General features: G+C 28.7%; 9 protein-coding genes, 1 long non-coding RNA gene and 2 pseudogenes across 14 annotated transcripts; 6 read left to right on the forward strand and 6 right to left on the reverse strand.

Annotated features, from left to right (window-relative positions):
• Positions 1 to 249: 249 nt before the first annotated feature.
• Positions 250 to 47011, reverse strand: LOC123259919. 3 transcript variants are annotated; one of them, XM_044720737.1, is made up of 8 exons: positions 46700 to 47011; positions 44835 to 45081; positions 42257 to 42436; positions 7905 to 8099; positions 3037 to 3190; positions 1564 to 2081; positions 1217 to 1481; positions 250 to 1063 (listed from the first exon to the last, which is right to left on the reverse strand). In XM_044720737.1, the coding sequence occupies exons 1-8, from the start codon at positions 46902 to 46904 to the stop codon at positions 947 to 949; spliced, it is 1881 nt and encodes a 626-aa protein (XP_044576672.1). In that variant the 5' UTR covers positions 46905 to 47011; the 3' UTR covers positions 250 to 946. The 3 variants fall into 3 exon arrangements, with proteins under 3 accessions (XP_044576672.1, XP_044576671.1, XP_044576673.1); XM_044720736.1 differs by having other exon boundaries at positions 1564 to 2102; positions 46700 to 47008; XM_044720738.1 differs by lacking the exon at positions 46700 to 47011 and adding an exon at positions 45202 to 45244 and having other exon boundaries at positions 1564 to 2102.
• Positions 47012 to 48217: 1206 nt separating this feature from the next.
• On the reverse strand, positions 48218 to 50121 carry LOC123258669 (protein prenyltransferase alpha subunit repeat-containing protein 1). The gene is made up of 2 exons (XM_044718819.1): positions 49721 to 50121; positions 48218 to 49458 (listed from the first exon to the last, which is right to left on the reverse strand). The coding sequence occupies exons 1-2, from the start codon at positions 49795 to 49797 to the stop codon at positions 48252 to 48254; spliced, it is 1284 nt and encodes a 427-aa protein (XP_044574754.1). The 5' UTR covers positions 49798 to 50121; the 3' UTR covers positions 48218 to 48251.
• Positions 50122 to 50376: 255 nt separating this feature from the next.
• LOC123258671 (tubulin-specific chaperone A-like) lies at positions 50377 to 51198 on the forward strand. Its single transcript, XM_044718822.1, has 3 exons — positions 50377 to 50482; positions 50562 to 50703; positions 50934 to 51198. The coding sequence occupies exons 2-3, from the start codon at positions 50574 to 50576 to the stop codon at positions 51152 to 51154; spliced, it is 351 nt and encodes a 116-aa protein (XP_044574757.1). The 5' UTR covers positions 50377 to 50482; positions 50562 to 50573; the 3' UTR covers positions 51155 to 51198.
• A 116-nt stretch (positions 51199 to 51314) lies between these two features.
• On the forward strand, positions 51315 to 52761 carry LOC123258670 (programmed cell death protein 7-like). Its single transcript, XM_044718820.1, has 3 exons — positions 51315 to 52176; positions 52264 to 52474; positions 52537 to 52761. Exons 1-3 carry the CDS (start codon positions 51321 to 51323, stop codon positions 52652 to 52654), a joined length of 1185 nt encoding a protein of 394 aa, XP_044574755.1. The 5' UTR covers positions 51315 to 51320; the 3' UTR covers positions 52655 to 52761.
• LOC123258668 (U3 small nucleolar RNA-associated protein 15 homolog) lies at positions 52756 to 54970 on the reverse strand. The gene is made up of 5 exons (XM_044718818.1): positions 54702 to 54970; positions 53947 to 54532; positions 53650 to 53870; positions 53127 to 53562; positions 52756 to 53040 (listed from the first exon to the last, which is right to left on the reverse strand). The coding sequence occupies exons 1-5, from the start codon at positions 54789 to 54791 to the stop codon at positions 52805 to 52807; spliced, it is 1569 nt and encodes a 522-aa protein (XP_044574753.1). The 5' UTR covers positions 54792 to 54970; the 3' UTR covers positions 52756 to 52804.
• Positions 54971 to 59652: 4682 nt separating this feature from the next.
• On the forward strand, positions 59653 to 60358 carry LOC123259320. Its single transcript, XR_006508218.1, has 2 exons — positions 59653 to 59773; positions 60158 to 60358. It is a non-coding gene; the product is annotated as an uncharacterized LOC123259320 (long non-coding RNA).
• Positions 60359 to 60405: 47 nt separating this feature from the next.
• Positions 60406 to 62410, forward strand: LOC123259319. Its single transcript, XM_044719686.1, has 2 exons — positions 60406 to 61313; positions 61415 to 62410. The coding sequence occupies exons 1-2, from the start codon at positions 61142 to 61144 to the stop codon at positions 62332 to 62334; spliced, it is 1092 nt and encodes a 363-aa protein (XP_044575621.1). The 5' UTR covers positions 60406 to 61141; the 3' UTR covers positions 62335 to 62410.
• A 7879-nt stretch (positions 62411 to 70289) lies between these two features.
• On the forward strand, positions 70290 to 74147 carry LOC123259299 (annotated as a pseudogene).
• Positions 74148 to 79702: 5555 nt separating this feature from the next.
• On the reverse strand, positions 79703 to 81129 carry LOC123275507 (annotated as a pseudogene).
• Positions 81130 to 92546: 11417 nt separating this feature from the next.
• On the reverse strand, positions 92547 to 95669 carry LOC123259260 (geranylgeranyl transferase type-1 subunit beta-like). The gene is made up of 3 exons (XM_044719605.1): positions 94526 to 95669; positions 93999 to 94359; positions 92547 to 92916 (listed from the first exon to the last, which is right to left on the reverse strand). The coding sequence occupies exons 1-3, from the start codon at positions 95069 to 95071 to the stop codon at positions 92795 to 92797; spliced, it is 1029 nt and encodes a 342-aa protein (XP_044575540.1). The 5' UTR covers positions 95072 to 95669; the 3' UTR covers positions 92547 to 92794.
• A 14651-nt stretch (positions 95670 to 110320) lies between these two features.
• Positions 110321 to 113438, forward strand: LOC123258712 (ATP-dependent RNA helicase DDX24). The gene is made up of 5 exons (XM_044718887.1): positions 110321 to 110338; positions 110418 to 111781; positions 111869 to 112321; positions 112890 to 113067; positions 113159 to 113438. The coding sequence occupies exons 2-5, from the start codon at positions 110488 to 110490 to the stop codon at positions 113406 to 113408; spliced, it is 2175 nt and encodes a 724-aa protein (XP_044574822.1). The 5' UTR covers positions 110321 to 110338; positions 110418 to 110487; the 3' UTR covers positions 113409 to 113438.
• A 63-nt stretch (positions 113439 to 113501) lies between these two features.
• Positions 113502 to 137146, reverse strand: LOC123258713. 3 transcript variants are annotated; one of them, XM_044718889.1, is made up of 5 exons: positions 137127 to 137146; positions 117008 to 117151; positions 116452 to 116753; positions 114787 to 115043; positions 113502 to 114584 (listed from the first exon to the last, which is right to left on the reverse strand). In XM_044718889.1, the coding sequence occupies exons 2-5, from the start codon at positions 117117 to 117119 to the stop codon at positions 113810 to 113812; spliced, it is 1446 nt and encodes a 481-aa protein (XP_044574824.1). In that variant the 5' UTR covers positions 117120 to 117151; positions 137127 to 137146; the 3' UTR covers positions 113502 to 113809. The 3 variants fall into 3 exon arrangements, with proteins under 3 accessions (XP_044574824.1, XP_044574823.1, XP_044574825.1); XM_044718888.1 differs by lacking the exon at positions 137127 to 137146 and adding an exon at positions 134793 to 136810; XM_044718890.1 differs by lacking the exon at positions 137127 to 137146 and adding an exon at positions 120414 to 120481.
• Positions 137147 to 141970: the final 4824 nt, after the last annotated feature.

Raw genomic sequence — 141970 nt, forward strand, 5'->3', positions numbered from 1 at the left:
GAAATCACAATACCAACCACGAAAATTTCATAAATATCTTAATCAATAACTTAAATACATAATTAGTATATAATTAAATTTATCTCAATTTTAACAAAAAATACATGTATGATATATATTTAAATTTCAATTAACACAATTTAAAAAAAAAAAAAAAAAAACAAACAAACATTAAACGCCAGAACATTTTTAACAAAATAATTACTAAAGCCATGAAAAATTAATAATAAAAAAATGCACTACTTTTTCGTATTAATCGTATCAAATAAGTAAATAACTATAAAATTTTTGCATTATCTCACTGTTTATATAGTCTTATTAACATTATTTTATTGAGTTTCATATCCTGTAGGTACACTTGACTAGTTGGAAAAAAGGAATTTATGAGCTCTCCAATTAATATAATGTCATTGTTTAACATATGTTGTTATTTGTCTATAATATTATTGTGTTATAAACTCTATTGAATTAATCAATTGACTTTTATATAACTAACTAATTAATCGATCAAAATTAAACCCTTCATTGTATTTTATTTCTTTGATACTGCAAGCAACCTAATGCGACTCAACGTCTAGCTAGGTATCTAAATTTCTTTCATATACCATTTCCGTTTTCCCTAAAGTTTTTCCCCTTTAGCCTCTTAAATCTATAAATTAGATTTAAATTCTAAATATAACAGATAGCTAAAAAAAGGTAGCGGCCAAAACAACGTGTAGTCTTCACTTGATTAATTTTTTCTTTTGATTTAAATAAATGTAATTTAATTCAAATGAATTCAATTAACACGTCATTTTGTCGAAATTCGTATGATAACGAATATAATGTTTCACGTAATTATTCATTTTTTTTTTTTTTTTTTCGGGGCGTTTCATACGCTAACGAGGTAAAGAGAACTCTTAATATTTGGTTGATTTATGATGATATCAAGTCTCCACTTAAGAGGCTAACTTGGCGCATCTTCTGGTTCTATTTTTTCACTCCCATGTACAGTATCATGACTGCCATTGTCTTGATTCATTGTGACAAACTGTTGGGAAAGTGTCTGCAAGCTTTGCCGAACCTATTATGGACATAATTTATTTATTATTAAATTATAATATTTAAAAAAATGAGCTTTATTTCTCACAAAAAATGTTTCAATCAATATTTATTTTTATGTAAAATAAAAATTTTTATTTAAAGTTTTTGACCGATTGTAATGAAAAAACTTTACCTTAATAATTTGATCGAGATTAGTATTGAGATAATGTAATAATCGATCTTGCGTAAATCTTTCTGGAGATGCAAGCGGATGATTGAGGTATGCTGTATGCAATTTATCAATTCTAACCATCATTAAAGCTGCTGATACGTAGAGAACTGCCAAAAGTGCTACTAAAATAGTGATAACGGTACGTGATCTTAATTGATAGTTTAGTAGAGATCTTATAATTCCGACTTTTGCTGTTGATACGCTTTTGGGCGTTGTGAGTTCCAATCTAAAATTATTATAAAAATAAAAAGTTATAATTTTGTTAAAAACAAATAATAATTTTTATTATTATTATTATAAAAACTTACCTTGGTGGCGTTAAAATTGGTCGTGGAATAATAGGAGACATACCATCAGTATCAGTACAAACAGTTGGTGGTCTAGACGTTAAGTCAGTACCGCTTTCAGACATACTGGAATCATCTTCTTCAACATTAATTTCGGAATCATCAACCAGCAATGAATCCGGAGTTAATAATTTAACATCAACAGGCAAAGGTAAATCGTCAACTGGTTGTCTACCTTCCAACGCCGCATCCCAAACCTGTTTCATCAGTTTAAACGTTGAATCACGTGATAACAGAGAGCAAAAAACATGTCTTTCATCTTCAGTTACAATAGCTATTGCATTTGGAATTATGCGAGCAGTCTTTTCCTTGCTTATTTTGAGCACCGAGGTAGTGGGTATGAGAAGTTTTGTAACATAACCAAATACGTTGCTATGGAAAGCAAAATAATTTGATGTGATATAAAGATGTCCTTGTAGAAGAATATCTGCGACCAATGCACAGCTGTAGTAGTTTATTACTCGCTCATCTGGTCCAACCTGATCGTGAAATTTTGAAGACTATCATTAGATCAGCACTGAACTTTATCATAAGTTGGGTCAAAGCTCTATTTACTTTATTAAAAATCATTCTTTCTTCCAATAATCGTTCATCATACGTTATAAGTTAAATTAAGAGCGGTTTATAGTTGATTTTCAAACGTGTTTTTCTTATGTATGTGATAAAATTTCGAAAAAAAACGCTTCGCTCTTCGATAGATAATTAAATTATCTATCGAAGAGCGAAGCGCTTTTTTGGAAAATTTTCATTTATTTATGCATAAAAAGCGTTTTAAGATTCCATTTGTTGTACAAGTATGACAGAGATACTTTCGTTTGTCCAATAGAGGGCGAGAGAGAGAGAAAAAAATGTAAACCCTTCTTAAAGAATAAATTCTCTCAATTAATACACATGGGAATGATTTTATGCATTTGTTATTACTAATAACTAATAATTTGTTAATTTTTATTTTTTCATCAACACAAATCAATCATCACTGTAGATCAGAGACTAAAATAGAAAAAAATCATGAAATGTCTGTTTTGATTTTGAAAGATCTAAGTAAGCAATCTGATAATTTGTTTTTAATAATTATAAAAAATTAATTTTTTGCTTTAATCTTTAATGATAATTTTTTTTTTAAGTGTATACAATAAAATTTATGCAAGAATAAAGTTAGCTATAAAGACAACCAGCACACAATTATTGCTTTAGTGGTGACGATAAACAAGTACTTGTAAGCAGAATTAGTTATTACTCAATAATAATGTGCTGATAAAAGATTTTATTTAAAACCATTCCCTGGTGAATTAAATGAAACATCACATTTAAATATGTGGTTATTATAATTTTGTAAAATCGACAATAAAAAGACAAGACAAATGAAAAAAATTGCTGAGACATTGGAAGCAAAGAACGACAATGCTTGTAATAAGAACAATAATTTTTAATTACTTGTGTAAAGTGCCTATGAAATTTTTTTTGTCTTGCGCTACTGGTTGATGTGGGTGATGATCTTGTGGATGATCTGCTGACAGTCGATGGTGTCTGTGAACCACTGCCAACTGTCATTGATGGTGTACTTCTGCTGAGGGGCTTTGATAATTGGCTGTAACAGTAAAATAAATCAGTTAATATAGTTGTTAAAATAAAATATTGAAGTAATATTATATAAATTGAACCTAAATGAGTAACTTGTTTTTCGCAAACTCCATAAATCGTTACCCCAAACTTCATAATTGAAAGCCATCATTCTAGATTGACTTTTTGAAAGAGTCTGACGTGGAGATTGTTCATTTACTTTTAAACACTAATAGTTTTATCACTGTATGATATTATGTATTATAAGTTATCTTTATCATTACTGATAATAACAGAAGCTTATGAAGTACTGTTAAAGAAAAATAAGTATTTCCGGTAAATTTTTTCAACAAGTTTTATAAAACAATGAATCATGCTTAGTTAAATTACAGTTATTATTTATTATAGTATAGATTAATAATAGTATAATAAATGAAAAAAATTAAATAGTATTCGATCAACTTTGAGCAAAAATAAAAAAAAGTGAACTTTTCTTGGAATTTATCAATTACAAATTATTCAATCGTACGAAGTATTTAATTAAAATTAAATTAAAATAATCATCATAAAAATAGTTGATAGCTTTTTGTCGATTAGTTTTGAAGTTTTTAATATTGAAAAAAATTTATTTGTTAACTTTTGTTGTAGGCATTCCTAAAAAAATTTTAATTTAACATGAAACGTTGCAAAAAGTGTAGATTATTTTTTAACAATTACTTATTGATTCAATATCCTCTTAACTCAAATTAAAAAAAAAAAAAAACAAATGCTTACCGAAAATTGTTAATAAAATTCATCCAAATAATTATAGCAATTTCTAGCATTTTTTTATATTCTACAAAGAAAAATTTTTTTAAATATAAACTTGTAGACTTTTTATGATTTTTACCAAAAATTTTTTCAAGTCGAAAAATTGATTTTTTTAATTTTTTAAATTATTCTTTTTTTTTTTATGAACATTAAAAAGTAAAATAGTTTGGATAATCCAAAAGTGCACGCCTCATAATCTCATTTTTCACTATAAAATTGATTAAAATAAAAGATAAAAAGCAAAATAATAAAAAACAGAAAACTCTGCTGTGGTTTAGTGGCGCCATAACTCTAAGGTGAGGAAAAAAAATACTATAATAAAATGTATAGATAGATATACAAAAAAATCCACAGTCATATATTAGTTTTTTATAAATAATAATTTAACGACAGTGAGTTGAACGCTTATATTATTAAGAAAATCCGTCGTGTGTTACTTTAGATAATAAAAAAAAAATTATTCCGATACGATCATTTTTTCGAACAATTTCCCTGCCACATACACCCATCCATACGTCCATACATGGACGTCCAGAAAAGATTATGTTTAATGTTATTATTTAGTATGTTAAACAAAAAAATTGTTATTGAAATATTTTATGTGCCTGAAAAATTATTTGACTTGATATAAGTGTACTCATATTAACCTGTAAGTGCGATATAAATGACAAAAAATCAATTTCAGTTTCGAGAAAACTGCTTTTTTTGAAATGTCGAGAGTAGAGCACAACCTCAACGTTTCACTTATGAGGCGTGCAATAAGTGAAGTTCATAAAAAACACATAATCATATTAATTTAATCTTGAGAAACAAAGTGTCCCCTACTTCTAAACAATCACCAAAAATTATGTTTATTAACTAAAACTATACTTGGAACATTCTACACCAACTCGACTTTATTTTTGATTCGACCCCTTTCGAATTCGCTAAGAAAAATTTTTTTCTACTTTACTAAAGGAGTTTCTCAGAATTTTTTCAGATATCCATAACTCTGTCAAAAATGAAATCATCGGGACTTCTTTTTTCCTCAAAATTTTTGTTTTTAAATGTACTTTTTGGGAAAGAATAGAAAAAAATGACATATTTTATAATTTTAAAAACCACTACTACACGCAATTTGTTGTTAGTAACAGAGCAAGATCACGTCAACTGGACCCCCTATTTTCCACTTGATCATGAAAATTAAATTCATGTATCTTTTTTATAAGTACATACCAAGATAAAATGATCCCCGAAACGATTTTTAAAAATTTCGATTTTAACAATAATTTTTTTTGCAATGAAAATTTTAGGTAATTTTGATTAAAAAATGGATTGTAAATCAACCGTTAAAGTTAAATTAATGGGACTTCAAGGATTTGTTTTTAAAATGTTTATATTTTAATAAAATATTAATAACTAAAAGTTATTTGTTTATTATCATATTGTTAATTAACTTTTAAGTTAACAAATGAAAATTTCACTGACTTCTCGGTGAAAAAATGAAGTATTTTTTTATCGGTTACATGCGTTATTTATTAAAGTTTAAGATTTCAGAAAAAAATTTCACTGCTCGCGATTTGTTTAAACAATATAAATTAATTTATCACAGCGCGCCGAGCGCCAGGCGCTGTCAGAATACCGCGCCGTCGAACGTCAGACTATGTTACAGCTTCGATTAATTATAATTAAAAATAACAATTAAAAATATAATTATCAAACAAATTTTATTATTACTATGATCAATATTATGACTAATAAAATAAGTAAATTCTCTATTATTAAAGAAAAATAGAAAAAACGAACTAGTAATAAATATTAAATTTTGTAGACATTTGTTAACTTTATTTTTTTTTTTTTTTAAACTTGGTTAATAAAAACTTTTTTATCTTCCGACACATTATTATATTATTAATCTTTATATATATTTATATATATATTTTCTCTGTGCGTGTGTTTGTCACTGAACTTTTTCTAAACGGCTGGACCAATTTTAATGAAACTTTTTGTGTGTCTTTAGGTGGATTCGAAAATGGTTTAGATTCACAATTCAGTCCACGGAAAAATGTTTATTTAATTAAATTTTTATTTATAAATTGTTCTTGATCTTGGAATGTTTTACATTGGATCTGACAGACAGTATCGAATATTAATTTGAGAAAAAAAATTATTATCGAAATTCAAAAAAATTTTGTGTAATTGTGTTAAAATCTATCAGGTGCTAATTGAAATATTTTATTATAATAACGTTTTAATAATAATTTTCATCAAAACGGTCCAAACTGTAACAGCTCATTCAAATAAGCTTGAAATTTTTAAATTTAAGACGTGTGTACAGGAAAACGTCTGTCTGGTCCGCGAGTAATAATATAGTAATATATTATTATATTATTAATAATAATATAATAATGTTTCGGAAGATAAAAAAGTTTTTATTAACCAAGTTTAAAAGAAAAAAAATAAAATAAAGTTAACAAATGTCTACAAAATTTAATATTTATTACTATAGTTCGTTTTTTCTATTTTTCTTTAATAATGGAGAATTTACTAATTTTTTTTTTTTTAATTTGTTTTAAAGTCACATAAACTACTAAGGTCATGAGCGACTACGGTAGGGGGTAAACTTTTGAGATTGGAACTCGTTTTATTTTTTGGGCTGAGCAGAATAATACATTTAAATATTGAAAATATTCATTGGTGTACGCCGGACTCGAATCCAGTCCAATGCTTTGGTAAGCAAGGGCCGGATCCGATAGGGCTACTGCGCGCCTCTTTTATTAATTTTATTAGTCATAATATTGATCATAGTAATAATAAAATTTGTTTGATAATTATATTTTTAATTGTTATTTTTAATTATAATTAATCGAAGCTGTAACATAGTCTGACGTTCGACGGCGCGGTATTCTGACAGCGCCTGGCGCTCGGCGCGCTGTGATAAATTAATTTATATTGTTTAAACAAATCGCGAGCAGTGAAATTTTTTTCTGAAATCTTAAACTTTAATAAATAACGCATGTAACCGATAAAAAAATACTTCATTTTTTCACCGAGAAGTCAGTGAAATTTTCATTTGTTAACTTAAAAGTTAATTAACAATATGATAATAAACAAATAATTTTTAGTTATTAATATTTTATTAAAATATAAACATTTTAAAAACAAATCCTTGAAGTCCCATTAATTTAACTTTAACGGTTGATTTACAATCCATTTTTTAATTAAAAGTACCTAAAATTTTCATTGTAAAAAAAATTATTGTTAAAATCGAAATTTTTAAAAATCGTTTCGGGGATCATTTTATCTTGGTATATACTTATAAAAAAAATACATGAACTTAATTTTCATAATCAAGTGGAAAATAGGGGGTCCAGTTGACGGGATCTTGCTCAACAACTAATGATATGAAATGATCGTCAATTTTGACTTCGGTCAAATCATGAGCAATTCACGAGCATTTGCTTATCAGTTAATGTCATATTTTTTTGGTCAGTCACAATTTTTTTTTTCTCTAAGTTTAATCAAAATACAAGTGAAACTTCGAAGAAACAAATTAAATAATAACGATAGTTTTAACAAATTTAAATTTATTAATAAATAATCATGTATTTGTAACTATGCTCAGCTTTTAAGACATTTAAAGGAAAATTTCTTCGAAAATCCAAAATTTTAGAAAAAAAAAACCTGGCTTGAGCAACAAATAAGATGTGAAATGACCGTCAAAATATTTTCGATCATTTTTTGGTCAATTTATTAATATTTTATTGTGCGGGGCCCGCCATTAAATTTAAAAAATTACTAATGGTCATTTTTTGAGTTGGTCAATTGACGTTAAATGACGAGGAATTGACGAGCACGTTCTTGCCTCGCATCACTAATTGTTACAAACGATGTAACTGTGATTGTATTTATGTTTAAATGATAACTATTTAAAAAAAAAAAAGCAAATTTACCTGTCGTTGCATTTTTGTAAACTAACGTGACTTGGACTTTTAGGAGGTAAATGAGTCGTTGCTGATCCAACAGTCAATTGCAATCCGCTAATCGAATGCTGTTTGTCTGATGGAGTTTGTTGTCCCGGTCCAGATCCTACATTTGCTTGAAGAGGGGTGCTAGGCGCTGAACGCGCACCTATGGATCCAGCAGACCTTTAATTAAAAAATATAAAATATCAGTTAGTAGAGCAAAAATCATTGTTGAATAAAATATAACAAGTATTGATAATTAACCTCCTGGCTGTCTACCTTGTTCTGGGTATTGATTTTGACGAAAGACACAATTGAATCAAAGCTCTCGTTTCAAAATCCATGTTATTTATTTTTTTATAGATTCTCATTTAATTGACTTTTATAATTAAAAAAAAAAAAAAAAAAAAAAAATAAAGAATATCACGTCTTAAATTACAACCCAGTTGTAGTTCAATAACTTTCAGTAAAAGCCACGTTGATATCTGTGTTTTTTGAAAATACCTCTTTTTGAATGCCGCCACTTAAGACTGATGCTCTTGAGTGCCAGCCTCGCGAGAAAGATAAAGCTCATTGTTATAAATTATGTTATAACAGTGAACTTGCTCTAATTTACAATTTTAAAATAAAATTTAGAAACTGAACTATACTTTAATCTCAGAGTAATATTTTGTTTTGTTGTTAAAGCTTTAATTTAAGTTGACCTTCATAACAACAAAATTATGAAAACCACCGAGACGAATAGTAAATTTTGAGACAAAAAATTTGTTAACACTAGAACGATCTTGAATAATCGAGACGAGTTCCTCGGGCCAGTCGGGGTTGAACTAACTCATATCAGGAGGGTTTATAACAGCCCTCTGAATAGTATGACACCACTGACCTTCGTTCTTCGTGAATTCTTCATGAATTTTATAGCTTTATTGTCTTTTTATGCTGCGTGGAAAAAAAAAACTAGATATATACTGAACATTCGTTGCCCAATCAATAACCTACGTAATAGGTATTATATATAATTAAAATTAAATTTTGTTGTTTAACTCAATTAATCTTATAGTCTTTAAACTGAGTTGAAGAAATTTATACATTTTAGTTATGTGTTTGTTACCAAATCAATTAGTCTACGTATACATAAGGAGGATGATATTTCATAAAATTCAATTATGTTACACCTAATTAGTAATGTATATTCATCAGAATAATTAATGATTGACTTTTCAGATAGCAAACAATAAAAGGTCAATAAATTGTTGAATTTGTACGATAAAAGTTTTTTTCAGCTATTATTTTATCGGTTTCAATTAAAATACTTTTGATAAATTTTTTGGGACTTTTAGATAATTTTTGACTTAAAGATCCAAAAACTAGAACCTTAAAAAAAACACTTTTATTACATTATATTACCTTGATATCAACTTTTATTTATCATAAATTACCCAAAAATTTTGAAATTTTGAAATAAGAAAATTTTATATCTTATAATAATATTGTTATTAAACATTTATTTAATACAGTTAAAATATTTTATTTAACTGTATTTCATTGTCGTGAAATCATTTTTTTTTCTTACTTTTTAAGAGGGTACCATTTTGACCAAATATTGGTTTGTCATGAAATTATTTTTCCGATTTTAAGAAATATTAAAATATTTCATACATACAAGTTTTAATATTATTTAGAATTTCACGTTTTTCTTCTCAATAAAGTGCCATTTGTTTTGAATTAATGATCGACAATAGCTATTCTTGTCAAGAATCAATAAATAATGGCACTAAAACTGATCTTGTATCTTATAAATGATAACAAAGATAAATGACAACAAAAATGTTTTTCTTTTGTGACTCAGCAAAAACAGTATTAATAAATTTTAATACTACTTAGATAGAGAACAATCTTTAAAACACCACTTCTTTAAAATATTTGACAGTTTTGACACTTTCTTTAACTTAAATATTCCTAAAACTAGACATTGAAATGATTCAATTAAATCAGTATAACTTAATTTTAGTCTGTAGAAATAATATTCAGTTAACATAATTTTAGATTTTCAATTATAATCATGAATCTGGTCTTATTATTCTGAATAAAGTTAAGTGTTTCATTTCATAAATTTAAATGTTGCGTATTGGCAATATTCAGTAGCTATTTCGCTATTTAATCCTCGGAGTATACTGGGGGTCATTTTGACCCCAGAATTTTTTTTATCCTAAAATATTTCTCGAAAATAGGTTCATTTTTAATAAAATTTTTTCAACATTAAAAACTATTTAATTCAGAATATGAATGATTATATTCAAAAGAACATTGTTTTACCTACCAAAAATGTAAAAACCTGAATTTCGATAAAATGCATAGTTTATCAGATATAATTCTTCGAAAGTCAAGTGGGGTCAATTTAACCCCGTGTGTACTCTAAAGTTCTGTTCGGAGGTGTGCTCTCCGAGGGTTAATACTCAAGAGAATATATTTTTTCATATGTTACTAAATATTAATATTGTCATTTTTTAAATTTGACAATTGCTCATGTCAATATTAATTTGATGGATGTTAATAAAAAAGTAACATTCTCTTACTCTAAACTTTTACTGACCAATCTTTATATTTTTTAGCGATTTTTACGATTTGAAATATTACCATCGGACATCAACTATTAGCAACCAATTAATACTTAACAATAAATAAGTGAGAATGTGAGGAAATATTGAATTTAATACGTAGTATCGAAGATATATAATATTTTTATTCTACTAACAAATTGTTGCAATTATCAAATTCGTAATTTATTGTTTTTTTTTTGTACAAAAAATATTTTTCTACACATTGATTTATGATCACAAATATCAATTTCTTCATAAGAGTAATGTATTTCATGTCGACTTTCAATAATTTCTTCTCTAAAATTTTAACGGATGTCTATCCCAAAACATTAACAGTATACTGTACAGTATACTGTACAGTATACTGTTTTGCTTCAAAGAATTTATAAATTCTTTGAAGCAAAATCTGCACGGAAAAAAATTTTTAGCTATTAAATTGAAAATTGTTGTCACGCTCATACATTCTCAATATTTATAATTCAATTTTTCTTCTTTATTTATTTCCTCAAGTGCATCTAGTTATAAAACAATAAAATTACATAAGTGATAATCAATAAATGCAGTATAATTAGCATTGAAAAATGTCATTCTTATAAAAATTCCAAGTTTTTTTTAGCCTATCCAAAAGGTTATAGATATAAATTATCACCTTTATACGTTCAATAAATAGATAACACTAATAAAAGTATTGATTAAAAAAAAAAATCGCGAACCAAGAACGTCATTTTGAAGAGTTTGATTATCTTAGACTAAGAAGAAACATTCTTGAATCAAGGAAAATTTACTTGAACCGAGAACAATGTTTAAGTTAAAAAATGTTTCTGTTTGAATCAAGATGATCTAACTATCAAATTATATTTTTGGTCTAAGATTTTTTTCTATCAAAGGAAGTTATTTTTTTAACGGTGTATTAGCGTTTCTTTTTTTCTGAAAATTATTTATTCAAACATAAGTCATACTGTAACTACTCCTCGTACAATCTAAAACAATGCTTAAGGATAAAATGTCATACTACCAACTTATAGAGTACTACTTGTGTTTATTATTCGATTACAGAAAAAACTAGAAATTGTAATTAGTATAAGTTAATTATTCATTTCTTTTTAGTTATGGCCGTGAGCATAGTTGATATACCTAGAGAAGTGTTCTATATAATAATGGTCAGGAAACATTTTTAAGGATGACAGTTTTATAACATAAGCTTTTATTATAAGAATGTAAGCTTAGTTTTAACCCTAATTAAGTTTAGAGCTTACATAAATTTGAAAAGATAATTTATTATTTATAGATAAATTATTTTATAAGTTCATGCTCTTTAACTATCTGTACTAAAATTTTATATTATTTTAAAATTCGAAGTAAAGAAAAATAACTCCATCAAATAGATATTGAAAATTTACTTTCACATTGACTACTTTTATTGGATTTTTTCAAATATTTTTGTTTATTCATCATAAAAATTTGAATAAATCAAAGGACAAAACTATGAAATGATTTGGTTCTATGTTGAAAATTTTGTACTTGACGAAATTAAAAATTTACTAATATGAAATTTATTTAAAGTCATATTATAAACTTAAAACTGTAATATTAGCTATTGTCACAATATCATAAAAATGTACTGATTCAAAATAATGTTGATGCGAATTAAATTTAAATTACTGGCTCAAAAATTTCCTCAAGTGTTATATTTAAATAACTTTCATTTTTTTGACTGATCAGTTTTTCACCAACTATATTATTTTTTATTCGGTACTCTTGGATAAAAATTGTTCTGTTTCTCAATTATATATATACATATATATATATATAAAAAAAAAAAAAAAAACCTTTTGATTAAAAAAAACTTTGGCAGGAAGAATCAGAAAATGATTGAGTTAACTATGGGAGTACTTTTCCACTCTCGAAAATTTTGCGTCAACCACCGTACTCTTTGGGCCATAAAATCCCTTCCCCGGCATTCAAGGGGCTCATGACGTCACGGGAGCCCAAGAACAACGCTAAGTGTTAGCAAAGGCTAACACCCTCAAGAGTCAAGGGGCACGAGGCAGACTTTCCTCAGTCTCTGAGATACACACATCTACGGGTTACTACACTTATCATATTTTCCTTTACTTAACGTATCGTATTATTGTAACCGCGGAGTACCATCTTGACATTAATACTTATACACGAACTTAATCTATTGTATCGTTTTACTGATAACTATATTCTACGGGATTGATTAATTATTGTGAAACTTTATTAACTTCATTCGAATATTGTAAAGAGTATAGTTATAACTTGAATAAATTATTAAATTAAAGAAATAGATTGCTACAGGATAGTTGATAGTTGATTTCTTTTAAGCCACCCTAGTATATTTACGTGCGATTTCTCGAGCATTTGTAATCGATCGTTCCATATCAAACTTTAGTTTACAGAGCGTATGTTTCTACATACTATAAAGCTCGATGCATAAAATAGATTTACGTTGTGGGGTTCCGGGTTATATCTTATCATCATGCAGTATCAATTTTAAATTTTATTAATGTATACAAACGTTCAAATTTATTTTAGGTAAAAATAAGTTAAGATTGTTGAGTTGAAGAAACATTTTGAATTGTATATGAATTCTCCCCGTATCAATAAGAATAATAGATAGTTCACCTAGTCTCCATATACTCTCTTTTTATAGTTATATAAATACATAGATACTGTTTCAATAATAAATTAAGGAACATTGCGTGTACAGTCGTCATCGATCGGTTTGAACAATACAACGACGCACGTTTAGGTTCATTATGCCAACCCACGTGTTTGACATTCACATGATAACATCAGATACAAAGAAGCTATTTTAAACCTTCATCGTTCTTTTTTTTTTTTTTATTTTTACGATATTTTTATTTTCATTCTACATATAATTTCCGGGTCAACAAGAAACTTGAATTAGTTCTTATGCATTGTAAATATTTTTCGTAGAATGTTACGACATATTACAGTTATATTTACTGTTTTGTATTCTCAAAAAATTTCTTGCTTTTCATTTTTAGAAAAAGTTCAATTAAAACCTTTTAAAAATTAAAGATTTTATCTAGATGTTAAGATGGTTTACATTGTTCATTATTTCGAGAAACTTATACGGTCGTCAATCATTAATTCTAAGTACATGTACATAATTTATGCATATTTGCAATTCTCAATAGAAAATTGGCGTTTCAATATTTTCAATTCTACAGAATACAACGAAATAAATAATAATGATAATGGTTTAATAAATTTAAGTATGCTAATTGATTTTGATTGGCACTAACATTTTATTTGCTAAAGAAAAAAGGAATATTTTATTATTGATAAATATAAATTAGTATAAGTGAGATTTTATGATTAAATTGAATGTTGCTGATACAATGGCTATATAATGATGGTGAAAAGAATATATGCAAAAAGGTTATTGACCGTAACAAACGATGTAATTGCGTGTTAATGCTAGTTTCTTTACCTATTTCAAACTGTTAAAATGTGCTTTAGTACATTCGTTTTATTTTACAATTATATAATCTGATCCAACTGAAGCTCTAATAATTATAAATTCTCTATAATAAAATTATAAATACTCTAAAATCAACAATTCTCTAAAATCAGGAATTTATTATTTTGAATCGATTTTGAAAAATTGCGTTTTCTTCGAAAAGGCCATAAAATTACACCAAAGGTTAAAGAATATATATTTTATTTTTAAATAAAATTTTAATTGGACATTTATGAAGAACTCATTTCGAACTCAAATACCTTACAATAAAAAACTTTGTCATTTCATACTTTTCATAATAATTTCCATTATATTTAAATATACTATCACATCAAGGTATTTCATTTATTAATTAATAATTTATATGTAAAAACGTATGGTATTACAAAAATAACATCGTCATCCCAGTAGATTACCAGAATACGACAGTCAAGTTAACTCTAAAATTAAACTTAAACTATTTAAAAAATTCGCAGCAGATTTTGATCGAAAATTAGTAGATACTGTTTTTTTAAATGAATATCTGTTTACAATTCTAAAGTTGAGTAAATTTTTGGGAATAGTGATATTGTTGAAAAATTAAAAAAATATCAAAACGTGGAATTCCTCGTTAAATTTTATGGAAATTAATGAATTCATATAGAATAAATTATAATACTCCCAAATACACCCAATTAAAAAAACGTATGTAACAGTTTATCACACCACATTATATAGAGTTCATGTAATGTTATTATTTGGAAAAGATAAAAAAAATAGAAGAAAAAAAAACAACACACATTATGTTGTAATAATTTTAAGAACAACCGTTTGCGTATAAAATATATACGTAATAACTTTCTCTCTTATAGCTTTTATGTATTATTTGCGAAATAAACTTTTATCTATCCATCAGAACGATTTAACAGATACATATCAGATTATTATACTTATTTCACGTGTTTATGAAGTCTAGTTTTAATGTATACAATATAAAAAATATACCGTTTCGAATAAATACATATTGGTATTTATTTTAATGAGTTTTATTCATTTTTAATTATTATTATAAATTTTTTGCATTACAAGATACTGATGAAACAAAACATAAGTAAGAAAAAATACAAATTCTAATACTTATAACAGCATATAATGATTTATTGTTAAGAAACCGTCTTGCAAATTTATAATTCGAAGCCTGATAATGCTATTACGTATAATATAAATCTTTGTTAAATTTAATATTGATATCAAGTAAAAATCACAGAATATTAACTTAAAAATGAAATTATGTATACATAGGTAATAATATAATAGTATTATACAGTACGAAAAATAAATCCGCTACTGTTCATATAATATTGATCGAATTACATGAAACACAGGGTTAAAACACTGGTCTCGAGTAAGAACCGACATGAACCAGCCAGAATAATACAAGGTCGACGTTCTCATCCTCGCCTTAGCGTTACTTTATTGAATTCTTGCTCATATAATATGATTGAATAGACATTGAAATGTTATTAAAACATATCTGTTTAGTTTCTCTTATTAGTCTTAATTGAAAGAAAAATAGGTATTTATCGAAATTATAAAATTAAAAAAAATAAATAAATCTGTTAAAAATTGACATTAATTAGAGGAAACTGGCTATAAATTAAAAAATATTTTTTAATTGTTAAATATAAAAAAATGTTATAAATAATGACTTTTTAAAATGAATTTTATTTTATGGATTTTGAAAAAAAAAATTACTCATCCATTAAGAAGAATTATTGTGTTAACAGTTTTTTTTATCTCTGTATAAAAAAAAATCCTGAAAGTTTCATTTGTAATTTTTTTTTGCATAAACGAGTCAAAAACACTTACTATCATTGTATACAAAAAAAATATCATCTTATCTACAGGCTATCGCTTTGTGTATATCGTTATTACTTGTATAATTGTTAGCAATTTAAATTTATCATTATAATTTTTAAATTACTTCGTACCTTGACGTTGTTGTTATCTAGTTTGTAATAAAATAACAATTTTATTATAAAAAAAAAACTGCATTTTCATGTGCATGATTTTTAACGTAAGAATTTGTTTACAAGGAGTATTAATTTACAACCACTTGTGCTCGATAATACACAAGAAATCATTGCTTATTATCATGAGAAAACAATCTGAATATTTTAGGCGGTGATAAATTTAAACAGTGAGAGAAGACTGAACTTCCGGTTCTAGATATTACCCGAGAATTCATTGGAGATAATACTATCATAATATGATTATAAACAATTGATAACTATTATATATAATTAATTTGGAGAATAATTTAAAAATATTAAAATAAAGCTAAAATTGAGGCTTTTTAGAAGTTAAGTAAAATAAAATAATTAGATAAAAATAAACAAGTAAATAACGTACAGTACTTAAAAAATTATATTTAAATTGTAATGTAACTGGTTTTTGATGGCACAACATGACGATAGACGAATAAAGAGCTAAGAAAAACAGATAAATTATATCTCTTGGTAACCATTTGTAACAATATCTTATGTGACCTAAATAATGTTAACTAGTCTACTATGTCTACTATAGTCTTCCATACGGTCATTCAAATTATTTGGATGAGCAAGATCTCAATCACAAAACTAAGCTATTACTATTTATGAATGCTGATACCTTCTGACCATTTTAATTTCAACAAGGCTCTTTTTAACAGAGTTAAAATTGATTTTTTTTTCTTTCCAGATTGGTTTATTTTTCTGACATAAATATATAATACTTCAATGAAATTTTTGAAAATTTTTTCATTTTACTATCGAAATTAAAATATTTGTTTGAAGCCATGAACTATATTTCATATAATGACAAGTAAAAATAAATACCATTTTAAATAAACAATGAAAAAAATAAAATACCTCTTTGCCCGTCGTAATTTCGACTCTTCACGTGTTTGGAATCCTTGTACGAAACAAATCATTATAGATTCTTGTTGAGAAGTTGTGACTTCCCCCATACACCAGCTTTCTTTTTATTGAAGATTCACATAAATACTAAATTACTCTTATTTTTCTTTTCTTTTATTATAGTAGTATATGATATTCAATGATTTTAAAATTTTTAATCTATGAGTATTACTATTTAATCCATACAACTTTTAAATGGCAAAAGATCAAGGCACCGGATTAAACTTGCAACTACTGTTAAATATAATTACTTTTTTTTTTTTTTTATTATCATTAAAAATAAAGCCTCTTGTGACAATAGCTTTATAAAATTAGCTCATACTAATTTTACACGCCCGTAAAACTGAACGTAGCAAAAAAAATACACTTCCAAGATAACGAGTAAATGATCAATAAATAAATAAAAGTTAATTAAAAATTAAAACAAATAAAATATAGAATTATATGAAATATTTTCTTCAAAAATAACTTAGAGAAACAGTCAATACCGCAAAAATATTTTTTAATCAATTGGATCAAAAATATTAATTTTATTTTATTCTTCTTTTTTTCACTCAACGGTATTCCAAAAAATCAACAAAATAATTTGTCTATACAGTCAACGCTCTCTGTATTTGACTCGCCCGTACAGGACCATTCTCTGTATTTGACTCGTCCTTGTCCATAAGAGCTGTGTAAAATCGTCAAATACAGAGGAAGAATGTGGTGAAATACAGAGAGGTCCAATACAGAGAGCGTCGACTGTAATAATTGTTGATGCGTATTTTCAATAAATTATCGAAAATTGTCTTTCATATGGAATGCTACAGATATAGCAAATCGCGAATCGAGAGTAAGATATAACTACTACAAAAAACCGCACTTGTGGCATGGATTTATCAACACTATTTGATGACACTAGACTATATTTTTTCTGGTTCACTGCACGGCCTTTTCTCTGGATAAATATATAATATTATATTGAATATATAAATATACATATATATGTATATGTATTCTGTATAAATAACACACATGCATCAAGAAAGCACATGCATGAGGTTGTATCACTACGTGGTGTTTCTCCTTTCGACGACGCCGCTCGATAACCGTTTTATCTCCCTACTATTCTCTACTACCAAGTCTATAGTTCAAACTTTGTCCGCATTCAACCAGCGCCACTCAATTCATACAAAAAACAATTATACAGAACGAAAAGTTTGGTAGAAAAAAAAATTCTAAGATATTTACGCAAAAATCCTTCAATAAAAAACAAAACTAATTTTTTTTTGTTATAAATCTATTTCATCATTATACATTTTGATAAATATTTTTTTGTAATTTTCTATAAAGTGATTCATTATTAAGTTATAAAAAAGAAAAAAAACGACCTGTAAAAATGTTTTTGCATCGAACTATTTTCATTTATCAAATTATAGAGTATGTAATATAAATTTCCCGTATGAGTATTATCAAGAAATTACAGATGACATTTATGAATGCTTTTTCCGTTTATTCTATTTTGGATTTACTTCAAGCTGTCCGTTCCAATAACGAGCGACAGGATTATAAAAATAACATTTTTACCAATACAATTATTATTCCTTTTTTTTTTTTGCAAACTTTTAAAATTTTTACGAGTGGGAAGACCTGAAGAGTGCAAAATTAATTAATTTTATAGTACGACAAAAAAATATGAAAACTTAATAAAAATTGATAAAGTAGATCAAAGTTTCTAAAGTTTCTTTAGTAATTTAATTTCTTCAGAATTTTTTTAATTTAAACTTTCTAAGGAAATTAAAGATAATTTTTTTTACAAAAGCTTTAATTATTTAATAAATGTATATAAAAAATGAAACTTATTAAAAATCTCATTTAAAAACGAAATTATAAAAGATATATTTAATGGTACATATTTATACTGCATATTCACAATTTAGACCATTAATTATAGCACCCTGGACCCTCCCTCAGAGAACGATATTTCGCAGGTGTTTTATGACCGATTTTTCTGTTTTATCTATGTATAAGCAATGATTAATTTACTTATATGATTTAATTATTGTTTTTATTTTTATTAATTAAAAAGGTATGATAACAACTTTTATGAATAGTTTATTGAAAAGTTTAGAAAGAGCATATGACTTTACCAGACAGCAAACAACTTAGAAATACAACTTTTCTCTACTAGTAGATGGTAAGAATTTAACAAAAGAATAAATGAAAGAATTTGAAGGTTTTGGAGTCGTAATATCATTCATGGCAAATTCTAACCAATTTTGGATCCAACGATTGAATTGATTACCAGTTCTCAAACTATTTGGAGTAAATATTACAAGTTGAAATCGATATTTCAAACAATACGATATCAATTGTCATTTAATTGTTGCGCTACAAAATATTAACTGAACTTGATTACATTACAATCAAAAGATTATAATGTATCTAGTGGAAGAAGTATTTAAGTTAATTATTTAATGTTACCTAATTACTCAATCTACGATTGTGCGCGAAAAGTTTGGATTACCACTCGTTTGTGTACCGCCGTGAAACTATTGACTCAAAATAAAAATTGTTTCACTAAAATTATGCGAAAAAAAAAGTAATTGCAGTAACAGAAAAAACAATTTTTTTATATTAAATATATTGATAGAGTTTAAACTTTTTAATAAGATTTTATTTATACAAAAGATATATTATTGATAATAAATATATATCGTCATAATTTAAACAGTGACAAAATTTTAGAGTATTTAATATGAATATATTATATACCTGAGTAATTTATTCTATTCAAAACTATTTACATTCCCCGCAAGTATAATATCTTAATAGTTAAGATATCATACTTATCATTAAGATTTGCCAAGGGAGCTCACACGCGCTAGTGGAAAATAATGAAATTAAAACAAAAAGAAACTGCCCACCCGTCTGATAGATCGTGTGAATCGGTATCCATTTTATTTGTCGGTATAAGTGTGACAATCATTCATAATTAAAGTGTTTTAAATTAATGAGAAAAGTATATATATTTATTTAATTGCTTTCCATAATATACATTGGTTGCACTAATGGGGTCCACAGATTGGACTAATAATCAATTTACATAAAAATTTTATAAAATAGGTATAAAAGAATAATACATAATTGTTTAGTGTGAAGAAGTATTTTCATTTTGATTTGATTGTCTTAAACTTAAACTTTTAGCTCTTAAATTACAACAAATTGTTATGTGACGGTATATGCAATTGAGTTGTTTGAGCAGGTACATCATTAAAATTTTATCGAGAGGAGCTTGTTCAGAAAATAAGTCTAAATTTTCAATTAATTTAGTTCTAAGGTTTGTAAAGAGCGTACAGTTTAATAGGAAGTGTGATAAAGTATCATACTCTCTAAGATTACATAGAGGACAGACTTCGGAAGGTTGGAATTTTAATGCTTCTCCATTTGCATAAATTTTAGAGCCAAATAAATTTGCCGTTCTACCCCCATGGAAATAATATATATTTTGAATATATTAAATATATATTTCACGTATATTTCAAATATATTCTAATTACAGTACTTTTGGCCGTTTTTTGTATATAAAAAATATATTTCTGATGTAAGAAAAATATACGCAAAATATATTTTTTTTGTATGATAAATATAAATGTCGAATATATAAAAAATATACTCAGAATGTTTTTTAAATATTAGCAGTTTTATATACTGAAAATATTTTTCAGACTATATTTTTTATATAATTAATATATACGTAAAATATACTTAAAATCTATAGGACAAAATTAACAGCCCGAGATTTTGGATCCACAGATTCGGTAGAATCTGGCGCCAAGTTCCGTTCAAATCTGCTATAAACGGAGCGCCAGACTACCGACTGTGTTTACTGTAAGCAGAACGGTATTTTGAGGTTGCAAAATTTTAATTAATTCTACGGTACTTTTTTTTCCTAAATTGTATATTATAACAGTAATTCATACTTTATTTGACTGTTATTAATTAATTATATTCACTTATAACAATTAATCTACTTGAAATTATTAAATTTAATCAGCACAAACTATAGCAACGCAAAAATTTCGATCCTGACTTTTTTTTCGATGGGCAAAGTGATCTGCCATAGACTAAATAATTCGAGAATGCATAGTAATCCTTCATTAGATGGGAAACTACAGTTAAAAATAGATATTTCACAGCTTGCATCTACACCCACCAGGGTGCGCTGGAATTATTTTTACATAAATCCACAGATTCGGTAGAATCTGGCGCCAAGTTCCGTTCAAATCTGCTGTAAACGGAGCGCCAGACTACCGACTGTGTTTTTACTGTAAGCAGAACGGTATTTTGAAGTTGCAAAATTTTAATTAATTCTACGGTACTTTTTTTCCTAAATTGTATATTATAACAGTAATTCATACTTTATTTGACTGTTATTAATTAATTATATTCACTTATAACAATTAATCTACTTGAAATTATTAAATTTAATCAGCACAAACTATAGCAACGCAAAAATTTCGATCCTGACTTTTTTTTCGATGGGCAAAGTGATCTGCCACAGACTAGATAATTCGAGAATGCATAGTAATCCTTCATTAGATGGGAAACTACAGTTAAAAATAGATATTTCCCAGCTTGCATCTACACCCGCCAGGGTGCGCTGGAATTATTTTTACATAAACTGTAGTTTCAAGGGGATAGTTTGCTATAAAAAATGCAACCAACGCGAGATTTAATTAAGTTGGTACCAATTGTAAATTTTTATTATAATTACAAAAAATACTAAAATCCGAACAAAAACCGTTTCACTGTAAAAAAAATCGCGCCAAGTCCACGTTCATAAGACTATTAAGAAAAAAAAATTTGTTTTTCTTTACAAAATATATAAAATAAAAAATTAAAAATCCAAGTAACCGATATGATTGTTTATGATTTTCGGAAATTAAAAAATTTTGTTATAAATTTAAAAATTAAGAAAAAATTTTGGAACGTACTTGGTGTGCGTCATTGTGTATTTCAATTTTTTTAATTTTGCAACCGCGCACACCAAATGCGTTCCAAACTTTTTTAATTTTTAAATTTGTAACAAAATTTTTTTTAATTTCCGAAAATCATAAACAATCATATCGGTTACTTGGATTTTTTAATTTTTTTATTTTATATATTTTTGTAAAGAAAAAAACAAATTTTTTTTTCTTAATAGTCTTATGAACGTGGACTTGGCGCGATTTTTTTACAGTGAAACTGTTTTTGTTCGGATTTTGTTAACTTGAGAACATTTGCCAGTGCATGGTTACAATGTTTGTTCCGGAAAACTTTAAACTATGCCAGTTTCTTGTACGGTTCAAAATCTCGAGCTGTCAATTTTGTCCTATATACTTCTTCCTTTTTTATTACGTGTTTGTGCTTATCACGAATAAGACAGGAAGGGGAAAATATTTTCATTATATAGAGCTGCTTATATTTAAAATACATTCTAAGTATATTTTTTATATATTCGAAATTTATATTTATCATACAAAAAAAATATATTTTGCGTATATTTTTCTTATATCAGAAATATATTTTTTATATACATAAAACGGCCAAAAGTACTGTAATTAGAATATATTTGAAATATACGTGAAATATATTTTATATATTTCACGTATATAATAAATATATTTTATTTATATTCAAAATATAAAATTACATATATTTTTAATATATCCAAAATATATATTATTTCCATGGGGGTAATTTGTGCAAAGACTTTCTTTACCCGTAAGGGGACATTACTAAATAAGTAGCGATTTGTGCTAGGTTGACAAATGACATTTGACTCTAAATATAAGCTATGTTTGATACCTGTGCGTGTATTTTAGCTGTAAACGTTTGCCTAAACTTTTCAAGAATTACCTCACCAACTTTTTCCCACATTACAATGTCTGTTGAATCTATAATATACATATATCTGCTATCAATTGATATTATAAAGTTACAGAGTTGTGCCACCCAGTTATATTCCAGACTCGATTCTCCCTTTTTATATAGTAAAATCTGTTTTTGAAGGCATAAATATGGGAATCTGTTTCTGTCCATATTTAAAATTCTAACTACCCAGTTCCATGCTTGTTTCCAGACGTTAAAAGCAAGATCAATTTTGTTTGATTCAAATTTTACAAGAGCATTTGAGGTCGTGCGTTTCAGATTTAGAATTGATTTGAAAAAGTCTGTTAAAACAAAGTCTAATTCATTTGTGTATCTTAAAGCCCAGATTGGTGAGGCATAAAGAGCGACCGAAGATATCATACTGTCGAAGAGTAGCACTATGCTATTAAAGTTACTTATCTTTGCTTTGTAAATTAGCGATATGACTGCACTGGAATTAATGAGAAAAGTAAATTGAAAAATTATTGGACTCGTGGACATTATCTCACAGTAAATAAAAAATAATTGCTATTGAATCAATGAATAAGGTATTAATTATTTGGTATAAAATTAATCTGTGAAAAATATAAATTATATTTTGTCATATTACACTTGTGATATTTTTATGAGGTTACTAAAATTACTTTAATTTTTAGTATAATGAATTAATTAATTTTTCAGATTCGTGCTAATGCAGAACCACCGTTGAACTCGGAATTATCAACTTTCCTCATTGGAAACAAGGAATTGATAGAAGAAGATTTGATGTATCATAATTACTGTAATATATACATTCTAACTTTGTATTTAGAAATTTATGGATTAACAATAAAATAAAATAATTTTATTGATAATATATTGTTTAATATTAATACACGGAAAGATTAGAACCCGACTGGTTCGTGTTCTGCATCAGACTCAGTCGTGTGCAAGAAAAAATGGAAGAAAAATTAGTTTACACCAGACTGAGTCGTGTGCTCACCAGAAAGAGTCGTGTACGCACACGACTCACTCGTATTCTGCACCAGACTCAGTCGGATGCTGCACCAGAATCCATACCATATTATTAAATTTAGGAATCTAAACCTTTACGTTTTATTGCAAGTATCAGTATCTTAACTATTAATATATGTAAAGTTGCGCCAACAATGGAGGATGTTAGTAATTAATATGTTAATGCTCAACTCAAATACCGATATCTTAACTATTAATATATGTAGAGTTGTGCCAAGTATATTCGTTTATTTAAATCGAATATATACACTGATAGAAGGATTTGTTTATAGTTAAAAATATTTGTTAATATTTAACAAATCATTTATTAGAGAACACTTTTTAGTCCTTAACAAATATTTTTTAGTATTTAAAAAGATTTATTAATATTTAATAAATGAACATCAGATTTATTAAATACAAACGAATGATTTTAAATACTAAGAAATATTTGTTTAATATTAAAAAATGGTCTATAATAAATGATTTGTTAACTATTAACAAATATTTTTTAATACAAATAAATCCTTCTATCAGTGTAGTTTATTCATAATAAACGGAGATCTAATTCTTCACAATTAACTCTAGCATTTCTTTGTATTAAAAAAAATATCTTAACTACACGGAAAAAAGAAAACTCGAATAATTACAGTATAAAATGTAAAATCGGTCCCGTCGTGATCGAAACTAGAAAAATTACAGTTTGAAATAACATTTATCTAAATTCAATTTTTTAATTTAATATTCAGAGCTTTCAATGTAAATATTACATTTTACAATTTAATTTTTATAAAATCTGTAATAATTACATTTGAAACTGTAATTTTTCCATTTTTCATCACGAAGCGCCACGTTGCATTATATACTGTAATTTTTCGAGTTTTCTTTTTTCCGTGTATAAATATATCGTTTTTTCAGTGTGTCAGCAACAGGAAAAATTATGTTGCAGCAAGAGTTAAAAAAATTTTTTTGGGAATCGACGTAATAAGGGTTTAAAAATAAAATAGTGCAAGAAAAAATATTCTTTTCAAAATTTGATTTTATTTTTAGAACTGACAAAAAATTTTTCATCTGAACGAAAAAAATTTATACTGACATTATTATTATTACTTATCTGTCTGCCACAAGACTTTCGTGTTTATTGCTGCAACATAATAATTACATGACTGGATCATGTTGCTACAGCTATTTTTTTTCGTATAAGAATAGAACCCAAAAACACTATAAAAATGAGTATTAATATTAATTTGCTTCTATCAAAGGATTCTTAAATTTCTCTGACTGAAAATTGAAAATTTTCAAAAACTGGAAACCCATTTACATAGTCGAAAATCTAATCAGTTCATTCCCTCAAAAAGTAACATCGAATACAGCCAAGCGCATGAAAATCAGTACATTCATACGAGAGATATCGTTGAAAATTTTCAAAACAAGTATTATTTCAAAATAATTTTTAACTTCTTTACCAGATCAATTTTCTGGGTTTGAAATTTCTCTTACTTATCTCAACAATGAAAAGAATAAGAAAAATTTTGTCTCTGGTGTATTTATATGATAATATCGGTGTTTTTTACTTAAATTTAGTATAATTAAAAAAGTATTGACCTGGATTTGTCTTTTTAAGGTTTCATGTGGTTTTTAGCAATAGTTAGTTTAGAATAAGTTTTTCGAACAATATATGTTTTGATTAAGAATATCAAAAAACCAGTGAGCCTAAGTTTCTAAAATTTATAATTCGTAATTATCAACAGTCACATAGTGACTATAGGTTGCCAGTAAAAAAAAATAGTTTTCTAGTTGAAGCGAATTCTAAAATGAATTGTTATGTAGAATATTTTCATTGAATAAAAGAAACTGTTATAACTGATTGTTGTACGAATAATTCGAAACACTGAAAAATAATTGACTTGATTTAAAATAAAAATAGAAGATTTTTTTAGTTCAAGAGTTTTCTCTCTTGAATCAAGTTAGTTTCTTTTTGGAGAATAAAAAGAAAGTGCTCATCTAATTACACTTATCAATCTTAAAAATGAGAAATTTTTTTATTTATTTTTGTAAAAATTTATTTTTTTAAGTATCGATGATTCAAACAAATAAACTAAATACTTAGAAAAAATTCTTTTTTTCTCCTGCCTAAGCCGAAAGTTCAAATACCTTCCGCTTGCAGCCGGAATAAAACAGCAGTTTCTATCCTCGGAATAAATGAACGCGCACGCGCAATAGTGCCTACATCGGCTCTCACGCATTGTACGTTCTTCTCTTTAACACATACTTTTTCCGTCAGCACTTCATGTTGCGTCATTAGTGCAATATACTATAATTATAATAAAAATAATGTAATTTAGTGATAATGTGATTTATGATAATGTTTAGTGATAATTTAGTGATAATGTTATAGTTTGAAAATTTCAAAAATTATCATATTGTACCAAAAAAAGGTTGATTTACATAAAATATGTTAAATCACCAAGTCACTAGAATTATTCTTATATTAAAATTATCATCTAATATTATTATTAAGATTATCCATAATTATTATGAAATGAATACTTATAATTACTATTAATATTTATCAATATGAATATTTGAAGTTATAACACAAAATTAATTTTTTTAATATCTTTACTTAAATAATAATTTTAAATTATCAGTTATGATAATTTTAAATTAAATCACTAAAATTATTCTTATATTAAAATTATCATCTAATATTATCATTAAGATTATCCATAATTATTATTAAATGAATGCTTATAATTACTATTAATATTTATCAAAATGATTATTTAAAGTTATAATAAAAATTATTTTGTTATTTTCATAACACTAATTATTTTTTATAATATCTTTACTTAAATAATAATTTTAAATTGTATTTTTTCTTGACTGGGGGGGCTCCGCCCCAGCCTCGGGGCTTCGCCCCTGGACCCCTTCCATGATTACCTACGATGCTATTGCATTAAAAGATTCGCGAACTTTCGGCTTGGCAGGAGAAAAAATAGTATGTGTGACACGGGACGAAAATACTACATCCTCACCCGCGTGTTTGCCACCCTCGCCTTCGGCTCGGGTGGCAATCACACACGCGGGACAGAATGTAGTACTTTCGTCCCTTGTGGCACAATATACTATTTCTCTTAGTGATTGGTAATAATAACAATAATATTATCAAATTGTTAATTGACAAGAATAAAACCCAGCACATTCAAATCACTTCAGTATTATAGATAAGCTAGTTGAAAATTACCGTGACCAAAGGAGAAAAATAGTTAAATAACTTTAATAATTTAATCATTTTTTTAATTATTATTATTATGAAAAAATAGATTTATTGAATTGTGCTTTTCGTTTTAGTTTTTAGTTTTTCTTGTCATTGCCTGATAAGTTTTATTTTAAAGACGAACTTAGAAAATCGTTAAGACGTTAAAAAATACTATTTGTATATTATATGTCTAAAATATATTACTAAAAAAAATTATTTTTCTGTATATTAAGGGATTAGGTGGGTTTTAGAGGTTCAAAAAAAGGGTATTTTTACTATTTTTCTTTTAGTATATACCTCGTTATTGGACGAAGGAGAATAAAAAAAATTAAAATTTGAATTTTTAACAGACTTTGAACAAAAAAACACATTTTTTGGTCAAATTTTCGCCATGTATTTGCTCGAAAAAATTACTTGTAATAAAAAAAAAAAATCCTTCGTCCAATAATGAGATTTATCCATGTACTAACGAAATATGTTTACCCGAGTCGAAATTTTGATCGTATTTCGAACCTCCTAAGGTACGATCAACTTCGGATCATGGAGTTCAAAGTACGATCAGACAGAAATAAAAATTCGGTTCGATTTTGAACGTCTTGATCGTATTTGATAATGATAATAATAATAATAATAATAATAATAATACCAGTACTGGGCCATAGTTAATTTTTAAGTCTGGCCCATGCCATTTGATTAAAAATTTATAAAAAAAAGAATTTTTCAATGCCATTTTTTTAGTTTAATTTTGATGTAGAGCTAACGCAATGTTAGACCATTTGACTCTTAATTTAGACCTAACTATTGCTAATTATAGAAATAAAGTGAAAATCGCATTCCGTTCTAACCGAGATTCGAACCTAAGCCGCGCGCTTGCCAGACCGATAACTAACCCCTACACCGTATAACCGATGAGGTGATGCACATCTCATCATTCTCATAAACTAAATCTGTAAGGTGACAAAGTGTGACGGTTTACCATTTATATAATTTATGTTACTTAATATTGTGTTTAGATGAAAATTAACTATTTTTTACAAATGTTTATTAGTTAAAAAAATGCAAGAATTAAGTTCTTATCTTATATTACCTTAGACTTTGTACATTGTTCTGTATATTTTTAATATCTTATTTAAAATTTTAATGTTTAAAATTAGAGTTGTGAAGAAGGTATTAAAAGCGGGGAGGCGGAGGGGTGTAACGAGCGACGGCACCGCGGGCCTCATCGACGGACCGAGCAAGCTACCGCTACCGCGACCGCGTCGACTGCCCGTGCTACGGCATTTATGTATTTAGTTTTAGTTTTGTTTATGAGTTGAATTATTTTGTTAATTATTAATTATTATTGGTTATTATTATTTTTATTTGTTATTAATTAATTATTAATAATCATTGGAAACGACGTCGAAAAGTAAAAAAGGGAATTTGTTAGTTCGCCATCGTCGCGATAGATGGCGTCGCTTGTTCGCTCGTAGTAAAAATCGTCGAGCTAATATAAGCGAAACCGCGTCGTGATAATTTTTGTGACTGAAAGATCACGAAGGCTCTGTGACCATCAAAGAGTGTGGATGGTAGTGATTAGGACAGAGAACGTGTCAAGTATTATTCATTCACTATGGGCGGAGACCCAGAAACAACTGATACCGGTCAAGAAAAATGGCAAGAAGCCAAAACAAAAACCAAAAAACGAAAGCACGACGAAAAGGTACCTGATAATTACTCGAAATCTGAAGAAGACGACAGGCATATAGCACGAGTGACACCAGGCAAACTAAACCACGCAAGATTTCACCAATAGTGGTAAACACTAAAGTTACAGATATCAGTAAAGTAATACTAAATATCAAATCATTGTGTAAAGAACGGGTATATTTCAAAACAAATAATGTGAACATCATAGTTTATACCAACACCGAAGAAGACTTCAACACAGTTTCAACTCTCTTCAAAAAACTAGAAATCCAGTTCCACTCTTATGCAAACAAACAAGATAAAAAACGACATGTTGTCTTAAAAAATCTCCATTGTGCCACTCCTCAAGATATCATCGATGAACTAGAAAAGGATCACAGTGTCAGTGTAACTAAGTGTGTTTTAATGAAGCGTAAACAACAGAGTGAACAAAATGGCGATAATTTTACGCCAACGTACTTTATAACTCTTGCTAACCCAGAACAAATCGGTGTAATAAAACGTATTAAATTCTTGGGCTCATTTAAGGTTAAGTGGGAAGATTACAAAAATTCAAGGAAAATTACCCAGTGCTTCAAATGCCAAAGGTTTGGCCATGGCATGAGTCATTGCCACAATACTCCAAGATGCGTCAAATGCACGGAAGAACATCTCACCGCAGATTGTCCAAAATCTAAAGGAACCCAAGCCACGTGTGTTAACTGCTTAGGAAGTCATCCATCCAATTTCAAAGAATGTCCAATATACCTAAAGCATCTCCAGAAAATAGATGACAAGCGCATACAAGTGCATATAACTCATAACAAAAAACCTTCACCAATAGATGCCATACAATATCCACCACTAAAGCCAAGGGGACTACTACAAAATTTCGAACCAACAACAAGCAGTCAAATGGAACTAGATATGCTACAAATCAACTACGCAGCAGCAATGGCAGCAACAACAGTGAGCACCACAGATTCAAACGCACTAAACCATGGTACTGCACACAACAATTGCAACACTAGCTCAAATTCAAGTCTAATAAGTAAGTTTAATAATTTAGTTAATGAAGTACAAAAACTAAACTCTATATGTAATTTCGACAAACTCTTAAAGTTAGCATTGGATCTGAATGAAAAATTGAGCTCGTGTAGCAACGATTTAGAAAGAATTGTAGTAATAAGTAATAGTATAAATCATGGCTGAGTCGAGAAATAAAGCTATAAATTTAGTTCATTGGAATGCAAATGGAATTCGTGATAAATTAACTGAACTTACAGAATTTGTTTTCAGATTCAAAGTAGATATTTTAGTAATAAACGAAACTCAGCTCATTAAGAGCGACAAATGTTATATTAATAACTACAAATGCTATCGTAAGGATAGAGAGAATAAAAATAGAGGAGGAGGAGTAGCAATATTTATTAAAAATGATATTAGTCATACAGAGCTGTCTGTTCAAACTGAAAATATTGAAGCTCATGCTATAAGATTAAGTGATAACACACTCATAGTAAGCTGTTATAATCCTCCCCAAACAAACTTAAATATAAAAGATTTGAATAGAATATTAAGATTAAACAATAAAGTCATTATCATAGGAGATTTAAACTCCAAACATCCTCAATGGCACTGCAAACAAACTAACACTAATGGTCGTATATTGTGTAATTACATGCTTAAGCATGCTATAAACATTGAGTATACAGATAATTACACTCTCTATCCATACAATAATACTCTTCTGTCAAATGTAGACATCGTACTTAATAAAAACGTTCAGAAAATCACGAAGCCCATTACAATCAATGAACTCGACTCGGATCATTTACCGATACTAGTCATAATTAATGATACTACTATTAAGCGTAACTATCCAAACTATCTAGACTATAAAAACGCAAACTGGTCCAGTTTTCGATCTATTATTAACAAAAAACTCGAAATAAATGATAAACAAACAACACCAATGCATATAGACAATAATGTAGAAAACCTCACCAAAATAATACAACACTCTATCAATAAATCTATTCCTACAAAAAAATCAAATAAATATTCTCAACTTCCCCAACACATTCTCGATCTGATCAAAACAAGAAACTACCATAGGCGCAAATTTCAAAAAACCCGTAATTTTCAACATAAACAATTAAAAAACCACTTCTGTCATTTAATTAAATTTTAAATAAAAAAGTATAACACTGAAAAAATTACAAATAAATTAAAAACACTAAATTTAAAAGATAATTCCCTATGGAATGCTGTGAAAATGCGTAAAAATATTGTGGGAGTACTTTTCCACTCTCGAAAATTTTGCGTCAACCACCGTACTCTTTGGGCCATAAAATCCCTTCCCCGGCATTCAAGGGGCTCATGACGTCACGGGACCCCAAGACCAACGCTAAGTGTTAGCAAAGGCTAACACCCTCAAGAGTCAAGGGGCACGAGGCAGATTTTCCTCAGCCTCTGCGAGATACACACACCTACGGTCTAGGACACCCTATTTTCCTTTATTTCACGTATCGTATTATTGTAGTCGCGAAGTACTATCTTGACATTATTATTTATACACGAACTTTATCTATTGTATCGTTTTCTGATAACTATATTCTACGGGATTGATTATTTATTGTGAGATTTAATTAACTTCATTCGAATATTGTAAAGAGTATAGTTATAACTTGAATAAATTATAAAACCAAAGAAATAGATTACTACAATATAAATAATCATATTCCAACATTGCATGGCGAAACTGGACTAGTTTATAACGGCTGTGATAAAGCAAATGCCTTAGCTAATGTATTTGAAAAGGTGCATAAATTAACTTTAGATCTCAGTGACGATCTCACCGAAAGAATTGTAAAGCATCATTACCGAGAAATAAGTGAATCATCGATAAATACCGCTGAGCTGACTCACATAACATCTACTGAAATATATAAGGCTATAAATAAAACAAAAAATAAAAAAGCCCCTGGTTTTGATGGCTTGCAAAACTTAATTTTGAAAAATCTTCCGAAAAAAGCTATTGTTCAATTAATTCATATATACAATGCATCAATAAATCAATCATATTTTCCAGACTCATGGAAGGAGGCCAAAATCCTAGCATTCCATAAACCTGGAAAAGACAAACAGTTTCCGCAGAACTATCGGCCAATTAGTCTCCTAGCTACGCTGGGAAAAGTCTTCGAAATAATTATTAATAATCGTATTAAATCATACTTAACTAAAAACGACATCTTAATACCAGAACAATTCGGCTTTAGACCTAAACATTTTAGTACACAACAATTAGTCAGACTAACTGACCATATCAGTACTGAATTTAATAAAAATATAAGCACCGCTTTACTTTTGTTAGACATTGAAAAAGCTTTTGACACCGTCTGGAGAAAAGCACTAATCTATAAACTAAACATATTAAACGTACCTCTGTACATAATCAAATGGATAGATAGCTATCTAAAAAATCGAAGATTTTCTGTAGTAGTTGGAGATGGCCGTAGTTCTACGAGAAATATAGCCGCAGGAGTTCCTCAGGGCTCGATCTTAGGACCTATCCTATTTCTCATATACATCAACGATATCCCTAAATATCAAAAATCAAATTTAGCTCTATTCGCGGATGATACCGCAATCTATACATCATCATTTAGTAAAGATATGGCTCTTAAATACCTGCAAAATCACATATATCTACTTGAGAGTTATTATGCTAAATGGAAAATCAAAATCAACATAGATAAAACTCAAATCATCATATTCTCCCACAAACAAAAAGCTATCAAGACTCAATTAACTATGTATGGTCAACAATTAACACAATCCACCGAAGCAAAATACTTAGGTCTCACACTTGACCCTAAGCTAACTTTCTCAAACCACATCAAGTCAGTCGCTCGCAAGGTCAACTCAGCGGTATCGTTGCTGTATCCACTTATTTGCCGAAACAATACTCTAAGTCAACATAATAAATTAATTATATATAAAATGTGCATATTACCTATTATCTTATACGCATGTCCAGTCTGGAGTAATACATGCTATTCAAATTATCACAGACTGCAAATTATACAAAATAAAATACTGTGTATGATTAGTAATGCTCAATACGATAAGCGTATTAAAGACCTACACAATAATCTAAACATTAAATACATTAATGAAATCATTAAAATACACTCAATGAAATTTTATAATGAAAAATTAAACTTAAAGATATTATCAAACGTCTGTAAACTAACAGAAATCAACGACTACTGTAAATATAAATTACCACAACATATTGTAATGAATAACATATAAACATCTCATATTTTTATCCTTTTTTATCTGAATAAAAATTTCTAATTGGGTTTTTCTCGCTTTTTTCCCACTCTTTATAATAATAATTAATTAGTATAACAACAAATCACAACAAAATCTAACTGTTCAAAATTATGTAAGCCTAAGGGCAGGGTACAAAATAAATAAATAACACTGTATAGATATACGCTACAAACTGTATGTAATAAATTAAATCAATAAAAATCTTTGAAATTGAAAATTGATAATTTTTGTTCTTTCAAAGAACAAAAATTGACTTTATCTGAAATTAATAATTGATTAAAATATTTCGAATAAATTCGAAATATCCAATTAATAATTAATTTCTTAGTCCCAGCGACTATTTAGTATGGGAAAATAATTTTACGAAAATTATTTATTTTGTATGAAGATTATTTTCTAAGTGTCGTGGATGAATTTGTTTGGAAATGTATTTTGATTGGAATTTCTGAAATCTGTTAAATTGATTGAATGAATTTAATATTTAATTTCGGAAATTTAAATAAAAACTTAGAAACTTTCGGGGATTTCCCGAAGTTCGACGGCGAGCGATAGGTGGCGATAATTCGCCAATAATTTTCGCTGTTAGTAATAATTTTCGGGTTGATAAAGCCCGAAAATTATCCGCCGTTAAGCAACCTTTCTCTGGGGTTAATTTCTCGTCTAGAGACTTCTGGCCGAGGAATTAGAAGAGGGTTCACTCTACCTGGTGCGGACTACCACAGGTAAGTGAACTTGATCTCCTACGATAAAAGGCGACTCTCCACCTGGAGGCCTTCAGCCAAAAGGAGGCAACCACAGCCGATTAGGTGGGGCGAGGTGGATTTTATTCACCCTCCCCTTGGGAAACGCGAAGTAGGGCCTGCGGGGCGGCACTAGTCACCCGTCAGGAATCGGGCACCAGAGGGCCGACGGAAGGGAATTAGCGACGCGTTTTTGTAAACAACGGGAGTATGATATTACCGAAGTCGGTAATGATATTAGTAAACGCCGTGTATGTATGGGTTTTGTTTAATTAATCGCCGTTATTGTAAAATGTATAAATTTAATGTTTTGTTTATTAGAATAAAGAGGTTCTGTTTTTGATAATTATAATTAGATTTTCGAGTTTAATTAATTTAGATTTACCCTCGTTAGGATCCTGGACTCCGGCGAGCTTAAATCGAGCCGGGGGTAAAAATACGCCAAAAAGTACCCGTTACAGAGTATTAAAAATTCAACCATAACTTATTACATTTTAATTGTTTTAAGACCAAATCAATTTTAACGATATGCAATTGTTTTGGTTAAATAATAAATTAAATATACACTCATTAATCCATTTACCTGACTCAGTGAAAAATTTAGGACTTTTGTGGGTTCATACGTGCTATGAATTCGAAGATCTGAATAGTCAAATATTAACACTATTGCATGGTACCTGACATCTTGATAGTCAGCTAGCAAGATCTCAAAGCCAATTCATAACAATGACAAAATTTATTGAACTATCAGCAAATGAAAATGTACGTAATTTTTGTCAGGACAAAAAAGTACACACAAAAATTTTGAATCAAACTTCTGATAATTGTTACAGTGTTGGCAATTACAAGTGTCTTGAAAATGTTGATATTCCATTAATAATTATTCTTGAAATTCAATGAAGTGAGTTATTAATTGATAGTATTACTATAAGACTATACTTGAGGCTTATGAAAAATAATAAGCTATATGTCTCTGAAATGTATAAAGATAACTTGCAAACACAATCTTTAGTGGTGCAATATCTAAAAAATAACCATCTCCAATTTAGACTGATTTATTGTTTTATGCAATGATCATGCTGTATTTATTTACAAAACATTCGTAATTGTAAAATTAATCATCACTTTACTATTATTCGTGGAGTAGTTGCAAATAACGTATTTGTTGCTAATGGTGATAATTTTTTAAATGATAGAAGATCATTCTTATGTAAGTGCGATAAAACTGAAAACATTGAAGCTGTCGCGGTAGAATCATTAGCAGCACCTTGCTTCTATATAATAAGTAATAGTTTAAAATAAACTAAAAAAAATGCTTTTTATAGAAAACTAAACTAAAAAAGAGAAAATGAATTTGGATAAATGTGAATTAACAATAGTGTAAATAAGAAAAATATGTACTTTATTGTAAAAAAAAAGCGTAGGGTGCATGGTGTCAATAGTTATAAATATTTTATTGACAGATATAAGTAGAAGGATTATTATTTCGACAATAGCTTAAAAAGCACCCCACGCTTTTTTTAAAATAAAATACATTTTTTTCTTATTTACACTATTATTAATTTATATTTATTAAAATTTTTTACATTATTCTTAATTCAAATTTATTAAAATTTATTTTCTATTTTTTAGTTTGGTTTTCTATAAAAAGCGTTTTTTTTAGTTTTTTTTTAAACTATTATTTAGTTTCTACTTTTTAGTTTGGTTTATTTATTTTAAACTACTATTAATTCCGTGATTACTATTAGTAACTATAATTATGACTATTGCCTTGACTATTGTGCCAAGCCGAGTGCTCGAATCAAAATGGTACGCATGCGCAAGATCACGCGCTTGCCCTATCTCTCTTGCTCTCACGCGAAGGATGCGTGAAAAAATCATTCAATCTTGACAATCTTAATTAGGATAATGGAATCCGAACAAAAACAGTTTCACTGTAAAAAAATCACGCCAAGTCCACGTTCATAAGACTATTAAGAAAAAAAAATTTTATTTCTTTACAAAAAGATATAAAATAAAAAATTAAAAAATCCAAGTAACCGATATGGTTGTATATGATTTTCGGAAATTAAAAAAAATTTTGTTGTAAATTTAAAAATTAAAAGAAACAATTTTGGAACGTATTTAGTGTGCGTGGTTACGAAAAATTTCACTTTTTATGAAATTCCTAAAATCTATCTACTAGGACTTTTAAAAAAAATTGAAGTACACAATGACGCACACCAAGTACGTTCTAAAATTGTTTCTTTTAATTTTTAAATTTACAACAAAATTTTTTTTAATTTCCGAAAATCATATACAACCATATCGGTTACTTGGATTTTTTAATTTTTTATTTTATATTTTTTTGTAAAGAAATAAAATTTTTTTTCTTAATAGTCTTATGAACGTGGACTTGGCGTGATTTTTTGACAGAGAAACTGTTTTTGTTCGGATTTCAGTATTTTTTGTAATTATAATAAAAATTGACAATTTTAATTTAATACATTTCCGGTGGCAAACTATCCCCTTTAAGCTATAGTTCATGTAAAAGTTATTCTTGCGCCGCCTGGCATGTGTAATTGCAAGCTGTCAAATATCTTTTTTTCACTGTAGTTTCCCATCTATTATAAGATTAGCATGCATCCTTATATTATTTAGCTTCTGGCCGTCCGCTTTTTACATAAGAAAAAAGTTAATAAAATCTAAAAATCTGGGTCGCTATAATTTGTGCTGATTATTTTTAATAATTTTAAATAGAAATTATAAAGATAATTGATAATAATCAAGTAATACGCGTAATAAAAAGCATGAACTACTATTATAAAATATCATATAAAAAAAAATCAAAATAAATTTGAAAAAAAAATTTGTAACCTCAAAAAACCATTCTGCTTACGGTATATACACACTCGGTAGTCTGGCTTGAGAACGGAACTTGGCGCCAGACTCTATCAAGTCTGTTGATAATCTCATCAAATTAGTGTATTGTCATCGGTCCTTGATAAGTCTACGAAGTTTAAATGAAATCTGACCATTTGAAGTGGGTCAAAAGCAAGTTCACAGGAGTCGGTTACAAACAAACATACAAATGAAGCTTATAAAAAGCGTGTAAAAATTCAGACACAAATCTATGAAGCAGTACCGATAAATAACACGGAACAAGAATAATAGAAGTATCCATGAAGTTTTTTCACGATTTTCGCCAAAAATCTAATTACATTTTATGTATTAAATATTACATCAGAAATACATTTAAGACTTATTTTTTTTTAATTAAAAATATGTATGAATTTATTATAATTACATCTTTATTTGAAGAATATATATTGTGAAAAAATTTTTTACAAGTAATAAATAATTATTTTTAATAGTATTTTCTAGTAGGTTTTTTACAATTTTTAGAACTGATGTATTTTATAATGTAAATATATTTTTGATGTATGTGTTTAAAATTTCTTACTTTCAACATATATTATAATATTATCTTTATATATTGATAGGATTTTGAAAAAAAAAAAAAAATAAATTGAACTATTTCTCGAAAAATGTAATTTAACACAAATTATATTGCGCTTGAGGAATTATAAAAACATAATAAATGTATAGATAAATAGAATAAATCCATGAAAGTTACAGGTTAATATGGGCAGAAATTATTTTTGTTATTAGTTTAATTTATTCAATAATTATTTATAATTAATAAAATTTTATTTATTACTTTTATCGGACTTGAAGGTTTAAAGTCGGATCTCTCGATGAACGGTCGGTCCGAGGAGTTCAAAATCCGATTTCTCGCTAAACAGTACATCCAAGATGTTCAAAATCGGAACTAGTCGGACCATGGAGCTCAAAGTAAGATCAATTTCGGATCAGGAATTTCAATATACGAACTAGTCGGACCATGGAGCTCAAAGTACGATCAATTTCGGATCAGGAGGTTCAATATCCGATCGAAATTTCGACTCGGGTAGTTCTTTGATTTTAGTTGAACCAATAATGAGTCATGATGTCCATGGCAAGAGCATTTTTTTTTTTGAGACGTCAAGGGAGATGAGGTACTCAACGGCTGAGTTTTCAGAATTTTTAAATAAAAATTTCACAAAGTACTGTTTAAATATGTATCTTTGATATGCTGAATTGTTTAAATAAAATATATGATTGTAGCGGCATGACGACCGAGCGGACTAAGTCATTATCCCAATAGTTCGTTCGTGCATCATCTCGTGAGGCGAGGGTTCGAGCCCCGACGGTTGTTCGAATAGTTTCAACATCAATCGTCGGGGCTCGCTCCGCTAGCCGAACTGTACTGGTATGGGTTTTCTCTGTGGTTTCCCCATCGCCACTATTCCAACAACCGATAGAAAGGGGTGAGGAATAGGGTAAATGCAGTACAGAAAGCACAAGTCGGTCCACAGCCGCATTGGAATGAAATTATATGTACGAAAATTATATTTTGATTATAAAAAGTGGAGAACATGTTGATAATAAAAAGTGGAGAACATGTTGAGTATAAAAAGAGCGGAGAATATGTTAATTATAAAAAGGGTTGAAAAAACTGAATTGATAATATAGAGCGGAAAGTAACCTTGTAAAAACCAGAAAACGGTATACAAGTAAAACTCATAATAATAATAATAATAATATATGATTGTACATACTAAAAAAAAAAAAATAGTAAAAATACCCTTTTTTTGAACCTCTGAAACCCACCTAACCCCTTAAGTATAAAAATATTAATTTATCCTCTCATTTACAACTATTTTTATGATCACACAGTATATAAAAATTTCTATAAACCACTATAGAAGATCGATAGAATGGAACATTTGTTGCAAAAATAAATAAAGCTTTCACTGGCAAAATTTATACCTTTTGTGACCTTTTTTTCTTCCTCATCACTCAATAACTTCATACACGATATAGTTCTTCTATATATCTTTTTATTACTACGCAAGATGCACTCTTTTGCAATAGGACGTCAGAAGCTAAAATAATGAACATAACAAATATTTATTGCTATACATAAAACTCTATGTACTACTTTACATATTTTATAACTACTATCTATTATTTTTCCGCAATTTTTCTCCGTTTGAAAATATCACTATTTTATCATAATCGTAGAATAAAAAATCAAAACCTTACGTTATTTGTCGTAAAGCACTAAGGGAAGTATCCATGATGGTTAAAAAAAGAAAGTGTGCGATAACCGCAAGATACTGTTTTTTTTGTATCTCTCGAATGTTCACTACTGTAATTCTTCAATAGAACGAAAAAATATTTATAAGTTGTTCCATTTAATAGCACTGCACGAAGTGAATAATAAACGTGGTTATAAATCATTTTTTTTTTTTTTTTTGAGACATGATATTATTGTCTTTAAGGGAGGGGAAACATATAATTAATCCGATAGATAATATGACCCGCACAGTAGTAGACTATACAAGCGGGAAAGCGGGAGGAAAAATGTAGAAATATAAACCAGAGGAAAATAAAATACCTCATATAAATCGGGTCTTTGCGTATTATAAGATAATTCGAATTTGTATTGATAATCTTATTATTAATTAACTATTTTTGTATTTATACTTCATTGTTCAAGGTTTTGCACAAAACGATGATTATAATAAATTTATCGGTTATTTATTTTACTTATGATAATGATGAATAAGTTATTGATGCATATGAAAAACCTGTTAAACGCAATGATGTTCAGTTGTGCAAATTTATGAAGATCAAACATTTTTTCTTTTTAAGTTTTATCATTCCGTGCGATTTAAGAAATTGATTGTATTTTTTTTAAGTTTAAAGTTAATAAAAATTTTTTTCTCTGATGAAACTTAAATAAATTATTAATAATAATTATAAATGTTAAAACACGCCTAAAATTGTATGAGATTAATTTTTTTTTATTAAATTTTTAGAATAAAATTTTTACGTGTCCAAAAAAAAATAAGATCAAATTTAACGTGTATGAGTATAATGAAGTATCTTGATTAAATTGCATCTATTTTGTGATTAAATAAAACTAATTAACATGAAAGCTCACTAATATTATTGAAATAAATGTGTCCATTTATCTCAAGATTAAGTCAATTAATTTTTTGTGATAGAAATGAATTTAACAAAACATTTTTGATAATAAATAACATTAAAGTAACAAACTGCTGTGTCATGATATAATATACTTATCATTATTAAAAATAGTTTTTACGTAAAGATTGTCGATAGATATTTTTGTTACATATAATCGATTCTGAAGAATAGCATCGACTAAATTGTCTCACTTATTCGAACGTGGGAAACCTTAAAATATCAAATAAAAGTAGAGAGAAAAAAACCTAGTATTACGCGATAATTCTCTATTAAGAACTATATATCACCGAGCTTTAAACCTTGTTATTATATGATTTAATTATCTAGATCTAGTTCACTTTCTCCCTAATCTTGTCCTAAAACTATTGATTTGATAGAATTACAAATTAAAAAATTCTGATAAATATTAAATGGTATTATTAAATTAAAAGTTAAACTTACCAACTATCTCGTACCTTTTTGAATATTTTATGTGTCAAATTATTGGGTAACGAAAAACGTTTCTCCTTAGTAATATTAAAACTTTCATCCATTTTCACAAAATTTATCATATTTTTTTTTCTTTATTAATTTTACTGCTTAAAAATTGTTCACAAACAATAATATTCACTTATTTGAAATGATAAATATTGACAAAAATGGTTTCACATTTTTTGAATCAATAAATTGAAAATATTACATAAAATTATTACTTAGGTTTTGAATTAGTAATTTAAAGATTTAACATAAGAAACATAGCAACAAAAATTTACACACAGATTTGAATATTTTGATGTTACTATATCGTTTGTATAGTATATAATGGAATACTTTAATAATCATTCGATATAATAGGTAGAACATGAAGAATGTGAAAAAAACAAATTAAAAATAATCAATATCCTCAAGAGACAGATTTTTACATTATCTTCTCCACCCATTTCAATATTTACTCATTCATTTTTTTCTCTCTATGCAATTGTAATTTATCAATAGATAATTACAATTTCCAGCTACGATATAAAAAAAACTAATAACAATTATATTAAAATAAACAAGTAGTAATTATTACAACTAAATCATCAGATCACAATGGCACGACACAAATATAATAATATCTCACACGTTACTGATATCAATTTGATGAAGATAATATATAGTATAAATATATATTCAGACTCATTTATTCCGTAATTGATTTAATTCAAGATTTAAAAATACTTACATTATAAACTCAACTCAAACAATAAGCCAGGTGTCCTACAACAAGCTGATAGTAGAGTTTTTTATCAACTTTCTAACGTATACATTCTTATCATTTATCAAAGATTCTTGTATTTAATTGTACAGATCGAATAATAATAATTAATTCTTATCACTAAATTATAATGGAATTTTTTTTTATCTAATTTAGATTTAGAAAATTAAGATTTTCTTTAATTGTTAATTTGAATTAAACATACAGTGCGAATGAAAAAATATTTTAAGGGGGGACACCACTGTGACGATCGAAAAAAAGACGTGATTTTTGGGAATTTTTTTGACAGGGAAAATAAAGGAATTTGGGGATCGGATTTTTTTTATTTTATTAAGGGTACATTAAAGATTATTATCCTAAATTTTTATTAAAAAATATGTAATTATTACAAAGTTATTAACAATCTCGAAGAGCACGAGAAAAAAATTTCCCCCTCCATGGTCGGTTCGATAACTCAAAAGCGGATTATCTGAAAATAAAAATCCAAATTGCTTTTTAATCAGTAAAGATGTAGTTATCGTCACACGTACGGAATTTAAAAAATTTTTATTTTAAAGATTTTTTTAGCCGGGTTAAAACAAAAAAAAAAAACAGTAAGAATAGTGAAAAAATTTTCAATCAGTCGCTATTTTTTAAAAATTAAAATTTTTTAAATTCCGAACGTGCAACGATAACTACATCTTTACTGATTAAAAAGCAATTTGGGTTTTTATTTTCAAATGATCCGTTTTTGAGTTATCGAACCGACTATGGAGGGGGAAATTTTTTCTAGTGCTCTACGAGATTGTTAATAACTTTGTAATAATTAAATATTTTTTAATAAAAATTTAAGGTAATAGTCTTTAATGTACCCTTAATAAAATAAAAAAAAAAATCCGATCTCCAAATTCCTTTATTTTCTTTGTCAAAAAAATTCCTGAAAATCACATCTTTTTTTCGATCGTCACAGTGGTGTTCTCCCTTAACGAATTTATATAAATCTTAAAAATGTAGCTGTTTGCTTTTAATTTTTTCTTCAAAGTTAAGGATAATGTTGTTCTTATTTATTTTTTATTAAACAAATGAATAAATAAACTTACCCATTAGTATGTGAGGATTCACAGGAATCTGGAGGTCCGGATATTTGAACCTTTGGAAGCCCATAGCCTTCCGGAGACGTGTTTCCAGATGGATTATGTCGTTGGTTGCGTTGGTTGTTGTGGGAGCTAATAGAATCATCGCTATCACTGCTATGTGCTGACCCAACTCCACCACGAGGTCTAAAAAACACCAAATCACCCGCTAGTTTAAATTTTTTTAATTTAATCATTAATAATTATTAATTTGCCAGAACTTTTAACGAATAACAACGGTAACAGCTTAAATAAAATAATACTAGGTATATCAAAGTTCGAAGGTGTTTTATAAGATAAGACATTAAACGTTATCATACATTACATTATCTTTAATTAAATTTATTTATACTTTTATATCATCCATTAATAGTTTGTTAAAACTAATTTTTTCATTGTGTGACTATAAACTCTTAATAACATTAAAATTATCAGAAGGGAAATTAAAAAAAACCCATTTTTTTTCCTTTATAAAAATAAATTTCAATTTGAAGAATAAAATTTTTTTTTTCTTACACAGTTAAATTTTTTTCGATTTTCATTATTCACTCACTCAATTTTAAAATTCCATTATTATTAATAAATTTGCGTGACATTGATTAGTGATTTATTGTAGCTAACATGAAAAAGAAAACTCGACGATTGTCGAACAAATACCAAGATTGTTGCTTGTTGGTCTAAGAAACCTTTGAAAGCTTCTGGATTTCATATTAAGAATTGTGGTGATTGGACAATCACAGTTTAGTTGGCAGCAAATATACATTAACTGTTAACTTGTAACTGGTGTAGTGTACAAATAAATAATAATAATAATAATAATAATAATAATAATAATAATAATAATAATAATAATAATAACAATAATAATAATAATAAAATGTATAAGTTTCTTTATTATAAAAACGTTAAAGATGGCAGTAAACGATCAGCTGACGCAAGACTAACTGTCAACAATCAGCTGTGCAATGCCAGGTGAATTTCTTACCGTGCAAATGCTTTTTTAAAAAATTTCTCTCCAAATGTACCCTTTTTACGAAATTAATTTTATAAAAAATTTAATTAACAATTTATAAATATTTTTCTGCGACAATCTGATTATTAAAAAAATATAAATTAACACTCTTTCACATGGAAGATTTGGTATTTTAAATTCCTGGTAATAATATTTAGGAGTTGGTAATTAATTTGAGTAAAATTATAAATAAATTTTATTTTCAAAAATAGCACCTGTGGTGAGTGGGATTGTCGTAGTTGGCAGTCCAATACAAGGGCGCCACTGTTCTGATGAATTGCTGCTTACAGCAGGCACATATCAATGAATGAATTACTCGTTTTTTTTTATTTTATAAAACTTAAAAAATCTAATAATTTTTTAAAGCCATTATTATATTAAATTTTTCAACTTAAAAGATGGCAATTAATTTTTTAATTTTTCACTGTTCATAAATCAAAAATATTTTCATATGCTTTATTCATTAGAAAATAATTATTTTCAATAGATCAATCACAAATTTATTAAAAAATTTCAAGTGATATTAAAAATAAATTTGTGCTTCGAACACACACGTGTAATGTTTAACATTTATTTTCCAAAGCTTAATTATTATTTATCTGGATATTTTAACAGAAGCAAAAAAGTGCAACATTTTCACTGGGCTTTTCACGTTACAAATATCTTTATCATTCAGATTAATATAAGTTTCCTTTTTTATGAAAATGAGAACACGACATTGCGACCGTGACAGTAGAATACGGTGATGATAATGATGATGATGATGATGATGATAGTGATGATGATGATGATGTTTAGCCCGCGCACTTGGAGAAACGCGCGTGTATTTTTGTCACTATCTTTTTTTTAGCTTATGACTTTCCATGCTGCTTGTCTTCATCACTCTCATTCCTTCATATTCACTTGCATCTTCACCAACATAGCAAGTATAATGGTAACTACGCATACACTCATCTCAACTTGGCGTCTGCGCTACCGAGATCATCTATTGACCGAACATCACATACTTACCTCTTTATCGATGAGCAGATGTAATGTAAGCATACTCCTTACTTTCCTGCTGATGTATTTCCGTATAGTTATAGCATTTCAATGCATTTTTATGAATTTATAATATTATATTATATAATTTATAACAGATAGTGATGCTGATATCAACATCATAATCTAATCAAATCATTAATTTATGTTAAATCAACATTTCAAAGGTTTTCATAAATATCGTTCACAGGTCACAGCACTCAATATTTTTCAATCAGCTGATTCACCATCACAAAAATGAGGATGACGATGTGGGATGTGGGTGTATGATAATTATTAGAGCATATTCATGCAACATGTAATCAGTATATTCATGCCACAATAAGCTGATTGTTTTTTATAAATTTTATAGTATTGTGAAAAATTAAAATTGAGTCAAGTGTATTTATTACAAACTATTTATATGATTATTAATAATTTAACAAATTAATTAATTAATTTCGTAAATTAAATTTTGAAAATTTTAGATATTAGATGATTGAAATTACTCACCTGGGCATGGAAACAAGAGGACATCCAAGCTGAAGAAGACTGATAGCAAGCTGTTCCGGCGCAGGTGCTGAATATCGGGCAGGACGTATACTGCTTGATTCTTGATAAGTTTCATTATTGTTTCTAATTAATCCATTATTTGTACTATCGGGTACACGGAGGCGATTCCCTTCAGCATCTTGTTCTTGTCGTAAACGTTTGAAATTCAATGAACTACCACGACGTAATGGACTTCTCAATTCTTCTTCTGTAAAATATAAAATACTTAGTATAATCAGTAATAAATTTTCTTTAATCACTAATTAGTAATATCTTTTTAAAAACTTAACATAAAATAATTATTAATATAAAAATAATTAGATTTTACCTTGAATTTGGAATATTCTTAATGACATTAATAAAAATTTTGAAGGCAAATTGTTTAATTATATTATCTTGTATTTAATGTAATTTATAGAAGAAAGATTTATATTTAATAAGAGAGGCGATCTATTAAGTTATTGTCAACATCAAAATTTTAGAGTAACTATAAAATAATAAGATTCACACGTTTTTGGCACAAAGCCGCGCATACAGCAGTTGAATCCAGAGGACTCCAGTTCTTTTACGATATAAATGACGTGGCATTGGCCTTTTTATTTAATATTTATTCTAACTAAACGAATCATCCTAAAATTTTGTAATAAACAAAAACCATGACTAAGTGCAGAAAATAATTTTCACCAAAAAAATATTTTAAAAGCGCGATTAATGTACCGATAAATTATTTTACTACGTAATGAAAATAAGTGGACTAGAATTATTATCGATGAACTTTAATATTCAACAATATACAAACTGGAAACCATTAAATCATTTGTATTAGCATATAATAGTTCTCTCATCTTTATTGCCTTAACCATTTATTCATAGCAATTTCTGTTTATCTGCCTTTTATCTTTTTTTTTTCTTTTACCATTTTTGAATTAATTCTGTTCTAAATATTAATTGATGAACAGAATTTGATGACTTATTTTATAACTATAGAAATTATGATTTAAATATTTGCTTATAATTATTTTTTTAATTAATTCACTAATATTTGTTATTAAATAAGTATTGAAGGGTGTATTTAACTCATGAGTTTTTTTCAGAATCAATAAAAAAATTACCTCTATAGCTTACGGTTCGTTTATCATCATATTAATAATTTAAATATGGACAAGAAAATTGAAAAGAAAAAAAAAGACATTCGAGATTTTATCGGCGTTTCTCCGGAAACTATTTTTTTGACCTGGTTGATATGATCGATTACATTCAAAATTTTTTGGTATTTTTCATATAATCAGATTTGAAAACTGACAATATCTTAAATTTTTTTTTCTCAACAATATTTTGTATATTTTTATTATATTAAGAAGGAGCCTGTAAAGTAAAAAAATAAATAATAAAATGTTTATCTTATTGTCTGAAAACATTGATGGAATTTAGATTTATAGATTAAATAAAATATTAACTTGAATTTAAGCGCATCTTAAAACTAATTAAAAGTGACATATATAAATAAAAGTAAATTATACCAGCAAATATTATTAAAGTCAAAAATTCCTAGTCGATTAACATCCACAGTTTACGCAATTTAAAACTACGTTGGAGCTGTTCGGAGAGTTAATTAATGAATTATTGTAAATGAAAATAGAATTTTAATAGCGATGAAACTTTTTGAATAAAAATCGTAATATTTATTTTTAGCAAATATATATTTTATTTGACTTCATTCCAAACAAAACATATAGTTAAAGATAACCAATTTAAATGTTTCCATTTACAATAATTGGTTAAAATAAACTCATCGTTAATTTAAAATGTCAATATAAAATTATTACCTCTTTGTGAATTATCAGCAATTTTATCACAAATTTCTTGATTCGGAGGCATCATTGGTAAATTAGAACGTACTATTGACAGTGAAGAAGACGATGACATTGATGATGATGTTGATATTTTAACAATAAGGTTCGGTGTTGACTTGTACAGACGCGAACGAGATTCAGACTTTCTTTGTTTACCTTGTGACTCTTCACCTGACATGGTTCATGAGTTTCTGTAGTTTCTGCCAATCAGAATCCAGGATAAACCGGCTCAGTTTAATATATCGAATAAAAACCGGTCGATTGAACAACAAAATGTGACACGTTGTATTATTTTTACACTTATCGTAACTTTAATTTTTCTATTTATCTTTTATTTTATTAATTATTGAAAATATTTATTTAATTATGACGTTTTCAATTTTAAATTCTTCAATAATTATAATATTGGATACGAGAAATAAAATGTGTTTATTTAAGTGATGAATAATTTTTAATGGAACGTCATTGTAGACATTTATTGTAATTTTTTTTTGTAACCTTGCATCAATTAGTATTAAAATTGTTATTAATTTTATTAAGTTAACTCAAGTTCAGTATTTAAAAATTTATTAATTTTAATGAAACTTTAACGGACGAGTGTGTAAATTTAAATAAAGATAATAATAATAACATAAAAGTTGAATAGTAATGTACACCTATTAAAGCTCGCACAAAACTAAACTTTTTTATTTAGTTAGTGCCTTCTACGTATATGAATAGTTTATTTCTGTTACGATTCGGTCAACGTTGCCAAAGGGTAAAAAGTAAACTAACAACGTGTTCAACGACGATTGTCGACACTAAGTTTATAAATTGTGCTCGTATTTATTTAGGTATGAATTTACTGTATTGGGTATATCTACAGTGTATTTGTTTTGCTGTTAAACTAATATAACTCAGTTTTATGTTTCCTTCAACATCGAGCATCAATTTTGTAATTAATTATTTCTTTCAGTACTTATTGATTTATAGATTTATAGTATACACATATATAAAAAGAAATACTATAAGATAAATGTAATAATGAATTTGAAATTAAATAATACATCTATCTACCCTGATAAAAAAAAAGTATTGAGACAAAGAAAAAAGTATTGGTTTTCTAATCAATCCAATACTTTTTTCTTTGTCTCAATACTTTTTTTTATTCAGGGTATAACTTAAAAGAAGAGTCTGATGACACATTTGCGTGGGATTTTGGTGATTGATTTTGGCCCTATTCATCTTATTTCTTAACTATTTCCTTACATTTTTACAAAGAAACAATAAATTTTTATGCTATTTTCTTTTTTAATTTAATTCTAAAAAAATATTACAGTTTAATAAATATTATCTAATCGTATAGATTTAAAGGAAATGTTTTAAAGATAATTAAAAATTTACTACATAAAAATACATAATTCATAAACTATTAATTTATTTAAAAATACATTTTTTTTATAATCTAAAAGATTTTTTGAAAAGTATTGTTTTGTGTATTTTATGACAATTATTTTTTCATTCTATTGAAGTAAATTTTTTTTTCTTAGAATTCAATATGTGAAATACCTAAAAATTTTATAAATTTATCAGCAATATCACTTTGATAGCTACCTTGTTGTTTTGAAAATTCAATTACATCTATATTATGATTTTTAAAAGCAATCTCAAGTAAATTTCGAGAGTCATTATCACTTGACCGTTGGTGACTATTTTCGAGTCGAATACAATGTGGAGATTCAAAAGACTCAGCCTTGTAGCACGAATACTTTGAGTATGAAAGTTTAATGCATCTAAGCGTATGCCCGAGAAATCTTCGATGGTACCAAAGAGCTTCATGACCAGGATAACATTTAATAAAATCTTCATTAAGAATACAATCTTCTATCCAGTAAGATAAAGCTATTAACACTTGTACATAATCAACATCTGACTTTTGATTATTAGAGTTGCCGTGAAGAGTGTTAATAAATTCACAAGAAGATTCTTTGTATAAGTAACTAATATCTTTACATCCTTGTGCGTTATTATACTTATTAATATATTCATAAATAATTTTGCGACGTTTATCTACATATTCAGAAGATAATATATCATCAGATTGGATTAATTCTGATTTAATAAGTAATTGTTTGAGCAGAAATTGTCTATAAACTAGTCCACTGTAATCAGAAACATGAAGGCTGCACCATTTTTCAGAAGACTCCCACTCAGAAATGAGAAATTCGTGAAAATTTGTTGATATTAAGGCCTCATACATCAATACTACATGCTGTCGATAACTCCAAGCATGATAATTGTTGGCATACCGATTTGCTGATATTATAGCAACATTTATTTCTTCTTGTAATAATGATTCGATGTCATCGACATGTAAGTTCTCTATTAAAATAAATTGAATAAGCCAGCGTCGATAAGAAAACGCTTCAAAACATTTAGCCTTATGATAGAGAACTAGTTTTATAAAACGCAATTCTTGGATAGCATCAATACGTCCATTACGAACCAATTCACGTCTCATATTCCAAAAGGTATTGACATCAGGATTGAGAAGAATTGCACCCAGTAACCAGCGAGAAGTCATTACCGGATCCTCTCGGCGTAATTTATTGTTCCGTAATTCTATGAGACGATTGTATGTGTAGCAATAAAGTGGCTGCACACACCAGGATGCCAAGCCTAGAGAATTTTCTTCATGGTATACAGGAGACTTATTTTCATTGTCATCTTCCAAAATTATTTCAAAACTTTGTCTGAAAATTAAATACATGTTTTAGTAGTTTTAATTAATTTTTAATTTAATTCTTCTTGAAAAAAAAAAATAACAATAATAGTCATAATTAACGTAATGGTAAAATATTTGTCGAAAAAAATAAACTATTGTGAATCTACACACGTCGACATTAATAATTATAACACTCTACGTAAATGATAATAAAAATATAAAATAATATTTTTAAAAACCCCGCCCCAGGAGTAATACTGTTTAAAGAAAATTAATAAAATATAACTCACAGGTTTGTATCTTTTTTCATAACATTCTCGATATCAGAGAGTATTTTTTCAGCCGCTGGAAATGTATTTTCTTGCATATTGTAACACTATCACTTAATTTAGTTACATTTCTTTGAAAAATCAATCATACATACATAGTTATAGGTATATGTATGTACAACAGCACTTAGATTAGCCTCAATAAAAAAATAATTTTATCTTTTTTTTCTATCTCGTCTACCCAACTTTTTTTGCTCTGCACCATGCAGTAGTAAACATTTATCCGCCATTGCAGTATTTTATAAAAAAAATTTTATATACTTTTTGCATTTCTTTTTTTTTTTTTTTTTTTTGTTTAACAAACAACACTTTTCCCAAAAAATGTTGAACCTATTTTCATTATACACTATCGTATTGTGAAATTAGCCAGTAATAACTTTACGCGCGTAAATTCGATAATTTAAAAATAAATTAATTTTATATTCAATAAATCATTTTAACAATTATAAAATAATTTATTCAATAACAATAATATTTTTAAATGTATAAGTAAAGAAAAAAAGGAATAAATTTTGTAAAAAATAGTGAAAATAAAATATTTGAAAATTTTTTCTCGCTGTTAACTTCAAGTTATTTCTGATTCATCATTTCATCCACGAAGCCTAGATAGAAGCTCTATCTAGGCTTCGTGATTTCATCATCCATGTCGGAGCACCATAACCTAAAATAACTTTTTAAAACGTTTTTATTACATTTTGTTGCTGATCATCGAATCCTTATTAGGTATTAATAAAATCACTTCTTATAATAAATATTAAGATAAGTTTATATAATATAATAAGTTTTTTATTATTATAAAAAGTTATTCCATAAAATGTCCGATCCGCGTTTACGTACATTAAAAATCAAAACCGGTGTTGTAAAACGTCTAACGAAAGAAAAAATAACTTATGAAAAAGAGGCTACTCAACAACAAGAACGCGTTGAAAAATATAAAAAAGAAGGTATTTAATAAATCTAAGATTTTATCATTTTCAAAATAACAATAACATTATTTGTAAGTTTATAAAAATCATTTAGATATTGTAAAATAAATCTATTAGAAAAGAATGCACGTGATAACTTAATTAAAGTGCATTTAACCAATTGATAAATTTAATTTTTTTACTATATTATAAAAAAAAAATGATAAAATTAAAATTTATTATTAATTATGATTATAATTAAATTGCAGGTAAAGATCAGCATGATATTAAAAAACAAGAAGAAGTTTTACAAGAGTCATTGATGATGGTTCCTGATTGTCAACGTCGATTAGTAAAAGCTTATGAAGAATTGAAAAATATATTGGATTCGGAACAAGATTTAAAAGAAACAGAAACTTATATTGAAGCTGAAAAAATAATCGCTGACGCAAAAAGTCAATTACCTAAGGAAATTGCTAATTTAGCATAAAAACAGATTTTTTTTTTCTTCATTTTTTTAACAATATTATAAGAAAATTAATGCATTTATATAATTTATACTAGTACTACAGTCAAGTTTTTTTCCTTATTTTTTAATAATTTAAAGTACTAAGTTGAGTTGAGAGTAGTTAATACTAATAAATTAATTTATCGTCATGTATACAAACAATAACTACTTAGCTCAAAACATTCAGTATCAAAATACATCCCAATTTTATGCAAATTATAATTCCGATTATCCGTATGGCCGGCTACTAGTGAATAGATACGATGAATCGTCTGGATTAATTAATTCATTTGAATACAATCGAACAGAAGTTGAAAATAATTGTTTAGTTATTGATATTGATCAACGAATGCGAGATACTGAATTTATAAATAATTTTGTTGATAAAAATTACGATTTGAAACTTGATAAAAAACTAAGTAATGTGCAGGATAGTAATAAAAGAATAGGAATATCTCAAATAAAATCATTGTTGTCATCGATTAATAAATTGAATTCTAATTTAAAAGATACAATTTCTCAGTTAGAAAAGGATAAAAATAATTTAGAAATTAATGAATGGAATAAAAAATTAAAACAGTGTTGGAAAATAAAAGTAGAAATTGAAAATTTATCATTGACATTGCATAATAATGATATAATTCGTAAATTAAAAGAATTAATTAATAAGCGTAAGACAAAAAGAATAAGAGAAAAAAAGTTACGACTAAAATGGAAAGCTAAAAAATCACAAGATAATGAAAAAATAGCTCAATCACACTCGGCAGTGGATGCTTGGATCCGAGATAAACTGGATGTAATTCAACGCGAAAAACAAGAGAAGGACTTACGTAAAGATGCGGATATGATTTTATCGGATATACGTGGTAAACGTTGTGACGCAAGAAAATATTTGTCTTTGCTTAATGAACTCAAAAATTTACGTAAAGTTACGTCTGCCAATGCTCGTGCACGAAGAGAAAAATTATCTATTGCTGCTGATCAATCTTTTGAAAATATAATAGGTAAATTTTTATTTAAATTTTGTTAATGCTAACGTTTTGTTGTTATATTATTAATAATAATAATAATATTTTTATTTTATTTTATAGTCCAATTAATTGAACAGTGGTCGAAACTTGATAGTGAATATTCAATTGAAGAACGCGGATTAAAACTAATGCTACAAACAGATAATGAAAAAGTAATAACTCGACAAAAAAAAAATAATTTTGATGATTGGGAAATAGCCATATTTGGACGTAAACTTTCATCAGTAAATAATGGAATCCGAAATGATCTTAATAAGTTTGTGATGATCAGGTAAGAACCGCACTTATTTAACATTTATAAAATTATCATAATGAATTGAATTATTGTTCCAGAGTTATGTGGGATAGATATATTAACTACCACGGAGAGGAAAGGCGTATTCCCATCGGCTGGGTGATGCCTAAATTTCCGTCATCCGCAGCATGGCAAAAGTGTCTCAGAAAAATATAATTAATTACTCATTTTTATAACGCTTTCTAATTATCAATTGTAATCAATCTAATCCATGTAAAATATGATAATAATTTTTATTAAAAAGAAAAAAATGTATGTTTATATTTACAGAGAATTATTTATTGATAATATTAACACAAATCATTATCAAGAAATATTTAGAACTAAATTTTTTTGAGCTGCGCTAGAAGGTTCCAAGATCTGAGGTTCTTTAATAGTCGTTCCTTGTGTTGATTCAGAAGCTGACAATATCATGTATAGAGCACCTTGAAGTTCCGTCATAGATGTTATTAACTCTTCTTCGTCAATTAATTTTTTATGTAATGAAGAGAACATTGTTCTACACTCCAAATTAAGTTCATCAATGGTGTCCTCATACAAATCTATAATGAAAATACGATAATTAAATTAATTTCTACTCCAAACATGTAATTTTCTTCAAAAAAAACTTTAATTTCAATAAATATACCCATTAAAACGTGAGTAATATGAAGTAAAACTCGGGCGAACCGTGGGGTTCCAATATGTTTAATAATGAATTTTAAGATATTGACTAAAGATTTTCCATCTCTTCCAGCCAAAGCTTGTTGTAAACCTTGCCGACGTGTAAGCTCTTGCAGAAGAGCTACTGTCACTTGTGGGGTTTTATTAACAATATATGTCACCATAACACAATCTAGTGCTCTCGAATACTGAAATTTTCTGAGAAATAAATCGTGTCTGCTTTCTATATCTCTATTCTCATGTGGAACAACTACGTCTATTGTCGATGAATGTTGACTTAATCCTCGTCTTCTATGAGATACTTTTTTACGTTTTTCATCTTTCGTTTTTTCATCATTTTCTCTTCTTCTTATTGATATTAAACCATCAATCATTCCAGCTGCTATCGTTTCATCATCAGCCTAAAGTTTATAAGAAAGTAGCATCAATGTATGTATTTATAGAATAAGAAAAAAAAAATAATTTATACCATAAAAAATCACACTTACACTAATTCCAAGACTTAAAACTGAATTTGGATAGTCAAACGTGTGAATCGATTTATATGTTCCTACGTCATAAACTTTAACATGCCTGTCTAAAGATCCTGACAGTATTTTATGACCATTAGATGACAGAGCAAGACAAGTTATGGTTTTATGATGTTGAGAGATTTTAGCTAAAAGTTTACCACCAGCGAGCGCATCCCATACCTTCATTTCTGTACCACCTAAAATATGATATTTTGTATAGTATTAAAATTCAAAAGATAATTACAATAAATTATAAAAATTAATTTTACTAACCTGCTGAAATAAATATTCCTCCAGAAGGTAAAAATATGACACTTTCAACTGCAGCACCGTGATTAACAGTAAATACACTTTTACTAGTTCTAGTGTCATACATTTTAACATTATTATCATAACTACCGGATAAAAATATATCCGGTGAAATAGGACTAACTGCTCCAGCTCTAACATAGTCAGTATGCTCTTCAAATGTTATTAATCGTGATTCTCCAGATATATCCCAGACTGCGGCACTTTTATCATCAGAAAATGATGTTATGTGATATCCATCGGTTGTAAAAAATGTTCTGTGTACTGGTGCTTTGTGACCAGAAAATATCCGCAATGCACGATGTTTAATTCCAAATTCAAAAAGACGTACACATTGGTCTTGTCCACCAGTACAAATAAGTTTTCCATCAGCACGAAAAGATGCTCCATAGGCGAATTCTTTAAATGGTATTTTAAACTTGGTAGCAAGTTTTGTTACTGTATTATAAATTTGAACTCTTACTGAGCAAGTAACAGCAAAATTTTGTGGTTCAGCTGGGGAAAAATCTATATAATCTATCGCTCCAAATTCTTTCACCAATACTGGTGCCTGAAATAAATAAATTTTTTTTTTTATCAATTGACAATGGATGTTTGGATAAATATATGTTTGATATTAGAGGTTAAGATACACACGTGGTCTCAATAATTAAACATTATTCATTTTAAGAAAGATTAATAATTATATTAAATAAATAGTCATGTGTTAAACAACTTACTGAATATTTTTTCCAATAAATATTCTCAGGTGTAAGATCAGGTGCATTTTTAACATAAATTTTAACGTTTGTTTTTTTAAACGCTGCCATTGCGAAGTGTAAATAGGTACTGATAGTCACGTGGAATATCAAGTCTTTTAAACTTTCATTGTATGTATACACTTAATAATAAAACAATTCAAGTAAAAACTTAATACAGGCCTTTTATAAATGTTATAAAAAAATAAAAATTGTATTTTTAATATTTTCAGCTAAACTTATTACTCAAATTTGGTATTATTCAATTATTGTTTTACTGGATACTGGAATTAAATGACTGTGAACTTAGCCGACAACCGACAATCGAAAATTTTGACAATCGATATTTCAGCGAGAAAATCGATTTTTTTAAATTAAAAAAATAGCAGTTCTTTTTCTGAATACTTAAAAGTGCATTTATTTGTAAATGAAATATGATTTTTTTTTCGCGATGAAATTTTGAAAATAAAACTTTGACGAGTGCTCTAATCAACACTTTTAGATAAAAAAATCTGAAATTGAGTACTAACCTTTTTTTTTAATAAATTTAGACCTGCATTTAATTATTTTTTTTTGAAAAATCACTAGAACACGTTGGGCAAGCAATAAAAATTAAAAAAAGAAAAAATTAGGAAAAATAAAAAAATGCAGGCCTTTATTGCACCCAAATCTACAACTGCATTTTTTCAGAATTCAATTTTTTTTATTTCCTACCAAATTATCAATTTTTTTCTAAATAAAAGATTCTTTTTTTGGATATATATTTAGTTTACAAGCTCACTTTACTTAAACAATACATAAAATTCACTCAATTTTCGAAAAACTACACCTGCATTTTTATAAATTTAGGTTTTATTCATAAAAATTATATTTTAAACAAAAAAAACTTTTTTTTTGTCAATTTAATTCAATATTTATCTATATATATATAAGGGATTTCCACCTACCCGGGAAAAAATGATCAGATCTGATCAGATATGAACAGGCATGAGTCTTCAGGTCTGATCAGATATGAAAAATGACCAGATCTGATCAGACCTGGCCAGGCATGTTCATGTCTGATCAGACCTGTTCATGTCTGACTCGATCAGGTCCATAAAAAAAAAAAAAAATTGGTGCCGACGGGGATTCGAACCATGTACGCTGTTCAGACTGATACTTTACCTGTTGACCCAATGAATCATCTTACCTCTAACGTACCTTTCAAACTACTTTAAGTAATTTAAATTTTATACATGACTTATCCTTATAGTTAACGGAGTTCTATACTTAATTTATTAATTATTAATAATTAATTATACACAGTAAAAAATTTCGCGTCATTGCGTCAAAAAATTTCGTGATAAAAATTTTTATGTTAAATATTTAACACTTTTTTGTGTTAATTTAACAAAATAAATGTTAAATTTACACATAAAAGTGTTAAATATTTAACACAAAAATTTTTAACACAAAATTTTTTGACGCAATGACGCAAAATTTTTTACTGTGTATATTAGAGTGATTTATTTGGGACGGGAATGTATTTTTTTCGATCCATTAACATATGGTTCTCTGTAAAGTAAAAAAAAAATTTCTTCAAGGTTTATTCCGCAATTATAATTTTATTGTTTTCTTTTAAAATTGAAGTTTTTTTTAATTAAAACGTATAGGAAATGAAAAATTATTTGTGTGTTCTACAATTTAGCAGCTTTTGACACTACTGCAATGGACCAAGGCGGTAGCTTAAAATAATAACAGACACCTTGAAAGGACTTATCGCTTATCGATATCAACTGATATATTGCACGCCTCATAGCGCGAAGCGCGTGAGGTTGTGCTTTATACTCGACTCGTCAAGATCAAGCAATTTTGTGATCTTTAAATGCCTCTATCCCAACCATATTACACTAATTCAATAATATAAGTCGATGTACACCGAAAAACACTTAAATTAAACCATGTTTTACTTTCTAAAATCATTTCATGTTGCTATTTTGAAAAAAAAAAACGTTTTGAAAAAAATTTTACGTGGACGTCCGGATGTCACCCCATTTTGGATGTACCAACGATTACTCCCGAACAAATTGATATTTCAAGACCGGACCTTTTTTATTAGTTTAAGAATTCGATAAACTGGGTCCGTATTTCATATCAGTGGCCTAGCTTATGTATTTTTTTTTAAATTGAATTTTTATTAAAATTCACGGATACAACCGTACAAAGCCAAACGAACTTTTCTTATTTGTCACGTGAAAACTATGGCGCCACTTGATCAAGCTAGATTTTTTTTTTAGACTGCGTGCGCATATGACAAGAAAAAAGGGCGCCGATATTTAAAAAAAAATAAAAAATACTCTGTAAGAAATTACTTAATTATAATTTTTTTTTTTTAATCAATTACACAATTAATTTTTTTCTTAAAAAATGATTGAGCGTTATGAGGCGTGCACTTTTGGATTTTCCAAACTTTTTTTGGTATTTTCACGCTATCAAACTCAAACTTTTAATAAATAATCTTATTTTTCGCGTATTTAATAGAACACAGTAAAAAATTTTATGTCACTGCGTCAAAATTCATCGTTAAAAATCATCGTTTTGGCATGGAAAATTAAAAAGTTCATGCTTATATAAGCCGAAATTTTAGATGAAAGTTGTACATTTAAAATTTATAAGGGGATAAAACTGATACGTCATACGGAACAAATTAATTTTAAAAATAAAACTGCAGTCTATAGTTTGATAAAATTTTTCTTCCAGACTTAAAATATCATTCAAGAGGGCAAATCATGCATGAACAGTTCTTGTCAGCTGATATATGGAGTTTTAATCCTTATCTATTTTAGGCTAGATCAGACATGATTAGACATGGACAGGTCTGATCAGGTCTAAGCGTATTTAACGCTTTAGACATGAACAGGCATGGACAGGTCTGACCAGGTCTGAGCATATTTAATACTTCAGACATGAACAGGCTTGATCAGATCTGATCAGGTCTGAGCGTATTTAATGCTTCAGACATGAACAGGCATGAACAGACATGAGCAGACATAAGCAGGCATGATCAGGTCTGATCAGGTCTGAGCGTATTTAACACTTCAGACATGAACAGGCATGGACAGGTCTGATCAGGTCTGAGCATATTTAACGGTTCAGACATGAACAGGCACGGACAAGTCTGATCAGACCTAATTTCAGGCCTGATCATACATGAACAGGCCTGATCAGGTCGGATTTCAGGCCTGATCAGATATGAACAGGTCTGATCAGTCCTGATCATTTTTTCCCGGGTATGTATTGACTCATCACGATATTTCTGAAACCATCAGGGGTAGAGACTTCAAATGTAATAGGAATATTTCTTTCGCCGAGTAGAGGTCAGCTCAGAACGGATTTTACGAAATTCCACTCACAAGAAGTGTTGCTCGGGCGTTAAAAATGCAAAATTTCCGTTTTTAAACTATATAGCTCCTAAAGGTTCCAAATTTGGTAGGAATTTTCTATGTGTGATGTAGAAGTGATCTAACAGATGATTTTATGAGAACCTATCCCCAACAAGGATTGCGGGGGTGCGTGCTAACAATTAAAAATTTCATTTTACAAGCTATAGCTACTGCAAAGAATGAAAATCATTTCACTACGGAATTCATTAAATTCTATTTTTTATAAGGATTGTGGGGTTTCTCTTTTGAGGTTCTATCAAATTTTATGTCTATAGTAACTGTAGTTGACAATTGTAGTTTGACAATTTCACTAGTGAATCAGTAGATTTTCACTGATTTAACCAGTGGACATATAACAGCGCGAATGCGCGCAAATATTTTGTTCATTGATTTAATCAGTGGATTTCACTGATTCACGAGTAAAATTCTCATGCACTGGTTGGAATCAGTGAAATTCCACTGATTAATTTTAAGAGAGCCTTTGACATATGAAAGATTCCTACTGAATTCGGAGTCGGTAGGAGCTATAGCTTGGAAATTATTAGGGTGTGCCAAAATGTAACTTCCGTGGAGAACCTTTTAAAATTGGAATTTTGAGTTCCACTTTTAACAGCAGCTGTGTTTCGGCATTTCCTGCGATATTTCCGGGTGAGAGGATTCATTTAATTATTTATACGATTTTTAACAGGAGATTTAATTGGGCACTTCCGGCCAAATTTTGAATTTTCGCCGGAAATGCCCAAACTAAGCTTCTATTAAAAAATTCTATGAAAATCAAATACATCGTTTCACACCAAAATATCTCAGGAAATGCCCAAACGCAGCCCCTGTTAAAAGCGGAACTCAAAATTCCAATTTTAAAAGGTTCTCCACGGAAGTTACATTTTGGCACACCCTAATATATATATATATATATATATATAAATATATATATATATATATATATATATATATCTAATATGTAAAATTATCGTGTCACAGTTTTCGTTGCCATACTCCTCCGAAACGGCTTGACCGATTTTAATGAAATTTTTTTTGCTTATCCGGTATCTATGAGAATCGGCCAACATCTATTTTTCATCCCCCTAAATGTTAGGGGTAGTCCACCCCTAAATTTTTTTTTTTATTTTTTAGACAAAATTTTTAATTTCTATTTTTTTATGATACAACATACAAAACACATACAATCCTCAATTTTCACCCTTCTACGATCAACCCTTATTTTTTAATAGCCATTTTAGTAATTTAATCATTTTTCCTTTCCGGTCGAAAACTGATCAATCGTCATTTAATTAGTTATCCCCGCCAGATGTCTACAGGTGTCACTTCTGACCCAGTAAACAGCACGGAGTAGGGATGAGAACGATGCCGGTCTCCTTTCTTTCTCACTCCCTACACAGTTGTCGGCCATCATTATTGTTTATGCATCAAGTGTAGTAGTAACGTTGACAATTATTATTTTGCTATCTCAGTGTAACTCTCATATTAACTTTTAATCATTCCTATTTTATCAATAATAATTAAATTATCAATTTTGAGTGTATTTTGCACGATTAGTTAATCAAGTGATTTTATAACTTCAAAAGTACTCAAAACGTGACACGAGCTTCCAATAACAACGGATTTTGTGTTGTAAGTATACTTTTTTTTATTTATACCGAAAATGTTGTTGATCTTATAAAAATGTAATTTTAATTTAATTTTATTAAAAAAATGTAATTGAACAATTAAGATTTTCATAGTTTCCAAAAAATCAATCATTATGAATCTTTATTTTGAAATGTCAATGGAAATATTGGTTGTATGAAAAAATTATAAGAGACAATGTTTTCATAATATTTAATTTTTTACTTTTGTTTGAAAAATTTTTCCATAAAACTTATATTGTTGTTATAATTTCATAAATTAAAACTAATCATTTCAAAACTGCGGCAAAAATCCTGGCCCTAATTATACTTTTAACATTTTTCATCATTAAATAATTTCATTAATTCTATTTATGTATGTTTTGTACAGTGAGCAATGCCAAGAAAACGCAAAGGGGCTGATTAGAGCCGCAGTACAAGTAAAGCTCGAAACTTGCGAAATAGCAGATCCGAAAGAACAGAAGAACAAATCCAGCAACAAAATACTGATGCACGTGTCAGAATAGCGCAATTGCATCAAGAAGAGCCAGAAGATACACGAGCTGAACGCAATGAAGTCAGAAGATTAGAACAACGACAATCACGCCGTTTCACAGTCAATAGACGAAGAACAAATGACCAACAACGACAACAGGTACATCGAGCATTTATATCTGATTCATTCCTGCGTCTAGCATTCCAGTATGAGCCCGATATTGAATATTATGCTCATTCAAAAGTGGTAATTGGTGCTATGGACAAGGAATGTCCGCATTGTCATGCTCTGAAATTCAAAAATGAGCCAGCTGAGATGTGTTGCGCGTCAGGAAAAGTGCAACTACCTGAAATTGAAACACCACCTGAACCATTGAACGGCTTACTCATCGGCACGGATCCAGATTCTAACGTGTTCCTGAAGTCAATTCGAAGATTCAATTCATGCTTTCAAATGACATCGTTCGGAGCAACAGAAATAGTTCGAAATACTAATGCAAATGGTCAACAATTCAATTCTACATTCAAAATCAGAGGCCAAGTTTATCATAAAATGGGCTCACTGCTGCCAATGCCAAACGAACCACATAAATTCTTACAAATCTACTTAATGGGCGGCGAGGATTCCGGAAGCGCACTTGCCAATCGCGTGAATGCACGTTGTGATTATAATAACCTTGATTCACTTTATGCCAGGCGCATCGTCAGCGAGCTAGATGCTCTTTTGAACGAGCACAACGAGTTGTTGAAAATATTCAAATCACATATGCACCAATTATAAAGCGATAATCACGCTATCGTCATTAATCCTGATAAAACACCAGCTGGAGAGCATATTCGTAGATTCAATGCACCCGTTGTTGATGATGTTGCTGGAATCATGGTTGGCGATTGTACAGCTGCACGAGAAATTGTGATTCGTAGAAGAAATAATAATCGTCAGTTCATTGCTGACACACATCGTTCATATGACGCTCTCCAATATCCGCTAATATTCTGGAAGGGACAAGACGGATATTGCATAAACATAAAACAACGAGATCCCGTATCAGGTACTTCATTGATTATTAATTTGATCATTAATCATTTAACAAAACAATTAAATTATTGAACGTAATAAATTTAAATTAATTTTTATGAACAAATATTACAGGAGCTGAAACAAACAAGAACGTTAGCTCAAAGGATTATTATGCGTACCGATTAATGATTAGACGTGGCCTGGACAACGTCATTTTACGATGTCGTGAGCTTTGTCAACAATTCATGGTCGACATGTACGCGAAGATTGAGAGCGAACGACTACGATACTTACGATATAATCAACAAAAGCTGCACGCGGAAGAGTACATTCATTTGCGAGACGCTATCAACAACAACGCCGACGTCGCCGAAATTGGTAACCATGTCATTTTACCATCATCGTACGTAGGCAGTCCACGTCATATGCAAGAATATATACAGGATGCTCTGACTTTCATGCGCGAATATGGACGACCATGTTTATTTATCACGTTCACATGTAATCCAAAATGGCCAGAGATTACATCTTTGCCACTGCCTGGCCAAAATGCAATACATCGCCATGACATTACAGCACGTGTGTTCAGACAAAAGTTGAAGTCTTTAATAAGTTTCATTACTAAATCACATGTATTTGGTCCCACACGTTGCTGGATGTATTCGGTTGAGTGGCAAAAGAGAGGATTACCTCATGCACACATTTTTGTTTGGTTCATCGACAAAATCCGTCCTGAAGAAATCGATAGTATCATTTCTGCGGAAATTCCAGATCCATCCACTGACCAACTGCTGTTTGATATTGTTACAACAAACATGATTCATGGTCCATGTGGTACTCTTAATAGTTCATCACCTTGCATGGCTGATGGAAAATGTACTAAAAATTTCCCTAAAGATTTTACCAATGATACGGTCACAAATGTCGACGGATACCCAATATATCGTCGAAGAAATCCTGAAAATGGCGGACAATCATTTATTAAAAATATCATCAACACAGACATTGATATTGACAATCGTTGGGTGGTGCCATATATTCGCCTCTGCTGAGCAAGACATATAATGCTCATATTAATGTTGAGTTCTGCAGTTCTGTGAAGAGCATCAAATACATTTGCAAGTATGTCCATAAAGGCAGTGATATGGCTGTGTTTAGAGTGGAAAATACCAATGTGAATGCTCCTCCAGTAAATAAAAACGATGAAATAACGCTCTACCAAATAGGTCGGTACATCAGCTCCAATGAAGCTGTTTGGCGTATCTTTGGTTTTCCAATTCATGAACAAGATCCAGTAGTTGTTCAGTTAGCCGTTCATCTTGAAAATGGTCAGCGTGTATATTTCACGAACGAGACAGCGATTGATCGTGCTATAAATCCACCAAAAACTACACTCACGGAATTTTTTGAATTGTGTAATCGTGCGGATGATTTTGGTGCCTTTGCACGTACTTTACTCTATTCACAAGTACCACGCTATTTCACATGGGCTCAAACAAAACAATGGATACCCCGCAAGCAAGGCTCACCAGTTGAAGCATGCCCCAATTTATTCAAATCAAACGCCTTGGGGCGAGTATTTACAGTGAATCCAAGATAGACTGAGTGCTTTTATCTCCGACTATTGTTGGTTAATGTTACTGGCCCATTGTCATTTCAAGATATACGTAAAGTGAATGGGCAACAGTATACAACGTATAAAGATGCATGCCTTGCACTCGGCTTGCTAGAAGATGATAATCAGTGGGAATGTATGCTTGCTGAAGCAGCATTGAACTGTACAGCAATACAAATTCGTCTACTATTCGCTATAGTGTTGACTACATGTTTCCCAGCCCGAGCACAGATATTATGGGAAAATCACAAAGATTCAATGACTGATGATATATTGCATCAACATCGTATACGGTGCCACGATCTAACCATAACATTCAGCGACGAAATGTACAATGAAGCATTGATTGCTATTGGGGATCTTTGCATTGTCATTGCCAACTTACCACTCAGTCATTTCGGTATGAATTCGCCAAATCGAGGTGCAACTGATTTAATGAATACTGAAATGAATCGTGAACTGCAGTACAGTACTGTAGAAATGGCAGCGATTGTTGCCCGCAATGTCCCACTAATGAATGAGGAACAAAGAACCATTTATGATCGCATTATGCTCGCAGTTTCAGCTGGACAAGGTGGGTTCTTCTTTTTGGATGCACCGGGTGGAACTGGCAAAACATTCGTTATTTCGCTAATTCTTGCTGAAATACGATCAAATAATGGCATCGCATTGGCCGTTGCATCATCGGGCATTGCAGCAACTTTATTGGATGGAGGTAGAACAGCTCATTCAGTATTTAAGCTGCCACTAAATATTCAGAATAACCCTGACGCAGTATGCAACATTAAGAAACAATCGTCCATGGCCACTGTGCTGAAACGGTGTAAAATTATTATTTGGGATGAATGTACTATGGCACACAAACATTCACTTGAGGCGTTGAACAGGACATTGAAATATATTAAAAACAGTGACAAACTGTTTGGCGGAACTCTGTTGGTCCTTTCAGGTGATTTCAGACAAACACTTCCAGTCATTCCACGTTTAACATACGCTGATGAGATCAACGCTTGCTTAAAATCATCTCCATTGTGGCGTAATGTTGAAAAATTACAGCTAAAAATAAATATGCGCATTCAAATGCTTCAAGATCCATCCGCTGAAACATTTTCAAAACAACTCTTAGATATCGGTGATGGAAAAGTTGCTATAGATGAAACTGGATACGTAAAATTACCGACCGATTTCTGCACAATCGCTGATTCGCAAGATACTCTCATTGAACAAATATTTCCCGATGTACACACACAGTACATAAATCATGAGTGGCTTGCAGAAAGAGCGATTTTAGCGGCAAAAAATGTAGACGTTGACAATTTAAATCTGAAGATACAAATGTTGTTGCCAGGGAACTTGGTATCATATAAATCTATTGATACAGTTTGCGACGACAGCGAAGCAGTAAATTTTCCCACAGAGTTTTTGAACTCACTGGATTTGCCAGGCATGCCACCGCATAATTTACAATTAAAGGTTGGATCTCCAATTATCTTGCTTCGTAATTTGAACCCGCCCCGGCTGTGCAACGGTACGCGATTAGTCATTCAAAAATTAATGAAAAACGTGATCGAAGCCAGGATTTTAAATGGCAAGTTCAGAGGTGAAAATATACTCATACCACGGATTCCTATTATACCTACAGATGTGCCAATTCAATTCAAACGTATTCAGTTTCCGATTAGATTGGCATTTGCAATGACTATCAACAAATCCCAAGGTCAAACGATGTCTGTTTGTGGATTAGATTTGAGAACACCATGTTTTTCACACGAACAATTATACGTGGCATGCTCTCGAGTGGGTAAACCATCCAGTTTGTTTGTGTTAGCTAAAGATGGACTAACAAAAAATATTGTTCACGCTATAGCATTAAGAGATTGATATTGTTTAATAGTGTTACTGTCGTAATTGTTTAATTAATGATATATAATTTTAAGGAATAAATTATAATAACTTAAAAATAATGTTTGCCTTTTGTTATTTTTATATTCCCTCATCGTTCACAGCGCTCCATGCTTATTTCACGCATATACCACATTCTTACATACATACAATATACACATTCTAACATACATACAACCTACAATAAGTAAGCTATTTTTTGTCTACACTAGAAATTACTAGGAAATTATTTATATGGCAAAACAACGTTTGCCGGGTCAAAAATATAGTATATATATATATATATATATATATATATATATAAACATTGAATTAAATTGACAAAAAAAAAGTTTTTTTTGTTTAAAATATAATTTTTATGAATAAAACCTAAATTTATAAAAATGCAGGTGTAGTTTTTCGAAAATTGAGTGAATTTCATGTATTATTTTAGTAAAGTGAGCTTGTAAACTAAATATATATCCAAAAAAAGAATCTTTTATTTAGAAAAAAATTGATAATTTGGTAGGAAATAAAAAAAATTGAATTCTGAAAAAATGCAGTTGTAGATTTGGGTGTAATAAAGGCCTGCATTTTTTTATTTTTCCTAATTTTTTCTTTTTTTAATTTTTATTGCTTGCCCAACGTTCTAGTGATTTTTCAAAAAAAATAATTAAATGCAGGTCTAAATTTATTAAAAAAAAAGGTTAGTACTCAATTTCAGATTTTTTTATCTAAAAGTGTTGATTAGAGCACTCGTCAAAGTTTTATTTTCAAAATTTCATCGCGAAAAAAAAATCATATTTCATTTACAAATAAATGCACTTTTAAGTATTCAGAAAAAGAACTGCTATTTTTTTAATTTAAAAAAATCGATTTTCTCGCTGAAATATCGATTGTCAAAATTTTCGATTGTCGGTTGTCGGCTAAGTTCACAGTCATGGAATTAACCATTACATAGAATAAAATCTCATTGGTCAAATACAAATTATGATAAAGTGAAATGAACCAATAAAAATTCGTACAAGAACGTCATGTAGTTGTTTCAGTATAGTAACGTAAACCTAAGAGCTCTTAAATAAATTTATTTAAAACTCATTTTACTATTTTTATTATTGTTATTGTCGTTGATTGGTTAGTATTAAACGATCAATATCGTCATTAATTTTTGGAAAATAGGTATAATAGCAAAAGAATATAAAAAATTCAATTTTAACACTTATCATATTAAATAAGTATATTTATTTCATATATAAATTAGCAAATAAAGCATTTTTTAAGGGCCAGTTTTTCAACCTCGGGTTTAAGGGAGTATTCTACTGTAGAGGCATGAATTTCGCCCGGTTTTAGAAGCGCTGTACTAAGGAACCAAAAAATATTTTTACAATCAATTTTTTTTTCATTTGTTGTTTTATTATTACATAAAAATATTATTAAAAAAAAAATTAAAATTGACAAAGTTATGAGCAGTCAAAGTGGGGGGTCAAAAAAAAAGAGGGTGTCCTGGCGTGCATTATTCCAACCCTCCTGGTGATCTGAAACATAAAAAACAGACGGATTCTTAATTATTATAGATGCCGCTATCGTATAACTCTTGGATAAGTTAAAAAAAAAATTTTTTTTTAAAATGGCGGCAGTTTGAAAAAAAAATTTTTTTTTTTTATATTTTTTTAACAATTCCGAATTTTTTAAAAATAATAAATGAGAAGTTATAGTTTTGGGCAGGGTTCACAAGATGAAGCGACGTATAGAGAACATCCTCTTCAAATTTGAAGTAAATCAATTCATTAGAACTCGAGATATCCTTACCGCCAGCTCGAAAAAAGTAGTTCCGAGAAAAACGCGTTCAAAGTTTTGAGACAAGTTTTCGACAATTTTACTTGTAGAATGGTACAGAATACTTACATATTTTTAATCGGCGATTCCTGCTCCATATAAGAATCCTTCCTCTACTTCAAAATGCTCATTCTCCGATGTTCTCTTGTGAAGACGTGCAGTTTTACCCTCCTTTGACGCCTCTGAAGTCCGGAGTTCCGAGCGCTCGATACGCGCTTCATCCCGTCTCGCTGCAAAAGCATTAGCTTCTGGGCCAATCATGATTCCCATAACATCTAAGATTTTTAATATAGGTATAAAACCTTCATTAAAAACTAACTGCGAAGAAAGTGGCAATTTCAATTGTCTTCGGTCCAGCGTGAATGTGCTTCGGAGCAAAAGTCCAAATTAACGAATTCAAAGATTCGTTATTATTTTGGGTTTCAGAACCCAAACATCGTTCCAATAAAGAATCAGCTGATAAACTTTCATAAATTGGTTTTATTACTTCTAAAACTTTGTCATTTAGAGGAGGATTTTTGTGGTCAAATTCGTCAAAATAGTGCCGTCTTCTATTGCCTTCTGATACTTGCACCAACTAGATGAACAATTCATGTGCTGAGGATTTTCGTTAGTTGAAATTTTATGAAAGTAGGTTGCCCACACATCTCTCTTCATGTCTTCAACAGAATCTGGATTTCGACGAATTGCCAAACCATAAAGACAATTTATAAGCTTATCAGTGAGTTTACCAGCGCCTTTGCCACCAATTAACTTGTAGCGGTCGGACCGGAACCGATGCCACGTCACTAAAACGGCTATAACTCATGAAATAATAGGAATTTTGAAAAATCCTTTTAATGACATATTTTTGAATATCAAAACTTTGAAAATATGAAAAAAAAAAAAATTTTCGATTTTTTCAAAATTCTACAGTAGAATACTCCCTATATTATATATAGATATATTCACAATGATAAAATCCTTAAACCCGGGGTTGAAAAACTGGCCCTAAAGGTTTGAAATAACTTCAAATTTTATGTTTGTAAAAATAATCTGACAAATTTTACAGAAAGGATATTGTCAAGTTTTTCCAAGTACTTTTTTTAATATTTGTATTTTTATAATAATTCCATTACTCATAAGTTTTTGAAAAATTATCGGACGACAGCTACAATTTTTCGAATTAAGTATATAATTTCGTACAAAATTACTTTTCTGTTATTTATTTCTCTTCTTTTTATTTACGAAGTCTCAAATGCTGAAATCAGTGTGCATCTAACAATTGTTATCATTTTTTTAAGTCCTAATTTAGTTATTAAATAAAACCAAAAATAGTCAGATGCTGTTTTCAGTATCATTTAAAATTTTGAAATGAGAATATATGTACTTTGTTGACGAACTTTGACGCTGGTTCTAAATACGTCAAAATTATCAGTCGGTATATAAATACCATGATGAATTTTAAATAAAGTAATAATGGACAGAGGTAACTGGCATGTAAGAATTGCACGACTCATGATGCGAAACATTAGAAAGTGCTTTGTCATCGAAGTTTTTTTTTATTATAATTATTAAAATTATACATATGTTAATAATTGATGCAACAATTTATAAGAGTCAATTTTTTAAGTTTATACCTAAAAATATAATGAAAAAGTAATTTTATGAATATGTCGATTTAGTTTTATTTAAATAAATTAAAAAATTTTTCAACTATTGTCTTGTACATATTGACTAAAAACATAAAAAAAATCTATGATTACTTTCTACTTTATGTCGGTAACACAATTATTTGAAAATTATTCTTACATTACGATGATTGGTTTAATAAGACCGCTAAAATTTTAATTAAATTTAAAAAATACATAGATTATAACTGGAAAATATACTTAATATTTTACTATCATTAAATTATTTTATTTTTTTTTAACGTAAATATACATTTCAATATTATTTTTAGAATAGTAATTTTTAACAGGCAGTAGGCTCAACAATTTTAACTATTATTTCTCAAAAATTATTTTTAGATTAATAAATTAGTCTTATATAAAATAAGTATAAAAAAGTTTAGAAAATCCGAAAGTGCACACCTCATAACGCTCATTCATTTTTTAAGAAAAAAATAAATTGTGTAATTGATTTAAAAAAAAATAAAATAAAATAATTAAGTAATTTCTTACCAGTTCATCGAATTCTTAATTAAACTAATAAAAAAGCCCGGTCTCGAATTATTTGTTCGGGAGTAATCGTTGGTGCATACAAAATAAGGATGACATCAGGACGTTCACGTAAAATTTTTTTCGAAACGTTTTTTTTCAAAATAGCAACATTAAATGATTTTATAAAGAATAAGATGGTTTAATTTAACTGTTTTTTCTATGTACATCTACTTATATTATTGTATGAGTAAAATATGGTTGTGATAGAGGCATTTGAAGATCACAAAATTGCTTAACCTTGACGTGTCAGGTATAAAGCACAACCTCACGCGCTTCGTGTGCAAAAATAGTTAAAACGTCTAATTTTCTCCATTTAAGGGGGGAAATACGTGTAGAAGGCTTTCATGCTGATTTTCATTAATTTTTTTAAGGTATAAAAAATTAATATTATTTACTGAAACTATCGGGTTATTTTATACATATATTTATGAGTATTTTTTCGTATTAAACAACAATATAAGTAAACAAATAGCGGAGATATCAGCTGATATTGCATAAAAAATTTGCATTTTTTAGAGGGCTGTGAAATTAAGTCGTGATTTTTTACCACTTTTTCATACATTGTTTATTAAAAAAAAATAGTTTAAATAAAAATATCGCTTTCGATTGAGGTTCATATTTAAGGTAATTGTGAAAAGAAAATTATAAGCCATATCGCAAGATGATTGGTTTAAAACTCTTTGAGCTAGACTGCACACAGTTTTGAAAAAACTCGTTTCGAGAAAAACGCGTTTGAAAAAAAAGTGACAGAAAAAGTTAATGTAAAATAGTATAAAGTAATTACTAAATCTCTTATAAATTTTGAACGAATAGAAATTTTGACTTGAAATTTTCAATCTATACTTTTGAATAGTTTTACAAGCGATTTATAAAAAAAAAAAAATTGAATTTTTTTAAACCTGTATACGTATTTTCCCCCTTAATGAACTTAAAAATACAAATTGATTAAGATTTGAAGCAGTTAATTTGTTTCTACGTTATGTTTTTATGCCCCTAGTTTTGGAAAATAAACGTTTTGATCGAACAGACGTTGCAACAACGCACAATAATTTCATGGCTACCACGAATAATTTTGGAAAAGCGTTTTTAACCGAGTCTCAATATTTTATTGAATCTTCGTCTTTTCCAATACACTGCTGAACGAGACATTGTTGTTATTCTAGATAAATATTAAAAGATTCTGATTGTGAAAAGCGAAATTTTTTTTCATTTTCAAAATTTTTCTTACAAAAACATCGAGAAAAAAGAATCGACTATCGCATAAAAAACATCGATGTTCGATTAATCGATTTTTCTTACCCTTCTCTATTCTGAATTGTTTTTGTTTTTAATACAGTCGAGTACTCCTGGTCAAAAAGCTAAATTTTATTAATTTTTTAATATTTCATGAATTATTACATTGCTTTGGTTTAATATTTTTGCCAGTTTAAACATAAATTCAACAACAGGGGGCGTCGTTTCGACAGAAGTGCTGCCTCTTTATTTGCCGCAAGGTTCCTATAGCCAGGGCGCTGCTACTGTCATGATCAAATCGAAGTTAGCCAATCTCAACATGGCGCTCGTAATTGTCTAGTATTGTAAAGGCTTCGTGGTGTGTTACTTGTGAAATTTTTTAAGCTTTGTGCATTTTAATATGTTCTGATAATGTACATAATAATATCCTTTATTTATATTATTAAAAGTAAGGCAACGACTTTAGTAACAATTAAAAATACGTAACTAAAATTCACATGCCACGAAGTCCACTGAGAATTATAATTTAGTATATCATAAAAATTCAAGTTTTATACATAAGAACGGCTTGTGAAACAGTTACGGGCTTGGCAATTGTTAATTACAATACAACTTTGTTTTTTTTTGTTATCTTCATTGAATTAGGTGAGTATTTTATATCAGGGTTTAATTATTTTCAGTCTCAGAATTTTTTTTTGACAAGCTAAGCTTCACATTTTTGTATAAGATTATACTTATTTTTTTTTATCTTTCAACTAAATAAATGATAATTTTTTTCCACATTGTGAAACTTTTTTTTTCTTTTATAGTTATTCAAATTTATGCGGAAGAAATACTTTGTTTATTAATAAGTAGTAAGTAATTAGTTTGATCAATCTACTTAACAAAGAAAAGTATTATAAAAAAAAATTATTACTGAGAATATATAAATAATTGGTAAACGCAATGGCTGAGACAATGCGAATGCGAGTTTATGGAAAACATCCAACTTGTGCAAGCTTAACAAGACTCGAAGAACGTAGGAGCCGTAGGTGAGTGTAAATTTAAATAATCATGGTTTTTGTTGGTTGGTTATTTATTAACTATGTAAATGATTTATTTTCAGACTTGCATTACGGTTAGATAGAAATCGTAAGCCAGATAAGCCTGAAGACTTTGTTTGCTATGAATCAAGTGATGATGAAGAAGAAACTGTTATGGAAGGTCGTCAGTATTTAAAAACATCATTTAATTTTGTAGATTATGTTCGTGCACGGGAAACAAATACTAAAGAAGTTAGAAAAATTAATCAAGAATATGGTTCAAGACATATATTGACTCATGATTTATTTAAAGAATATCCTATCACTTTAACTAATATGAACAAGGTATTTTGTTCACAGTGGTTGAGTGATAGACAAGTAGTTTTTGGTACCAAATGTAATAAACTTATGGTTTATGATGTAGCTACACAAAAATTAGATCAAATACCGTCGTTATACGGTCGTAATGCAAGTACGAATAATGCCGCAACTGTTGAACAACAGTCTGGTATACATTCTGTTCAAATTAATCCATCGAGGTAAATTTTTTATTATAATTAGATTATTTATCACTTAATATCAAGTTCAAAGTTGGCTAATAGTTTAAATCTTAAAAGTTATCAATGTTACTAAAATCAGCGGACACCTGATCGTTTTTTGGTTTTGTTTAAGAAGGGTTTACATTTTTCCTCTCTCTCGCCCCCTATTGGACAAACGAAAGTATCTCTGTCATACTTGTACAACAAATAGAATCTTAAAACGCATTTTATGCATAAATAAATGAAAATTTTCCAAAAAAGCGCTTTGCTCTTCGATAGATAATTAAATTATCTATCGAAGAGCGGAGCGTTTTTTTTCGAAATTTTATCACATACATGAGAAAAACACGTTTGAAAATCAACTATAAACCGCTCTTAAAAAATCATTCATAATTTATTTTAATTCCTATAAGGTTAAAGCCCCAATAGATGATCACGTATCAGTATATGATCACTCCATGTATTTGTATATCTATATTCACAAATATAGGTATACAAATACATGGAGTGATCATATACTGGTACATGATCATCTATTGGGGCTTTTACCTTACGGAATTTTTTTTTTTTTTTTTTTGTAATTTTATTTTCTTAGTGATGCCTTTATTACAAACTATCGCGTACTCGCTTTTAATCATGATTGTTTTTGTTAATTTAACCCCCTTATTAATAATTTATAAAAAACTATGAAGACGCGAATTTCCAAATTTTTCCGGGTGGTTATACCTATACTATTTTAACAGGTATTAATTTTTCATTAAGGTGTTGAAAATCTTTCGATTTCGAAGAAATAAAAATTTTAATGTTAGAAAAATTATCAAAGATGTTAACTTTAGTACCGTAAGTTATCAAGTTTATTAATAATTATATCCAATCAAGTTTAAAAATAAATAGCAGTTATTTTCTATTAACAATTCATATTTTTAAAAAATTTGTCTCTAGTTTTTGAGATTTACAAAAAATTATCATTGCCATTCAATAATCATTAACGAGAGTGGAGTCAAATTTATGATGTCTATGAAACAATGTAGATTTTATTAAACCTATCAAAGTAGTTAGTTTAAGTAAATAATACATTGGTAAAACTTTTTTTTTAATTTATTGTAGAACATTATTAAGTACTGGAGGTAGAAATTGCAATGAAATAGCCATTTATCGATTGCCAACCTTAGATCCTGTATGTGTTGGAGAAAATGGCCACAGAGATTGGGTGTTCGATATGTGTTGGCTCGACGACGAATTTTTAGTATCAGGTTCGAGAGACACTAAAATGACATTATGGCATATAAATAACGAACTTGCGACTGCTTCGGACAAAGCAGATGTCCCAAAGCCTGAGTGAGTTAATACTGAGTTAATTAATGAGCATTCATTTTTTTAATTTACTATCAGCTTTGGTTAATTGTAAATTCTGATATGATATTAACAGATCAATTCAACCAGTTTGCGTAAAAGAATGTCGATCAGCGCAGAAAGTTCGTGCATTGGTGTTCAATAAAGCTATTAATGAAATTGCTGCATTATCTTTAAATTGTTACATACATATTTGGTCTGCTGAAACGTTCAAACAAAAAATATCAAGAAAGCTTCCAGCATGCCAAGAAAATGTTTGTTTAGCTGTTCAAGATGGTGGTGTGTATGCAGTCGGATGTCGCTCATATACTCTTTTATTGGATGCACGAACACTTCAACCAATTAAAAAAATTCCATCTAGGTATGTATCAATGTTTATCAATTTATTTTTATTTTTTCATAATTGCTATTAAATTATGCATTTTTTTTTTTTTTAATTAAAATGAAAAATTAATTGTCATTAATAACTATCAAAACATATTCTAGGTATACTGGTTGCGGAATACGGTCTGCTAGTTTTCAAGGGTCTGTGCTACAATTGGTACAGGATTAGGAATGTTAATGTTTTATGATGTCAGAGCTCAAAAGTATTTAGAATCGTCAATAAATTCTAATCGAACTGTAGTTTTGAAGGCTTCTAAAGGATACGTTGTAATATTCTCCAATACTTATTCATTTAGAGCTGTACAATTTAAAAGACTAAGCCAGATATCAGACTTTACTGGGTTCATTAGTAAAAAAATTTGGCTGATTAATTTAAGCAAGATTAATTTATTTCGCGTTTACGGGTACTATGTTAAAATAATTGAGCTTACTAATTGAACTTTATTAGCCTGCTTAATTGAATAAATTAAACAGCTCTATTTTATTTATAAAATTCAAAGATAATATTTAAAATAATATCATTATAAATTTCCTATTGATAGTTTCCAGATGAAGAATTCATGGACGGTGTTCAAAATGTAAAATATACACCAGCAATATATACACACTGCTACGATGCATCCGGTACTCGTCTATTCACAGCTGGTGGACCACTTCCAGCAAATTTTTATGGGAATTATGCTGGATTATGGCAATAATTCATAATTGTCGAATCAATTTTATCTTAAATTGATGTAAATTAATTTATAGGAGTTCCAGTGATGAAAATAGATTTATTTAATATTATGAAAATTCAATCTTCCGTGAAAGTAATTATTAGTTTTTCTAAAATATTGTAAGTATATTTATTTTTGACAATTGATATTTTTATTGTAGTGCTAAATAATTTATTTAGTTGAAATTAATTTTAAATTCAAATTTTTATCATCACATGATTTTAAATTACTGACGATGAGTTGTTTTTTTTTTTTTTTTTTTTTTTTTTTTTTTTTTTTTTGAAGCCTACTTTAGCCGAATCGATGTTCAGTTATAGCCGCCAGTTTGAAAATTTTATGAGAGAGTAATGATAAATGGCATCGTCTCGAGCATGACCTCGGTTTATTTAGTTAATTTTTAAACACCAGATAGCAATATTCCGCCAAATCGTTTCTAGTTTGAGCAGGCCGTCGACTCATGGATAGCCACTTCGGTGACTTTCAACGAAATACGTTGAAGGTCCGATGAGCCTGAGTCGAGTGCCTAATATTAACGCGCAGGAGGTGTCCGCACTTCAGTTCTTTGTTTTGGCCGCATTCATAGTCAGTTCGATAGTCTTTATCAGCGCGGCACTGGCGTCCATAGCCAGGACCTTGACAGCTTGATGCTGTGCAGCCCATACCAGACGTAAACTTAGTCGTGCTTAAGGTTAGTTTCTTGACAATCAACTGAGTCAAATTGCTCTATATTGCCTTAAAAATTATTTTGTCAGCCTTAAAAATAGTTTGCATTTCTGCTAACATTGACCCGAAGTTAAACGTCAACTTAAAGTTTTCTTATTATTCACGCAGGGAAGAATGGCACTTATCGAATTCACCACGGTTCATCGGGATAGCGGACACTGGAGGGTTTGCGTCCCCGCAACTGCACGCCTATATCACCAGCCTGGGAAAATGCGCTGATCGCCAGCCTTTGGCCTCTCCGCCAGGCGCAGGTCATTATGGAGCCTTCGTCAAAAGCCTCGATAAAAATTCTCGATTATTCGTTTCAAAAAGAACACTATTTTTGAACTTTCGAAGCGCAATAAACTCTTGAATGAATTAACGAATAAATCGAAACTTTTTATCAGACTTTGACTTCCTTGGGAAGAAGCTCAAAACCCTCATAAGTGCAATTCTAAAGTGCTTAGTATGTGGAATTAGCGGAAGTTGCAGTGGATAGCCTTTAGGGTCAACCTGTTTTCCAGATTTTTGTGATAAATGAGCGTTATAAGACGTGCACTTTTCTGACATTTTCCAAACTTATCTTTCCTCCGTGTAGAGTAATAAATTGATAATTCCTGTGAAACTTTTAAGAAAGTTTAATTCATTAAACTCGGGTCAGGATTTTTCTTTTACAGTAAATGTAAATAAAGAAGAAAAAATTCTGATACATGAGTAATCTTTTTTTTTTAGCTTTATGAAAATGTTAGCAGCTTTTTATTAAGAACCAATTTTACATATAAAAATAATTTTCAAGATAGTAATAAATTAATTTGTATCAGTTTAATACTTGAATAATCAAAATTTTATACCATACTTAGAAGTTTACGTGTCTGAATAATTTTTTTTTTATGAAACGGCTGTCTTTATGATAAAAAGTGTAAGAGACCTTTTTTTTGTAGAGCGTCACCCTACAAGAATATGCTATAGACTTATTTATATGAGGTGCGTATGCTGAGCTAGAAAAATAAATGAAAAAAAAAAAATAATTTTTTTCCTATGTTATTTCCTCTAAATGGGAAATGGAAAAAAATTAGGGGACAGACACCTCTAAATATTAATATTAAGAGCTCCACTCCCTTTGAACAGGCTTCTGTTCTCACCTTCATGCAAGTTTTTTCAGCCTGTTTTTTCAAGCTGTTGAAAAAAAGTCGCCTAAAAAATTGAAACACCCTTAATGTGGATTACACATATTTTTTAAATGAAGTTGAATGTTTTGCAAAAAATATCTTCCATGATTTTTTCAATAAATTCACATTTTCATAAGTTATTTGAGATTAAAGTTGAGATATCCTAAATTGGTAGTTTTTCTTTCATTTCCGGCAAAATTATAAAGAATAGTTTTTTACCTTTTTCGTAACCAACTGTTCAATTTTTTTATCAAAAAAATGCCTAAATATCAATATTCAGAATTCAAATTTTAACAGGATCTTTTATTTTATTATTCTTTTGATCAAAATTTCATGATCATTTGCAAAAAAAAATTTGTCAGTTTTTTGATACACCCATTTAATTATGCTTTTATTGTTTTTAAAGATGCATGTATTTATCATTTCGAATTTGTATAAATGTCATAATAATCGTTCGTAAAGAGTTAACTTCAGTCGTGCGTCGGAGCTGACACATTTTTTTTATCGTTATTAAATTTGTTACTAATAAGCTAATAAGTAAGAAAATAACATGCTTACAAAAGAACTGAATTATCTTGATAATTAGTAGAAAAATCATTAATTAATATAATTAGACTATACAATAAAAACTGATAAATAATTATATTAATAATGATATTTATTTGAAAAGAAAATAATAGTTAGATTATGTCATGACACAGATTATTCAGAAATTATAATGTTTTTAATCGTGGTGATGAATTGTGCTTCATGTATTTTTATGAAACTATAGGCAATCATTGAAGCTCTTTCTATGAAACTTTTTATTTCAATGACAAAAGTGTACTATTTTTTTTTTTTAACATCAAAATTAATAATCCTAAAAATAAGAGTATGTCATATTATATTTTTAAAATGTAAACTTACGCTCATTGTAACTATTATTTTAATTATCATTAATATTGTACAGATAATTTTAGCGACGCATTTAGATAAGCAATGTAAATGAATAATTTAATAGTTTAGTCGATTAATTCTTTATTCTAATTATTCTGGATTCGGTAAGTTTTATTGTTATTCAATACTGAGTGTGATAGTAATACATAATACAATAAATATTTTTAATTTTTAATCAGGAAAGAAAGTTCTTGTTTTATTATTTATCACTATTCTTTTACTAAAACAGATATTATGGATATGGGTTGTTATTATCAATAAATAATAATAATAATAATAATAATAATAATACTAATTTCATATATTGTTCATATTATAGGTAATACATTTTTATACACCCGTGTTCCTTACTACATTATAATTGACGTGCGGTAAAAGTCTCAGTATAAAATATTTATAAGCTTTATTTTGTTTCATGCAATTTTCATAATACGTTTATATATAGATACATGTTATCCTTTTTTAATAAATGTGTATAGACAAAAATTTAATCGATTTAATATTCATAGCTTTAAATTGGATAATTGAAAAAGTTTTATGACCTAAATAGAAAAAAAAAATAAATAAATAAAATAAGTAAAATATGAAAATATTTTGTTGCAAATATTGGATCCGGGAAATAACAATTTATTTTTTAGTTAAAAAAATTACTTTTACTTTGATGTATTGAAATTATGAAATTAATTTTATACAAGTGGCTTTTTAGCAAATTAATGTAAATGTTCTCTTTTTTTCTTTATCAATGGAAATATGAATTATAAAAATCATGGTAAGAGTTGAAATCTGTGGAAATTTTTTCATGTGTATAAGTGTATAAATTGATTATACTCGATTTTAGATTTTAAATTTAAAAAGTCTTAATGCAACATGGGAATGAAAAATAATCGTGCCAATAACAGTTACATTATCCAATTGTAATAAGTAAATAATGCAAAGCCAAAAACATTTGATAATTCCGAGAGGAAAATTCATGTTAATAACTAATGAGATTAATGCTAGTAAACAATTTTAATTATTCTCATCCATTACTCATCGATTTTTTAATTTGGAGTATGTTCTCGAGTAAAAAATAAATCATAATTAAAAGGGTTCCTCTGAGATTACTAACTATTTTTTATTTGGCTTATTGGATAATACTCTCTATTAATAATATAATAATGATTGTAACTAATTGGATACATGAAATAGAAATAATTTTATGTAAATAAACGCCTATCTTTTCAATTAATTATAGTTGATGATAAAATATTCTTTTTCAACCAAAACACATGAAAAATCAATCAATTAAAAGAAAACAAAACAAAAAAAAAAACAAAATGATTTGAATTTGATATTTATTCGAATATGCATTTTTAATTTTGCTCTCAACACGTTATTGGATAGTATATAGTATTAGTTACAAAAAATGCCTCTATCACAGTTTAAATAACCCAGCTTCTTTTTGATTTGATTGAATAAAAACAAATTTTTTTTGTATATAATTTATTCTTATTAAGTAATGATATGCGCAATACATCAACATAAATATACATAATTACTATTTTTGATTATTTTCAAAATTTCCTGTGTATATATAAATATGGTGTATAATTTCTTTACAAAACTTTCAAATTGTAAAATTAAAATATTTATTTAGCTATTAATTTTGGCTTAATTTTTTTCTCATCATGTCTTTTTAAAGTCTTCAATAGATGATTCAGTAGAGTCACCATGTATCATGTATATCTATATTCAAATATAGGTATACAAATACATGGAGTGATCACATACTGGTACATGATCATCTATTGAGCTTTTACCTACAATAAAAAGTCAAATTTGGATTATTTTCTGATATGTAGCCAAGATATTTAATTCTCTTTATAGATGTCTTTATAATTATTACAAATTTTATTTTTTATTTTAAGAAGACACAGTTTAAAAAATTGTTTCAGTACAAATATTCATGTGTGCATATTTACTTTTACAAATAATTATATATTTTAAAAACATATTTAAATAAATATGCATTACTAATTCATTATTAAAATTTCTATTAGCAACTTGTAATTGTCATTTTTTAATGTTTTGATTTCTTCAATTTTAATAAATTCTTTGCATTTTATATTCTCCACAGTAATTCCTTTACTTATTCAATTTATATTTTCGTCCAAAACTATATTACAGTTTCTTATTAAGAAGTATTTCTCACTAACTGACGTAGTTGTGTCCAAAATTTATAATATTTATTGGATAATTAGGCAAAGTTCTTGAGGCATAGGCAGTATGTTTAATCATGCAGGAATAACACGATAAACGTTTTGTCTTTTAATTATTTGTTCTTTTTCTCTGGTTTCTTTTTGTATTGAAAACAATTATTATTAATTATTATATGTAATTACTAAATTATTAACTACTGACAAAAAGATAATAAATATACAAATTAAAACTAATATCTTAAAAATACAAACAATTTATAAAAGTATTTAATGGAAAGAGTATTAGTTATTAAATTATCATTATTGCGAAAATCATAACAATTGTTAAAAAATTAATTACATTAAAAAATAATAATCTTCATGATCTCTCTTCTTTTGTTCCGTAATTTTTTTTGGTCATATTTTTCTGACAATAAAAATCCAGTAGTATTCTTGAAATTATAGAAATTAAATTCTACAATTTTCTCTCTCATGGCATATTTTATGTAAATTGTAGTAGAGATAACAATAAAAATACTGGACTGTGAGTCAGAGACAATGGATGTGAAGTGCCGTGTGGACGCAAACAATGTTTTACCTTAAACATTAGTTAAATAACATTAGTTTTGACTTGCAGCTGCGGCTACAGCTTCTTGTTAAATCAAAAGATGTCCAGCATCTAATGCTTTATTAATATCATCCACAAGTAATCCCAGTAAGTCGGCCTCAATTCTGAAGATTGAAAAACACTGTCGAGAAATTCCTGATGAGTTATAAAATCGAAAATTCTGGGTCAGCATCTCTCTTTTGGAGATTTATCTGTCAAGTGCGTTTCTTCTTATCAAATTTAATATCGCTGCCCGACAGCGCCTCTAATGACCTCAGTTAAACAAATTCTATCAAAACTAAATTCTAATTCATAAAATGAAACCGCTACAGACATCGCTTCACAGCCCTCAAACTCGCTCTGGATATCATTTATTTTAACTTCATCAGAAGAATTTAATTGCTGATTACGTTGTAATAATCCAATCTGCAAACAATTTTCACAAGATGTTAATCAAAATATAAATCTTATTAATGTGTTTTTCTTCAAAGTGGTCTATGTACCTCCTTTTGATAGACAATTTAACAATATTTTTGAAACTTTCTCCGGTTGTTTTTTATTGAGGCTCTCGGATTACTTTTAGGCTACTCTCTCTCCATAAGCTTGAAAAGATTGTTCAAGAAGTGACGTTGTAGCATCGTTCCTTATGAAAAAGAGATCTTCCAGCATTTGAAGAAATAACTCGTCCCAGCTTTTTTGTGCTTCTTGCAAACCCAAGTCTCGTGCCTCTAATGCCCGTACCACCCCTGGGTAGCTCCACTCCCAGTAGCTGTCGACTGCATCACTGTAATTGCAATACAAGCACGTTAAAAAATTTAAGAACAAACATCAAGCAACCCTTGAATAGCTTTTTAAAAATACAATAATAATATAATAGTCTTTGTAAAATGCTTGAAAATTTATTCAATTATTTCTACACTCCTTGACATGTAGAAAATGAAGTACTGGAAAATTTAGGAACACATATTTTTGTATTATAAGAAGTCAGTAGATTTGTTCCCTTTTTAATTATTTACAAAATAATCTAAAATATATTTACTTCCGATATACTAGAGATAAAAAAACTATTTTTTTAACGTAACTCAACAAGCTGAGCCACTAGCACGGCAAAATTTCTGCAAAAGCCGCGTCATAATAAGAAATACAGTGAGACAACAAATTTTTATAAAACCGACTGGATAAATGTTTATTTTGTGTATTACTTCAAGGTAAAAAAAATAAATAATTCTAAATAATAGTTATAAATATTTTTATAAATGTATTTTTTATAATAACAAAAATCTGTGCAGATACCTGACTATTTTGGTTTTATTTGAAATTGATGCTGTAAGCAGGCCACTTTGAAAATTGTATTTTAGCAGCTTATTTTTAGAATTTTAAATAGGTGAAATTTTTTCGAAATATTTCAAAACTTTCTAATTTATATTTTAAATAAAACTGTAAAATGGTGGCGTGTTACTGGTGATTTAGTACCATCTCTTTGCTAATACTGTTTATAAAATTCTGTCAAGCTGTCTAGAAAATTATGTTGGTTTGAAGTCATACCTTAATCTAAAAATTAACTTGCATAAACTCTTTTCTTCTGCTAATGGATAATTTTTAATATAAACCACTAAAATATTTAAATTTTATATGTATAATGAAGCATTGTGCTAAAAAAAAATTCTAACATTTTGGAGAAAGTTGAAACGCGAAGCCTTCTGCTTAAATGTTTTTAATATCATATGTTACTCCTATCTCATAATACCGTAATTAGTTATTTGAATGTTAAACAATCAAGCGATAATAAACTGACTTGTACAAAATTTTAGAACAGAGCAATGGGCGCAATTTTAGAAACAGAAATATACAAACATTATTATCATTGGATTATTAGATACTGTATGAATTGACTCATCAATAAAATGAACCCTTCCGGATTATTAGTTTAAACGATGACAGCGATTCTACACAATGAATACAAACTACTGAACAAAGGAAAAGGTTTGCTAAAATTGGCCTTTTATATATTGCAGAAAAATATAAATGGTTATTAAATAAATCAATTAATAAAATGAAACACTCTGAGTTAAGTGGGAAATACCTGCGGTCAATTAAAGTTTTTGAGAAAAAATAAAAATGGAGAACTTTGAAAAATGAACGATTTTATTGCTGATACCATAGAGTTGATCATAAAGTTAAATTTTTTTGTCTATTTTCTTTGAAAATTCATCTTTAAAACAAGATACTCAAAAAAGTCAATTTTAAAAAGTTATATTTTGAAAAATAAAAGCTGGCTTTTTTTTGAAAAAATCGCATAATCTCTTTGGGTTGAACAAAACAAAATTTCAAAAACAAAAACAGCTGTGTTGGTAGAGAATGGAAACCTGGCCAGTAATCAAAAGGGTTTGGTCTAAAAGTGGTCAGATTTGGCATGAATACTCCCATAGATACTACTTGGAGAAGTGTAATTGTCTTATTATTAATATAATGGTCAGAGGGAAATCATGCTACTGTCAAACATCAGATAATTTAATGCTGGTTGTGCATGAAAGCATTCAATAACTGTGGAGTGTGGAGTCTCTAGTGACCAGTGGCCATACCAGTAAATAAAATGTCATCTTAAAGTATTCAGCTAACTCAAATGAAAAAAAAAAAACAACAAATTAAAACATAATTAAAATCATAAATTATAAACTAAACATAAAATAACATAAATATAATGATGAATAAGAAACAAATTAAGTCTAAAAAAAATTTGATTTTGATGAAACAATCTTGTTTTGAATGAAAAGTTTGTTTGTTTGTGAAGAACCATTACTCAAGCATTTTGAAAATCTGCTAATAAAGCTGTTGAAAGTAGTTTAAAAATTTGTAATGCACCTTATCAGCCGTAACAGCCACCAGGTGATAGAGAAACCAACTTTGCAACTCCATCAGCTTAGTACCCCATAAAGCAAAGCTTTTTAAAAGATTAATTAGATTAAAGTTCATGTGCCAAAGTCATAATAAACGTTAGTTAATATATTATCTATTTTAAATGTTCATTATAATAATTAAAAACATATTCTTCTTCTGTATTATTTAATATAATGATAAAAGTTATTTTGACCCAAAGCTTAATAAACAGCTATTTGTATAATTTATGCGAGTATCTAAATAACTTTCAATTATGCAAAAACAATGTTTTGAGTTTATCTTCCAAAAATACACATATATGAACAAATATTCTTTGGAAACTCTCTGTTCTTCTGTTCTAAGCATTATTGAAGATGTTTGCAGCTTAGATAGGTTAAGTTGAATACAAAGTACTGTCAAAAATTTTTAATAAATATAAAGAAGTAAAATCAAGTTAACTTTTTTTTTTGGTCGATGTTATGGGGATTTTAGATTTACTTCGTGCCTCATGTCACGCACTTTATTGAATACCTGAATTTATAATAAATAATTTTATATTGAAATTAGATCTTCAATTTTGATATTAACGTCAGCTCAGAATTTACTGACAGATTTTTGGAAAACGTGCCTTAAAATTTTAAGTGATGACAAATCATTGTGGTTACTGGAATTACTGTCGAAAATAACTGTTTTTTTTTTGCTGTGAATAAAACGAAAGGGTCAATGTGATTTTAAGAAATAAATTTCATGCGTTAAGTAATTTGCAATAGTTGATTGTTTTGGGCGAAATTCAATATGCATAGAAACATCGATCATTTCAACAATATATAATGATCAAAACCAGCCGTGAGAACCAAAAGATAATGTAATTTGGGAAAATGGAAATGAACATTATATAAACAAAACGGGACTTATCATTCGACCGCATATTTATATGTTACATAATAGTAAATTGCTTAGACCATAGCTCAGAATGGTAAAGAATCGTATTCAATTCCTTTGATAGTATCTTTTTTTTTTCATTTGCCAACCCTGCAGTGGCTCGTCATTTGGCTCCAGAATGACCCCAGGCAATTTTTGAGTTGCCTTGCCTTGAAGATATCGTCATTCAAAAACGGTATCTGTGTGGCACCATCTATTATTGTTTGAAGATTTTTTTGAGATTCAGTTGAAATTCTATTTACTCTCTCAATCTCAAATACATCAATATACTTTTCATGCCTTATTACGCACAATACCTCTTTTCAAAAGCTGATGTAGATAATCCTATAGAAGCCCGGAGGTCATTTGTATCTTAAAAAAATGAAGTTTAAAAAAGTCAAATTTTTCGAAAATTTTTAAACAATTAAAAACGATTGAGTTATTCAAATTGAAGTGCTGCTACTTCCTCGCGAAGGCCTCGATGAAAATATTGGAAAAGCGAACGCCAGTAAAGCAACAATTTTTTCCATGCAAGGGCCTAATCTTCAGGACCTATGACCACTCGCTGTTATTTTAAAGTAATCACTATTGGGTTCAGTTTAAGACAACAGGTTTACAATGGAGTCTCTTTAACTTGACCATATACGTATCTTAAATGCCTAAAATCAAAGTCAGAGGACAGCTATGGCAGTAGATCTCTCCACCACTTTATGAAAAGTATTAATTATCAAAGAAGTATGTGCGTGAAAATACTTCTTTCTTAAGTGGAAGTCAAAGTAAGAACGATAAGTTAGAGATTCTTCCTGTATCTTCTTAATACATGATAATCGGCCTCATGCCATGGATTATAACACTTTTCTGATGAGAAAAAAAAAAATTGTGCGAATTATACTATGTAAATATGGAAATGAAACAATCGTCTACTTCTTTATGGAACATGCTTGTATAACATTTTGGCCATCTTTATTCCTTGTCATAATATTATTTCAATGAAAGATATCCTCAATATCTTATTGTTTTAATGTCTTATTAGCGCCTATAAATCTTTATTAAAAACAGTTATTCATATAAGCTACATAAAATTCCCTGAATATCAAAATAATAATATTATTAAAATATATAGTTAGATTGGAAAGTTTTATACAAAATAATTTTTAAGAAAATGTACAAAAATAGAAATAGTCTAAGTTTATAAGTGAGTTTCTTCAAGTGAAAAATCGGATCCTGATTTTTCTTAAAAGTGCTGTTGGTATTGATTCAGTGAAACTTCCCAATTGGTTAAAAGGAGAATTTTGGAATTTATCTCACCCTTTTAAAATTACTAAGTTATAAATAAAAAACGAAGAAAAAGTGCAGCTCCATTTTGTAAAGCTATAATTCCAAAACACAAAGATATCTGAAATTCCTCTCTCTGACCTATTTAAACGAACCTAGATTTTAAAAAGAATGAAAACATTTATTTGAAGTTGCTTGGCACAATTTATATTCATTGCTTAATTCCCTAATATATTAGAATAGATATAATTCCAATGCACTTTAAAAGTAATTTGTAATTTTAAACTAAAACCAAAATTTTATTTCATGCAATCTGATTAAACAATTGTAAAAAGTTCATTCAATTCCGTCGATGCCTCTCTCTACTACTGGCAAAAATTTTGAGTTTTTGAATTGACAATCGCTTAAAATAAATTGAAAGTTCCAAAATGAAAAGAAATGAAGAACGACATAAATTATTGGCGTGGGCGCAAGAAAACATAACAGTACACTCCAGAAAAATGTACCTTTAACTGTAAAGTCAATGAGAATAAAGCCTAAAAACTAGATAAACAAAATGGAATTAAAAATATAAAAATTGGCTTTGAGGATAGTCCAATAATTACTCTGCTGAATTAACCGGAATCATAGCAAAACCGTAACTTCAAATAGTTCAAAAGATATAATTATTTAAAAAATTCAAGTAATGCATTTTTTTATAAACAAAATGTTTATAAAAATTGAACCATAACAGATACCTGTTTATAAAAAATTTCGTCATATTAACCTAATTTATTCTGAAAAGATCGTCTTGCGAATGCCGCAAAGACCGTATCATTAATAGTTTTAGAAGCTATAACAATTAAAAAGTTAAGCCGACTAGCTTGACCGCTTCAACTTTGGATGTGGGGTAAATTATTTTGAAAATTTTATTAAAAAAAAGAGAAGAAATCTTTTTTTTACAACTTTTATGCATACAGCTGAATTTATAAATTTTTGAAGCAACGGTTTCAATAAAATAAATGTAGATTTGTTTATGACAAATTGTTTATAAAATAAACAATTTTTTCGCTAAAAAAAATTTTTCATAATTGTATTGAGACTGGTAAACGATGACTTGCAAAAAAAAACGATTTCTTAATGTCAATAACTTAAATGGTTCATAAATGTGAAAAAAACAATTATATCAACTGGTAAATTTTTTAAGCAGCAGTACTTTCAAATCATTGGTTTACTAAGACAAAACAAAAACACAAAAAATTTTTCAAAAATATGAAATTTTGTCTATTTGTTTATAAAAAGTTTTTAAACAATTAATGTTAAAAAATTTTTTGCTGCCATTAAACGCTGCATAATAATACAAAACAACAACCAAAATCAAAAATTTAGGAAAAAAAAAATCTTTTTATAACAATATTGGATATTTCATTTTCTTTGATAACTTTGAAAAATCATAAGTAAACAAATGAAAAAACTTATAGCAAACTTTTACCACTGCGGTAATGTTCACTATTTATATAACATATCTCCCAAAGAAAAAAAAAATTTATGGTATCATTACTTTAAACTTTATATAGAGATTTTCATGAAAACTCAAAGTCTCCGAGCAATTAAGCTAATCAACAATTGAATAACTTAAACAAAATTAAGCTTAAGAAGAATTTTTTTTTTTGGCGGGGCTAAGGCTCCTTCAAGTGTCTAGACGATACTATAATTTATTCAGATTTTAAATTAATATTGAATGTTATAAAAAAGCATTTTGTGCCGCATACTTTGCTTAGCGGCAACGTCTGGGCACCAAAACGGCCGCCGCGCGGCGTGAGCCCACTTTCAATTTTTCAGCAGTTAAATTAAAACTATAAACAAAACCTTACAATTCGGGAGTCAAAACTTATTTTACTAAAATTTTTTCTCCTCTTTAGGATCGCTTTTCAAATTATGACATATCTCAATATTTTTGAAGTTATAACTACAAAATGGAGACTACCTCTTTTTCTCTTCTGTTTTTGTCAGAGTATAAATCAAATGAAATGTTTTAAAATGGATAAATTAAAAAAGCCTCTTTCTCAGAATTGAAATTCCTGAACTGATTCAACAGTAGCCATTATTTTTAAGAAAATTCCTGATCGTACTTTTCGCGGAAAACTCACTTCTCGACTAGTAATCAAAATGAAATCTTATTTAAAATAATTTTAAGTATAAAAGCAATCACTAACAAAATGAAAAGGATTACATTAAGTTATTGTCGTTGGTTATTCGTCATTATTCATGTGCAACAATTCGTTTCGGTTTGTGCTTCAGTTCTAAAAATTTCAAAATCAATAGTCCACAAAAGGGTATATGCCTCTACTCGTGGTTTCTAGCAGTCGATCGATCCATGAATAAAATTTGGGAGTCGAACATAGGTAGAATTCTCTGCTGGCAGAATAACAAGCGACAGCCGACCTCCATTATACCAATAATGGAGTTTAGTAAGAAATATAGTCTCTTGAATAATAATCAACTACTTATTTGAGCACAGCAGTGAAAATACGTACATTCAAGTTATATGGTCTATTGGGGTTAACAAATACTAAATCTCAATAACGCAAAAATTTTAATTATTATGAATTTTCTTTTAAATTTCTAATTTGTAAAAATATTTAAATATACTAAGTTTAAAAAAATATCAATTTCTATCATTATGCATGAATGAAATTAAAGGATTAAATTTTTGTTCTTTTTGTACTCATTACATTTCTTTTAAAGATAAATTTCAAATTAGCAAAAGCAAAAGTAAAAAGTACAAATTTAGCTAAGAACATTTTTAATCCTTCGAACTCTATAATCTCTCGATACTTCTGAGAAGTTTAATATAAAAGCTTTTTAAACACATGGAATCGCCCAATCGAGAGAATAAATAAAATATCATACATATAAAAGTTTTGGCAATTGGGTATATATAAGCAGCATATATATCATATGGTATATATATATATATATATATATATATATATATATATGGCTCAACGTAATGCCGTTTGATCTCAACTACCACAACATCCCTATTCCAGATGGCAGCTGTTGCTCATTGATCAGCTGGTTATGGGCACGAGCCGCCAACTTCTTTCTCGGATGATCTATAGTTACTGAAAAAATCTCCTCGACAACCTGTCCCTTAACTCTGTTATCTAGTTCTGCCACAATTCATCCATGGATGACATTTACTATAAATTGTAAAAAAGCGTTTTGTGTTTATAAAATAAAAACTATTATGTAAGTTAACTTTCATTCTTTCCAGCTAAATAAACTTTTTTATTCAAACAAACTTTATAACTGAGATTGAGATTTTTATTCCAATTTTAGTTTTATAGAGAAAAAATTAGTTTTTTTAACGTTTTTATGAAACTCTTGTTAATTTAAAAATAATCTTTTATTATAATTATAAACAATAACAATATTAATTTATTGCCTTTAATTTACATATCAAACGCTGTCGTGTTGTTGTAAAATTGTTCGTATCCGCAAGAATTCTGCAAGTAATTCTCTTTATTCACGAGATATGTAAGTGAAATTACATCAATACCATGTTTGAATGTGACTATGACTAGTTATAGAGCTGTGGCTACGACCATGACCCATTGATTTTGAAAGACGTGTAAGAACTTAAACTCATGAGGAAAATCCACTTTATTATCGTTTTCATCCAATTATTTACTATTTATAAATTGATTTCCTTTTAAACTTTAGTAAGAAGCCCCAATAGATGATCATGTGTTCAGTAAGGATCACTCCATGTATTTCTGTATTATCTATATTCACAAAATATAGGTATAAGCAAGTCACATGGAGTGATCATATACATCAGTACATGATCATATATTGGGGCTTTTTACCTTTAAAAGTACTTATTTTTTTTTCATTTAATAAATCCTCAACAGCTCAAAGCGCCAATTATAAGCTTTTACAAAAGTTACAGAGTGTGAAATCAAAATAGCACATATGTAAAGCTAAAAATATAAATATAATTAACAAAATATTAAATCTTAATGTATAACTGATCGTTGATATCATAATAAACTAACATTAAGTGTAAATTAAGAATTGATATAAATTGGATTGAATGCTTTACTTTTTATTGTTCATATCGTAAATTCGCGCGGGAAAACTACTTCGTTTCTTAAATGATGACTAATAACTTTTAGAGTTAACAAATCATACTATTCAATTTTATTCATAAAAGAGGACATTTATATGTTAAAAGAGATCGAAAAATCGAGCGATTATTTCAAAACTATGCAATTAAACTTATCGCGGTTTACCTTAATACTTATCGTTTTCCGTTAACCACTTGTTATTATTATAACAATAATTATATCATTATGTGTAAAATGAGAGTTTTAATTAGTCAACTGTCAATCAAAAAAATAATTATTTAATTTATAAATTAAAATTAATTTTATGTTTTTATAAATTGTACCCAATTGTCTACAAACCTCGATAGAATAGTGTGAGTCGAGAACGACTCACGACTTCCAATGGCAATTATTTGTTATAGAAAATGATTGAATAAACTAAAAAAAAAAAAAAAAAGTTTATTCACAGCACTTGAAGAATATTCCAATAGTGATACAATTAAATAATAGTTAGATAATTAATAAAAGTCTATGAACACTATTTTTTAATCTAGTAGTACAGTCAACCCGCGAACGGACGAATAACATCTACTTGACTGTTATGATCTGTCGTTGCGACCAACCCACTACCATGGAACCTCTCACTTACTTCGGAGTGGGGAGGAAATGAAACCTTCTATATATAGGTTTGAATGTGTATACGTTTGTTAGTGTATTTCATGATATAAAATTATACGTATAGGTATGTGTGCGATGTATCACCTTAATATACGTAACAGTTACGGTCACTAAAGTCTGACAGTTGAGTCAACAACTCGAGAATTTTTTTTTTTGTATTAGTTGTTATTAATCAATGAAATCATTCATCTTCATATTGTATTGTATTTTTACTATTTCAATTATATCTGTTTGATAAATAGTAACTGTTACAAAATTGAGAAAATTTGCTAAATACAAAAATGCAGTTGATTATACTATGTAATGAAAATTATAATTTAAATATTTGACAAATTTAGTTCTAACAAAACTTTTCATTAAAAATTTTACTGATCTACATCCAATAAACTACTTACCATTTTTTCTTTTATTTAGAAAATTGATTACTACTAAGAAAATTTTTTTAAAAAATTGCACGAATATCTTTTTTTTTTTTTTAATTTCGAAATAGGAAACTATTTTTTCTTATTTTTTTCATTATAATTTAATTGTTAGAAATATTAAAAAAAAATTTCCGATATCTGTTAATTTCAATATCATAAAAATTTTAGTGTTTTTAATTGCACGCCTCATAGCGCGAAGCGCGTGAGGTTGTGCTTTATACTCGACTCGTCAAGGTCAAGCAATTTTGTGATCTTTAAATGTCTCTATCACAACCATATTACACTTATACAATAATATAAGTAGATGTACACGGAGAAATCATTTAAATCAAACCATCTTTTTACTTTCTAAAATCATTTCATGTAGCTATTTTTGAAAAAAAAAAACGTTTTGAAAAATTTTACGTGGACGTCCGGATGTCACCCCATTTTGATGTACCAATGATTACTCCCGAACAAATTGATATTTCAAGACCGGACCTTTTTATTAGTTTACGAATGCGATGAACTGGGTCCGTATTTTCATATCAGTAGCCTAGTTTACGTATTTTTTTTTAATTGAATTTTATTAAAATTTATTACGATATAACCGTACAAAGACAAACGAATTTTTCTTTTTATTTGTCACGTGAAAACTATGGCGCCACTTGATAAAGCTAGATTTTTTAGACTGCGTACGCATATAACAAGAAAAAGGGCGCTGATATTTAAAAAAAAAAAAGTATTCTGTAAGAAATTACTTAATTCTAGTTCCGAATATTCGACGATTTAGGAATATCAGGTTGAACTTAAAGTTTATTTTAATGATGAAAAAAAGTCATTCCGTTTCAAAATAGGTTTATAATTTAGGCTGACTGAAAAGGATGTTCGTTAATTAAAATTTGGTGTAGTTGATTGCATTCGCGGCTGTGATATTAATGAGATGTACCCATAGTTAGCGTAGTTTTGTTTCATGAATTTGAAAAATTGAATGGCGCCTTTTGTAATAAATTTAATATTTTTTAAAAAAATATTTTATGAGCATTTAATTTATAGACAATTAATTAATAAAGTTGAAAAATCAAATAGAAGAAGTTACTCTTGGTGGGACTCGATTCCGGAACCTTTGAAATCCTAAGTCTGGAACGTCGACCACAAGGCTGAACTAAAATTTTAAAGAACGCCCATTATTTTTCACTTTTAAAAACTCCAAGATATCTGACTTAGAAAATCAGGTCCTCCAGTTCAAAAATAGAATATTCAACTTAAAAATAAAAAATGAGCTTGATTTCAATCTCATCAGACTCAACCACCCCTCAAACAAATAGTTTCGTCAGCATCAATTCAGATTTATGTTTTATTTTACAAAAGGTCGTTCAGTCTCAAAAAGTTCAAAAGTTGATGCTGGTTTGAAACTGGGGAGCCTAAATAATACTCTGGTTCCATTCAGTTTGAACCTTTGATGTTTAGATCAGGCTAAACAGTTTGATTTTAATTTCAATTCAGCTTAGACAGTTTCATTTTAAATTTAATTCAGCTTTGAACAGTTTGACTTCAAAAGTTTAAAAATCAGCCTCAACAGCTAAATTCAAACTTCAAATTTGTGCCTCGGGTGGTTACTTTAACGAATTCAAAATTAAATTCTTTTTTACGCAAAATTTAAGTAAATAATAAAAATAGAATCCTTATTATTTTTACAGTTTTTAGTATTTTTGGAATTTTATATTTGATAGTCCACTTTTGCTTATATTCAAAGACGATGATTTACATTAATAAATTTATACAACCATGTTATCTTCTGATAATTTGTGGATATTTGTACGTTGTTTTGTTAGATTGAAATTTTGCATTGTATAACTTATCTTTATAATTCACAGAGCCGCCTCACCGTATTTGCTTTATAAAACGTACTATTGCTTTTATCATAGCTGATGTCAATTATTTATTTTAAAAAATTTTTAAATACGATTTTTTTATTTTTTAATACTTATACAATTTGTTATTTTGAATTTCCAGCGAAGAATTGAAAATTTTCAAAAATAAATAAGGAAATTAATCATTTTAGATTGATTTTAGGAAACTTTATTTTATTTGGTTGAAAATCAAAATATCATCAATATCCTCTGCGATTTTGAAGTTGATGACGGCCAACAATAAACTGTGCCCTAAATGATTGAATAGAATTAGTTTAAATATTTCTTATAAAAAAAACTTTTAATTCTTGATAATGATTACTATATTTAATCCCCTAAGAACCGAATTATTGTAGCTTTTAAAATTTTAAGTAATATATAAAAAACGATAGATGAATATTTTAAAGCATTATTTAGACATATATTTATTTCGACGGTACACAAATCAAGAAACTTTTTAAAATAAATTTTGGAACTATTATTCACATTCATTACAACATCATGTATAACGACTATTGTCCGTATATTCAATCACAGTGATTACTTTTCAACAATAAAAATAATCAACATAATACATTACTTGAGAAAAAATTTACAAAAATACTTTAACCATTTACAAATTTAAATCCATTGAGTTGAACATATTAAAACTGCAATTGTTGAATATATTAGTGGTAATTAACATATGTATAAATTACATTTTAAACATAATTAAATTTACAATAAAAATTTTATGTATAATTTTTGAATTAGTTATTACTGTGATTATAATTGTTATTTATAATACATTGTAGATATTTAAAAAAGTTACAAATGCAGTTACTCTGAATAAATACATCTATCGATGGTGGTATATTCATAACAAATTATTATCAGGTTGTATTACAATCTTTCAGTACAATTTAACGGATTTTATATATTAATGTGCGCTTGATATGAATAATTTTAGATAAAATTAATTTACTTAATAAAAGAAGACTAATCAATTAGTTTTCCATTTTTTGTGAATTTCTTTTAAATGTTTATAAACGCGATTAGAAACATTGAGGGCAGCATTCATTGGCAGCAACCCAGGTTCTCCCATGAGACTCAAGCCACATAGACCTGTAATCAAAAAAGTTATGTAGTAATGAAAAAATTAATGAAAAAAAAATCTTTTTATCACTTGTAAATTATTTTTTTCTTAATTTTAAGCGATTAAATGAAATATTTACTATTTGGGTCACTCCATGTCAAATCAACCAATCGTTGAAATCATCAACTCCTTTCAATTTGGAAAAAATTTGGTCAACATTTTTTTTTCATTATAAAACGAACATTTTCCAAAGAAAAATGAAAAAAATTTTTTTCGTAACTTATTTAAAATTTTGTTATTTTCTTAATTTTTCAACTTTATTATTTAAATTCCTCGGAAAATATTATAATTCAGCAATAAACTTTTGTTTGTTTTCAAGGGGATACTTGGAGCTGTAGAAAAAAAAATTTGAACAAAAAAAATCTATGGAATTTTGAGTTTTTAAAAATCGTCAAAATCGACTTTCGACACCAAATTTTGGGTTCAAATTTTTAAATATAATATATTTATATCATCTTAAAAGGTTCTGACATTTTCAGAATGTCTTTTTTTATTTAAAAAATATGAATTTTCAGTAAGACCTATCTTTTCTATACAAAACCGACTAATATATCATTTAGCTGCCTGTAATGATGTGACTGCTCCGTTCAATATAAATGATATTCTATTGTTTATGTCTTAACTGATTATTATTAATGATTGTAAAGAATAATATAATGAAAAAAAACTTCAAGCTTGATCTAAGTTGTTAACGTTATCTAAAATTAATAAGATCATTAGGACTAAGAATATTGCAATAAAAAGTTTGAATCTTCTTTCCAATCATTTCATTGTATGACATACTTAAAAACATTAAGAAAATTTGTAAATAAAAAAATAATAATCCAATTCAAATTATTTACTGAAATTTTTAAGTATTTGTTTTTTATTTTGTTTTCGACAAAAAAAAGTAATATTTGTATCAAGCAGAAAATTATTAATAAAAATATTCTATGACAAATATACGTAGCCATTTGAAAATTTTTCCAATAGACATATGTGATGTTTTACTAAATACTTAACATAGTACTTAAATAAAAATTAAAGAAGTAAATATTTTTTCAAAACAAACCTAAATAAGTATGCAGTGGATCAGCGCGTGTATCGTAAAATTTAGCAAAACCTCCAATGGAAGCATCTTGCGTACTCAAAATGAATTTTCGATTTTCATCGGGATCAATAAAATGGCCAGCATCAAGCATATGCAATGTTGCGCCAACCCAAAAGCTATAACAGGTATCTGATGGTTTACCAGGTCGACCTTGGAATCCACTATTCTGCCGCATCAGACACCAACGTCTTAGCTTATCAATTTGTTCTTCGGATAAAACATTATGAAGTTCATTCATGAGATAAAGACTGGCGACCGCGCAAAATGTTGATCCACCATGTGACTCCAAGTCTGGACCTTGTCCCATTGCTCCATCATACGACTGTAATTATTCTAATGAGAGAATCCCAAGTACATTAAACGCTTAGCCAATCAGGCAAAACATTCCAACATTAATAATCATCTGAATGTTTTTAATTTATTAACGAAATATGTAAATAATTGTAATCTATTAATTTTAGGTTTATAAATTACAAATGTTTACTTACGATACTTTTAACAATATAATCAATAGCAGTTGTTTTGTTCATTCCAGACCAGTCATTGAGTATCGCAGAAACACAGCAAGCACAATAAAGAAATCTCATGTCGCTTTCACTCTCAGTAATCATTGCCATGAAACAGCCATTTGGATTTTGGCAGGCACGCATTCCTTCTAAGATTGATTTTTTATTTACACGTTTTAAATCATCACCAAGTGCTAATAAAGTAGCAAGTGCTGTGTAAGTCATTGGTAAATAACCACATTGATAGTGAAGTGTGTCATCAGGTAGCATTGTTGATGCCTGGAAACCAGATCTGATACCAGCATCAGTTACTTGCAATCTGTAGATCCATTCTATAGCTGATAATTTTTCAGATTCGTTCAATACATCTAACGAATCAAGTATATCAAGTCCTGATACAGCAAAAAATGCAAACATTACTCTATTCGAATCATATTGAGCCATTTGACTTGGCATTACTTGTAAAATTCTTTTGAAATATTGTGCGTGTTTCTTTTTTTCTAATTGTGCGCTGAAATTTCGTGCCATTATTTTTTCTTTTTTTTTTTATAATCGTAATTTCAATAAAAATTATAGTCTATGAATGCATTCGATTTTTCAATGTACTGTCAATATAGGTTAGAAATTATATAAGATAAATTCAAAATACCACTCGTTTTAATTTAGAATTTACTAGCAGTAAAATTTTCTGTTCCCAAAAAATTGAAATGTATATTAAAAATTACTGTTACTTAGTGATCATATTTTCTATTTGTTGTGATATTTTTTTCCTTGATGTCAAAATTCTAAGTACGTTAAATGGAATGTCTTAAAAGTATAAAAATATTTTTTATGTCACCGACTACTTGAATTAAACATATTAATGATGTAAAAATGATTTGTTATTGTAATTATGTGATTTATTAATATAATTATATTCATTTAACTTTATTATTGATCAAAATAGGAGTCGGCTTATTGTTATTAATAGTCATCGCACACTATTGAATTAGATTCACTGTCACTGGATCAATCATTAGTGACTGGATGTATACTGTTGTAAACAATAACAATATTTCTATTAACAAATTTCTTTATTAAAAACGAGTATTTTTTAATCAGATTTTTTGTTATCTGATTTAATTTTTTATTATGTCATTTGTTTATAAAAACAATTTTTGAGTTTATCATTTGTAGATAAGTAGTCAAATAAATTTATATACATACACAGTAAATCTCAATAAAGTTTCTTTTGGTTGTCTCTTTTGCTCCTGTTTGTAATTTAGACAAATGTTGAGACATCACTACGAAACTTTATTAGGATTGTATATGTACTGTTAGTAGAGAGGTCTCTAGTAGCTAAAGGCAAAAGTACGGTGTAGTTAAGCATTTTAAACACGCTTTTTTTTATTGATTGATTGTTTATCTTTTTTCAGGAACTATTAAAATATCTTTAAATACTTATTTTGTAAAATTTTATTTTTACAAAAACAAGTATTTATAGACATAAAAATTTTGTACAAAATATATTTTAAATTCAATTTATTTTTAATTTATACTGTATACATAATGAAATATATATGTTCTTTAATATTTATAATCTACTAGAAATTTGAATAGCGCTACGCGCGTGCCTAGTTTCAACCAATAATGAATCGTGGCCCGTTTTTCGCGAATTTCGACCTTTGACTAACTTCAAGACTTTCATCCTATATACTAAAATTGATGGTAGAATGAAGTTAGCTTAGTATCGAAAACATGGACCCTGATTCCTTATTGGTTCAAGGTTAGAGCGCGCGCGGATGCACGCAATTTGAATTTCTAGTTGTATTTTTAATTTAGAGGATATTTTGTCGGTGGAGGATCTCAAAAATTTTACTTTTATCTAATACACAGTTATTGTTGCATTAGTGAATTTTAAGTACTGGATTCAGTTGGCTTAAAGATGAATAGTTAAAAATTAACTTGAACAAAAATGATATATGTTAATACATGCATAATCAGCATAGATATTATACAAGAAACCTTGTAATCTTATAAAGTAAACAATATTAAAATAAAAAACAACCGACTCTAAACATCTTGGTATTGTTAACAATAAATTAAATTTTAAACAACGCTCTGGCGTTACTATCTGCTGGAAAATTTTCTAGAAAACAAATTGTTATGTATATAGAGTAGGTAAAACTGTATTTTATTTTAAGCCAAAAATATTGTATATAAGACAAGAGTCACTTTTTCTGCACTAGTACCGTGCAGTATATTGAATATCGTGGCTTATTAAGGTTAAATTTCAGTAAAAATAAGTTCCAAAAAATTCAGAATTGTCGAACATGGAGGCTTGTACGACACGTAGTATAAATAGTATATCAGTAACATTGAGTGGATTTAATATCAGGTCAAAGACTGCGTATAATTGTTGTTTATTTGTATATAAAATTATACTAAATTTAAATAAAGCTCCCCAATACATGTATGAACGAATAATTAGAGCCGAAAATGATCAAGATTATAATACGAGAAATTTACTGTAGTAAAACATTCGTCATACAAGAACAAACTTCGCAGGAAGATGTTTGATTTATACAACAAGCTTCTTAAATTATTCATGAAAATTGAGAACAGATTTTTATACATATTGGAAAGAATATATATAATTTAATTTAAAAATTGGTTTACTATAAAACTGAAAATGAGTATGTAATTGTTTCTCAATTACAATATTTCTGACCAGACAAGCATCCCTTGTATCTCATGTATGCTAGGTTCGAGCTATTTCAAGCACCTACTTTTATGACTCTCCACTCGTTGAGGTCGTAAATGCAATTGCACATACACTTAAGTCCCGAGGTTATTTGCCTACGACTTAATCCTGCTCGCATCTAGTTTTATTTAGCTTAAACTATTTCATGTCTTTACTTTCTTTTAGTTTTTTAATATAATATTTTTTCAACATTCTCGATTGGCGAGTAAACATTTTCCCTGAAAATATTCTTAAAACATTTTTTTTGCCTCAAACTCCTTAAGTAAAGTCATGTAGGTTTTTATACATTATCCCTTTGTCTAAGTTTACAAAATATATTTTTTTCATACTTTAAAAAATATTAGATGGTTGTAAGGATCATTAAACTTTTAATGTTTTAAGAATATTTTATTTTTTTTAACTATCGTCTAATATTTTGAAAAATCTTAAAAAAATATATATTGTAGGTCAATGTTAGAGTAATACGTGAAAAAAAAGCTAAGGTGTACCATACGATTTTGGCATAAACAAAAATTTTTTTTAATATAATCGCATTTTTACCGATGACCAACTGACCCGATTATGGAGCGAATTTTTCTAGGAATACTAATTAGTGATATTTTAAAACCCATAAGCACTATTTTAATATCTTGAGTAGATTTGGAGAATAATGAGTTTAAAAAAAAAAAAACTTTTATTTTTTACTCAAAAACGCATGATATTTCAGAGTTGAAACTTGGCTGAGATGTTGTCTACAGTATAAGGTATTGTAGGAAAAAAAATTAGGAAAACGGTTGACCCTAAAGGCCATCCCTACAACTTCCCGCTAATTCCGTTAATAACTAGCCGCTTTTTTTGAGCTCTTCGAGCTCAAAAATACAATCTGTGTGTTGTTTTGAGCTTCCCGAGCTCAAAAGATACCTTTTCTATGCTTTTGAGCTCTTTGAGCTCATCTGATAGAAGTTTCATAGAACACTATTTTTTGAATTTTCAAACCGCAATAACTTTTGAATGAATGAACCGATTTTTACGCGGTTGGCGACATTCTATGAAGTTTTTTAAGCCTTATACAGAATTTCTAAGTTTAAATTGGTCGAACTAGAAATTTCGGAGTAACTGCGAAAAAATACTTTTTTCAGTCTTCCTTCGTTCACGATATCTTTTGAACGAATCAACTGATTTTGACCGGATTGGCGGCCATCGACGTGGTTTTTCAAGGTTGAGAGCTGATTAGCTTTTGGAATTGATCGGTAGAGCCGTTTAAAAGTTATTCCAAATAAACCACTTCTGAAAAAATTTTTTTTTAGATTTCTTTTAAATTTCTCAAAAATCTATCGGTCCGAATCGGTTCAAATTATCAGGAAATCTAAGTTTGGCAAAGCCCTTTCGAATGGCACCAACCGCGATAAAATCGGTTCAACCGTTCAAAAGTTATAAGCGATTCACATACTCACACACACACACACACACACACACTTGGGGCAGAGGAGAAACTGCTACCAGGCGCGTCTCCCCGTAGCGGATGGGAGAACGCTCGCTGTACCTGGTACAGAGGGTAGGAGCCAAATAAAATACGTTCCCGTGGACAAAACTCCCCTTTAATGGGTTGGTCACACTAACTGACCTAACAAGACGATCGTTCCCTGCTGTGACCCACTGGGAGTGACCGGAACCTCGTGTCGTAGTTTCCGACGATGCAGGCCACGGCTGATGTGAGCTTGCTCTGCCGAAGTGTAAGTTACAGCAGTGGATCAGGAGCCAGCCACTTTGGGCCTTGATCAGGAAGTACGCAGTGAGTGTTAGAGATCGGAATCTTCACCGCTCCGAGCGAGTCTAGTCCGTCCGTGTATTCCGGGACTGGCTAAGTGTCGGCTAGGCCTCAGGGAACTGGGGTAGGAGTACTATCTCCGAGGGTACACCCGTTCCTAGTTATGACAACCCGCTCCACTCCGTACGATGCGCTGGTGAATTTAAAAGTATGAGTAAAATTCAGAAAAACAACAATAGTGAAAACGCGCCTCATGCCCAACAAGCAGCGATTGAAGCAAGCGCTGAAATGAAGCGGTCGCAAGCATTGGAATGCCTTGAAAAGCTGACCAGTGAGCTAAATGACCTCGTCCAACCTAAGGTCAATATCCACAAGGAGATTAAGACCAAGACGACCAGCGTAGCCAATGCCCTCCAGAGATTCAAGAAACTTGATGAAGAATGGCGTTTAACAGTACGACGCACTTCTTGCACTACACCGGAGAGAAAGCATTCAAGCAACTGTCGTGAATGAAGAAGCAATGGACACTGGAGCCGAAGGTGATGGTGAATCAGTTGCGGAAGACAGAAGCAGAACTAGCAGCAAGTCAACTAAGAGAAAAGATCGATCTTCTCCCGACCCAACGATCAGCCAAGTTGTGAAGAAAAAGGACCTGAAACCAAGCCCTCCGAAAAACACGGCAGTGCAGAACGCCGGAAAAAAAGAGGTGACTGAATGGCAGAAGGTCCAATCCAAGAAGGAGAAGAAGGAGCAAGCGAGAGAACGGTTACCAAAACAACCGGTGAACAAATCTCGGCCGGAGCCTAAGCGGAAAAAACCGCGAAAATTCACCAAACCAAATGCCTGAAATCTCTTGACCCAGAAGTATTGCTAACAGCCCTCGATAGTGATCCGATAGAGACTGGATGTGCAGAAGAACATACTAAGGCCCTGATGATGCGAGTAACACAAGCTTGTGATGCCAGTATGCCTCGCAAACGTGTTATGAATTCAAGACCTGCGGTACACTGGTGGAATGATCATATCAGCAACCTCCGTAAAGAGTGCCATCGAAAGAGAAGAATATTTCAGCGTGGCTATCAACGACCTAACTCTGCAGTGCTGATCGCAGAGTACAAAAAAGCTCGTCGTGAACTTAATAAGGCCATAAAAGAGAGCAAAGGAAGATGCTGGAAAGAGCTCATATACGAGGTCGACAAAGACGTGTGGGGTCGGCCGTATAAGGTGGTCATGACGCACCTGAAGAAACAACAAATGCCGTCACCTACGTGTCCCCAACTCCTTCAGAAAATCGTCACTGCGCTGTTTCCACAGCAACACAGTCTCAATTATCAGTCAACGCAAGATGAACTGGACGACATTCCACCTGTCACTGAAGAAGAATTGTTGGAGGCCTGTAATCGGGTAGGAAATAATAAAGCGCCGGGATTGGACGTAATCCCTAATATAGCCTTGAAAACCATCATAAAGGCAGCACCAACATTATTTCTAGACGCTTACAACGCAAGCCTCAAGGAGGGAACTTTTCCTTGTAAGTGGAAACAGCAACGGTTAGTACTTTTACCTAAAGGAAAAAAACCGCCAGAAGAACCGTCATCTTACCGACCACTCTGCATGCTAGATACGGCGGGTAAGATATTTGAGCGTATCATCCATCAGCGAATAGATGCAGTGGTCGACCCACTCTTGACAGACAACCAGTATGGATTCCGGAAAGAACGATCAACCCTGGACGCGATCAACCTGGTTGTTAATACGGCCAAAGAGGCAATCACAGGAACTAGATGGAAGGGTGGAACGAAGAAGTACTGCCTGGTGGCTACCTTGGACATCAAAAATGCTTTCAATTCCGCTAATTGGGACTGCATCATGCAAGCTCTCGACGAGAAGAACGTGCCAACATATCTTCGCAGACTAGTGATTAGCTATTTTACAGATAGAGTGCTGAAATACGATACAAAGAATGGTCCGAAAGAGTATGATATAACCGGTGGTGTGCCACAGGGCTCTGTTCTTGGTCCACTTCTGTGGAATATCATGTATGACGGGCTCCTGAGACTGAAGCTTCCAAGATGTGTCAAACTGGTAGCGTATGCGGATGATGTTGCCGCAGTGATCGTCGCCAAACACCTCGACGAGATTCAACATCTGTTTGACATCACTTTTGAGAAGATCAACCAGTGGATGGATACAGTGAACCTACAACTGGCCAAGCAGAAGACCGAAGCAGTGCTTATTACCAACCGAAAAGAAGTTGAAACAATTAAGCTAAAAGTCGGTGACCGAGAAATCACATCACAACCTCATATACGATATCTGGGAGTGATGCTTGATGCCCGACTCAACTTCAAGCAGCAAGTGGAACACGTCTGTACGAAAGCGTCAGTAGTGAGAGCTAGTCTCGCACGATTGATGCCGAACGTCGGAGGCCCAAAGCAGAGCAGGAGGCTACCATTGTCATCAGTAGTCACATCGGTGCTCACTTACGGAATATTCATTTGGGCTGACGCACTAGAGGTGCAAGATTCATGGAGAAAAGCTGGAACAATATATCGTATGAGTGCCCTACGAGTTGCAAGCGCCTTTCGAACAATATCAGGGGAAGCAGTGTGTGTCATTTCCGGAACTTTGCCGCTCAGAGTCCTAGCTGAGAAAAGACGGAACCTTTACCAACGAAAGAGGACAACCACACAAAGTGCCGAGGAGCTCAGAGCTGAAGAACGGCAGAACAGCATCGCACGATGGCAATCGCAGTGGGACGCCGCGACAACAGGGAGATGGACACACCGTCTCATACCGAAGATCGACGTTTGGCTAAACCGAAGTCATGGCGAGGTCAATTACTATCTGACGCAGTTGTTGTCAGGACATGGATGTTTTCGGACGTATCTTCACCGCTTCAAGCATGATGATTCACCAGAGTGCCCGTCCTGCCCAGGAATCAATGAAGACGCGGAGCACGTTTTCTTTGAGTGCCCACGATTTTACCCACAGCGAGAAGAGCTGGAGATGATCCTAAAGAAGAAAATCCAACCAGAGACAATAGTAGAAGCAATGTTGTCATCAAGAGCCTCCTGGAACGCCATCAGCACATTTACAACAGAAGTCCTTATAGACTTGCGTTCCATCGAAAGAAGAAGAGCAAATGACAACATCTAGAAGAAAGGTAAAATAACACCTTAGCTACCAGAAGAAAGAGCAGTAGCTAGATCCTCCCCTCACGAAGTAATGCCTAACGGCGGTTTCCATGAGGGATTAGGGGAAAGAGGAAAAGGGGCTTAGGGTTTAGTGGGTAGGGGCGCTAGCGTCGAGTCGCCACATCCAGGCCAAACAACTATGCCTAGAATCCGTAAAAAGGATTCCCCCCCCCCTTAAAAAAAAAAAAAAAAAAAAAAACACACACACAGACATAGTGACACCCTCGCGGGAATAGTCAGGGAAGCTTCCTAGGTCCTAGGACCTCAAAACGTCGAGATCTGATGAAAACTCGATTTTCGAAAAACGGAGTAAAACCAATAACTTCCCGATGTTTGAAATTTTTAATTTTCTTAGCGGGAAGTTAAAAATTAGTCCGATTGCAATGGGGGCATTTTACCCCGGCTTGTCTGGCGAGGGCCTTTCCTACCATCAACTCAACTGTTTCCTTAAAAAATTTAAAGGACTTCTGTATTCTGACATGCCAACTAAGGAACCAAGGAAGTGTCAGTCTGTATACAGATCTTTTCTTTTAAACACACTTCACGTGAAGTATTTTAAAAACAAATTCAGTTATATTATATCTCTGTTGTTGTTTTTTTTTTTTGCATATATGTATTGTTGCATGTATATATTGTTGCTTTTTGTAATTGAGCTCTCGTGATCTTCATTTGTCGTTGGTACTAATTATTTTTTGTCAACTACCGATACGAGTATTATCCAGACAACCCGTAAGCCAATAATTGTGCCGATCTCACAGTCTACTTACGTTCATTTTTCCGCCATCGAATCATTGGTATATGTCCGCGTACGTTATTGAGTTATATTACCAGATATACATTAACGAAGCATTAAATTTATATTATTATGAGTGGGCAGTAGTAAATATACTTTGAGAAATTTAATTTTTTTTCTTTTTAAAGGAATTTTAAAATTAAATTTTGTAATCAATTACTTTATCCTTCCCTTAGTTTTTGAAAAAAAAAAAATGCACACAATTTAGTTGACAAAATAAAAAAAAAATCATAGCATCCCAGTCAGCATCCAAGTCAGAAAGATTTCAGTATGAAGTCTTTTAAAAACTTCTTATAGAAGTCCTAATGTGACGTCTTAAGGGAGCTCTTTTTACGAGGTCAGAACTAAGAGCTCTTAATGAACTCAGAAGTTTGGAGTCAATTTTTCTGACATCTAACTGAGTCCCTTTTTGGACTTCTTTTGAGTTGCGTATAATGAGCTTATAGACATTATAAATAAAACACAAATTTCTTTTTAATATAAAGCTGTCAAAATCTTATTCATTTTTCATTTATTACTTTCCTGATTGAGAAATTAAATTGAAAATGAAAAAAAATAATTCGAATAAAATGATTTAAAACAATTTGAATAGATTAATATATAGATATACACTTGGCATAGGTTAACTCATTTCTCTTAATCCAGGTTAATTAAATTTTTCAAAAATTTTAAATTATATTATGAAGTAATAGGCAATAATGTTAAAATCTGGTTCGTAATCAAACTAATTTAGATAAAATAATAAAATTGGATTCTAATCTGAAAAATTATGTGAACTTTCTACATTTAAGGAGTACTTTGCATGTATCAATTTTAAACATTTTATTCGAATTTAACGATGTCTTATAACTATATACTTATTAATTATTGTTGAATTTTTAATATTCATTAATTTATCTATTAGATTTTACATTGTGAAAAGTAAACAAAATTTATATAGACTATTTAAAAAAATATTACAGGTAGACTTTTGAATATTTTTTAGTACCCTAGCGGTTTCGGTGCCACCGATAAAACTCTGTAGAAACTCGTCCGAAACTCAGCGTAACGACGGAGTATAGTCAGCGCATATGGGGAGTAAACTCGGAGTATTGTGTGCAATTGTGACACATAAAGACGATAGTGGTTAATAGGTGTTTAATTGAGATCGTTACGGAGTTTGGTTGAAATTTTGCTGGTATTCTCATGAAGTTTTCCCCGAGTTTTATCAGTGTTTTTACGGGTTTTCTGTCGAGTTTAGTCAGCGTCTTTACCGAGCTATTGTGGAGCTTTTCCAAGAGTATTTTGCGAGTTTCATCGGAGTTTTTGATGGATAATGAATGAAAAACCGAAAAAAATAATTCGTGCAGACCGGGACTCGAACCCGGTCTATTAGATTTCTAGCCAAGGGCTCAATCGGTCAAGCTATCTTAGACATTATCAGTATTAACTATTTAGTCACATAATAAGACCCACCAAGTAATAAACAACACTGTCTATCTTACGGAAACCGAAAAAGTTTTGAATCGCTTTATGTATTGATAAAATTCTAATTTTAGTTATGATAATATTGATTCAGTGTAACAACTGTAAACTTTTGACAATTTCATTATGATGTCATTTTTTTTATATATCATATATTTTACTTATAAACTTCATAATATATTTATTAAATAACATATTCTATGTAGATAAATATATTTCAACTTGTAAATAAATAAATTAATTAATAAAAAGTACACCGTAATTGAAAAATAATTTATTTATAGTCATCTTTGTGAAATTAAAATTAATTTTCATGCCGTGAAGTATTATTAATTGCGAGTAAACTCCACAATAACACTACCAAAACTCCGAAAACACCAGCGAAACTCTTATAAAGCTCCGCAAAACATTGAAAAACTCGACAAAACTCCCTAGCAACTCCGAAAATACTCAACAAAAACTCGACGAAAACGCCAAAAAAAACTCCACTGTAACTCCGAAAATATGCCCGGACAAAAACGCGAGGAAAACTCCATAGCGACTCCGAAAAACTCGTCAAAAACTTCTCGAAAACTCCAATAATACACTTTTAGACTCCGTGTCGTAATTGCACACAATACTCCTTGCATACACCTCTAAAACTCCGCGTAAACTCCGCTTATACCCCGATTAAACTCCAAGAGGGAGTATACTCCATAGTAACTCCGCGTAAACTCCGAGTTTACTCTGAGTCGTCGATACCGCTAGGGTATATAAATATTCGTAAAAGTTACTTTTTCTCTATCGATACACAGTATCAAATAGAATAAATAATATAGACAATGATCGCAACATTTCATCACTATATAAACTTAGCTTATAAGAATCATTATTCTTACATCTCATTAGATGTGTGACGACGTATCGTTTGAACAGCGTAGGGGGTTAGGTATCGATCTAGCACGCGCGCGACTCGGGTTCGAATCTTGGTTACGGCAATTGCGATTTTCACTTTCTCTCGTTAAACCGACAATATTAGGTCTAACTAAAATAATAAACATTCGAAACCAGCATCGGTGCTTCATGAAACTCTGAATTATTTTTCATAATTTACTTTTATTATTATTATTATTAATATTATTTTTGTTGTGTTCTTATTATTGTTATCATTATAATAGCGTATAGAGATAAAAAATCATTCATTTGTGCGAGTTCAGAAAAAAGAGCTCTTTAAGAGCTCGTTTTGATGAGTTTTTAAAGTCTACAATAAGCGGCGCATTCGACCTCTTCAGAAGGTCTTAAAGACGTCTTTTAGACGTAGACTCTGACGTCCAAATCAGAAATCTGAGCTCATTCGGAATAACTTAATACGTCATTTTGCTATCTGGGATCACTTAATCGTTGATCAAAAATTAAAAGTCAATAATTTTTTAGGAAATTTATATAATATCTTCAAATTATGATATTATAACTTGAAGATTTCTCTTAAGATTATACTCTTTAAAAAAAAAATATTTTGGTGCTCAAATGTTGATGTTAAAAAATTTCAATAAAAAACGAAACAAGTAATTAATTTTTTAAATTTTTAAATTTGATAATATAATTGAAAAGCTCATTTCTTATGATTTTTCGAATCATATTCATGAATTTACCGCGATGCAGAACAAAATGATAAATGAAAAAGTTAAAAAAAATTTTTGATCGTAAAGCACTCTCTGACGCTTCGCATCATGAGTCATACAAAAAAAGAAATAAAAAAGTTAATTTTTTTATTTTTTATACCCTAAAAATTAGGTGACTGTTAAACTGAATAGTAAGTCAGGAATTTGCCGCCAGCCGTAATTTTTTTAATAAATACCCTGTTTTAAAAAATATGATGAGTTAAAATTATCTGTAATTTTAAATTATAATTATAATTATCTGTAATTAACTAAAATTTTTCATTTTGGAAAAAATACTCGTATAGAAAATCGTAAAATCTATTCGAGTGTTTTTTTCAAAATTTTCAAATTTTTAAGAATTGTGAATTTCTAATTCATTTGTAATTATCGGCATTTTTATCAAAAAGACTAATAGTGGGTACAGTAGTTAACTTCTGGCATATAACTAATTAAACAATTAAATAAATTAAATTATGAAAACTACTATGACACTCCCGCAATAGTCTGTCATCTGATTTTTTTCAGAAACATTATTTTATTAGAATTTGAATTTACTTTTATTAGTAATTAAAAGAAAATAAACAAAATTTCTGAAAATATGTTGAAAATTACCTAGCCTCCAATTTACGTTTACGTAAAATTTATTTTCATCAAAAGTTCAAAGGATCTTTTGCGCAGAGACGAATTGTAAGAATATGTCGTACACTAAGGTGCTTACACACACAACCATAACCACACACTTCGCCGCAATTGTTGAAGCTATACTGGGTGCTAGAATTTGTGTTTACATTTTCACAATTTATTTGCTAATAACAAAAAATTATTTATTCAATATTTTTATAGATAATATTTATACTTTAACAGAGTAATTTACAATTGAAGAAAGAAAAAAATTCGATAACAAAACAAAAGGTAACTTTTTTTAAAATATTCAATTATATATATAAAGGTTATGTAAATTATTTTGCATTTTAAATTAATTCTATACTTTTTTGAACAGTTTTTGAAGGACTAACTATAAATAATAATAATGAAGAGGAAGAAGATGATACGTAAAATTAAAAAGAGTCTCCAAGTAATGGATTACCTAATCAAGCAGACATAAAAATTTAATTTATGAGTGTATAACTTTGTATTTGAACTAATGTCGTAAAACCTTAACTTATTTATATGAGGATCAAGACCGAAAGTACTCGATAAGTTTTTGGAAACAACATCCTTTATTATAATGAGATTTCATACAATAAAATTGAAATTGTGACTATCATTTTGGATATGATGAATACATCAATATTCAAAATAAAGGGGAGAAACTACTTGAACTAGTTCAAAGTTGGGGAATAGTTGGGACTGAAAATCATTATTATGTATCAGAAAAATTACCACTTGTTAGTTGTATAACTAAATTCAATTTTTTGGTGGATTGTAATCAGCTTCTAATGTATGCACCTTTAGATATACCAGAGGAGAATGAAAATACTGTTATTTAAACATTCCCAGTCCAAAGATTAATACGATTCATCTATGGTAACAGCAAGTTACTTGAAAATTTTCTGGTAAAACGTTCATTAGATTGGTGCTATAAAAATTTAAATTCGACTATCATTGCACTAGATAAAAACTGTGAGATTTTTAATATGATTCAGCAGTACGTAAAAAACACTCATTCAGAATTTCATTATCACTTTAGAATCAAAATCAATGATATATTCATGATCAATAGACACGGTGAAGAAGAAAATTACACGAAAGATCTTCATAACAAAAAATTACTTTGGCATGGAACTAGATTAAATAATATCGGTGCTATTTTTTCAAAAGGCTTAAAGATTTGTCCTCTGAATGCTAAACACACTGGCCACATGTTTGGAAAAGGAATTTATTTTACAAGCATCTCTTTAAAAGCAGATAATTACAGTAAAAGTCTAGTGTGTAATGGAAATCTTCAGGGTATTATGTTGTTGTGTGAAGTTGCATTGGGTAATATGAAAGAATTCTATCGGGCACAGAATATGAAAAAACTATCAGACGGTGTACATTCAGTATTTGTCAGAGGTATTTCTAGTCCTCGAGATTCTATTCATATTTCAAGAGGAGTTGAAGTTCCTTTTGAACCACTGGTCAATGTGCCACTCTTTCAAAAGCCGCAGTTTCGACACAATCAATTTGTAATTTATAATCCTGCTCAAGTCAGGATTCGCTATCTTGTTTGTGTAGATTTTGAATGTTTATCATGATTAATGAAAGTAGTGTATTACACACCTTACTCTCTAAACATGAATTAGTGAAAATTTACTTGAATAAGTGAATATTCACTTATTCAAGTTAATTTTCACTAATTCATGTTTAGAGAGTAAGAGGAAAGTATACTGATCAAAAAATGATTTTAATTTAAGATAAATAATTTTAAACCAGTAAATCATTTAAAAAAGTTCATTGTTCTTAATCAAGCAGAAATAGTCTTGAGCACAGAAAATTTTCTTAGCTTACGATAATATCACTTAGTTTAAGAACTTTTCTGTTTGATTCAAGATAATTAAATTCTTTCAACGATTTCCATGGTTTAAAATTCTTTTTTTTTTTTTGTTTTAAAGTCGATTATTCAACCAGAAAGGAAAATTTTCTTTTGACTCAAGACAAACACGCGGATTTAGACATTTTACTTTCCTCTGTGGAGTGTTTACTTAGATATTTTTCTCCATTTCTACAGCCAAAATTTAAAATTCTTTCCATTATTTTGAAATAATATCAACGCACGTCAAGACATTTGTTTGCTTATAAAAGAAAAAAGGTGCTTTTTCTATTCGCAAAAAAGAACAAGAATCTAAATTTGTGGTACGGACATGGAAAAAATATTCTATTTGACTAACTAATTTTATTATCGTTACTAATTATGTATGTGTATACGAATTTTTAAAAGAAGTTGGGTATAAAAAATTTTATATTTTTGTATCTTACCTAGACATAGACTTTTACATTTAGTCATCTAAATAGCGTTAAAGTAGCATACAATATGAAAACAATTTTTATAAGATTCAATTTAATAATTCATGGTTTACACCGGAGAAATTTAATAAATATTATCACTAAATCTATTTATGATTATTTTATTTTTCAGCAAAGCAATAAAATGATTAAAATTTTTATATATAAGTTTGAAGCAATAGTTAATCAGTTTGCTATAATTGATAGTTAGATAATTTTTTTGCAAGTTTCTTAAAACTCTGTTGCATTTGTCCTCATAATTCAATTTTTATAAAGTTTTAGGATAATTAAGTTTTAAATTAAATGATTTTTCTTTTTCCTCTTGAACAATTTTTGATCAGTATTAATTTTAGCATTACAAAGCAAGAAAAAGTATGATACTGAAATTAACAAACATCGGACAATTTTCAGGATTTTTTTCAACAAACAAACTTATTAAGAAAATCAAAAAAATTGTTCGCCTAGAAAATAAAAAAAAACTATGCATAATATGATTTTATTTATTAAATATTTTTCTTCTACTTAGTTATTTTGTAAAAAGTATTCAAAAACGGTCAGATAATTTTCCATTTTCGTTTTTCAAATAGTTACATTTGTGAGTACGATATCAGTAGTCGATTTTTGAAAATTATTAAATATTTTGAAACTCAATGATTGAAAAAAAAAATTTAAAAAACTGCAGAAGATAAACATAAAAGTTTCCCAACGAATTTTTTTATTACATTATTCTTGTAATAAGTGAATTCTTTATAAATTTAAAAAAAATTGGATGCTTACTACAATCATACTTATTTCAATTTTAATTATTTGTTTGATAAAATCTATTTTTATCTTATTTATTTAATTCTATTTTATGGAGAAAAGTTTCTGACGCTTACGAAAAATCATCTATCATCGAGATTAACAACAGAGGACGTTTACATCATATGACCAAATGCGGATAATCTTTTATCTACGGAGTGCACAACATCAAAATAAAGTATTAACTTAATTTAATTCTGAACAGATAGCGTCTGTTGTTTAATTCTAACCTTCAATTATATCGCACGTGGTTTGATAGTGTGTTTAAGTTAGGTTATTTATTGGTATTTTCTGTATTTGTTTACATTCTACATATTTTATATTATATTATTGAATTTATATGTTGTGAATATTTTTTTTTCATTTTTATAAAATAAAATCAACATCACAAGTATCATTTGTTTCATTTTTACAACACAATAAAGGTATGTATGATTATTTTTACTTCTCATCAGTTATATCCTATAAATTTTTCACGAGTAATTATTTTATAAATAATTTCAGGTTTAAATATTTGAATAATTGAAAGAAATATATTACTGTTAAATTTTCATTTTAAAACAAATATTTGACAATGTTTTATGGATTTGAAGAATTACCACCGATTAGTGATGAACCGTCACGAAAAAAATCAAAAAAATTAACAATACCCCGGCCAAAGCTTAAAAAATCCACTAAGCAAAAGAAAAAAGTTATTATTCAATTAAAAAATATTGATGAGCCTAAAGAAGCAGTTGATGACGTTTGTAAAGATACAACTGTAGATGTTGAAGAATTCAATTCAGCGGTATGGAGTGCTTTAGGAGTTCCGCCTCCAATAATAAAAGCACTAGAAGAGCAAAACTTCAAAAATCCAACCAATATTCAATCTTTAACTCTCGGGCCTGCAATATTTGGCCGTAGAGATATTTTAGGAGCGGCTGAAACAGGAAGTGGTAAAACACTAGCGTTTGGTATTCCTATTTTAACAGGAATTTTACGATTTAAGGAAGAGGAACCTCAAATAGAAAATAATACTCAAGAGTCTGAAGAAGATGAAGAATCGGAAACTGAGTCTGAGAACATAGAAGATTTAAAAGCAATCAAGCAAACTAGACGGTGTGGAACTACTGACCGTTGGTCAGTTTCAACCGACAAAAGTGACGAAAATGATAAAAACATCGATGAAATTTCCGATTCTGAACAAGATGACCAAAAAGAATTTGACGATAATGTTGATGATGATGATGATGATGCGGATGACATGACAAATAATGATGGTATTGGCTGCGTCAAAGTAATTGATTATGGTCTCGTTAATGATGGTAACACACCATTAGCAAGTGACTCAATGAAGCCGTTGTACGCTTTAATTTTGACACCAACACGAGAGTTGGCGATCCAGATACGAGAACATCTGCGTAAAGCTGCTAAATATACTGACATCAACATTGCTGTTATTATTGGTGGAATGGCAGCTGTCAAACAAGAAAGAATACTAAGAAAAGGTCCTGAAATAGTAATTGCAACTCCTGGTAGGTTATGGGAACTTATTGATCAAGGGAATATACATTTGAATCAGTTGAATACTATTAAGTATTTAGCTATTGATGAAACCGATCGTATGTTAGAAAAAGGACATTTTAAAGAACTTCATCAGCTAATAGGAAGAATCAATAGTAATCCAGAAGCTTTAAAAAAACGTCAGACTTTTGTATTCTCCGCTACATTGACTCTAGTTCATGATATTCCTGACTTTTTATTACGTAAAAAAAAGCGTCGACCTTCAAGTAAAATTTTTAAGATCACTCCTGGACAAAAATTGCAAAAAGTTATTGATTTATTGAAAATAAAAAATCCGAAAATTGTTGATGTAACTAAAGAGCGAGGTACGTTTATTCGAATTATTTTTCAACTTTAGTACTAATTTTAATTCAATTAATAATTATTATTAATTATTATTTTCTTAATTTCAGGTACTGCAGGAACATTGACGGAATGTCGAATAGCATGTACAGTTGATCATAAAGATTACTATTTGTATTATTTTTTGAAAAGACATTCCGGTAGAACATTAGTATTTTGTAATAGTATTGGATGTGTTAAACGTTTGGCAACATTATTTGGTATTCTTGATTGTAATCCATTACCACTTCATGCAAATATGGTGCAAAAACAACGTTTGAAAAATCTTGAAAGATTTCAAAAAAATCCAAACGGTCTTTTGATCGCTACTGACGTAGCGGCTAGAGGTCTTGATATTCCTAATATTGAGCATGTCATTCATTATCAAGTACCGCGAACTTCTGAAAGCTATGTTCACCGGAGTGGTAGAACAGCACGTGCTCAAAAAGAAGGTATTACTGTTTTGATGATGGAACCTTCTGAAAAACAATATTATACGAAGCTCTGTAAAACACTTGGACACAGTAAGTTTGTTATTCTTACCCATTTTCTTTTACTTTTTTATTTCAGTGAAAATATTAGCATATTTTCTATACATGATTATTATACTTCTTTTTAAATTGTAGCCAGAGAAGTATACTTTTTATTTATTTTTATTTTTGTTTACCATAACATCGTACTTTATAAAGCTAAATAGACTTTCACAAAAACAACGAAATTTTTGTATCTTCATAATTTGACTAGAAATAATTAGCTAAATAACGTTAAAGAGGCTTTTTTTTAAGAAAATATGAAGTTAATCATACCCGTTTTTTTAAGTGATACTTACAGATTTTTTATATCAAAATATATCATAACTTCTTTACTGAATTATTTTTTTTAAAGGTATTTACATATTAAATTATCTTTCATCAGTGAATTATTTGAATTCATAATAATAAGCAATTATATATAATACGATTTTCTTTATTATTTTTCATTTAATATAAATAAATTTGTTGAATTCACATACTTTTTAAAATTTCAAGATGTGTATGCTTACTTAATATTTATCATTGATTTCGCAAATAAAAAAATTTCATTTTTTTACAGCTCAGGATATTCCTATGTTTCCAATCATAGATCGACTTCTAGTTGCTGTTAAAGAGCGTGTTAATGTAGCTAGAGAAATCGATAAGTTGGAGTTATTCAGTAAGCGTGATAATTTGAAAAAAAATTGGTTGAAAAAAGCCGCCGAAGAAATGGATTTATTGCTCGATGAAGATGAACAGTAAGCATCCTGCAATCGCATGTATAAACTTAATTATTAATTTAAATCATTTATCATTTTATTAATATATATTACAAATTTATTATTGTAGAGAAATGACATTGGAGACTAAAGAATCGGCAGATCTTCGACGACACTTAAAACTTAAGAGAAATCAATTATCTAAATTGCTTATGCAACCATTATTTACGCAAAGTTTTTCTGGTAAGTATCCTGATATCAATGTTGGCAGGCATTATATTTTTGATTCGGAAAAGGCAGTAGATACCATGAAAAAAGCCAATACAGTGGGTAAAAAAAAAACAAAATTATTGAAACTTCAAAGTGAAAGATATAAATGAAAGTATGTAGTTAATTTAATTTTATATGATTATGAATGAATCTATAATTTTTTTTTTAAATATAAAAATTTGTTTTTTTTTTAATTTTTTTTCTTAACAAAAAGTTATTTGGCTTACATTAAAAGTTTTTATGATAATAAAAAATAGTTGATGCATTTTAGCAAAAACTACAATTATAATGTCTTAGAGACTTATATTTATTATGTTATTTACAGATTCAAACTTTAATATTCTATTAGTACAATAAAAAATTATGTAACATAATACAGATTAATTAAGGACAATCAAATGGCAATTTGTAAAAAAAATATATATATAAACTGTTATAATTGTCCTAGTTACTCACAAAACAATTGATATACTGAATTATTTAAACAACTTAACTAAAAATTGTCGAACTATCAAAAAATTGTGTTATATAGTTCGTTATCTTCGATACTGACATCAGAATCGATATGTTGGGGTGCAATTAAAGAGTTGGCATATTTTTCCTCTCTTCCGTTTTCTTGATAAGAGTCATTACTTTTTACAACAATTTTTATCCTAGCAATTACATGATTATCAGGAAACTCTTGAATTTTTTTATTAGAATTTGTTTCACAAATTTCAGTGTACAAATCATCTGTTTTAGTACATATCACTTTAGATTGAGGTGTTATCGTCAAAGGTGTTAAACTATCACATACCCGTGCATAATTTGGCTCAAGTTCAACTTTTACTGGAGGTGTTTCCAGAAAACTCGTGGATATAGACCTCTGTACTGGTTGTTTGGAATGATGAGAATGATTTTGCGACGAAGTATCTGGTTCAAGACTTGAATATCGTTCCTTGGCTTTGACAACGACTTCTGGCTTAGTAGCAAAAGTGAATGATGCTGATTTCTTGGCTGGATTTCTACTACGTCCACCTCCAACATAAGTCAATTTAGTTATTTTCTCTAAGAAACTATTTGATGAATTTTGACGAGTTTGACTATGCTCACGAACAGTTGATTTTTTAAACTGTTCAAGACCTTCACGCAAACTCTGTAGCACTGGTTTAGTTTCCGGTTTGGGTTTTATTTTTTTTAAATGCATTTCTTTTGATCCTTCACCAAGACTATTATTACTAATACTACTAGCATGAAGTTTCTGTGGCGCCACTCGTGGTTCTGTAGCACGATCACCGACCGCCCGACTGAAACAAGAAAACAAATCAATCGATCCGGTCAACACTGATCGGTCTGCAATCAAGATAAAATCTCGAGCAATGAACTCGCTGGCTTATAAGCAGGAAGTTTTCCATTACTTTCAACTGTCAATAACTTTTCTCTACGACAGATGAGTCGAAATATATATATATATATATATATATATATAAGAAACCATTTTAAATATACCTGCAAGCCGATAATAATCGTTGCATCTTTGGCGATGTTAGTAGTCGTGCTTCTGATGGATAACCAAGTTGTGCTCTACGAACTCGAGGTGCTCCATTACCCGATACTACGAGTTCTAGCATTTCAGGATTTGGAACTGGTCTCTCCGGTACAATACAACCAAGAACAATGGAACCTTTCGTTGATGCTTCTAATTGCATCAGACCTCCGTATTCTCTCGGTAGTGGGATAGGTAGTGGCCCAGCTATTAATCGGACCTGTACAAAATGGATCAATTTTCAAATGATATTTTTATTAATGAGTTTGGTTAGGATGATGAATGTTACCTGTTAGACTACTCATTTCATACCAAAATAGCTAATTTTTTGACGTATTTTCATTTGCATTAAAAAAAGCTCATCTGTAATTTTTTCATTCTTAAAAATTAGATTAAAAATTCGAGATATTTAAATATGTAGCCCATTCGATAATAATCCAGAAAGTTTTTGTAATAGTTTGGAAGTAAGAATTATCCTATTTATAACCATACAATCAAAATTATTAAATTTTTAACTAACATTCAACTATTTTTTTCTTAAAGTTTATTTAAGACAAAGTGATTTTTAAAAAATTTTTTTTGAAAATATCAATTTTTCGACTTGAAAACATTTTTTGTAAAAATTGTAAATAATAAAAAAATTTACATTTTTCTCTTATAAATTATCTGCTTTTATATCGACGGTCTAATTAGAAATTGGTCTAACTCCTTATTTTTTAGAGGGTGATTTTTTAACATTTTGATGTAGTCATAGTCTAATTATAAATTATTTGAATGATCCTAACCAAAATATTATACCTCTATTATATATTAAATGGTTTTTTATATATCAGTTAAATGATGATAAATTTCGAACTAATTGTATTTTCGTACAAATGGAAGATTCTTTAAAATGGAATGAGACAATTTGCTAATTAGAACGTCGATATGTAAAAAAAATGTTTAAAAATACTTTGATTTGCTACACCCATTTAGAATAGTTTTAATTACTGATTTTTGACCAGCATTTAATTTTTATATAACTGAAAAACTTAAAAATTAATTGAAAAATTCAAGTATTACTATACTTAAAATTTGTATCCTTCAATCGATTTTTCATGGCCCACAAATTATGTTTTGTATTTATCTCAATTTCATGATAAAATGGTGACCCTCATTATTTTTAAATAATATGAAATCAATAGGTTTTGAATTTTTTTAATTTATCATACTTTTAATATTGTAAAATTATAAAAAATTCGTATTTTGCAAACTTACACTGAAAAAAAAAATTACTTATAAGTATTTAGAAAATTTTCTTCCCCGAAGAGTGGGTCAAATTGATTGAAACAATTTTTACTAAAACTTTTTGTTTATCTATTATAATAAATGTAGTTATTGATTTTATTCATAAATAAATAAATTAATAAATTCAACATTTAATTTCAATACATTTTTAAGCCAATTAATCCTTATCTAGATAAAATTTCTTTGCTTTCTTAGTGTAAGGGCTAAAAATTTACAGATTAGCTTTTTTTTTATACTCGCTACTATAACATATCAGAAAATTAACTAAATAAAATAATATGATTTTTACAATTAGGTATTATATAGAATGATCAATATATATTAATGATTTAAAAATTTACCCTTAGAGGAAGAGCACGTTTTGCTAAGTGATGAACTCTATAAAGAACAGCGTCATTTCCGTTATCTGCATTACTACTCTGGCATATTGCATAAAATTCACCTCGAGTTGATAAAGCGACAAATACTTCGCGACCATGGGAATCTAAACATTGAGCATATTGGTCTTTTTCCGATGTACCTCCTGTTATTCCAAAGGGTATTGAACTGCATTTTCTGGTATCTTGAAAGACTGCTATTAAGCGTAGTACCTCGCCAGCCTGTATTATTGTCTTGGTATAATGAGCACGTAGATTTCCGTCTTCTATAAATAGAAATTGTAGTCATTTAAGTTATCAAACTATTCAATTTATTTATAAATTATTTTTTATCTGTATAACATATTTCAGTTTAAAGTTTTTTAGCAACAAATAAAAACATTGACCGGTTTTCTACCTCGGTGATTCAAATCCGAGTTTGTGTAAATAAGATATCGGATATAAATAATTAATCGATGCTAAAGATAAATTAGAGTAGAAAAAAATAACGAATGATGGTATGACGTCGTTACTAACTAACCCATCTTGGAGTGTGTAAGAGTGTAGCTTCGAAGTGGTGCTGCTAAGAGGAAAGCTGGTACTCCACCTCGTACAAGACTTTCAATCCGTCTGTAAACTCTTGCGCTTCCCATCGCATTATTACCAGAGACTACGGAAAACCACCCTGAAATTGAAATAATTTATTATTAATAAATGCTTAAAAGTATTTTTTTTTATTATTAAAAAATTTTTCTATTTCATTTTACTTTTTTATTGAGAATTATAATTCTAAGAAACGTAAAAGCTATATGATACGGAACAAGTATCTTATACATGTGTGTGTTTCAATATAAGAAAATAAAAGTTAGTTTGTATGCGTGACAAACTCTTACGCAGATTAATAAAGATTATGATAATGAGTTACGATGATCGTGTTTGTAAGACGCTCGTATAATATCTTTATCTATAACATTAATGACAATCAAACCAAAAAAAAATTTATAAATGCATGCATGAGTTTACTATAGGATTGCGACGCCTAAGTGTTTAAGTGTTGTGATGGTTATTTTGAATACTAATTAATTAATAATCCAACATCACGCGAACTTCATTAATAGTTGTTTTATTTTTATTTTATTATTATTTATCTTTATCAGTTTGATCAATATTATGTTTCTTTTATTTTTTTTTGTTGAAAAACCAAATTTTTTTTTCAAGTTTTCTATAAAAAAATGTTTTAGTTTATCATATTTAAAGAGACCTTTCCAAAAATCACTTTGATTAAAAATTGTTTTGAAATCTTCCGGAAATTTAGTAGAGATAATAATCGTGTTCCTGTATTGTGCTTTATTTATATTTTTTTAGTGTGTCAATTTTCAGGAAAAAATGAAAGTTTTTTGATAAATACGTTTACAGATCACACGAAAACGTCTAAAGCAAACTTCTTTAAAAAAGGTGAAAAATTCTTAAGCAAACTGTAGAAATCGAAATATTCACTTAAAAGTTTTAGAATATACATAATTTTTAAGGTAGAAAAATTGAAAATAAAATTTTCGATTTAGTACAACTTCGGCAGATCGATATTCAGATTAATAAAGAATTTGCGTTGATTGGAGCAGTATATTTCTTGCTAAATTTAAATCAAACCCCTAAACTATGAAGTATTAAGTTATAAATAGAACAAAATTTTGAAAAAAATAATGGTTGTGTGCGGGAATCTATGTTTTTCAATCATATCAACTGCTCTAAGTCATTTTTATTAGTATTATAATGATGATTTATTATGCTGATGCTTAATGTAACTAGCAATAAAATTTGCCATTTATTCAATTGGAATAATGATCATTTTTTCAACTAATAAAATAATACATTTTGTTTTTAAATATATATATATATATATATATATATATATATATATATATATATATATATATATATATATATATATATATGTATGTATGTAATTTTTAATTATAAGAAAACAAAATAACAATAGAAGTTTTCCGGTGTATATAGTATTATTACTGTGAGAACTAAAAAGTATTGAAGTTATAATTTATAATTAATAAAATAAGCCAGCAAGTGTTGATGAACCTTAATTAATTAAGTTAACAATGGATTTGTACCCATAAAGAATAGGTAGTATTACGACAAACAGAAATAAAATAAACTTATTTATTAGAGAATCACAGTCTGTTTTATTCTGATGGCCTCATTTTCCGTTGATAACTTAATTACAAGAGCAGTTTCGTCGACAGTGTGCAACTCGGAAAGAAATGTTGTAAAGCCCATGGGTAATGGGAAGGTCTATATTACGCAAGAGACTCTTCCTTTACTTTCCATCTTCATTGTAAACATATATATCTGACACAGTTAGCACTACTTTGATTACTCTTACTATGTATAATTATCTCTATGCCTATATAGGATGAAAGCTAAAATTACTTTTAATATCCCAATCATTTCTTCAATAGCTAATAACATTTAACTATCTCTATATCTCAGTGTTAATGATCCTTCCTCTACGCATCACTATTAGTAACTAAATCAAGTCATTACAAGTATTTAATGTACTAGTTTCTTCAAGTACTTTGTAAATTTTGGCGGTTACTGATCTTAAAAACATTTTATCGCTAATAAAAATTACTTATTCATAACTTTAGTTATTCAAAGATTATACTACTTTAGTTAAATAATAAAAGTTGGATATATAAATTAAAATATATAAATAGTTTTTATAAATATTAATGAATGAAAATATATTATTTCTTAATTAAAATTTAATGTTAGAGAAGGAAGTTATAAAGTGCCAGCGTACATATTAAGTAGTATTTTATCTATATTTTTAAACCTTAAATTTTAAATAGAATTATTTTTCTTAAAAAAAATTTTGTATATGTAGTATACATATATGTTTTTATTTCTCCTTTAGAGTAAAAGTGTAGATATTTATTAGCATTAAGTTTCGGATAAGACTCCACATCCGGCTGCTCAATCAAATTCCATTTGATATCATATCATATTAATATTCAAAGAACCAATTAAAATAAACATTCGATGACAGAACGAATCTTAGATCCAAAAAACCTTACAGTTTTCACGTAAAAAATTTATTCGGCAAACGCTTGAAAAAAAAAAAAAAAAAAATAATAAAATAACCCAAAAAAATGTATATTTTATGAAATGTAATTACTTAAGTTAGTATAAGACAATTATTTTTATCTAAACATCTTAATTGATCATCTCAAAAATATATAAAATTCCTTTTTTTTTTTCTTCAACAGCCGATCCCATCTTTTTCTCGCGTCGCACTCAGTGCAAGAAACGGTACTATCCTTGTTGCACTCATGATTATAAAGCTATAGCAGTTTTATGGTTTTCTTTTAAACAAATGAGAATTTCGAAAATACCGCTCTGCTACGAAATAGATAATTAAAAAATCTATCATGTAGCAGAGCGTTTTTTTCAAAATTCTTCTTTGTCTAGGAGAGAAATATAAAGCTGCAATCGTAGGGACCGGCTGTTACTAACAGACCAATTATTATCTCATTTAAATGTACATTATTGATTTCATGAATGATTTGAAAGATGATGAAATCAATAACTTGATTTTTTGCCGGAAACGGATTATGCATATAACAGGACTGTTGAAAAACTTTCCGCTATGTCCGAGCTCGGCAAATCATATTCTTTATGTTTAATTCATAAATTTTTTTTCACAGATAATTTGAATTAATTAAAAATTCACAAATGATTGATTAAAATTCAGGTCTGATCAAATTTACAGACCAGTCGGAAAAGTAATTTTTAAAATATTCCTCGAAACATTAAATAATGGAAAGAATCCGATTATTTTTATAGTATTAAGAAAATAATATTTTAAAAACCAATACTTAGATAGTCCAAGTGGGTTTTGATATCTCAAAGGAACGTAAATATAATCTTACAGAAGAAAACATCCGTTCACCGATTTATGGATTATTTGACAATCAATGCGGAAAACTACTATTTCCAAATTTATCACGATATTTCTAATTTATTATAGTGATGAGCAAAGCAAGACCAAGACCAAGACCAAGACTGTCTTGATACCAGTCTCGGTCTTGCTTGTTCGGTCTTGTTCTTGCTAGTGTATGTATGATCTTTGTTTTGGTCTTGGTCTTGGTCTTGCAAAATCACAGATTTTGCTCATCATTCATTTATTATCAGATTCACTCATTGACATCGATTAATTAAATATATTATTAAGATTATAAAAAAAAAATATATTTTGTAAAAATATATTTTGTAAAAATATTTTTCAAAAATTAAAAAAAAACATTCAAAATTTTAAAAATAGCAATGCGTCAAAAAAATTTAATATTTTATTCAAATTTTATTTATATTTGATAAATAATCGGTAGATATTAACAGCCAAAGGTTATATTATTATATTCCTATTCTGAGATCCGGGTGTGATTCATCGCGAGTGTAAATAGACTGGTTCAAGAATTCAGACTGTTACTACATTGTAACCAAATCCTTTAAGGGCGATCCAGGTGGATAAAAGACTTTGTATTCTTTAGAAACGAAACCCATATTTTTCACCCTTGATAACGCAAAAGACCCTCTTCGGGCTTTAAATTTATATTCTTTTTTCTTTCAATTTGACCATTCACCCGATTCAAGATAAGATGATGTTTACAATTATTATTATTGTCATTATGATCATGTCACGCTTCTGGACGTTGAACCCGTGATTTTGAAGAAATTTCTATTGTTCATTTAACTTTGGAGCATATTTGAGCAATGAATATATATAATTATTATTCTATTATAACAAAGTAAATAGAATAATTCAAATATTTTGAATTCAGAAAATATGAGTAGTATCTCATCTATATTACTTGGTTCGTAGCTACAAATTTTTTTGATTTTTTATTATTAAGTTGTATAACTTTGTTTATTTCCTCTGCTTATGAAACTTTTATTAAATTATTTTTCTTTATACGTTTGTTAGAGTGTAATGAAAACTATAATATTATAGGTTTTTATTTTAAATATTTTTTTTCAGAGCATTGAATTATTATGGTTCATTGACTGCATAATTTCATTTAAACTATTGGAGCATAACAAGCCGAAGATAAATAAAATCTAGAAATCTCATAAAAATGAAATAATTCTAATCAAAAAGTGCATTAATTGACTCACTGTATCGCCATTTACACTCTTAGATGTAGAAAACCGATTTTCCATTAATTTCACTTGTATAATTGAAAAGAAAACATTTTACTTTTACAGTCGATAAATTATATACGTCCAATAACCGCTTATTATTATTATTTAAAAAAATGAAATCGGAAAAGTTATTGACAAATAAATCTCAGTCAATTGTTAAATTTGTGAGCAGTGCAATAACGATTCGCAACTACACTACAAGGTCGCCAAGAATCCACCACATAATATCTGTTATTTAAACCGAATATGAAGACTGAGTTTTTCAAGTAAAAGGGTAGAATTGCAGACATTGATGCGTTTTATTTTTATTTATTTTCGGTCGAAACCATAGCTGTCTAGGACATCTGCCAGACCGCACAGGTTGGAACGCGTCTCTTATACATCAACAATAATTATTATTATTATCACTATTATTATTTTTTTATTTTTCTATATAGTTATGAAGAGAAAATGTAAAAATTATTGTAACCTTTATTTTTTAATAACAGTGATTTTCACTAAAGTTGCCGCAATTTTGTGAAATTACACTCATATACTATAATGCGTATAATTAAAATTGATTTTGTGGATTTCACACTTAGGAATATTCGATAATTTGTGATGTTAAATGTCATGTTATTGACATAGTACAATTCAAGTAAAAAAAAATATATATATGTCTCATACTACTCATTCATTTTTTAATGACAAATAAATTATATTCTTGACTTTTAAAGTAAAATAGAAAATAATTAAAAATTTACTATTATTTTTGCTCAGTTATCCTTTGATAATTGATAGGAAAAAATAAACAAAAAAATTTAGATAAAAAGAAGTGGTTAGATACTTAATTAACGATGGCAACATAAACAAAATTTTTTTTTAGTAAAGTTTTAACTGTCACAATTTTTTTGAAATTGAAAATGTTACCTCTGTTAATGACAATTAATATGTATAATCACAAACATCATTAAAATAGTAATAGTTAGGTTTTGTGGTTGACGTTCACTAATCGCCTGAAGGCTGTCAAAAGATAAGATAATTTGTTTTTCATTTATTACTATCAAATCATACTAAATGAGACAGTTATTTTCAACATCTCTTGTTCCATCATTGTTGAAACAAATATATTAGATGAAAAAATAACTTATTATGAGTTATAACAGCAAAAAAATTAATTGCGGTGAAAAAACGAAAAAAATGTTATTATAAAAAAGCACTCTAATTGCTGATTCGTGTTATGAGTTGTGTAAAAACGTTTTAGTCTTATAAAATTTGACATTGAAAAGTAAATTTATATTTAGTGTATATGGAATTTTTAATCAATACTAGAATAATTTATATCAACATACTATGTAAATACATTTTATAGCTTTCGTTGAATTTATTTCACAGCGCGTTGCAGAATACTTTAATCAATAAATCATGTGATAATAAAGTTTTATACGATCAGTAAAATTGTTATTTGTACTCTTCTATTTATATATGATTTTATAAGCAGTGTCTCATTCGGTAACATGATAGGCAAAGTAGAAGATATATTATGCAAATAAATTTATGGATATTGTTGAATCTAGTCAATGCTATAGACATATATTATACATTGTTTTCTTTATATTAGCCATGATTGCTATCACGTCCTCTGTATAATCAACCATAAGCTCAATTTTTAAATCGTATTATTAATCTAACTGTAAACAATGTGAGTTTAGATACTATTTTAAAAATGTATGACCCCAAATTTTTAAAAATTGTTTTCTACTATGTCGAAACTTTATGTAAAACAAGTGAATCGAATACGTATTACTTTAACGAATATTTATACTATTTCAGTAGCACTGTATTTTCTTTAGATCATGTCTCAATTGCTTTTTAAAGATGTACCTCTGAAGAGAAGCAATAAAATAAATATATCAAGCACGATTGAATTTTACAATAATTAAGAAGTTTATCGATAAAGTATTAATTACAATTGAGATTGAGTGTGCAAATATTTACGTTTATAATCATTATCTGTCACTTCTAAACTAGTAATACTCTGATCTCATATTTTAGAAGATATAATTATGTTACTTTTAGTCCTTCAAAAAATACAGTCATTATATGACTTTCATTTTTTTATTGTCTGTTAGAAAGATACCATTTTTATAGAATAATTTTTTCGTGTCTAGTTATTTGTTATGATTTACGACACATGATATATTTATAAAATTTGATTGTACCTTAGATTTCGTTTCTCTGCTGTATGCTTTGAAAAAATAGTTTATACAGAGAACGTGAAGAACTCATATAATAATACATTTTGAAATGTAATTAATTATTGTACTTAAATAGTTAGTCTTATAATGAACCCACTTTACTTAAAGTAAAAAGTATTGTTAGAAAACAATGTATATAGATTTTTTTTCCATAAGTACTTCTAGGATATTTTTCTTGACTCACCGGGATTTTCAGGTCAACAAAATATATTTTTGTTAAAGTAAATATTATTTTGATAATCTTTACATATAAGAGTTACATACAATGAAATAAGGTAAAATTATAATTAAATCGATCATTTTTATTACTCGAAAAAAAAACTTTTTAGTCTAAGAAAAAATTTATGATGATGATAATTTTTCGTAACATCATAATGTTGAAGCAACAAAACCCTGCATAATGTACATTAATAAACTTTGATTTTAGTGTACACTTTACAGTGAAATGTGACCGATCAAGCAACTCGTATAACGATTATTTTCCTATGAGGAAAATCAAAATAGATAATCAAATATTAGGAAAAAAAAAATTAAGTCATTAACTTTTTGTTTTTTTTTTTTTATGATCAAAAAGAGTGTGTGTGTTTGTCTAAACTCATAACTCATGAACGGCTTGACCGATTAAAATATGGCTTGTGGCATTCAAGAAAGTTTTGTTGTCATTAGGTTTCGTGTGAATTTAAATGAATTCAAAACAATAGATTCTGAGAAATCTAAAAAAAAAAAAAAAATGTTTTTTTAAGCGTTTAGAGCTCTAATATAGCGGAAAATTCATTTTATTTTTAGAAAAAGCCATAAAACTAATTTCTGAATAATTCCCTAAGCGTTATATCAATAAAAAATTTTTTGATTCATAAGTTCCAAGCTGATTTTAGGTGATGCGATAAATGTAGTTGTTTTAACGTAAAGTCGATAATTGAGTAGGTTTTAACGTAAGCTAAAATATTGTAACAATCATAAACATGTAATGTTTAACAGCCTTATTTTAACGTCTTTATTTGTTACAAACCCGGATTTTTTGCTTCTCGCAAATATCCTTTACTCATTTTTTGCAGTGATTACAGATTCGTGTGAACAAGCAATCTAATTATATTGAGTAAACTTAGAATCGAAGAAACACAATGCGTGTTTTACTTCATTATGTTTTAGTATATCATCATAATCCCTTCGTAATCAGAAATTAATTGTAGGAAAATTCACAAATGGAAGTTTTCAAGAAAAGTGATTAACTATTTATAATAATTTACGTACAATGCATTTCAATGATTCGTATCGGTCAAGAATTTTACGGAAAATGGAAACATCAAAATTTAGACAACTCTAAATAAAGAAATTACTAAGTAAAAAATTTATATAAATATTATATTAGAAATAATAAAAAAATTATTTTTCTAAATAAGGATAATTTGAAATTTCGATAATAATAAAGGTAGTAATGTAAAAATTTAGTTACCAAAAAAATTGGAATTATTTTAAAAAAGATAAGCATAAAATTATAAAATTTAAAAATAAGATATCCGTAAAATTAGACAAACCATAAAACAAACAAGTGAAATGACAGATATTTAAAAAAATGGAGAAGAATATATTTAGACAAGTCAATAATAAAAAGACAATTGAAAATTTAGAAATATAAAAAAATTGACAGTTTTAATTATTCGTAAACTTAAAAAATGGGCATCTCTAAATATAGACCAGTAAATTTAGATATCTTTAATTTCGAACATCTCTAATTATTTACAAATATAAATTCTTAAAATTCACAACAAAGACGATTAAAAATGTAGTCATCATACAAAATAAACGCTGAGAAATTTAAAATACAAAAGATAACTAAAAATTAATTAATTTTCCTGTGACCGCTGCTCCAGGAAGTTATAAAGTTATTTGCGATCGATTGTCTTGTAATTTTTAAAACACACCAAAATTTTGCTTTTAAACTTGGTAAAAAATATTTTCGAGGACCCGAAACTGCCATCAGCTCCTGTGACCGCTGCTCTGGGAAGTTGTAATGATACTTGTGACCGATTGTCTTGTAATTTGTAAAACACACCAAGATTTTGCTTTTAATCTTGGTAAAAAATATTTTCAAGGATCCGGAACTGCCAATAGCTCCAGTGACCGTTGCTCCAGGAAGTATATATTTTCGAAAATATTTTTTACCAAGATTAAAAACAAAATCTTGGTGCGTTTTAAGAATTACAGGACAATAGGTCGCAAATAACTGTACAACTTCCTGGAGCAGCGGTCATAAGAGCTGTTGGCAGTTCCGGGTCCTCGAAAATATTTTTTTCCAAGATTAAAAGCGAAATCTTAGTTTGTTTTGAAAATTAAAGGACCATCGATCAAAAATAACTTTACAACTTCTTGAAGCAGCGGTCACAGGAGCTGTTGGCAGTTCCGGATCCTCGAAAATATTTTTTACCAAGATTAAAAGCAAAATTTTGGTGTGTTTTAAAAATTACAAGACAATCGATCGCAAATAACTTTATAACTTCCTGGAGCAGCGGTCACAGGAAAATTAATTAATTTTTAGTTATCTTTTGTATTTTAAATTTCTCAGCGCTTATTTTGTATGATGACTACATTTTTAATCGTCTTTGTTGTGAATTTTAAGAATTTATATTTGTAAATAATTAGAGATGTTCGAAATTAAAGATATCTAAATTTACTGGTCTATATTTAGAGATGCCCATTTTTTAAGTTTACGAATAATTAAAACTATCAATTTTTTTATATTTCTAAATTTTCAATTGTCTTTTTATTATTGACTTGTCTAAATATATTCTTCTCCATTTTTTTAAATATCTGTCATTTCACTTGTTTGTTTTATGGTTTGTCTAATTTTACGGATATCTTATTTTTAAATTTTATAATTTTATGCTTATCTTTTTTAAAATAATTCCAATTTTTTTGGTAACTAAATTTTTACATTACTACCTTTATTATTATCGAAATTTTAAATTATCCTTATTTAGAAAAATAATTTTTTTATTATTTCTAATATAATATTTATATAAATTTTTTACTTAGTGATTTCTTTATTTAGAGTTGGCCAAATTTTGATGTTTCCATTTTCCGTAAAATTCTTGACCGGTACGAATCATTGAAATGCATTATATATCAGAGTTTTCAATTGTATAAAATTAATATTTGACTGGTTTTTTAAAAATAAAATTTATTTCCATTGCATGTCCTTTCAGATATTTGCAATTTGCTTACACCACATGCACGGAAAAAATGAAACACGACTGGTTACTGTGCTACACAAGAATGAGCGATAAGTGTATAAAAAAAGTTCTTAGCACATTACTAGATCATGTGATAATAAGAATGAGTCGTTTTTACATATGACTGAGTATTGTTCAACACAGTAACCATTCCTATGTTACACATTACACTGAAAACACGAGTGATTCTCATGTTCACAGTCGCAGTTAGCTTTTAGGACAATACAGATTCCCGTGAGCAGAAGAACCCTTACTATATAAAATAAGTATGAGTACTGCGCAAGCGTACAAACCAGTCACCTGACAAACGTTTCTCATTCTCGTGCAGCACAGTAACCATTCCTGTGCTAAATGAGAACTGTTGCTTTGGATCACACGACTAGCTACAGCCAACTAAATGAGTTGCCGCTTATTCTAACCTTAAAATTAAAAAAAGTTTAAATATGTAACTATTTTTTGTTTATTTATTTATATTTTTTCTATTAATTTAACTTATTGTATTGTACTATTGTGAAAAATGTATATATAAAGATGTACTATAATTTTAAATGATTAATTCCATAAGAATATATATATATATATATAACTTAAGAACGTTATTGATAAATATTTAAGTTTTCTTTTCCACAAAAATTGAAAAGTTATTTTCGATTGCTAAAAATGTAAATAATACAACTGTGAAATTTCTATTTTTGAAATGTTGATTTAAAAATTGACATCAGTTTATGCACTTTTTATCTGGTCTATTTAATCCATCATATGCAGAATTCGAAATAAATTTTATTTATTTTTTTTTTTTTTTAAGTTACTGATGACAATTCAGAAACATACAACCGTATTAAATCTTAATATATTTAAAAAAAATTAAAGAATTATTATTATTTATAATAATAAATTAATTTTATTATATTATGATTTCTATTTGTAAACCATACTAAATATAATTATAAAAATATGAGTTAATATTACAAATATTTACAAATGAAATAAATTTCGTTTTTTTTACTATTATTACAATGTGATCCAAAGCAACAGTTCTCATTTAGCACAGGAATGGTTACTGTGCTGCACGAGAATGAGAAACGTTTGTCAGGTGACTGGTTCGTACGCTTGCGCAGTACTCATACTTATTTTATATAGTAAGGGTTCTTCTGCTCACGGGAATCTGTATTGTCCTAAAAGCTAACAGTGACTGTGAACATGAGAATCACTCGTGTTTTCAGTGTAATGTGTAACATAGGAATGGTTACTGTGCTGAACAATACTCAGTCATATGTAAAAACGACTCATTCTTATTATCACATGATCTAGTAATGTGCTAAGAACTTTTTTTATACACTTATCGCTCATTCTTGTGTAGCACAGTAACCAGTCGTGTTTCATTTTTTCCGTGTGTTTATTTTTTCTTTTTCCCTCTCCCGAGTCGCGACTGGGGCCGACTTACATTTTACTATACCCGCATTCGCCTGTCCCCCGCCTCTTAGCACAGTGGTCAGGAAAACCACAGAAAACCTGGTCAAGGTACACCTGGCTACGGTCGAAGTGCTAGGATCGCTAAAAAAGCGGCGTCTCAGAGATTCGAACCCTCGCCTGTCTACCCGTTGTTCGGGCAGCCTAAGCCCTTAGACTGCTAGCAGGACTGACTTTTGAATGATTTTTTATCGATTTTTAAAATTTCTTTTAACAATATAGATGCTTAGTAAAATGATCCCATCAAAATAAAAATGCCCTGTGAGCCAAAAATAATTTTATTTCCTTACTTCTTATTTGAGAGAAAAAAAATTTTTTATTGATTTAGGAGAAATTTCTTATTGTAAAAATGTTTAAGTAGTCTCTTCTTCAAAAAATTTGCCAAGTTTAAAAACTTTTCTTACCCTAAAAAAATTTATTCACTTGTATGCTTCAATAAATTTGTGTGTATTTTTATTTGTATTGAGAAGAAGCTTTAATTTAATTTTGAGTCAAATGAATTATCTTTATTGAATAAAAATGACTTGAATTGAGAAATTAATTAATTTGAAGCAATAAATACCTAAGAATTTCAAAGAAGAAGTTTTGATTCAAGCATGAAAAGCGCGTTTAAGGAGGTATTGCCCAAAATCACTTTTCTTACAATATTCTTCAATTTTTGAATACGCGTACTTTTAAGTGTCCTCTATACGAATAAATTTTTTTTAATAGTCCTTGCGGTGCTAATTTTCGAAATATTAGTAATTAAAAATCGTACATTTAACATGTATTCCCTATTTCGACCGTAGTTAGAGTGAATATTTTACTGAATAACAACCATACTTTTTTTTAGGATTTTTTTGAAAAACTGAGAATATTAAATTGAAGTTATAACAAGTATTTTTTATCAAAAATAACACAAACGAGCGGTATTCATTTTTTTATAAGAAATGTTTAAAGTTAGTGACTTTCGATATTTTACATGAGTGGAAGTAAGTGAGCGATAGTCTGTAAAGAGAGGCAACACTAGTGCGTGAGAAAGAAACCAATTGGCTAGGTGCACAGTGGTGCTGCCTTCATTTTTCATGCTTTTTCTGTGTTAAATCAAACGGAGTAATTTAGTTCCAGTGGCCGCCATTAGCGTTAAATCATGCTGTTCCCATAAGATTTATACGTAAAACTGGTAATCAGCGCCAGCCGTCCCCACCATACACTTCGCACCCTGCCAATATTCCTAACCTATTGGTGTCTTTTTCTTGGGGTAATACCTCCTTAAGAGAAATTTTATTTAATCAAGATTTAAAAATTGAAGAAAATTTTATACTTCAGCTAAGGAAATTTTGGTCTTCTTTCTCAAACTCAAAATTTTTCCAAAACAAAATGTGTTTATTTTTAGTTAACAACTATTTCATCTCTCATTCGTACATATAACGATCTTACAAGAAGTTGGAACGTTTTTTTTTTAATTATTTCTAATTTATCATGTAAATGCCTATTTTTTGAAATAGTTGGACAAATTAATTAAATGACGATGATAATTTGTTAACTAAGTATCTTAAAACATTATATAATATAAATAAATTACATAGGTTGCGTAAAACGATTTTAATAGAATGAACCGATGATAAAAATATAGTAACTCATAACTATAAAACATGTAAAAATATTCTGTCTATTATAAACAATATTGTAGGTATAAAGGATGATTAAAAATTTTGTTTTCATATTGTAATTAGAATTTTTAATTATCAAATTGAATAACTCTTAAGTCGCGTAGATATTAATTATTAATTTAATAAAGGAGTACAAGTATTATTAACGGGTACGAGTAACCAGTGAAGGATTAATCTGTCGACGCAAAATGCTTTATCAAAGTTACCGTTACATCCTTAACATAAACCTCTGCGTCTGAGGTTCCAACAGAGAATGAAGGAGTGTAGGCAAAAGAATGCGGTGTGCGAACCGACGTAAACGATGATGTAATCTTTCATCGATTTCCATTCCTGGAGTGATGGAAAGACTCTTTTACGCTTTGTTGTTACTGCTGTGTAATAAAAGGTAGTAATATGTTTAATATGGTGAAAAACATTAAGAGACGCCTGTAGGTTGCAAGGTTGTTTTGTGTTGCATCGAATCTTTGAATAAAATTTATTGTACTCATTTATTAATCCCCGTTTTCTGATCAAATTAATTAAACATAAAATTGCATAATTATTCGCTTAAATAGTTTATATCGTTATATTTTGTTTATTGATCCATTATACGTAAAACCAGCTGATATTGAGATATCTTATAAGGTAATTTTTATGTCTGTTTAATGTACGTGAAATGAACGATATAGAACAACCCTAATTGGTAATGTTGCTTATAATGCTCGTCAACTATACGTGGACAGCCAGATAAAAAAAAGTTACGAGTTTCTGCAAGTAATGAAAAATTTTTGTCCTCATGTCCGAACACACGTTGTCAGGTTTAATGAATTTATGAATAAAACTTGTTTGTTATTCAAATTTTTTATTTTCATTTTTGATTTTTTAGTTTTTTTCATGTTCAAATTGAATAAATCGAACTCAAATGAATTTATAGATTTATTTATCGAGTGCGCCGACAAATGGGACAACATTGTTGTGGGTTTTAGTGATGTATCTAGGTATGTATTACTCACAAGCTAATATGTTAATTCATTTCAACAAGAACTGCCTACTTGTGACAGTCATTTTAATTTTACTTTCAGTTAAAATTAAAAGATTGCAATCCAAAACAATTGAGTTTGTAAACGAGCTCAAAAATACTCTGCTGTTTACGAGTTATAGGAAAGTTTTAAAACTATTTACTGTTCTTTAGTATTTTTGAGCATTTGTGCGGTAGAAATGCATTTATATTTAGTACTTTATAAAATAATTAGATCAACAAGGACTATTATAATAAATCACATCTTTTTTGATTGGAGATATTTTTGCTTGAATTACAAACTTTAAACAAGTTTTGACACTGCTAAGATTTCGGAATTGATCTATAGGTAGTTTTTAATATCCTGAATAATGAAAAGAGATTTTATTTTATAGTGATGAATTGAATTATTTTTATTGATTAGTTGACACATCCTCGATCGTTTAAAAAATAAAATAAAACAAAGTTAAAAAAAGGTCCACCTAAAATCGTCTTAAAAATCAAGGTTTTAATAATATATATATGATTGTTTTTAATTAATGTTTGTCATAACATAACACCACAAAAAGAATATTAAGCTTTCGTCCCTGATAAAAAAAAAGTATTGAGACAAAGTTTTTAAAAGTATTGGTTATCAAGTCAATCTAATACTTTTCAATACTTTTTTCTTTGTCTCAATACTTTTTTTTATTCAGGGGTAGGTCTAATTTACAGTTTTCCAGATTTTATTTCATCTATTAAGTATTATTTATTTAATTATTTCTAACTTCCCGCTATATGAAAATCACTGATGAATTCTACAAGGATGTCATTATTCCTATATATATATATATATATGCAGGTTTTTTATGCAGCATAATTTTTATGGTATATCCAGCCAATGTACCAATCAAATTATCGATTTTATCAGCAAATTGGAAGCAGCTAAATTGAAACTTGAAGCTTAACTTGGAATTGAAGCTTTTATTTTTATTTATATAAGAGTTACCTACGTTTAGAGAAAAAAATTTATAATGACGTTAACTACTCTCTAAACATGAATTAGTGAAAATTCACTGGAATAAGTGAATATTTACTAATTCTAAGTGCCAATCGAACCACTTTGAAACCAAAAACTTTTATACAAAAAATATCCGACTTGCACGCAGAAGAAAATTTCGTTAAGATAACGTAAGATATTTTGTGGTAACAAATGAATTTTTTAACATAGGGATAACAAATTATTAGTTAAAATAACAAAATTTAGGTTATAACAAGTTATTGATATATTATAACAACAAAACAGTTTCGTTACTATAGCAAAATCTTTAAGTTGATTCGACAAAATACTTTAGTTGGTATAACAAATTTTTTTGTTGAAACAGCAAAATTATTCTATTAAAATAACAAAAAGAATTTTTTGGAGTAACAAAGACAATTTGTTAAAGTAATAAAGTGAATACATGATTTAAAAATATGCTATAATCAGCTATAGCTGATTCGGAAAATATTTTAGCAATAAATTAGTTTTGTTTCTGCAACAAAATCATTTTGTAACAGCAACAAAGTCGTTTTGTGACAGCAACAAAATGATTTCGTTAAGGCAACAAATTGATTTTGTGAATTAGCAAATTGGTTTGTTAGTACAACTTGAAAAATTTTGTTAATGCAACTGATGGATTTGTTGCTGTAACTACACCCATTTGTTACCAGAACAAATGTTTCAGTTATCCCGTCTTTTGTTATTTCAACAAAATCATTTTATGCGTGTGCCTTACACTAAAAACTGGCAATTATATGAAACTAGTGATGAACAATTTGTTATCCCAACGGAATATTTCTTATAACTATTCTAATTACTGTTTGTAATAAAACTGTCAAATTATTGAAAAAAAAAAAATATTACTTTTGTATATATTCTTATGAATTATCAACTAGTCCCCCGTTTGATATAAAAATAGTCCATATTTGAAAACTTTAATTGTTTTTAACTATAACTATTGAGATTATGCATTTGACTACTTCAATTTGGGGAAATAACTTTTTAACATTTTAATATGTAAACATTTAACATTTAGATGCGTCAAAAATTTTAGGTTCTCCTGTAGAATATTTTAACATTAATTTGTGTAAAATTTAACACAATAGTATGTTATTTATTTAACATAAAACGTTTATGTTAAAATAACACAAAAATTTGTGTTAAATTTTTTTTTACACAAGATTTCTGTTAAAAATGACGCAAAATTTTTTACTGTGTATGGGTCATTCCACGTTTAATCGATCAATAGTTGAAATCGACCCCTTTCAATTTGGACAAAATTCGATGAATACTTTTCTTTTATAATAAAACAAAAATATACAAAAGTAAAAAAATTTTTTAATTTTTCTCAAAAGACTCAAAATTCAAAATTTTACTATTTTTTCAGTTTTTTTAATATTGTTTTTTTTTTTAAATATCTTGACAACTTTAATAAATATTGAAATGGTTCTTTGTTTGTTTTAAAGGAGACACTTGAAGCTATAGAAAAAAAATATTGTCGAAAAAAAAAATTCACAAATGAAAAATTTTTAGAATTTTGAATTTTAATAAATCGTCAAAATCGAACTTTCACACAAAACTTTCAACTTCTTAAATTTTTTATCATAATACCCTTAAATAATCTTACAAGGATCTGACATTTTCAGAGAGGTTTTTTTTTTTCCCCAAAATTATGAATTTTGCCTAAATAAATAAAATTTTTTATCTTTCGAAATCTTCTCTGAAATATTTACACGTCAAGGTAAGAAAAAATGCCTGTAAAAAGCGTAACCTTCAATATTAATATTTAAAGGTCGCTGATCGCAAATTTCTAATTCTAATTTAAATAACATACGAAAAAATTTTTTTTAACTTTGAAGTTCTGCAACTGTGTCAAAAAACAAAATAAACTACTAAATAAATCTTGAAGTTTTTCCATAATAATTTAACATATTTTAGAATCAGATAAAATTTCATTGATTAAAAATTGTAGATTATACAATTTTCTACAAATAATCTACTAAGCAATTTCTAATTCGTCCATTTGTTTAAAATATCAAGCACGCTAAAGTTAAATAAAAATGCAGGAGTGTTGTCATATTTTTTAAATGTAGAACATATGAAAAAATTATTTTTACAGACAATAATTCTGAAATAATTGATGGAGTTTGTATAATTAATAGCTTTATAGAATTTGTTTCGTTTTAAATATATAACCATTGTTTTATATTTTAAATAAAATGAAATAGTTATCTATGATAAAACTTTTAGTATAAATTTATAAAAAAAGTTTTTTGATTATTACGTTACTTTTTTACACTATAGCAATCAAGTTGTGTTTCGTTATAAGTATAAGATTGCAAGAATACGAGTGCAGTATTAAACGGGTAGATAATTTGCGGGAAACGAGTTTTCTCATGGCATAAACCTAAAAGGAAGAAATACACTCCGAGTGTGTATTTATTTAAAAAGGGAAGATTAGATAGCAAAGCTGTGTTGATAAAGACGGTATCAGTAACTTACCCGGATAACCCTCGGGAATAACAATTTCCGGCCCAACCTTGACATCGTGACGATATCTATGTATTAAAAGGGTTGCTGTGACTCTAAGTGATCGCTGCTGCTGTTTATAAAGTAAAACAGGACGTCCACCAGTTCCTTCTAGTCTCACAACTCTTGGTAATGAAAAACGATCAAGAAAGTCACGTAGAGGTATAAAACCACCTGCAGAGCTAGAATTACCCTCAGCCGTAGCTTCTCTCGAGCTAGGAAGTGATTTCGGTAGAGAGGGTACTTCTCCACTCGACATTGTCGAAAATTCACTGTTTGATGACATTTTTTATTTTATATCTTTTATTAATAATTATTGACAATTATCAATAATTAATAATCAAAGTTTTTCCAATAATTATAATTACTTTTATTTATCACATGTAAATACAATTACTAATTTTCACTATTAATAAATAGGCCTCAATATATCAGTTCCCCCTAGGTTGAGTTATGCGTATGAGAGGTAGTAGATGTATTACTAATTTTTTTTTTGTGAGTTGTAATAACTCTCAGAAATTTTTTATGGTAACAGACAAATTTATAAATTTCCAATGATGCAAATCCGACGTAATTTCTTCAATTACATCCAATAGGAGTCTGAGCCACTGTCACTTTCTTGGTAAATTCTTCGCAATAATTTTGCACATTCCAATTGTTGAATCACTTTATTAAATACTGTTTCATCATCCAACAAATATTTATCGTTATTTATAATTTTTATCAACAATTGTATCGATGTATCACTTTTTTGAATAAAATGAATACATTTTTACAAAAAGTGAATCTATCTCTCTTTCAAACGACAATCAATTGCCAAGTGCAACGGAACGTAGCAAGGACAAAGTAGGATTAGTGTAATTACCTACCCTTGTTGGCTTTCTTTCTCATTTACTGAGTTGTAATTTTGTGCAATTTTTCTGCAGTGGGCTGGAGAACCAACCGGATCGACCAGAGAACTAACGAATCGGTCATGCACGCGCGGACAGAATCTCTAGTGAGTAATGGAGAACAGACGCGCTTGGTTGCTCACTCTGTTGTCACTTTTATTGCTAAAGTTTATTTTTAAAAAACTTGATACAGATTAAACACAAAACTTATCAATTAATGTATCATTCTTTCTACATACCATTCACTGATATTCATTTAAGTTATTCATCAACTCCGTTCGTTTTAATCTATTCAATTATAATTTATAATTTCGAAACTATTTTTTAAATCTTGAATTAATATTCATTGGAATTCAGACCGCTGAAAAACCCATGTATGATTCATAAACAGTACGTTATTTGCACTTTGCACATTCAAAAATAATCAAATTTATTAGACATTCTTGAAAAACAATAAATATGGTTTAATAGCGAGCCATAAAAGCAGGCCTGTTTCACTTGAATTCTTGTCAATTCCATTATTTATTTTCAGAATAAACATATTTATGATATTTTCACAAAACTCGAAAAACTATTTAATATTCTAATCGGTTGATCGGTATTTTCATCACAGAAAAAGAAAAAAATCGAATTTATCGACTCAGCTGTACACTCACGCGCCCTGCTACGACACTTTTTTGTGCTTGAGCTGTGATTTGATTATCTATGGGGTTTATAATTTTATTCTTCGTTGTTTTTTAAGAATTCTCGTATTTTACGGCAAACATTTAAACCTTTTTATCATTTTAACTTTTTTTTTCCAAGTATTCATTTTTTTCGGATTATAGACTAAAATTCCCAAATCTAGATCCTACTTTTTAAAAAGATAACTCTAAAAAAATAGCGATAAAAATCTTTAAAAAAAACAAACTTTAAAGTATTCAAAATTTGGAATTAATTATTTTTTATGATTACTAGCAAAATGATTTTGTCACAGATAATAATTAATCATTTAATTACTGATACTATATGATTAAATGAAAAAAAATTAGTCGAAGTAACAACACTGCACGTTTTGTGTAGAGATCCGGTCTGACCGGCGAACGCAAAGTCACTGACGCTTGAGATCCAGTGAGTGGAGTGTAAGATCGCTACCATCACTTTCAAGTGTACTACTGGAAGGATACTACTAGAACTACTACTACGACTACTATTACTACTACAACTATGGACAAGCATACATAGAAGCAATTCAAATAATATGTGTAGGTATAATGAAGGTGGTGTAGATAGGATTATAGGTTCAATACTATGCCAGCAAAAAGGATCAACCGGTATGGATAACCGTAGCATTTTAGTGTTGAGATTGCCAGGAGATTCATAGGTTGATATCTCCAATGTATGTTTGTGCTATTCTGCATATTAAAATTTGTTTTACCTTATATCTATTTATTATTCTTTTGTTGGGTACGTTAAGACTCCACCATTGTGTTAAGATGGTATTAATAGTATAAAGAAGCACGCGTAATCATTAATACCGCTATCAAGTCTGCAGCATGTTGGAGCACTCGTGGGATTATAAACTCAAGTCGAAAATACCGTGCGGTATTCGCTTGCTACATTAGTCGACTTTCTTATTTTTTACTCACATTATATTTGTCTTTGTACATACACTATAACTACCCGTACTATGTACCATCCGTTGTCTATGTACTTATAGTTCTAGTTGTAGTCGCCGAGAAAATAGAACGACCTTGAGTTTTGTTCTCGCAGACTTAAGAACACGTCCAACATTATTTTCTGTATCCTCTTCTTTTATCCTTACTCTTTTAGTATTTATCACAGCAGGTATGTTTTTAGGTTTACGGTTGAACTATCATCATTTGCGGTTTTTTAATTATCAGTTGATCCAGTCTCTGAATAATTACCATAAATTATGATTCACAAAGATAATGATGATAATAATAATTTGATTTTATTTTATATTAATTAATCTGAAAAATATTTATGTATTTTTTGTGACAATATATTAATAATTTGAAAGTAGTATATTATGCAAGAAATTGTTATTTATAATATGAATTTTCTAGCATGTGGTTTAGGTTTTGACCGCCAGTATAAGGTTTTATTAGTTATGTTATTCTCTTTCTCCGCCTCAATCCCATCTGCTGGAACTTGGCTTTCTGAGAAAAACATCGCCGTTGGATTCTTGAGGTGTTGTTTTTTTGACTCTCTAAGGAATCCTGCTCTTCTGCAACTGCATAAGTGTTATTCTTTAGCAACGATATTTTATTTTATAAATTTTTTTACGATCAAACATTTTTTGCAGCTGATGATATTTAAAAAACGTTTATTTCTGTTCTTTTTGTATTTAATTCTAAGAAAAGTATTAAGTTAAATTAAATATATCTGATCTAAGATGTGTATATAAAACATTTATTTCGATGATGATAATTCAAATCTTTTCTTATCTTATTATAGGAGTAATTTACAGGATAAATTAATCTCACTAACAAAACCACATGTAAAAAGATCATTATAAATTTTACAGTCAATGTAAACTTTAAAATATCGTCTTCTGAAATAATCATATGCAGAAAGTTTTGTTTATAGAACTTTATGTTATAGTTTGAAAAAAACATTAAATTAAGTGAATTAAGTATTTTTAACTTTTCGCAATGACTTGTAACTTCCCGATATGAAATTCCAATTGAACCAATTGAACGGATTTAACCTGGTAGATTTTGAGGAATCTTAAAAACAAAATTTGCCAGAAAAAATTTTAAGTATAACTTTTAATGTATTTTACCGATTCATTTCAAAATTCAATTGAGTCTTATTCTCAGAAAACTGCGTCGATCACCTCAAATCTTGTAGAATTTTAAAAATTTTATTGAATGTTGTAAATCTCATATATTGGTTAATTCATTCAAGCAATATTGAAGTTCAAATATTAGTATTAAATAATTTTTGCCGATTATACTTAGATTTTTCAGCTTAAAGAGCTCAATTGAATACAAACAGCGGGAAATTTCAGCGATATTTATTTTGTAAATACTGCTGAAACTAAATTCAACAGACTCGATAGAGTCTGGCGCCAAGTTCCGTTCTCAAGCCAGACTACCGAGTGTGTATATACCGTAAGCAGAACGGTTTTTTGAGGTTACAAATTTTTTTTCAAATTTATTTTGATTTTTTTTTTATATGATATTTTATAATAGTAGTTCATGCTTTTTATTACGCGTATTACTTGATTATTATCAATTATCTTTATAATTTCTATTTAAAATTATCAAAAATAATCAGCACAAACTATAGCGACCCAGATTTTTAGATTTTAACTTTTTTCTTATGTAAAAAGCGGACGGCCAGAGACTAAATAATATAAAGATGCATGCTAATCTTATAATAGATGGGAAACTACAGTGAAAAAAAGATATTTGACAGCTTGCAATTACACACGCCAGGCGGCGAAAGAATAACTTTTACATGAACTATAGCTTAAAGGGGATAGTTTGCCACCGGAAATGTATTAAATTAAAATTGTCAATTTTTATTATAATTACAAAAAATACTGAAATCCGAACAAAAACAGTTTCACTGTAAAAAAATCACGCCAAGTCCACGCTCATAAGACTATTAAGAAAAAAAAATTTTATTTCTTTAAGGTAAAAGCCCCAATATATGATCATGTACCAGTATATGATCACTCCATGTATTTGTATATCTATACTCACAAATATAGGTATACAAATACATGGAGTGATCATATACTGGTACATGATCATATATTGGGGCTTTTACCTTACAAAAAGATATAAAATAAAAAATTAAAAAATCTAAGTAACCGATATGGTTGTATATGATTTTCGGAAATTAAAAAAAATTTTGTTGTAAATTTAAAAATTAAAAGAAACAATTTTAGAACGTACTTGGTGTGCGTCATTGTGTACTTCAATTTTTTTTAAAAGTCCTGGTAGATAGATTTTAGGAATTTCATAAAAAGTGAAATTTTTCGTAACCACGCACACTAAATACGTTCCAAAATTGTTTCTTTTAATTTTTAAATTTACAACAAAATTTTTTTTAATTTCCAAAAATCATATACAACCATATCGGTTACTTGGATTTTTTAATTTTTTATTTTATATCTTTTTGTAAAGAATTAAAATTTTTTTTTCTTAATAGTCTTATGAACGTGGACTTGGCGTGATTTTTTTACAGTGAAACTGTTTTTGTCCGGATTTTCTTAACAATACACGCAAAAAAAAAAAATTGGGGCTGCCACATGATTTTCCTGATGCAGCCACATGATTTTCATGTGACAGCAACATGATTTTCATATGGCAGGCAATACTATAATAATAGTTAAAACAACAATAATAATAATTATCATGATAATAACAATAATAATAATCGATATTATTAAGAGAATAAGAAAAATTTTGTGGCCAGTATATTTTTATGATAAAATGGGTTTTTATGGTTCAATTTGGTATCATTAGAAAGGTCTTAATTTGGAGTTGTGCCTTTTCAAGGTTTCATATTATTCTAACTAATAGTCAATTTATTATGATAAGAATTTAGGCTGCATTCGAAAATGCTCTATCTCTAGATACATAATTAAGAAATGACCTTGCATCTGGTGAATAATTTTTAAAGATATAATCTCATCCCGACATTACACTCATCGAGACCTTACATTTAAGTACCCACATCAACTTTCCATATATTTATATATATATTATATATATGTATATATGAAAAATATATCAAAATGCATGTGGGTACTCAAATGAAAGCTCTTGACGAGTGTAACATCGGGAAGAGCTTACATTTTTAAAAAATATCAATAATTAAGAAATGACCTCGTATCTCGTGAACTATTGATATTTTTAACGATATAAGCTCATCCCGATGTTATACACTGTAAAAAATTTGCGAAGTGAACGCGGAGTGAATGAAGAGTGAATGATTTTTAATTGATTCACTCCCAGCGGGAGTGATATTTACTCCAAGAAGGATGAGTTAATTTTTATTAATAATAAAATTCACTCCGCATTCACTCCCAAAATAAATGAATTTAGAAATAAATAAATTTTTGTAAAGAAAATATTTTTATAAACCTTTTTTATATTTAATTATTAAAAATTTAATTTATTATTTTTAATAATATTTCATTTTAATTATTATTATAATGTTTTTATTTGGGTCATTCCACGTCAAATCGACCAATAGTTGGACTCGACCTCTTTCGATTTGGACAAATTTTGGTCAGAAGTATTCTTTTATCTTATAACGAAGTTCTGCCAAAGGAAAAAAATTAAAAAAATTTTTTTCAAAAGTTGTGCAAAATCAAAAATTTCACTATTTTCCATATTTTTTAAACTTATGTTTTTAAAATCTCGAAAACTATTGCAATTAAAAAAATCGCATTGAGTAAGTTTCAAAGGGAATACTTGGGGCTATTAAAAAAAAAATTTCCGAAAAAAAAATTTAAAAAATCTCCAATTTGTGAAATTTTGAATTTTTGAAAATTGTCAAAATTGACCGTCGATACTAAATTTTTGGCTCAATTTTTTTTTGTGTACTACCTTGTACCAATCTTAAAAGATCCTGAAATTTTTGGAACTGTGTTTTTTGTTTTTTCAAAAATATGAATTTTTGAAATTTGTTAAAAAAAAATTTTTTCCTTAAATTTTTTTTTTTTTTATTCTAATTGAGTTTGGCAAACCGCGTAATTTTGATATTTTGAACAGTTGAAATTTCATTTAGTGGCATAATGATGAGAAAAAAAACATTAATTTTATTTGTTTATTATTGGTTATTCATTTATATTGGTGCCTAATCTATTGGTCGATTTGACGTGGAATGACCCTTATAGTAAATTAATTTTGAGATTTTTTTTATAGAACGAAAATTCATCCTTATTTTATTTATTTTAAAAACTCCGAACGCGGATGTTTTTCGGAGTGAAATTCGAAATCACCCCGCAAATAAAAACTCCGGATTCACTCCCTATGCGGAGTGATTAATTACTTCACTACGGAACTCCGAGTGATGGGAGTGAAATTCACTCCGGATTTTTTACAGTGTACTCATCGAGACTTTTCATTTAAGCACCCAAATCAATTTTTTCATATATTTATCTAATATATAAAATTCTCGTGTCACAATGTTCGTTCCCATACTCCTCCGAAACAGCTTGCCGATTCTCATGAAATTTTGTATGCATATTCAGTAAGCCTGAGAATCGGCTACTATCTATTTTTCTAACCTCTA

Source organism: Cotesia glomerata, linkage group LG2 (genome assembly GCF_020080835.1).
Source record: "Cotesia glomerata isolate CgM1 linkage group LG2, MPM_Cglom_v2.3, whole genome shotgun sequence".
NCBI classification, from domain to species: Eukaryota; Metazoa; Arthropoda; class Insecta; order Hymenoptera; family Braconidae; genus Cotesia; species Cotesia glomerata.

Excerpts from the sequence above, each read along its gene's own strand:
- LOC123259919 (XM_044720736.1), bottom strand. The coding sequence starts at position 46,904 with ATGTCAGGTGAAGAGTCACAAGGTAAACAAAGAAAGTCTGAATCTCGT. Across the intron at positions 8,100-42,256 it reads GAATCCTCACATACTAATGG|GTCTGCTGGATCCATAGGTG; the intron begins GTAAGTTTATTT and ends TTTTAATTAAAG. Across the intron at positions 3,191-7,904 it reads TTACAAAAATGCAACGACAG|CCAATTATCAAAGCCCCTCA; the intron begins GTAAATTTGCTT and ends TTACTGTTACAG.
- LOC123258669 (XM_044718819.1), bottom strand. The coding sequence starts at position 49,797 with ATGCAAGAAAATACATTTCCAGCGGCTGAAAAAATACTCTCTGATATC. Across the intron at positions 49,459-49,720 it reads ATGAAAAAAGATACAAACCT|ACAAAGTTTTGAAATAATTT; the intron begins GTGAGTTATATT and ends TTTAATTTTCAG.
- LOC123258671 (XM_044718822.1), top strand. The coding sequence starts at position 50,574 with ATGTCCGATCCGCGTTTACGTACATTAAAAATCAAAACCGGTGTTGTA. Across the intron at positions 50,704-50,933 it reads TGAAAAATATAAAAAAGAAG|GTAAAGATCAGCATGATATT; the intron begins GTATTTAATAAA and ends ATTAAATTGCAG.
- LOC123258670 (XM_044718820.1), top strand. The coding sequence starts at position 51,321 with ATGTATACAAACAATAACTACTTAGCTCAAAACATTCAGTATCAAAAT. Across the intron at positions 52,177-52,263 it reads ATCTTTTGAAAATATAATAG|TCCAATTAATTGAACAGTGG; the intron begins GTAAATTTTTAT and ends TTTATTTTATAG. Across the intron at positions 52,475-52,536 it reads AATAAGTTTGTGATGATCAG|AGTTATGTGGGATAGATATA; the intron begins GTAAGAACCGCA and ends TTATTGTTCCAG.
- LOC123258668 (XM_044718818.1), bottom strand. The coding sequence starts at position 54,791 with ATGGCAGCGTTTAAAAAAACAAACGTTAAAATTTATGTTAAAAATGCA. Across the intron at positions 54,533-54,701 it reads TTTATTGGAAAAAATATTCA|GCACCAGTATTGGTGAAAGA; the intron begins GTAAGTTGTTTA and ends TATTTATTTCAG. Across the intron at positions 53,871-53,946 it reads AGGAATATTTATTTCAGCAG|GTGGTACAGAAATGAAGGTA; the intron begins GTTAGTAAAATT and ends ATCATATTTTAG.
- LOC123259319 (XM_044719686.1), top strand. The coding sequence starts at position 61,142 with ATGGTTGGCGATTGTACAGCTGCACGAGAAATTGTGATTCGTAGAAGA. Across the intron at positions 61,314-61,414 it reads ACAACGAGATCCCGTATCAG|GAGCTGAAACAAACAAGAAC; the intron begins GTACTTCATTGA and ends CAAATATTACAG.
- LOC123259260 (XM_044719605.1), bottom strand. The coding sequence starts at position 95,071 with ATGGCACGAAATTTCAGCGCACAATTAGAAAAAAAGAAACACGCACAA. Across the intron at positions 94,360-94,525 it reads ATTATATTGTTAAAAGTATC|TCGTATGATGGAGCAATGGG; the intron begins GTAAGTAAACAT and ends GAATAATTACAG. Across the intron at positions 92,917-93,998 it reads TCCACTGCATACTTATTTAG|GTCTATGTGGCTTGAGTCTC; the intron begins GTTTGTTTTGAA and ends TTTTGATTACAG.
- LOC123258712 (XM_044718887.1), top strand. The coding sequence starts at position 110,488 with ATGTTTTATGGATTTGAAGAATTACCACCGATTAGTGATGAACCGTCA. Across the intron at positions 111,782-111,868 it reads TGATGTAACTAAAGAGCGAG|GTACTGCAGGAACATTGACG; the intron begins GTACGTTTATTC and ends TCTTAATTTCAG. Across the intron at positions 112,322-112,889 it reads CTGTAAAACACTTGGACACA|CTCAGGATATTCCTATGTTT; the intron begins GTAAGTTTGTTA and ends ATTTTTTTACAG.
- LOC123258713 (XM_044718888.1), bottom strand. The coding sequence starts at position 135,105 with ATGTCATCAAACAGTGAATTTTCGACAATGTCGAGTGGAGAAGTACCC. Across the intron at positions 117,152-134,792 it reads TATTCCCGAGGGTTATCCGG|GGTGGTTTTCCGTAGTCTCT; the intron begins GTAAGTTACTGA and ends TTTCAATTTCAG. Across the intron at positions 114,585-114,786 it reads CGATTATTATCGGCTTGCAG|TCGGGCGGTCGGTGATCGTG; the intron begins GTATATTTAAAA and ends TTCTTGTTTCAG.